Here is a 128,471-nt window from a genome sequence, read left to right on the forward strand (position 1 = left end):
CTTCCATGCCTCCTGCAGCATATCATGCCCAGGCTTCCCTGAGCCCCCTGTGCAGGGGATGCTGGGGATGGAGGGGACAGAGAGGACACCCTGCTGACCTGTGCCCAGCCCTGAAGTGTTCTTCCCACTGCAGGCACCCAAAGGTGGGAGGTCAGAGCTCTCCAGTTCCCAAAGCCCCAGGCCTTCAACACACTAGGGCTTCCAGGAGGCCAGAACAGGGAGGCCATTCCTGTTGCAATCTTGAATCCTGCCCCTGAACTGAGAGGCTGCACACATGCCATGTAAAATGCCTGCCATTCCAAGGGAAAGGGCATTTTTCTTCAGAGCAGAACTTGTCCCATTTGCCCTAGTCCTGACTCTAACCAAAGTACAGTGGGGCAAACACCAAACCCCTGGAGAAGAGTAGTCAGCACAAAGATGCAATTTTCTCTTGTGCTTTGCCAGAGATTTCCACAGTGTAAATATGAATTATTTCTAAATGCTTTGCACTACACATCTATGCTGCGTCCAGCACTGCCCTGGGCTTTTGCACTGGCTTCTGCTTGCCCTCTCTCTGTCTCCCCTGCCTTGCCCACCTGCAGGACAGATGAGGGTCAGGCTGCAAATATCTTCTGGGTACTGAGCAGCATAGACACCAGCAACATTTCCCCCCATGGAAGTGCCAACCAGATGAAAGGGCTTTCTGTTCAGCTTGATACACTCCACGAACTGGCAGGGAGCAGAAGGAGCGTTGTTAGGAGAGAGGAAACAACAGCATGGGGTCAGGTCATTTCATTAGAGAAATTCAACTCAAAAGCTTGAGGCTGGTGGCTCTGGCTGCCTGGGAAGGGACCCACAGGGCTTAGCATCCCTCACATCCTCACATCCCTCTGCAGAAGCGATGTGATGCTGGAGCTTTACCTGGTGTATTCTCTTAGCTTGCCCACTGATGGAGTAATCATCCAAGTCCGAGCGGGTCGTGCCCTCGTGCCCAGGCATGTCCACACATACCAAGTGCAGGTTCTTTGGCAGGAACTGAAGAAACAAACCAGGGGTGGTTACAGTGCAAGGAAACTGCTGCAAAGCCCAGGGATGGCAAGTGGGGAGCCCGGGTGGGAGCAGGGGCAGGGGGTGTCACTCTCCTCCTGGCAGCCCTGGTTGCTCGTGTACCAGAATAAGTCAGCTTGTGTACCAAGGATGACATGATGAGAAAACACGGCCAAGACTTGCTTCCCGTGGAGGCAGCAGGTGTGTACTGCTCTTCCCCTGCAGCTCTGCACCTTATAGGGTGAAGGGATGCAGCAAGCAATGGGCATGGAGCTAAGCAGCGTGTTCCTAGCATGGTACAGCAGCCATCCCATCCCATGCATGCAATCACTGGGCCCCCCACACTGCCCCCAAGCCCAGGACCATCAATTCTCAGTAAGGAGCAACATGGTAGAAACGGAATCCCACCTTGACTATGGACAGCCACATGTCTTTGTGGGCTGAGAACCCATGTAACATCAGGATGGACGGTCGGTACCCAGGTCTGCCTCTATAGGAATAGCAAAACTGATAATCGTCGTAGTTTGCATATCTAACCTGCATGCCCAAGGCTCGGCGCCAGTACCTGGAAACAAGGAGAAAACACCAGTGAGAAAGACAAGACCAGGGCCCAGCCACAATAGAAGGCAGGTGACAAGTCTGAAAGCAGCCACAGATTTTTTTGGCTTATTAAGGCCAGTTAGGTTGGGCTCTCACTGGTGCCATAATGGGACTACTGGGATTAACCCTGTGCACCTGGTCCCTGGACAAGTGTAGTACTGGCTGCTGGCTGCACTGCAGATGGTTTGTGGAGACACTCTGTCTGTTAAGAATTTTTAAAAATACTCTAAATAACTCATTTAGCAATGGAAATGGGCCAAAACAACAATGGTGAAAGAGAAAATGCCCAAAGGCTGGTATGAGAACAGAGACCCAAGGGAGGGGGGACAGCACACGTGGCAAGGCAGTGTAGAGGATGGGCAGGCCAAGGGAGACAGTTCTCCCAGGTGGATAAGGTGGATCTGTCACAGGGTTGTTTGGATACAGTCCTGCATCAATGGGAGTACATCACCCCACAGACAAGCACATCAGTTCCCAGCCAAAACAACCATGTCACTCTGGAGTACCACAGAAACCCAATTCTCATGGACCAGCTAGACAGCCTTTGAAAATGTATCTACACACACACTAAGGACTGGAGTGGACCATCCTTACACTAGGTTTAGCACCTCAGAAGATAGCAAGCTAACCCTAAGGCTGTTCCTCTAAAAGCAGAGGCAGACAGTCCTGCCAGCATATGCTTGCAGCCTGCTCAGAGGACGCAGCAAAACTGCTGGCCAGGAGGACCTAGACAGAGATTATCGGTGACACTTGGGACACATGATGTGTACGTGCAGCCCAAGGCAGAGAACGGGGCCCCTTTGTCTGCTCTTCCCCCGTGCTCAGATACGACCCTTGTCAGGACAACTGCTGGGCTACTCCTGCTGGCCAAGACACTGGCAAGTACTTTTATGTGCCGTATCAGAGTTTATTTAAGACACAAGAACAAGGTCACCAACACTTCTGGACTGTCCCACCTCTCTGCCCACTCAAAGTTTATGCACAGTGAAATCCTCTTTTAGCGTAATCCCTTTTTCAAGGGAGTTAGTGGGGCTTAAGTAGCATCTCAGCTCTGTGCTGGTCCTACAAGGAGAGGTGAATTTCTCCCTAATAAGTGTCTTAAGAGTCCTTGCCTCAAAGGCACTGGTGTAAACTACCGATGGGCAAGATGATAACATTTTTAGCAACTGATCCTAATGGATCAATTCAGTAGAAGGCAAAATAATCTGTGCAAAGCTGAACTGATCCCCCACAAGGTGTTAACTCACTTAGTGGCAGCAGCTAAACTGATTAACCCCTGTGGTAGCAGAGGCAGAGCAGTGGCAGGGCTGGGGTCAGCGGGGCAGACTTGGATATCCTGCCAGGCAGGAAGGCGCATTAGCAGCAGGGAAAGCAGTGAGGCCCTGGGTGAGGGGGCCCAGCGTGACCCTTGACTGCACCAGCTGAGGACACAGACTGGCAGTGAGGAGAAGGAGCGGGCAGGGAATTATGGAAGAAGGGAGAAGCTTCCCTTGGGACCTCCGAGGAACGGTGCTGCAAAGCTGGAGCTGCATGGGGCTGAAAGAGGAGGGCAGCACGGCATGCTTCCTGCACCTCTCCTGCCTCTGCTGATGGGGAAACACAGTAATTTCACCCTTCAAAAAACTCCAACTTGGAAAGAAGCCAAAAGAAAAGAAAGAGTAAGGGCAAACCCACACTTCACGTCCACTGTCCCTAACAAAAGCGGTGCCCATGACACACAGTGCACTGCAATTACTCCTGCAAGAAGCCCATACTGCCAGAAATGCTGGACGAGAGAGATGGGGGGACCACACCCTTCAAAAGAAGACAGTCCTTCTGACCCCTGCTCACATGCTCCCTCCCTCACCCAAACACAGACCAACCTGCCCACAGTGCATTTTCACTCAGCTCCTTATCTGCAACCCCAAAAGAACAAAGGCAGCAGGGCATTCTCTACCTTCCACTCAGCCTGGCTCCTCCAAGCTCCTGGCATAGACCCTGCACCTCCTTTGCCCTGTCCTGCCACCCCTGCCTGTGGCTGCTGAAGGCTTCACCCTGCAGTGCTTTCCAGAGATCCTCCTCAGTACCTCAGTCCATCAGGGTCCTCCCTGGCTTTCACCAGCTGCTCACATATCCAAAGAAATAAACCACTTTGACTGCCAAACCCAGTACCATCAGACACCCATGGGGCAGCCAAAGGCTGTGGCACTGCCTGCTCTCCTTTGCAGAGTGGTGATCCCATCACTGGGGCTTTCATCCCTTGCTTCCTCCTCTTTATTAAGAGGATTCATTTATGCTGTGAATAAATGGCTTCTAATTAAAGTGCCTTTAGAAAGCCTTTAGCTTCATCCCATTGCTTCATCCCTGAGTGCTGTGATGGACAAACACCTTCCTGTCACAGGAAGTCACTTGGATTTGGAAACACCCCTAAGCTGAACTGTAGAAGCCACCATCTGCCAGCAGCACCTGAGGGCAGCCTGACACGCTGCCTGCTCTGCCTGTGCTGTCTGTCTGCTGCTGCCTGCTCCACGCTGGGGATGAGACTCTGCCCTGACTTCTGAAGAGAGTAACTCCAGCTTTTCCTTGCCACAAACCCAGAGAGGAAAGCTGCCAGTGGGCTTATCACTGATATCCAGGGACAAAGGAGGACTGAAGGATTTAGTGCTTGCCTCCTAGCATCAGAAAGGACAATATTAAAGGGAATAAGGAAAAGCGTCCCTCCATCTTCTCTGATGCTCCATTCCAGAAGAGAAAAAGAGGATGAGAAAAGCCTCATCCGTAACTACTAATGAGGGAAAAGTCCCTGGCTGCTGAGCAGGCTGTCAGCTGGGATGGAGCATGTGAGCCCAGGGACACCCACACCACAGCTGCACTGATGAGCTGGGAGGCCACTAGACTGCCACAGCTGCCAGGCTGGTGGAGCTGCTGCAACAGCAGTGCTTTTCCCAGTCTCAGCCCTGTCTTTGGGAAAAGCAATCCAAAGAGGCTTACAGAGATCTTGCAAGCTGGCACTGCAGTGGCAGCCTGGCCAGCTGTCCCTTGGCACAGTCAAACCCCTGGGACAGAAGAGGCTTGACAGACATAGGCCTCCACAGCAAAAATGCAATTGGAAAATACCATTTTGTTCTCCCAGATGTGTTTAAAGCTGTGCACAGCTGGCACGGCCCTGGAGGACCTCAGGTCACTGCTGCTGTTGCTGTCAGGGGCAGGAACACCCAGCTCTGTCCACAGCCCTGGGACCCGTGTGTGGGGGCCCTGCTGGGTGCAGGTTCCACCCCTGCCACACGAGAGGAGCCAGGAGCAGGGCTCACACACTCACCAGTAGTAGATGCGGATGAGCGCCGAGGGCCAGAGGAGGAATGAGGCCACGAAGGCCAGGATGGGGATAGCCAGGGTGCCACCAGCGATGACAAACATGTTCAGCATATCCAGGTCCATGCTGCTCTTCACTACTCAGCCTCACCTGCCTGCATTTAGGGAAAGTTCTGAGGTTAACCACCAGAAATTATGACAAATCATTGCTAAATGAGAACTCTGCTGCAGAAGAAGAGGAAAGCAGCTCTGCACGAGGCAGATATCCTTCAGGAGCACAGCAAAGTCTCCTTCAGTTTTAAAACCCACCTATTTCTTCTGGCTCCTTAATGGATTTAATCACTGCAATGTTATCCTCTCAGGAGAGCACATCTCAAATGGACAATGAGCCCCATAACAGGCACGGAACATGTCCATGAAAATAACAGGGCACAAATGGCCCTTGGGACACTTTGCAGACACAGCAAGCACAGCCCCCCGAGGGGTGCAGGCAGCCTTTCCCCCACCATGAGGGCAGGCAGCCTTTCCCCCCATGGCTGCAGGCAAGGCCAGCTTCAGGCAGGCTCCACGCTTCTTTTTGGAGGCAGGCATCCAGCTCTGTCTCCCTTCTCTCCCCCTGCCTGATCCCAAATCCCCAGCACACAACCACTGACCTAGAACTGATGGGTTGCGCCCAGCTCTCATTACTGCTCTGCACAGGCACCAACCAATCAAGGAAGCAGAGCCTATTAATGGACTTGGGAACAGAAGGAAACAACTTGGCAGGGCACTCTTTAGTGTCCAGCCCTTATCAGAAACAAATTTATCCCCATCCCCACACCCTCACTTCTGCCCCACATTTTGCACTTCCTGTAGATAGCATGTTCCCATCCCTGCTCCCCAGCATCCTTCAGAAAGGCTCAGGGACAGCAGGTGGAGGACACACGGAGCAAGGGCAAGCTCTTGCACAATGTCATGTTTGTCCCTGAACTCTCCCTACCACAGGCAGCTGGGATATATTTTTCTCATTAAGAGATTAAATGCTGCCACACACACATCTCCTCTAATTCCCCCTGCTAACCAACTCATGGCTCCCCCTTTCCTTAGCAATACACTTTTGTCCCACATTTGTAAAACGAAATATCCTCAATGCCTGCTCTCCCACCAGCCGCTCACCCCCCATCACCACCTCCACATTTCTCCGCGTCAGGACAGTCAGATTTTTTCCAGCTTCCTGCAAGACTCCCGGTGGTGTGTGTGTGGTACGCGATGCCATGAAACAGAAACACAGTCGCCACAGTCACAGCGTCCCGCCCCCGGACACCGTCACAGGATCACGCTGGACCCCACGGTACCCAGCCCGGAGAAACGGTGTGCAGAGCCTCCGAAGCACCAGAAACGGTGTGCAGAGCCTCCGAAGCACCAGCCAGATTTGCCCTCTTCCCCCATGGAAAATAGGAATAACTGAAATTCGAGGAATACTGTAAATATTTCCACCAGGCACCTCCTTAACAAAGCTAAACCTCATTTCCGTCTTCAAGCCGCAACAACACGTCGTTATTCATTTAATTAACACTTTGTAGAAAGATCCTTGATCTCAGCATGGCTAGTTCGTAGATAAACATTTTATGCAACCGATAAACCTCATCCACGCGAGGAGGGCTGCGAGGGAGCCCACCCCAGAGCACTCGCTGCCTCTGGCTGTGTCACTAAAGCAGGGCAGAAATTAAGCACGGGGAATCGCCGTTGTTCCCGTGGGTGACCCGTAACGAGAGAAGGCCGCAGGAAGCAGAAAGCGCGGGATGGTGGAAGCCCCTGTGACACGGGATCACCGCCTCCTTCTCCACACCACTTTTAGGAAGCTAAACGAGGAGAAAGCCTTTACAAAGCCCGGCTTACCTTGCAGAGATCCCCTCCTCCTCTCGGCACACGTCCTGCTCGCTGTGGGCAGCGGCAGTGTCTGAGAACACTGTCAGAAGAAGGGGTAAAAGAGCAAGGTCAAAATCGCAGCTCTGCTTTCACTCCTCCCTTCAGGCTCGCGGCCCGGTGAGTTTGGGGTATTTAAACCACCAGCTTCCCTTCAAGACGTCTCATATTCACCTTCTGACCAACCTCTCCCCTGTTTATGTAAATATGGTCTTTTGTACAATAAAGCCCGCTGAGTGCACTTGTTCCAAGCAGGAGCAAAGTGCAAGCTGCCATCGGGGAGGGAGCGAGAGCCGCGGCGGGGAGAGCCGAGCGGCAGCCGGGCAGGGCCGCGCGGTCCAGCGCCGCGGGCTCATGCTCGCCCTTCAGGTGATTACTGCTATTAGAACAAAGCCAGCTAAGCTGCTTCTCAGCCCCTTCCTCTTTCTCTTAAAGGTGCTTTTCCAAGCACCGCGCCCCTCCCCTCCCCCCGAGCCTGCCCTGTGCGAGGCAGGCTGGAGCGGGGCGCAGCCGCAGGAAACCGCCGGGGAGGCGGCGGAGCGCTGGCCTGAACTCGCTGGCAGGTTTTGGCTGTGAAATTCACGGGGGGCGATCAACAGGTGTGCCGGAGCCACGCGGCATGAGTCCTGGGGGCTGCTTCAAGCCACAGAATCCCTGAGAGGTCCCCTTGACACGGCCGCAGGGGCAGGGCCGGCCGGGGCTGCTGTCCCCATCAGGCCCGAGCATTTCGGCAGGGCCGTGGCAGCCAGCGCTCCCCCCGTGAGCCCAGTGCCGGCCCGGCACGCCCGGCAGGCCCGCTCAGGGCCCCGCTGGCCACGGGTGCCTGGGGGAACAGGGTGTGCGGACAGCCCCATGGTGCTTCCCAGCCTCCTTCTGCATGGTCAGAGCATCGTCTCTGATTTCCATGGCTAACTCCGTTGGAGGAGAATGTCAGCAGGCTCAGCTATGCAGTCAGGGGCAGCCACCATTACCACAGTCCCCAGCACTCCTGCTCCATAAAGCCACCCCTGCTCCCATCAGCGCTGCAGGGACACTGGCTCACCGGCTTGTGGGAGCACCCACAGTGACAATGCCCTGGTGCTCTGCCCATCCAGGAATGATAATCCTCCTTGCTGCACTGAGACCAGGCACCATCACCCCAGGCCCAGCACAGTCCTTTGCTACCAGCTAGAGAGTAGCTTTTTAAGCTGTTCAAAAATAAAACAAGCCCTCTGGTAACAGGCCTAAGTCTTCATACCACAGCTCATCCATCATTGTGAGGTGCCCTGTGACCAAGAGTCACAGCAAGTGGCCCCAAGTGGTGCTACTGCTTAGAAGGAATCTCCACGCACTTCATGAATTAACTTGGAAACATCAATTAGACAGCTCTGATAAATGATGTGTGATCATGGCGGTGATAACGCCGAGCACACTGAACACATGGCAGGGCATGGAATGCCAAACCAGGAGCACTGGTTCCCATGCTGGCAACAAGCACTAACCACCACAGCCTGCATCCCACCTGGGAGGAGCCCCAAAACAAGGCACCCCAGGTAATGGGATGTCCCAGGACAGATGCTAAGGGGAGGCTCCACTTCTCCATTTGTTTGCTGCTTCCTCCCCTGTGTCAGATTCAAGCAGGGATCTCAACACCTGCAAAGAGAGGGGCCAACAGGTGGAAGGGGTCTGTAGGTGACTACAGAGGACAGCATGTTGGGGACATTCCCAAGGTCATGAGACAAAGGTATTTTTCTTCTTTCAAACTCAGTGTGTCACTCCAGGGGGTCTGGGGAAGACCCAAGAATGCTGCTCACGTGTACCTTTAATTTTTTTTCCCAGCCCCACAAGAGAGGCAGCAGCAGCACAAAACCCACCCCAAGGCAGAAGGCCCTTGGGTTGGAAGAGGAAACTGGCAGCTGACGCACCAGGGAGCCCTGAGAAAGGCCAGGCAGGGATTTCACAAACAGGAATCACATGTATGCCATCACTGCCAACATTCAGGCACAAAGGCTGTCTTGGCCTGTGCTCATCAGGACTGGGCTGCACAGCTGCTGTTGCACCCAGGGTTTTGCTCAGCCGACCTGTACCCAGTGCAGTCCATGCCTCACTGATCACTGAATCACTGAAAGCTAAGCAGCACAAAAACATATGGTTTTTGGGTTTTTTTTGTAAGATCTGAAAAGGAAAATGCATCAACCAATTTTAAGATTCCACTGCAGAAATAGGGTGCTTTGAGGAACCTTGATGACTGAGGTGGGCCCCCCAGAAGTCCTGACTCACACCACTAACCATGCAAAAAGAAAAACCCAAAACATGCAAGTGAACCCTTTCCCTTGGAAACTCCCTCACCCTTGCATCATCTACAGCCACAAAAATAATATTGACTATAAACGATGACATAACAACTGGTTATGATTCCCCAGTGGTGTAGTTTGCTATGGGATCCTTTAGGTGCTAATCACAGTGAAGTTATAATTTAATATCTATTAATATTTGAAAGATCTCTGTCTGTCAATCAGCCAGCTCTCAATCTTAATCCAGCCTCCAATTAGCTGAGAGTGGGAAATGTGCCCTTTCACCTTCATTTATTTATAGATGGCAGCAATGCAATCGTTATTTCTGCATCAGTGTTTGACAAAATGTACATCTCTGAGCCATTTGTATCTGTGCAACACGGCTCCAACACGAGCCAGAGAGTCTGTGCTGGTCCCTGACCTGCTGCTGTACCCCAGGCTGGGAATATGCAGGGACAAGCTATCAGCATCACTGCTAGCCAGCCTGGGCACAAGGTGGATGGAAAGCATGAGCCAAGCGAGCTGTGCTGCCAGTCAGCTGCTGCTTTAGCGATTCACAGCGCGCCCATCCTCCTTCCGGACCCCGGCGCCATCCTCATCCTGCCGCACACGCACGCAGCAGAGCATGCACGGCGCATCTGATGTCACGAGTGCACTCGGACTCAGCCGTCTCCTGGGGAGGGGGTAGGAAAGAGTTGGGCAAGGATGAGGTACCCAGGTACCCAGGGGCCACATCCTGGCCCCTTTCCTCAGCACACAGCCCCCGGGGGGAATTAAAGGCAAATTAAATAAATCTTTGAATATATATTTTAATGTTTTTCTTGGATTTCGTCTTTGCTCGCGATCTTCTGCCCACCCCCAGCGATACCACAGTTGGGACTGGGGAGACCCGGACGCCGGAACGGCTCCCCCTCCGCTCACTTCCCCCCCGGTCCTGTCACTGCCACCGTCAGCCCCGCATCCCGCCCCCCCGCCTCTCACCGTGCCGATCCGAGCCGTGCCTGGCCGTAATGGCAGCGCCGGGCGGCGGAACGCGGCGGCTCCGCTGGCCCTGCCCCGCGCCGGTGCGGCTCCGCGGGGCGCAGCGAGAGGCGGGGATGCGGCTCCGCGGGGCGGGATGCCGCGGGGGATAGGCGGGACACCGTGGGGCGAAAGGGGGCTGAGACAGGGGAGAAAGCGGGGCTTACAGCGCGGTGAAACGGGGGATGTGGTAGGGCTGCTTTGCCGATGACAAAGGAGACAAGGACTGCAAGATGGCTTCAGTGGGGGATGTAGAGGGACGTGGATGTGCAAGGGGGGATGCAGTGAAGCTGCAAAAGGAATGCAGAGGAGAAGTAATGGGGCTTCCATGGGGATTGCAACAGGGGTGGAAAGGGGGATGCAGTGGAGCTGTGATGGGAATTCAGTGGGGCTACAGCAGGGGATGCAGCTGGGCTGTAGCAGGAGTGTGAGCGGTGTATACGGTGTAACACGGGTGCTAGGGGGCAATGTGGCGGTACAAGAGGGGACACAGAGTGGCAACAGAGGGATGTGATGTGACTTTAGTGGGGGTGTAAGGGAGGGGTGCAGGTGGGCTGCAGTTACACCAGGGTTAGGGTTAGGGTTAGGTTTACCCTAACCCCGGGGAGATGATTCACCCCGCCGAGGATTGCAAACAGCCTCAGCACGTGAGGTGTAAAAGGGGGTATTGCAAGGGACACACAGCAGGGAGCCAAGAAGGATGCAATGAGGCTACAGAGCTCTTACAATGGGGTTGCCATGGGGATGCAACTGGGATAAAAAAGGGAATGTGATACGGCAGCAACAGGGTGACAACAAGGAGACACAAGGGTGGATACAACAGGGGTTACCACAGAAAAACCTCACAGCCTCCTTGCATGAGGCCTGGGAGTAAGCTTGGGGTGGGAGACAGCTGTTCCCAGGTATGGGGGAGGGCTGTGGTCAGGGATGTTCCCATGGGAAGGACACAAAGGTTGAAATCAGAGCATCCCACTTATAAAAATCCTATTTCAGGTGTTAAAGTAAGTCTGTCAGGTTAGAAATTTTTTACCTTCCCAACAGATGACACTGCTATCAGGACCTGCATTTCAACTTGCATTTTAAAATCTGCTCTGATTTTTCCTAAACCTGCCAATTGAATCCTTTTGCTATAAGCAAATTTACTTTCATTCCCCCTGGGTCACATATCAGGCTGGTGTGTACCTTTAAATTATGCCAAAAAATTATGAGAAAACTTAATTAAATTGGAAATGAGATCAGCTCCTGAGTAAATGCAAACTGGGTCAGATCCTCACCCCACCTGTGCTCTGATAAAGCATGTCCCTTTGGTCAGGCAGGCTGGGGAAGGTGAGATAATTGGTGTAAAGGCCTTTCCAGGTCAGAGTTCACTACAATAACCATAGGATTTTGATAACATGAACTGTCAGAAGAGATTGATAACCAAAAATCAGGGGGTTTAGGTGGCCTGGTGAAGTTGAGGCTCAGCCTTTTTTGGGTTTTCTTTCTCAGTCAAGCTGGGCTAAACAAAACTGAGTTTCCGCTATGGTGACCGAGGTGGACAGGAGAGGTATTTCACAAGCCTTCAAACACTGTCTGCAGTCAGAGTTGTTTGTTCAGCTTTCTCATGCACGGCCCCAGGCTCCCGCGGGACAGCTGCAGGGCAGCGCTGACTCAGAAGGGATGGATTGCCCACCCGATGGTTATTCCAGGCCACCTGGTGGGAATGCCCCTGGACACAGTCATGGCAAATGATGGTGCTTAAAACAGAGAAGCTGAAGCAGAGACCTGTGGTGGTTTTGTGTCGAAACATGGCACGAGCTAAGCAGGGAACCCAGTCCTGCAAGCTCAGTGTGCAGCCACAGGAAAGAGCCATTGAGAGTCTCCTTTGGTGGTGATGGGCTCCTCTGATCCAGCCACTGCCAGGGCAAGGCCACAGCTTCAGCAGGTCACAGCCCTGCTGGGGGAGGCAGTTTGCAGTGCCCTGATCACTTTACAGGCAGGGGCTGAGGCTGCCCCTCTGTCCCAGCACAGCAGAGCAGATCTTGGGTACTTGAGATGGCACAGGGGGAGCAACGGGGAGAGTGCAGGGCACGGCTGGGCTCCTTGTGCCCACAGAGAGCAGATGAGCCTCAGGCTTCAGAGGAAACCTCGGCAGTTCTGTGGGCACCTCCTTATGACCCTACAAGGCCATGTTTGGGATGGCTGCAATGTGGCAAGCCCCAGTTAAAAGCCAGTGCCTGCACTGACCTGCCCCATGAGTTTTGTTTCTTTTCTCAGCCCACAGACGACTCATCACACAGCTGTGGCAGCTGGCGAGGGCTGAGTCACCCCTTGGTCACCCTCTGAGGCTGCTGGCATTTTGGAGCCCAGCACCAGCTATGCTGGCCCTTAGCTGGGAATCACTCATTCCTAATGCCAGTGTCAGCAGCTGGGCTTCCCACCAGCACAGGAGCACAGCTTTGATCCTGTGAGCAGGACAGACAATGACCACAACGATGACTTATGATCCATTGCTGACTTATGAGAAACAAAATGTATCTAAAACAGAGCAACCACACAATAAAAACCATTAAAAATAATCGGAAATAGCTGTTGCATGGCCCCAGAAACCAGGACATGAAACTTTTATGTAAACAGTTTTGTTTTCCATAGGAAGGTGGAAGCTGTGGCTGGATTCAGTCCAGGGTGACTGTGGAGAACTCAGAGTTCTCCCTCACCAAGCTGAGAAGCAGCATTGCTCCACTAGGTGAAAGGTTTCCATGTTATTTTCCACTGCTGGGTGAGGAATCCCCAGGGCACGTGGTGAAGCTGTTTGCAATCATAACAAGTGGCTGCACGCTGCCTTGTGGGCTGAATCACCTTCCCAGGGTGACTTGTCCCCATCTATTTCCGCTGGCACAGTGGTGGCCCTGTGGCACGATCCACGAGCAGTGCCCGGGGGACGGTGGGCATGGGGCAGTGCCAGGCAGGTGGGTGCCCCAGAGCCCACCATGGGAGCTGCTGTTGAGGAAGGCCTTGCCATGCCCTGAGCAGTGCCACTTTAATGACACAGAGCTGCAGAAAGTCGTCCCCCAGGACAGGGATAAGATCTCAGCTCACCTTGGTTGCAAACAGCAGCTCTGGGTGAGCACAGGGTAAATAACTCTGTGCACATCTTGAGCAGCCACCCTGTCACTCTTCAGGGGCTTCATTGCACAACCTGGGACAAACACAGCAACAACGCTCCTGCTGTTTAAAACATTATAAAGCAAGACCTGCTTGCCTAATAACAGCTTTAAAAATGCTTTATTAACTCTACTCAAAGTTAATGCATGCATTATATGCATTTTAATTACATCTTTAACTGCTAACAATATGGGTGTACTTATTGACACAAAAGCTTATTTGGTGGCTGCAATATCTTTATAGAGGATTAACTTCAAAGCCTCATCTTGTCGTCATGCACGAAAGCCTGTATTTCAGATTACCTCCTGCTCTCCTACAGCTCAGCTAAGCAGTCTCCTTCAAGAAACTGGAAACATCATGAGACATTTTTCCTTGGACTGCCTTGTAGTGGGCAGGCTATCATGCTTCAAACCACTAACTGAACAATACTGACATATTAAGTTGAAAAATAAAATCCTATCAGAGTCCTGGACCAGCAAAGGAATTGTGCCTTGACAGTAATTAATTAAGTAGAACACTTACCCTCCAGAATTATAAATAAAAATTGAGTATCAAAGATTTGATTCAAAACATTCTGTGTATCTTGCACACCAGATACTTTTACCCTGCATTGCACTGAAATCTGAGGGTCACAGCGGGACAATATTGCCATTGTATTGGCGCTGAATCCACTTCCCAAATGACCATATATGGCCTGCAGCACAGCTATGAACTTCAGCAATCCAAAATGGCTCAAGTGCTTTGCTACTTATTAACTTGAAAGTCCAGGAGACTGTGATAAAATACTCTGCCTGATGGTTGTGATGAGGTCACTAAGAGCCCAAAGGTTCCTTTGCCCAAAGGAACCCACTTTTATGGTGATGGCATCTTCAGGGTTGGCCCTTTCTGGACCTCCCCCTGTCATAGCAGATGTTGTCAGAGCAGCAATTTGTGTAAAAATGTTAAAAATTAAGAAACATGCAACACTTTAAAGCCTGCTGTGTGTAAGGGGAAGCCTCTTATCCAGAAAACAGAGCTGTGGTGGCTCCTGGGGAGCACCAGCCTGGGTGTGTTGGTCCCCACACTGCCCCTCACACCCAACATCACCTCTGCCCATGCTGGCCCTGGTTCCTGGAGCCAATCTCCTCTTTGGGGGAACAGAAAAATGGGGATACCAGATAGGGCAGCAGGGACACCCCGACAGACTGGAGCTCAGGCACCAGGCCAGTCTTGCACCTTTGGTTGAAAGGGCACAGCAGCACGGGTGTCCCCAGCAGTGCCAAACCCCTGAGCAGCACACAGACACCACGTCTTTCCTACAGAGGAGAAATGAAGCTTCAGCCAAGCCCCAAGCACCCCATGGGTGCTTCCCCTCATGGAGCATCCCGTGATGCCCTTGAAGCCCAGAACAGGCTTCCTCTGCCAGAGCAGAAGGGGATGTGGGCTGACCCCGCAGTGTCTCCCTCCAGCCCTCCCAGGGAGGCACAGGAAACCTCAGAGATCCTCTCAGTCCATCTCTGCCAACAAAAACAATTCTGTATGTACCCTACAGGCAGCCGGGGCTGCAGCCAAGAGGAAGCAGCTGTGCCTGAAGGGAGAGGAGAACCTCCCACATGGCTGCAGGACCCTCACACCCCGCAGTGCCATGGGGACCCTAAGCAAGCATGTGACACAGGGACACACCTCACCCCTTCCATCCCACAGCACCTTCTGGGCAGTGGGAAGAAGATAGAGGCTGAGCTGCTGCTCCAGGTGTAGTGACACACCAGCCACAGCCCCCAGGACAGGCTTCACCAGAGGGCCTGGGCAGCACCTACTCACTGCTCAGAGCTCTTGCCCAAATGGGCTTCTGCCTCACCCTCAGCCTCCTGAGCTGCTGGGAGCTCCTGGGATCAGGGAGAGCTGAGGAGGGGCTTTATTGATGAATGTTCCACAGGTGCTGCTCGGCTGGAGAGGGTGTCCCTCACCTGCCATCGTTCCAAGTGGGGACAAGACCCTCAGACTGTGTTGGTTTCACCAGCAGCTCCTTTTGCAAGAGCAGGGCAGCCCTGAACTGTCAGTGTTCATGCACCCACATCAAGCATGTTTTATGATCTGATAAGGAGCAAAGAGGATATGCACAGAAAGTGCAGTAAACAGGGAGTAAAGTGCTGCAGAAAGGAGCATGAGCTCCCTGTGTCACCCCCACAGGTCGACTGGCTGCTGTTTGTCCCCCTGATAATGCCTGGGGTGGAGGAGAAAGGGGTAACTGATATGCCAGGAGCCCTGAAGATAAAAACAGGACTGACAGCCATGGTTCAGGGTCAAAGCCTTCATGGCACCACAAAAAACACTTGCTCTTTGATGCCAGGGTAGCCAAAACAAGTGTGATTTTGGGGAGAGGTCTGGGTTTTGATGACTCTGACCCTGAAGCTGCAGCTGCTGTCGCAAGCGCTTGGCTCAGGCTGAGCTTGTAGCAAGGTTAAGCTGGAGATTTACACCCCTCCAAGGCTGTCACTTTCCCTCCCCTCTCTCTTTATTAGTTTCTTCCAGAGCCTGTCCTGACTGGGGACACCTCACTGGAGACCCAGAGTAGAGGAAGCACCACCTAATCCCTGTTATTTTGGAGGATGGCCTGCCCACTTCCCAGGTAGCTCTGTTGGTTGGCAAACACTGGAGTAACGTGGTGGTGACATGTCCCTTGCTGGCAGCCAGTGCTCCAGATTCCAGTAATGCCAAAAGGGATTTGTGGTGCCTATTCCAACACCTGCAGCACATTCCCTGGAGAACTTGCCTCCCCAGCAAGCCTAGATCCCACTGCTTTCAGCTGTGCCATGTCTTTGGGAGCCCTTCCACGTGCTGTGCTTTGTGCTGTCTCCACCTGAGCCTGTTCAGTTGGTTCGGTGCTGGCAGCCATGTCCTGCTGCCTCTGGGTCTAGACCTGCTTGGGCAGCAGGGTGCAGGCAGGCCGGGTGTTCCTAGAGAAAGGAAGGAGGATATGAAAGCACCCTGTAAGCACAGCGAGAAAAATTCAAGACACTTAAAGATGTCATTTAGCTTGAGCTCTTGTTACACCTCCTGCCTTTATAACTTGATTGAGGGCCGACAAATGTGCCTCTGACTGAGGGCTGGCACGTGGTGGAGGATTAAGAGGGTAGGGGGGTGATTTTCCTGCAAAAGCCTCAGGGGACCAAGTCATCCCCCCTGCAGCATCCTCACTCAGGTGTTGTTTTAGCCAAACTCCTGTGTCCCCTTCCACCACACAGCACATGCACAAACCAAGACTCCTGTGCCAGGGACACTTGGCCAGGAGTTTGTGGGGCAGTGCTGGGGCATCATGTATCTTACCATGGCTGCCTGGCAGTCCCTTCCAATGTGCTTCTGGTGCCCTCCAGAAATTCCAGTCTTCTCCCATGCTGCTTCCCAGAGCCTCTCACCATCCACCCCACCCATCTCCTGGCCTGGAATGGCCCAGGGAGCCTGGTCCTGGTCCAGTCCAGAGTGGTCCCAGCCATGGCAAGCATCCCACAGCTGGTGTCTCCCCATGGGGAGGGATAGTGGGTTCTGCTGGAGCTGCTGCTCTGCCAGGATTCAGAGGTTGGCTCAGAAAAGCCTTTTTTCCCCTCGGGCAGAAGTTCAAAGTCTCCATGCTGCTTTGTGGTGGGAGATGGAAGTGAGGGCAAGGAGGAAATGGTGATTCCTGTTCATGACTGACACAGCTGACTGCTGGGTTTGACCTCCCAACCAGCCATAGAGGGACGGATGCACAAACACACACACATTTATAGGCACGCTCGCAGCAACTCATTTTGCCCAGATCCATGAAGATGCTGCTCTTCTTCTTACTTTCACTCTTCTACTTCAACCCATCTCTGAGCCTAAAAATCTGCTCCTTCAATGTGAGGTCTTTTGGAGAAACTAAAATAGCCAGACCTGAAGTCATCGATGCCGTGGTAAAGGTACGTTTGTTTGCCTGGATGAGACAGACACTGAGCTTTCTAGGGTTTCTTATATGTACAGTCTTGCACTTTGTTTGTCTTTCACAGTTAAATATCAAGCAAAAAAAAAAAAAAAAAGAGCTAATTATTTTAAAAATATCATACTCTGAAAGTAAAAATCAGCCTGTGGTTGAACAGAATGTATGTTGTTATTTTAGCCTTCATGGGAATACAACAGAAAAAATATTTGCTGTTTCCTTTGGAAATTGAGTTACAAAAGGAGGAAAACCTCAATGCACAGTAAAAATAATTTTCACTTTAAATCCACAAAGGTTTGTTTTGTTATACATTATTTACCTTCTTTATGTGCTAATTAGTCTCAAATATTCTTGTTTAATTAAACCTATTCTCAGAACAGCAAATAGTATCTGTCAAATTAGAGTCTGGTAGAAATTTGAAAAACCAATTTCTGTAAGCAAACCCTCACCATCAGGCTGCCTCCACAAAAGCTGAAGATAACCCTGGTTTTAAAAAGAACCACCTTTTAGACTTGTAGCTTTGCCCTCCAAAATGCCACAGTGAGGGAGGACAAGGGGCTTGGCATTAGTGAGGGGCCGTGTGTGCAGAATGGCACCAGTGAGGAATGGCACCATGTTGCTGGGTTGTATTCCTTTTATTGCAAACGGGCAGAGAAGAGTGGTTTGCTTGGCTTTGCTTTCCCAGACCGTTCTTCCTGTGCTGTCATCACTCTGGGCAATATATACTAAATATATGTTCATATATAAATATATATACTAAATTTTGGGGTCACTTAGATAACTGTGGGTAAGTTTCAGGGGGCAAAGAGGGGCTTTTTTTCCTGACAAAAATCACCCACAAGGTTTAAAGGACAATGAAACCCGGGGCAGAGGGAAGCCCCTGAGAATGCTGGGCTTTGGGTGAGCTGGACTTTCCCACGGGGAATCCCAACAGTAGCTGTGGGAGCTGCGCCTTCAGTGCCTCGGAGGTGTTGGGACCCCCTTTTCAGACAGGGTGTTTCTTTGGGCTGCAGGGGCTGTTTCAGAGGAATGCATCAGCCTGAGGCAGGTGAGCGCTTACCGTGGGGAAGGAGTGGGGCGGGGCAGAGGCAGCAGCCCAGCGCTGGTGGTGATGCTGCAGTCAGGCTCACGGGAGTGGCTTTTGCTGCCCCTTCCCCTCCACACTTCCTCTTCAGGGTCAGGTGCCGAAGTTTTTCACTAAATCTGAAACTCATCTGCTCCCGGGTTCCCTCTCCCAGTTCCTGCTGGGGTGTGCAGCAGCTCTGAGAGCAGAAAAGCTGCGTTCCAGCCCCTGCTCCCCTCCCACGATCCCAGGCTGCATGGCACTTCTTTCTCAAAGGACTTCCCCCACGCCTGTAACCACTTCTTCTAACCCTTCCAATCCTCTAAAACCAGGCGTGTGCCAACTTCCTCCTACTCCTTCCCCTGGCAGATCGTTTCCCGCTGTGACATCATGTTGCTGATGGAAATAAAGGACAGCAAGAACCGTGTTTGTCCCCTCCTGGTGGAGAAGCTCACCAGGTAGGGTGGCCGTGGGCAAATGGACAAATATTGGGAAAGCTGCTTGGCAAGAGCCTGTGCTCTGCTCGGTGCCACTTTGCTGGGGCGAAATCCAAGGATGTGGGCTCTGTCCCAGTGTCAAGGAAGGACCAGACTCTGGCAGTCTCGCTGAGGGACAGGAGCAAAGGCAGTTCCAGACCACTGTAAAACACATTTTAAAATCAGTATAACCAAGTTAAATTCAATTTGCTACAGAGAAGTTCCCAAAGGAGAAAAAAAATAAGGGGAAATGTCCTCACCGGGCTGGCATCAGGCTGCAGCAGGACAGCCACCTTCCTGCAGGACTCGGAACTGCTTTAGATTAGGAACTGCTTGCCTGGACAATCCAGACATCCAGAGGAAATAGCAGTGTTCAGCTGGCTGGACATGATAGCCAGCTGAAGGAGAGACAGAGGCTGCAATGAGCAGGGAGAGGGTGCAGTGAAGAGCAAATGACAGAGCAGGGGTCCAGCTCCTGAGAAGGGTTTAGTGTCTATACCCACCTGCCTCTGAGGTCAAGCAGGCAATGCCCAAACCCCTGGGCACAGGCAAAACTATCTCACTCTCAGCCCCCTGTGAGTGCAGAAATAAACTCAGGAACATCCCCTTCCTTCCAGTCAGGTGAAGGGGCCAAAGGAGGAGTACAGGTGCATGGCCAGCGAGAGGCTGGGAAGGAACAGCTACAAGGAGCAGTATGCCTTCATCTACAGGTGGGTGAGAACCCTTTGCCAAGAAGCCAGGCCCTCCCCTGCCCTCTGGGGCACAGCCCCTGGAGATGGGCTGGACATGGTGGTGCTTTGCTGTGAGGGAGCCAGAGAGGTGCAGGCTGTGCAGGTGGGCTGGGCTGTGCCTGGATGTGGGGATCATCCCAGCACAGACACTTGTGTGTCTGTATCCACCCCAGACTATGGCCTGGAGTCCAGGTCAGAGCACAGAGTCAGTGTGACACATCTCAGTGAGCCACGGGTGTGACATCCCCTATCCCGTTCATTCTGCTGCAGGCAAGACCAGGTATCAGTGAAACAAACCTACCAGTACCCTGACACCCAGCCTGGGGATGAGGATGTCTTCTCCAGGGAGCCCTTTGTCATCTGGTGGCAGTCTCCCAAAACTGGTGAGGTGTTTTAGAAAGAAGTCACTGTTCCACTGTGAGGGCAGGCTCCAGAGGCTGCATCCACACCCCACTCTGCTTTTCCAAAAGCAGCATTTTCCCTTCAGGGCCGCTGCCTCTGGGAAATCCCACAGCCCTGCACATATCCTGCTGGGAAAGCCTCTTCTGCTGCCATGGGTGGTGGGTTGGTGGGTGCATTCCATGCTGCTGGCATGGCCTGGGAGCAGTTCCTGTGTGCATGCTGGGTCAGGATTTGCCTGCACTGGCAGAGCTCCTCAGGCCCAGCTGAGTGCCTGGAGGGTGTCACTGTGCAACCACAGACATCACCCTGGCCTACAGTCAGAGCAGAAGCTGCTTCTGCCTCAGAAAAATCCCCTTGCTTACAAGTCAGTCTCTGTTTCTTTGTGACTCATTCTCTGTTTAACCATTACAATTTTCTTGTTCCTCTGCCTTGTTTTGAAGCTGTCAGTGAGTTTGCAGTTATCCCTCTGCACACCACACCAGACACAGCAGTGCGGGAGATTGATGAGCTCTATGACGTGTATTTAGATGTCAAACAGCGCTGGAAAACTGAGGTTGGTTGCCACATCTGTGTCACTAACTGGGCTTTGGTGCTGAGTCACTGGCCACGTTATTCGCTATTCAGAGCTGAAAACCTTAAACCCATTGTCAATATGCCCCAGGTTTTGAGTATCTCTGGTGTATTTTCACTTAGTTCTGCACATTTTATACAGTAAATTTGATCACCTACTAAAACTATTATCAGATGTCCTGATGTGCCCAGCAGAAAGGAGAAACCCCACTGCATCCATGGACCATAAAATCCTCATTGGTCTTCTTTTGAAAAGCTGTCCTCATGATTACATTTGGAAACCCTCCTGCCTTCCAGAACTTTGTCTTCATGGGGGACTTCAATGCTGGGTGCAGCTATGTTCCCCAAAAGCAGTGGAAGAACATCCGCCTGAGGACTTACTCCGAATTCCTCTGGCTAATTGGTGACAAAAATGACACAACTGTGAAGAACAGCACCAGATGCTCGTATGACAGGTAAAGGGCTCACTGCCAAACCACCCACTGGTTATGAGTCTCTGAGAGAAAAATTGCACCAAGAGGTGTCAGTGACCAACAGAGGAAACAAATGCTCATGAAGCTATCAAAGATAAAACAGTGTCCAGGGGAAATGTGATCCAAATGCTTCTAGTCAGGAGCACAAAGCCCTGTGCAGACCAGGCTGGCAGGATTTACACAGAACCAGCCATTGCTGTGGCTCAGGGGGGACAGATGACAGGACAGCCAGCAGCACTTCTCATCTGCAGGGAGCCCTGCAGACACCTGGCAGGAGGTGCTGCTGCCTTCTCCATGCCAGCTTGGCTCCTATGTTTGTAATTTGGATTGATAAACGCACAGCGAGGTTCTGCTTGGAGAGGGGACCCCTCACCTTGCCCTGGGCATGTGGCAATCCTGCTGCCACTGCAGTTTCCTCTGCAGGGACAAGAATACCTCTGCTACTAGAGCCCAGAGTCCACTTGAAGGATGAGTTTCTGGGTCTGAGCAGGCCTTCACTGATCCCTCAGTTGTTGTCCTGTGATTTTTGTATCCAAAGCAGGGCTTTGAAATTTGCAGCATTGTTGGGTTGGGTTGGTTTAGACAGAAGTCATTTAATGGTGCCTTCCAAGGCCAGTGCACACCAAGATATTCATGTGCCTTGCTGCCAAGGAGGCACCTAAAGGAGCTGACATCTCTGGGTGGGCAGTCCATGGGTAAGGACAAACCACACATAGCTGTGACTTCATCAGAGCCACCTCTCTGGCCACCAGCTCAGTGCAGTGTGGCTGCCACGGGTCAGGCACCCCATCACAGCACCCCATTTCCCTGTCCCTTGCAGGATTGTGGTCAGTGGACAGAAGCTCATCCAGGCTGTGGTGCCACACTCTGCCAACATCTTTGATTTCCAGGAGGAATTTCAGATGACTGAGGAGCAGGTAGGCACAGCCCAGCCTCTGCAGCAGCAGGGAAGGGCTGACACGGGAGCACAGAGCCAGCAGTGTCCAGGCAGTGCTGAACACAGAGCTGGCTGTACAACCAGCTCACTGTGACCATCACTCCCAAACTGATGCAATGCTCACGTGCCACCTCCCCACGCCAAGCACTGCACATCCAGGCAGGGCTTGCACAGGGAGTGGGTGGCTCCCAACCCTCTGCGCTGTTGTCTTGCAGGCACTGGGAGTGAGCGACCATTTCCCAGTAGAATTTGAGTTAAAAGCAAAAGGTGGCTTTTTCAACTGGCTGAGATCAAAGTTTTCAAGGAAGAGGAGACCAAAGAAGAGCCGGTCCTTGAGATCATGAGCATGCTGAGTCCTCCTACCTGGCATAGAGGTACACAGATGCCAACAGGTCTTGTAGAAGTCTGGTATAGAAATGCTCACAGCAAGTGCAATATTTAGCCCAAATATTTTGTTAAACTTCAAATATTTTGAATGAGAAGGCAAATTAAGTCTTCACACTGTTTTTTCTTCATTGTATACAGAAATAAATCAGCTAGAAGCAGCACATTGTACTTACTGTACTGGTCACAGATGTAAGGAGCTACTGCAGGGCTAAAATATTTCTGTGTGCTTTACCTGCCACACCTGAAGGGCAGGGAGCTCCACATCTTCTCATGGGCCCTGGAGCTCTGCCATTCCTCTGCAGGGGCAGAAGGATTAAAGGATTTTTGCATCACGTGTGTGTGTCTCTGTGTGTGTTTATGCTTCAGAGCTGCAACCAGTGGACATGAGGTTGTACCTGCTGGTTTGCAATGTAGAATATTGCTGAATTTAGAGTATTTCTCAGTGCGAGGTTTAAAGCACAGCATCCAGGGTATGGGAAAGACAGAAGAGACAGAGGGACAGGCAGTGAGAGCCTGTTTTCTGCACTGCCCCAAGCTCAGGGCAGCAGGAAGCTGATGGTTCTCACCCCTGCCCACCTGCAGACCTCGGGTGAGATGCCCTAGGGATCCCAGGTGACACTGCTGCCAACAGAGTGTCATAAAATTCACATCAAAATCTGATTTCAGCATCCTGACATGGAAGTGAACTGCATCCCCCCTGAAAAAAAACCAAAATCTCCATGGCAGCCCAAAGTCCACTGATGAACCAGACTTTAATGATGATTATTTAATGTAGTGGTGCAGCAATCTGTTTTCCTAGCTCAGCCCACAGGCAGTATTTAGTGCAAACCAAACCCTCTCACACAGATGGCATCTGGGGAGTGGGAATAATCCAACTGTTAGTAGAGACAAATATTCATCTCCCTTCATCAATGCACCCCAGGTTGCCTGCTGAAGGGGCAGGGAGGGCAGGTGAATGAGAGAGGCTTTGTGGGGAGGAAAACAGTTTGGTCTTTGTGAAATCCACTGTTCAGGGAGAAGAATTTGAGGAAAGAAACTAAATTAAGAGAAAATTATCCCAGGAGGTTGTGTGCAAGGCAGACAACAAATCCTCCAACTTTTAGTGGCAATTAGACTTGAAATGATACAGCATTTCATAGGCTCCCTCACTTACACTGCAGTCAACACAAAGGTAAAAGCCTGATTTAGAACAAATATTTACACTGGGATTTTTATAGAGATGCCACTGTCTGGTTGATGTCAGTAATGGTTCATATGAAGGCTGAAATCAGTCTGAGTCTCTGGCCTCACATCTTGCTTCTGTGTAAGCACTTTCTGTCTCCTGGCTTTCAGAAAGGAGTAGTGCACAGAGAAAGAAATCACCCTCCAGAAAAACAATAATGGACACATTCAGTCATGAAAAATACATAATTAGAACTAAGTTTTACTGGAAATATTTGTCCTTACTTGCAATATTTGTTATAGCCCTTTATCCAGCACTTGAGAATAAGAGATGTGTCCAGAGAGCAGCCTGGGGAGTGATGGCAGTGCCTGTCAGTCCAGAGCAGTGGGCTGGGTTTGGCTGGGATAGAGTGAATTTTCTTCACTGTAGTTACATGAAGCTGTGTCTTGGATTTGTGCTGAAAACTGTGTTGATAACACAAGGATGTTTTTGTTGCCGCTGTGCAGCACTTACACAGAGTGAAGGCATTTTCTGTCTCACCCCACCAGCGAGTTGGCTGGGGATGCACAAGAAATCAGGAGGAGATGCAGCCACAGCAGCACTGTGGCTGCCCCACACCAAATGGAGTCCTGCTCAGCACTCAGACCTTGGGGGAGAAGAAAGGTTCATCTTGCAGAGAAGCTGAGCTTCTGACCAACACAGAGACATCTTAATGCAAAATGATGCTCCTCCATGGAGAGCTGGGACACAGTTTTGTGGGATTCACAGCAGAGAGCATCTGCACTCACACTGTACATTTGATAGAGGCTGGGAGGTGTCCCAAACTCCTACTGTCAGCACAGTCTGTCTCTCTAGATATTCATTAAACAATATTATAATTACATCCTAAAATATTTAACAGCTCATGTCATCTCTAGATTTTCCCTCCTGGAGATCATTACCCAGCTGTCCCAACTGCAAGGGGTTTTAAGTTGCTCCAGCCTGCAGGAGCCTCAACATATTCTGCAGCCAGAACAAAGTTTCTCTTTTTGATGAATAAGGCTTCTTGAGCTTTATTTATGATCAAACTGAAGTTTTTCACTGGGAATCCAAAATTCCTGGAGAGACTTTGTCTCATGCAAGCCAGATCTCAGATCATGGCTGGGAGAGAAACAAAGAGGCTCTTCAGAAGTGGAAAACTGTTTCCTCCCCAGCAGTCCTGTTCACAGACAACACAGAGCAGAGGGGGTTCAGCTGAACAAAAAGTGCTAAGACCCCCAGTCCCTCAGGCTGGGGTCCTTGGGAAGCCCTTCTCCAATGCATGGCACTGGAGGCATCCTCACTTCCCGCAGACCCAAGGTCCCCACTGCCCCACAGAGAGACCCCTCCCCAGCCTACAGAAGGTCTCTCTGCTCCTCACCCCACAGAAACCCACACGAGGAAGGGAATGTCGTCTCTGTTGTGTTGCACTAAATAGTTTATTTAGTTGTTGTTTTGCACTGGGTGATTAGGGCTTTGCACTGAGCAGTCTTTATATTGCACTGAATAGTTGATGTTATATCACGTGGTCTTTCCCTCACGCACCTCAGTACCCCCGGTGGTCTCTTCCTGGGTTACCCCTCTCCTCACCACTCCTCACTGCTATCCCACTGGCTCAACAGCAGCTCAAAGCAGGACTGCCTCTTCTCTACAGCCTCAATCATCTCTGCTGGACAGGTTTGTCCTTCACCTGAATAGGGCTCATGTCCTCTTCCTGCCTTGGCACTGCTCCCCATTAACCCACAGCCCTGACACCTCTCTGCCTGCCCTCAGGGTGAGAGACCCTTTGGCCCAGAGCCAGGCTCTGCCTACCTCCTTCTGCCTCTTCTGAGCTACTGGCAGCAATGAGGACACAGGAGAGCTGGTACAGAGCCCCACAGAGACACACCTGGCCTCTTCTTTCAGGGTCTGTACCTAATATCCAATTTAGACCTCCCCTGGTGCATCTTGAGGCTGTTTCCTCATCCACCCCCCAGCTGGCTACACTCTCCTGTCAGGTGTTCTAGAGTGGTAAGGTCCCTCCTGACCCTCCTTGTCTCTAGGCTAAACAACGCCCACCTGCCCCAGCTACTCCCCATAAAATTGTGTCCCAGAGCAGATGTACACACGTACAGATGTTTGGCCACATACAGATGTGCAGGAAACAGCTGCAGCTCCCACAAGGGCTGTGCTGTGCTGTCACACAGCAGGGCTGGTGGCACCGACAGCAAAATCAAAGGCAGAAAAATCAAAGAGCCTACCAGTGTGACAGCAGCAGCTGGTCCCAGCTCGGCTGTTCCATGGCTCCCTCAGCCTCGGGAGGGATTGTGAGGAGCACTTGTGGCCCAGGCTGGAGCTGGCCACTCAAGCATTTGCCACGGAACAGGAGCACGAGTGGAGCAGGGGCTTGCGGGGGCAGGAGTGCTCATGAGGCACTCCAGGGGAGCTTCTCTCAGCGCCCCTGTAGCCCAGAGCTCCGTGGTCCTGCGGCGCTTTCCTCTGCCAAGCAAGCCTGGGAGCTGGGGAGGAGGTGAGGGCAGCACTCACCTTTCTCCTGCCTCTAGTCAAAAGAAAAACAGTTTTAAAAACCACCTTCCCCCCCTCCATCTGTGGACGGTTAAAAGCCCCAGCGGGCTGCCCTCAGCTCCTTGCCCGCGGTACGAACGCGGTTTCGCTGCCGCCGGGCCTGCCGGGAGCACACGGCCATTACCGGCCCTCTGGCGGCGGCGCTGCACGGCCCGGCATGCCCGGGAACTCACACCCACACCCTCAGCAAACTCAGCCGCGGCAAGGAAAGGGAATTACACCCCCTCATGGATCTGCATCACCCCGTGTTCTGCACACAGATGTCTCCATTCACTGCGGACAGCGCATGGCTGACCCCAAGGAGTCCCCGGGCCCACCGTGTTTCTACATGAAAGGGGGCACTTTGTTGGCTTGAGGTCTGGTTATTCACTGCCCACAGTTATTTAACTGGGAAACATGCTGTGATGAGCCTCACGAGGTGGCAGCAGCTCCCAGGACCAGGTGCTGGCAGGGTACAGGGCACAGCCAGCCCTGGGAGCCCTTGGTGTCCCTGCCATAGCTGCACCAGGCAGCTGGCTTGGGCCGGCAGTGACCGCAGCCCTGCCTCCTGTCCAACCCCTGGGATGGCTCTAGTGACTCTGCTGCTGCTCTTTGGTGCTTTGTACCTGGTTTTGGGAAAGATGTGGCTGTTCTGGCACCAGTGCCACTGACCCCTTTTCCAGTGCCAGGGGAAACTGCAATCAGTTTGGATCAGAGGCTCTTTCTGCAACTACAGAATCACAGAATACCTGAGTTGAAAGAGACCCACAAACATCACTGAATCCGGCTCCTGACCCTGCACACAACAACCCCAAAATTCACATCATGTGCCTGAGAACACTGTCCAAAGGTTTGTGAACTCTGACAGGCTTGGGGCCATGACCATGTGCCTAGGGAGTCTTTTCCTGTGCTCATCCACGCTCTGCATGAAAAAACTTTTCCTAATATCCAACCTTGACCTCCCTGAGCTGGGTTTAGCTCACATTCCTCTCCATCATCCTGACAGTTCAGGGACACAACCTCTGCACTCTCACCTGGTATAAAACCACAAATGCCCTTTAACTACAGGCTGGTTTTCCAGCCAGTGTGAAAAACAAGGTTAAATACTTTGTGTGTAATTTTAAATATAGAGTCTCAGCTGTCACAGTTTGCAGGGGCAATTTTCTGGTAGAGAGAAGACAGATTTATAAGAATTAATTTCCATTTTGGCAAAGTAACAAAAAGCCTTCCCTGAAAAGCTCTGCAAATGCTGGCATTGAGATATGAAGGCTTTCTGTGCCTCTCTGTTGGGAGGAGAGGAGAACCTGACCCCAGCCCAACCTTCCCCCATTTTTGGGGAAGCCAGATACAAAATCCCAGCCCCCAAACAAAACACCCTAGCTGGACATCACTGTCAGAAGGAAATATCCACCCTGGCAAGGCAAGCTCCTCCGTGGGGCCCAAAGGACTCAGCCTTCCAACTCAGCAGGGATGTAAATATTTGCAGTACCAAGGTCTTGCAGAAAGGGAGCTCAGCACAGGAAAGAGCTGTCAAACATACCTCTAGGTCCTGCTAGATCATATTTTCCTATTAATTTTTTTTAAAAATCATATATACTAGCCTTTCATTCATGTCATTTAAAAAATGTGCTTTAAATCTCAGTCAAATTAACAGCGACAGGAGCTATAAATCCAACCTGATTTAGTGACAATATTTCTTCTAAGCCTGCAATATAAATTCGCAACTATGAAAATTAACTCTGAAAGTCTGAGAAATTCTGAAAAGCCATTTAAAAGCCTTTTCTCAGGAGGCCCTGGGGAAACAGCCCCACACAAGAGAGGGGGCCTGGCAGCAGGGCTGTTTTGATAACCTTCAGTGAAAGGGACCTGAGAATATTAACCATTACTGAAGGCTGTAGAGGAAGAAAAATGCTGTAGCTCTCCCTGCCACTTTTCCAGCTCAAATAGAGCTGTGAAGATACGGCACCTGGGATGGGAATATCTCTCAGTTACTGTAACACAAGGAAAAAATACTTTTAAAATAAACATTTGTTTAGAGGAGTTTGGGAGTTTGATGCGGAAATGTTCAGGCACCCAGTGGGTTTAGTCCCAGCAAGGCTGGGTGCTCCAGTGCATGTTCTGCACCGCTGCTTTCGGCAGCAAAATTCCGAATGCTCCTTTCTGCTGCTCTGGATGTAGACAGGAGATGCAATAAATAAGAAAAAAAAAGTCAGAAAAAGAAGATCCTCCAAGCCAGCTGGCACAAAGCACAGATAAACACCTCGGGATGCTGCCAGCAACTTTGCAAGGCCCATTCCTTGTGTGCCTGAGCTGTCCCTGACCTAGCAGAGGACAACTGGGCAGCCAGTTTCATTTGGCTCGTGGGAGAGCATGGCACAGCCAGCTAGCATAATAGCACATGGTTTGGAAAGTCTTTCCTCGAACAAATAAAAAACACTGTGTAAAAAAGCATTGTGCCATTCCCTGAATTAAGTTTCATGCAACTCCTTGCCAGTTTCTGTCAAGCAATGCCTGTAACCACTTTCGGTAGGCTTTTCCATGTGATTTATACATAGCTTGTTCCCCTTTTTTTCAGGTGAAAAAAGTGCATTGTCTGCACTGCAAGTACATTTCAATGTGGAGTAAAAATTAGTTAGAAAAAAAAAATAAATTTAAAACAAATAAATGCAGAAGCTAAAAGTGAATAGAGAAAAAAACCCCAGTTTCTGTATTAGAAATGTCACAATCTCACTTTCAGCAGACAATTAGAAGGAAAAGTAATTACAGGGTTTGCATAATCTTACCAAACCCAGAGCCCTGCTAAGCAACAGCCCTAGCACCCACATTGTAAATGTGCCTGGCTGACATCAGAGCAGGTCAGGGCTTTTGAGAGGTGAAGGGAGATCCAGCTTGGACACACAAAGTGCTCTGTACAGGCCCAGGCCTGGAAACTGACCACTGCAGATACACAAAAAAAAAAAATTAAGTATACTGGAACACCTTTACACACACATATCTATATATACACACATATATATAATGATTCAAGGATTAATTATATAAAGATTTAAAGATTAATTATGTAAAGATTAAATAATTTGAACTATTAAATAAATATTTAAATAATTTAAATAATATCAAACATTTAAAAGTGAAAGCTATTAAAATAATTTAAATGCATATATTTATTAGAGATACAGCTGCACAAGGCAAAATGCAATTATCAGTTTTGCATGCAACATCCCAGTATATGAGGTATTGCCATGCTGGCTGCAGAGATGGCCATCAGAAACACAGAGCCAAGGCCATGGACAGTCAGATGGGTCTGAAGAGGGAGTCTGAAGTGCATCTTGTACCATTGCAAGTCTGCCCAGCAGGAGGCACTGGGACACCAGTAACATGTACACAACACCCCAGCTTGCTAAGGGTAGCCACTGCACTTAGAAACCTTGGTCAAGGTGCCAAAAGCAGAGCAGAATGTTCCCCAAAGCACGGATCCGTGCCCAACACAGTCAGTCCTCAGCTGGCAGAGCTGCTGGAGGTAGCTGAATGTTGTTGTCCAAAATCAACCCTGCCAAGAAGCTCTTCTCATCATCACCACTGCATGCTTGCTGTCCTTAGCAAGGTCATTTTTGTGGCCACTCCACAGCTGTCAGTGCCCAGGCCAGGCAGAGTTGGTCACTTGAAGCAGAGCTCAGCTTTTACCGGAGGTAACCCCAGCCACAGTAGCAACCAGGGTCCCTCAACTTCACAGACAATTCCTCCTAATTTCAGCCAGTGTCATTAAACCAAGACAAAGGACAACAGGCAAGAGAAGGCCAGACAAGCACAGGCTGGACTGGACATAGGAGTTATGCAGGTGAGATGCTCTCAAGGTTTACTCACACCAACAGCTGTATCCAGGCTTGTTTTGTTTAAAACACTGAATAGGAGGCTCACGATGACATATCTACCACGAGGCTAATGAGTTAACTATAAAGAGGAAATAATCTGATAAGCCTGGGGCAGGAAAGTCCTTGGCAGCCACTGCATCTCAGGTTTCATGGGGGCTTTCAGCAGGAGAGTGTTTGGGAAAACATCTGCTGGTTTCCATGGCTGTGCCTGGAGGTGCTGGCCCCAGGTGCAGGGAGACACCTTCTGCAAACAACCCCCGGGATCCCGGGGAGCAGCGGCTGCGGGAGCGCCCTGGGATCACAGCCCAGGTGGCAGCTCCAGGGACACAGCCCTGCCCCGTGCCTGGGGTCTGCACAGGGGCAAACCAGCACAGCTGTGCAGTGCTCCATCACACTGTGCCCACTGCACCCTGCACATTTATGTATGGCTTAAACTTCTGCCATTTTGTTTTAAGGGAAAAAAAAAAAAAAAAAAAAGGTTTCAGGGGAAAAAAAATCAATGGTGTTGAGGTTCTGCCCAAATTTTCATGGCTACCTGCACAGCCCATATGGTATTTGGTCTGCCTGAAGCTGCTGTGTGGTGTAGTGTCAGTTTCAGTCTGAACTTTACTGACTACATATGAAAAGAATCAGATGTTATTTTTAACATGCACATTTTAATGAAGCAAACATTTCTATTTAATAAGTTATAAGATACAATTTTACAATCCTGCATTTTATTCCAGTTTATTTTGTTTTTACTTTCTAGTTTACAATGTAGTGAGCATTTCACATTAAGGCACTAAAAAAGCACAGTAAAAAAAACCCCCAACCTTCCTTTTTTTGCCAGTAACTGTGCTGGAGAGCAGTACATCCACACGTAATTACAGAACCATAAGCATGAACTTCTCCCAAGGGACAGTGACATGTCAACAGGTTTTCAACAAATCCTACCTTCTCCAAACTGCAGAGTTTGAGCTCATCAGGAGAGTTTACTAAAGCCCCAGCAGCTGGCAGCAATTCAGATATGCACCTGGGAAGTAGTATGGAGTAATCCGGGACAAACAGACAAGTTACAAGGAAGTTTCCACTCCCTAACCCTCAGCAGCAATGCCTGTTGCAGCACAAAGGAGTTTTCAGGAGAGCTGAGTTTGCTTCAGGCATGTCCTTGGACTGAGATACAATAAAACACCTTGCACCAAAGAGGGGTTTGTTCATTGATATTGCTATTACTGGTATTGCTATTACTGGTAACTTCACAGACCCACCCTGTGTCCCACTGCAGATGTGGGTCCCATTCCCAGGATGGCTTCTTTGCCTCATCTCAGACACTGGCCTGGCCTGCAGCCTCCAGGGAAACCAATGGTCATCTCCTCAACACACCCTGGTGCTCTGGACTGCAGTGACTCTGGGTCACACAGGTGACAGCCATGCCTGGCTTGGCAAGTTCAGGGGCTTTACTTATCCCAGCCAACCCAGGGCTTGTTCTTAAAAACAGTGGGAGAGGGTTACCTGTAAAGTTGAAGAAACATCACCAGCATCCCAAGCTCATAAAAAACCGCATTACTAGCATTATGGCCAAAAAGCTATCTGTCTCTAGAGTTACAAAGCGTTAACATAGAGAGGCTGAACGCTTACACGAAGTAATTTTCAATTTGCTTTTGGTTTGCTATAAAAGATAAACTTTTCCTAAATGTAAACCATTGGCAAAGCATTTTCAGAAACATTTTAAATTTGAGTGGTAAAGCTACTTTTAATAGCTTTTTATAATGTTAAGCATTAAAGTTGATCAAGTATACAAAGGCACCTACTATAGTACCAGTTTTACCTCATTTCTTTACAGAAAAGAATTTGAACTGGGGACAGCCCAAGTCATATTCCATAACTAAAACGTAAGGTCTCCAGTCAAATAAAATCAGTAGTTAAGATACCCAATTACAAAGACAAATTCCAGTTTTCAATTAACATCTAAAGTCTTTAACATCCGCAAGGGAAATTAGTGTCTACTCATCCACGTGATTCTCCAAACATTAAGAGTGACCCGGACTGTACTACAAAGGTACAATTTGAGGAGATATTAAATAAATTGACATTAGGTTGGTAAGTAGGATAGAAGTGAAATGCTTGTAAAAACAGTTAGAATTTATGTCTGACTATTGAAATGTGAGCCGTGTGTATCTAGAAACTGCATTTTGCACCACGGCTGCACCCAGTACAACTCTACACGAACTGCGAACGCAGGGATCGCCCGACAGCGCGCCTATGGAACGGTGACATGGAAGGGACTCCCAGGAATGTGCTCGTCACCCCACTTCACTGCCAGCACATAGTCCCCCCTTTCCTTGACAACATAAGTGACGTTGTACTGATGGCTGCCCAAATGCTTGATGGACACCTCTTCGCATGGTATTGTAGGTCCGTGGACGCCAACTAACAGCATGTTGGAACCTATAGCAAAAGACACAACTGTTAATATCCCTGAGCTTAAACAAGGCAGAGTGGTTGTATCATAATATATTGGCTCTGTAACACATGGATTTTGTTATTTTAATTCACAGAGTGGTAGCTGAACCATACCTAAGATTAATTTGGTGTAAGAAGGAATTTTATATTGAAAAAGCTTTCAGCCTCATAGAGGTGAAAGTTTATCTGTGCTATTTGCCAGACCTGACAGGTTACCACTAAGTAGAGCACAGGAGACATCAATGCTGCTTGTGAAAACAAGCTGGTATTGCTTTACAAGTACTTCATCAGAAGTTAATAGCAGGGCCCAGCGGACACAGCTGGCCTGTAATCCACCCACCACAGAGCTCCCAGACAGTGATGACGATGAGCATCGAAAGGTAACAGGAACACTGTGCATTACATGCTACAATGCACCACAAGGGCTGCTTAAGTTCAGCAACCTGTTTGTTCTCATGCCATAATCCTGTGGTTCTTTCAGGTGCACCTGGCTCAGACTAACCCATTTGGAGAGGAATTTACAGCCTCTGTATTAGGACTGACGTGGTGAGCACAGTATAGTATTTAGCACTTTTCCTTAGTACCAGATCATAACCCCAAGCTCTGAATTTTAACCCTGCAAGTTGGTTTATGGAAAAAAAGATGCTCAGATAAACCACCAATCCTGAACACCCATCTGGTTCCTGTATCCATACCTGCTTTGCTGCAGTCCACAGAGAAGGAGCTTTTCTGACCCACAAAAGCCTTTGAGAGTCCTGCTCCCCGGGAAACCACTTTGCTGGCATCCGAGGTGGATTTGGGAATGGCGCTATAGCAAGTTTCAGTTGATGACCTTGTCACTGACTCTACCAGGATGGAAGAGGTTTCGTTGGCACTGCCTGGACTAACCAGTCGCTGCCCTGGAAACAGAAAAGTTTTCTAACATTCAGATTTGCCCCATCTGAAAGGCATTCAGAAGGAGGTTTCAAAACCCTCCTAATGACTAGCATGCATTCTGCATCCAAAATGCATTTTTGCAGAGGAGCAATTTCCTACTTGGGTTTTTAAGCTGACATCTTCCAGCACCACTGGCAACAATCCCATCCCAGAGCCCTCAAGTGGCTAAAGGACCACAGGAACTTCAGGATTCATTAAGCAAAGCAGATTGCTTAAGAAGAGTTAATTGTGCTCCAATCACCAAATGCCAAAAATGACTTGAGTTGGCAGAAAAGCAGGTGCAATTTTGCAATAACCCATTTTGAAAGCAGAGCATGTCCCAGCCTGGGGGAGCGCAGTCCTTGCCACCCTCTCCCGAAAACATCACCACGCTATGGGCACCACAAGAGGGTTTCACAAGCTCAGGGGGAGGAGTAGAGATGAGCTTCAGCCTGTGCTCAAACACAGTGCTGGAGAGAGAACAAGCTTCCTAAACCAGCCTTCCTGACTCCACCTAGGAGCCTCCCAGGCATTACTGACCTTTGGCTAGGTGATACCTGCACCAAAATGAGACCAAGAGAGGCAACACATGCTACAGGTGAGCAGGTTTCAGGCTTTGAGGGTGGGGGGAAATGGGTAAATAAGTCATATTTCCCTGTGACCCACGCAAGACCCTAGCACTAGATCAGGACTTAATATTACCCCATAAAACTGTTTTATGACCCATCACTGAGTCAAGCTGCCAAGCTCTGCGACTGCGGCTTTTGTAGCTGCTCCTGAGACCCCTCATCTAGGCTTTGGAGGTGATGGGGAGAAATGTTTTTCTTCTCATGGTTTTGGGCATCTAGACCAGAATACCACATTGTCTCGGGAGGATTTTTTTGCTGAATGACACGACCTACTTCAGGCACAGAGTAAATACTAGTTAGCTTTTTACCTGTAACCTTTGCCTTGAAAGGGCTGCCCACTATGTGGTTAGGTCCACCATATTTAACTCCAATTAAATAGTTTCCTGGAGCCATGGGTGTGTACATGACTTTGTAACCTTCTGGAGTTTCCTGGCAGTCCATTTTCACCTTTGATGGCCCTTCAATTGTAACAGAGAGGGTACCTGGACCAGCCTTGGTCGTGTTAATGAAAAACTCCGACTGCAGTCCTAGAAAGACGTAGCACAGTGAGACACACTCTTCCTCATACCCGATGTTACACACGCAGCCTCAGGCATTAAATACGGGGTCATTCGGCACAAGATCAGTCTCCCAGGGCTTCAGGCAGGGAGGGACACCACATCCACCCCAGCAGCCTCACTCAGGCCAGCCCCAAATGGAGCTCTGCACCCCTGGCAGCCTCCCCAGCTTCGTCCTGCTCCCTCCTCCAATTAGGTTATGTGACTGTGTGGGAAAAGGGGTCATGACAGCCATTCAGGACTCAAATAGAAGTAATTTGGTATCAAAAAACTGGCTTAGAGAGAAAACAAGAGCTTTTCTGCTGGGCATCAGAGTCCACACCCACATAGCTCCAGCATGGCTAAGTTTGAGTGAGTTCAGAGATGTCTTGCTGCCTGGACTGCAAATCAGCAGTGAAGAGCCCACAAGAAAGCAGGAAGGACAAGGGGCAGGAGATGGCCTGGAGGAGATGTGTGTTTGAACTGCTCGGCAACAGCACTCCCAGCAGTTTGTGGAAACAAAAGCTTGTTTAATTACAGCATCTGGTTAACACAGCTGAATTATTGCTGCTAATACTAAGCCAATGACACAATGCCAGCAACACAAGAAAAAATTAAGTAAGGCTTTCAGCCCCCAAATAATTTACTGTCAGACTCTGGCCTCAAATATTTATGATCTTTGGGCTGTTGCATGAGACACTGTTGAGGAGGAATAAAGTGCTCAGGCACACTCAAAACCAGGATGGCCATGGGAAAGTTTACTGCTGCTGCGATGGAAGCAAGAAAATGTGGGAATAAACTCAGAAGTTTCTAGCCTCCCCACAAAAGAGGTTGCTGTGTCGCAACGCTGGAAGAGCCCAGCTCCCACAGAGGATTATGCCATTTTCCAGTGCTCCAGCAGCCCATCCCCCTGGCACCACCAGCCCGGGAGGCCAGGCATCAGCCTGCAATGCCCTGTTCAACTGGAGAGAAGTTAATTCTCAAAGCCAGCAAGCCTCACAGCTTCTCAGTGAGAGCTCTTGCTCCAGAGGCGCTGCTCTCTGCTGTGCCCCAGATGAAGGCTCGCATTGTTGGAGGCTGCAGACGCTCAGCCCTCCCAGGGGCACGGCTCAGGTGCTCAGCCACAAACCCCTACACTGGGTCATTGTTCTGAAATGCTGCTCAGCAGCTCCCAGGGCACTGTGCTTTTGGCAGTGGCCAGGATTCAACAACGGGGCACAGAGCAGCTTTGCTGAAATTAAACAGTCTATTTAGATTAAAAACAACCCCAAGCACCTTTATAGATGAAGAAATATTCCCCTGTCCCTGATGCATCACCGGCTGGTATTAATGAGTGCTTTTGTTTCCACCTATTAAAGGAGCTCAAGCTACATCTTTATTTTATAGAGTGTATATGCATGTTTCCAAAACCAACTGCTTAGTTCTTCCAGAACAGCAGAAGCTTTGACTGAATAACTGCAGTATTTTTTTTTCACAGGGAGAAAAAAGGTATGAGATGGAATCCACAGCAGACAGCAGTGGATAGGACAAAATGAACTAGCTATTCCCTTACACTACAAAAGGAGAGAAAAATAATCATTTTACTCTATTTACCTGTGTGTGTGGCCTGAGCAAGAACACAAATAAATCAAAGTGCATATCCTGGAATGTTTTCGTACTTACAAAGGCCACAAATCATAGAAATGAAAAAACAAACCCTAAACCCTACATTCTTGAGCTGAGAACTATCAGATGAGGCAGCCACAGCAGACAACAAGGTGCCAGATTTCCAAGAGACTGTTCAAGCTGCATCTGGAGCACGAATAGCACACTACCAACAGAACAACCCACCTTCTCCCTAGGGTTTACATATCCTACTGCATTTCACTTGAGATTTCTTAGAGGTGCAAGCACCAAAGGGAAGCTAGCATGGAAGGTAACACCCTCATACCCATTTAATTAACACAAGTTAAACAAGATTCCTTCATCTCTAGACAGCCAACTCAGACATCATGTTCATGTGTGGAAGGGAGCCAGAGCATCTCTGGAGCTCGAGGGACCACCGACGTGGAGCTCAGCTAACCAGCAGAGCTGTAGCCCAGCTGCTAACCAGCAGTTCAGTGAATGCGTGTTGCAGTTGCTGATTTACTAAGTTTTAAGTTTGTTAAGGCTCAGTATAGCTGCAGGCTTGTGAGTGATGGTTATAAGACATGAGGAGCATGCTAGAAAGCAAAATTAGCCTGCACTCAGGTCAGCAGAGAATGTGGGTTAGTTCAGCTGCCTTAGCAGGTGAAGTCATGTAAAAGTATGCCTAGAAACAGGTCTGTACGTCTCAAAGCCCCAGTGCAAGCAGGTCTGCAGAGAAGGGTTACCCGTGGTGCCGCCCTCCAGGCCGGATCCGTAGGCTGTGACAAGGGCAGGGTTTCCCGCCTGGCCGGGCTCGCCCACGCGCACTTTGAAAGGGCTGCCCACCACGTGGCTCCCGTTGAACTTCACATCGATGGAGTGGACGCCGTTCTCGTGGGGGATGAACCGAACAGCGTATTTATCTGCAACAGAGAAGGGGCTCTTCTGACCAACCAGAGGCAACAATCCAACCAGAAACCACCAATTAGACCCAACGTAGGGCTGATCAGCAATCCGAGCTTCTGGAAGACTTTGACATATTTTGGTCCCAGTTTAAGTGAACTCAGCTACATGAGCTGCTAAACTTGTAATTAAGCAGGAAAATGCTGTATTTCTCACAGAAGGTTTTACAGCTTGTGTTTTCACCTTATTCACTAGGACCTGATCTCAACTGTCATCTAGTCTGAGGATTATTTGCCTCACTCATGCACTCAACATGAAAACTGAATCACAGCCCATTCTGCTGGCAGCTGAGGGAGCCGTGTGTAGAAGAAAAGCAGCTGGTCAGAGCAAGCCAAATCTTACCAGCAAGCTGAGTGTGCTGCTCTGACACCACACCTTTATCCAATGAAGTAATTTAGTAATTTGCTGATATTTCACATTTTTGATTGTGTGTTAACTCAGAGGCGGGACTGATCTCCCCCAGCTGGACAGCTGCTGTTTGTTCAGAGTACAGACCATAACTCATACAGACTTCAAGTGAAAAAGAAAAGCTCATTGCTGAAACAGGTGTTGAGCTTTCTGTAGTGTTTGCTTATAGACAGCCTCCTTGACATTTCATGTGAAGGAGTGAGTGTGAGTTAAACATAAACTATTAGTCAAAGATCGAAGCATGACTTTGAGAAATAAACTTCTTCCCTAGTTAAATTCAACAACCACATAATATTTAATTTATTACTAATGTCACTGTACCTTCACTGGCAAGCCAAGACTTAAATACCTCTATCTTACACAAGCTGGGGCTCAGTCAGTTCATGGAAAAACACGGACATAACCCTGACTGAACAGCTCTTGACACCAAAAAGTCATTTTCCAAGCAACATGCTCATCCTTGGGACACACTATTCATAAGCCAAAGGAACTGAATTCCCGATGTGGCAGCAAGTGTGCTTTGGAGGTCATGCAATTGTTCTGATCATCATCAAGCTGTGCTCACCTGGCTCCAGCTCAGACACATGGCACTCTTCGACAGCTCCGGAGGGGCTGTGGACTTTAGCATCGATCTTGCCCTTTGCCCCGTTCAGCCTTATAGCAAAGGATGCTGGCTGATTAACTTTTAATCCAGACTCCTGAGAATGCAACAGTCAGATTATCAAATTCAAACTTTGATTTCAGACAGCATAAGATTTGTGGCAGGGAAATAACCACTTCAGCATTAGGGTTTTTTGATTTTAATAAAAGGCAAAAAGTTGTGACTTGAATTAACTCTCAAATCAGATGCTCTCTCCCTCTTAGGGAGTGGCTGATTCAGGAGTCACCCACGTTGGCTAGGCTGACTTTTCCCATGGTAACAGACTGTTTTTGGAAGCCAGACAATTGTACCACATCAAAGAGAGGCAGGTTTACAATACTAGTCATCCATTGTCACCGAGGTCAGTCCTTGGTACCCAGGTGCTTGATTTAAAGGATGTTTAAGCTATAGCTCCATTTTCAGCCCATTCATTCATTCCAGATTCATTCAGGGAAAAGCCTCTGATAATCCAAAAGTCTGAAAGAGTAATATGCATGTTTATATTTGCCACAAGAGGCTGCATTTAGAACGCCACCACAAGATGTCTCAAACATAAGAAAGTAATTTAAAACATGAAACCAGATGTTGTGGTGCTGTCAGGCCATTGGTGGAAGGCAAGACAGCTCCACAGCTCCACATCTGAGCCACAGTGGTCCTCAACCAGCACAGCCCATGCAGCTATGCAGCAGTAATATCTCACACTTAACATACTTTACCTCATTTTGTTTTCAACTAAATCCTGAAGAGGGAAATAAATGCAACTGAGTAGAACTGAGGTACAATGTATAAACAAGTCTCTGATGTGGGTTTAGTGGAGGCTGATGCTGCACAATGGACTCAGTTACAGAATACTCAGCTTTATCCACCTCTCCAGGACTTAACTGAAGTCAGTATTCCTGTCAAAGAGTCTTTAAATGAAACACAAGGCAAACATCAATACCACAGTGACTAATTAACGCCCTTGTAACTCCTAGTTAGAAAAGATACTACCGGATCAGGCTGTCATGGCTCATTTACACAGCCGAGGTGGAGAATTCCTGCAGCCCAGGCAAACTCCTGGGGATCACAGCTGGGACACGACCCAAAAAAGCCTTAACTGAAGTACTAATCACCACTCAAGGAGGACTGAGGTACAGTATATTTAGACACAGATTCTCAGTCTCACATCCAAGCTTCTGGCTTTGGATATTTCAGTCAGGTCTTTAATGTTACTTGTCTTTTAATGCCTGTAACCACACACATATACAAATTACATGGTTAGGTTACCAGATGAACCCAGACCAGCTACAAAGCTGTGATTCACTCTGAGATTCACTACCTTTCATGAATCATCTCAGCTGTGACTCTGTGGTTTTGTAGCATCAGCCAGAGCAAATCCTGTACCCTGACCTGATGGTGGGGCCACCTCTGTCTGCCTGGCCAGGCCACAGTGATGTCCCAGCTATGCAGCCCTGTGCTACCATGGAAATGCAGCTCTTCATGCACGTGCCAAATGAGGAACCTGGTACCAGCATGATCACTAGTGGTTCACCTTTAAATTTCAGTTCTCCTTGTCCTTCCCCTAGCTAATGGCATGGGAAACATGTCTTAGCTCCTCCAATGCTATTTCTGGAGCTTCTTATTCCTAATTCCCAAGTGTTATCACTTGTAACACACTCAATTGAGCCTTCTGCCTTCAAACTCTGGCTAGCCAGAGTTACCCAGGGGCCAGCTGCCAAAAATCTCTCTGGCTACAAGCACCAAGACAAGGCTATTACTCAGAAAAAAGGACAACCATTTTGGTTTTGGAGAACAAGGACGAAATCAGTCTCTGTGGTAAGTTGTAGAGATGTTTCCTTATGTCTCACCTGAAGACTAGTGACAGTGAGCCTGCGAGCATCATCGGAGGGGGCGATGACAGGAACCAGGTAGGGGCTTTCAGGAATGTGCTCATCATTGAATTTTATGGACACCTCATAGTTGCCTGCAGAGAGAAGAGAAGCAGTGAGTGTTCTTAGTTTCTTTGAAAGTCACAATCAGTGTTGTTTCCATGTGATTTGGTCTCAGTACATACCTGGCTCTTGAACTATATATGATGCACCACAAGATCCATCTTTATGGTCATCAAAGGTGATTTCTGCTTTACTTGGGCCTTCTACAGCAATAGACAGCCCTCCTGCTCCAGCTTCCCGTGTCCATATGCTGAACTCAGCTGTTGAAGCACACGAGAGCACACACAACGGTAAGTTTGCTGCTGCTGCTGGGTTGCAGCTTCCTCCTAACAGACTGTAAAGTTCCCCATTTGAGCATATTTGAAAAATGGCAGCTCATCCCTCCATCCTAGGAAATACTGCTTAGCAGTTTCAGAGGCTCCTGTTAGCCAAAATGCTGCACTGCTGACCTGCACACAGCAGATTCTGGAGCCCAGTGGGAGCAGAGGACTCACCTGGAACACCTGTCTCTCCACGCTCCAGCCCTGGGCCTCCAGCTCTCACTTTATGGGCTCCTCCCTCGCCCAGCGGCCCCACGGTGAACTGGAAGGGGCTGCCTGGCACCGGCTGCCCTTTGTATTTGACATCCACAGTGTGGACCCCCATTTCTTGTGGCACAAAGCGGACACAGTAGGTGTTTTTGTCACACTCTACAATTTCAGCATCAAAGTTTCTACCAGAGGGACTGGTTACCTGAGCCGTCATATCAGCACAATCAATTTCTAGCAAGAGAATAAAAAATGCAGATTAGAAAGTGACAAAGGGTTTTGGAAGCAGGACCTGAGCTCAAGTGATTACCCAGTACAAATAACAGAAGCTATCTGTGTGCTTCTGAGCAGAAAACCTGGCCAGCTGCAGCTTCCCAGGTGCTACAGAGGCAGATGAAGTGGCTGGATAAGTGCAGCCAGCTAAGCTTGGCCTACATGATTCTATGTTTCCAGATAGCAGTACAAACATTTAACAGCCAACATGATCTCAAAACCCTGGAGCTAAAGTGAGATGTACAGCCCATTCTCCAGCCCACTGTACACAGAATAAATTAAATTAAGGCCTCACCAGTATTTATTTTTTCATGTGTTGATCATGGTTATGCTTACTTTTAACTGCTTGAAAAGACACATTACCAGCGTTTCTTCCCTAAGATATGTTACTATGAGGATGTCCTTACAAATCTGAAGTCTGTTTTTTCCCCTTTCTCATGTACCCCATGCTATACAAGTGCAAGTTGTGGTTTTGGGGATAAGGATATTGCTGCTTACCTGGGATTTTTAGGTTCAGATCACATATGCTTCCCACTGTTGCAACAGAAGGAGCCCGTCTTGTTCGTGTGATGCTCTCCTTAACTCTCCCTTCACCACTGATCTTCACGCTGAATGGGCTGCCTGTAAGTATCACAGCAAGTCATTTCTCCTCTGCTCATTACACACACCATTGAGGGCAGAAACGAAAGCTTCCTCTGACTTGAAGGGAATCATAGGGGAACTTTTATACCCAATTAACAGTCAGGCCCAAGTCAAACACATGCACGTAACCAGAACAGTTTTGGATGCTTGCTGCCTGGGGAGAACCTCCTCGAATCTTTGGGACTTACGGTCCAAGCCAAGTCACACAGCCCACCCACAGCTCCAGAGCCCTGGTCAGCCAGGTAAGACTTCTGTTGTACTATTTAAAAATTTGCCCAACACTTCTGCTTACCTGGAATATGTTCATCTGCAAATTTAGTGGACACAATGTACACACCAGGTACAGTTGGAAAATAGGACACTTTGCAAGTTCCATCTTCTAGATCTTCAGTTTGGATCTCTACCTTGCTGGGTCCTTCAACTGCCAGTGAGATCCCACCATAACCTACAATATAAATAAGTTAGCTTCAGATTTCCAAAGTTCTAGTCTAAATCTGACACAAAATAGTCCAAAGCCATAGCAGGTGCTAGTTGGTAGGTTTGTATCACAATGTGCACATGGAAGTTGCACAGTGCCTTAATGGCATTTCTGTACTCCTAATCAGTCAGAGGCACAGCATGCATTCAGCTCCTAAAATTCTCTGACTATATCCCTTTTTCTTTCAATAATGTTGAAAAGTTATCTACCAAGCCATAAAGTTCCAAGGCTCCACATTAAACTGACAGGGAAATAACTATCTTCCTCATTTCCTTCTTGCAATATCAAATGATACTAGAGCCAACACCACCTCAGTGACAGTCCCTCTTGGCTGTAACAAAGACGTGCCAGGACCTTACAAAGCATATTCTGAAATAGCACTGTCTGTGGTTACTAACTGACAGCAATGACTGTGCTTAATGGCAGCTGCTGCTTTGCAGCTCGTGACCTGGTGGGTGCATGCTGAGGGAGGCAGTGCTCTTGTGTACAGTCAATATATACATCTCACAGCAAGGGTCCTTCATGGACCCTTTCTGAGGGAACTAACCAGCATCTCTTGTGTCTACAATGAAGTCACACATTTCAAAGGTTCGTCCTTCTACCAAGCCACGTCCAAAAACTCTTGCCCGTCTGGCATCCCCGATCTCAGACTGGACCACCATGATTGTCACAGGGCTATTTGGTACATGGCTCCCATTTTTCTTGATGCTAACCAGATGTTCTCCTACTTCCCGTGGAATGAATGAGATGCCTACAAAGCAGAGAAATGTGAGAAATTAATTCAGTTTTTATTTGTGTTATACTTGATTTAAATGCCTTAATCACACCAAGAAATGAAATACTGGAAGAGCAGTCTCTTTACTGATGTTGCTCTCAAGTGGACCACAAGACCATTCATATATGCTGACAAAACCCACTTCAATTGCAACCTGGCACGTCACATGCAAGCTAAGACAAGAGGCCACTCTTCATACTTTTCTGTCTTTGGACAACTGTAGCAAATACTATCAACCACTTGATTCAACAACACTCTTCTGGGAAGGAGCACAGAAGTCAGTCATTTTACAAAGCAAAGCAAACTGGAGTAAAGACTATCACAGTAATCTGTCAGATCTTACCAATGTGGTTATTGGGCAGCCTCTTCAGAAGACAAGGCTCATCACGACCAGACGGGGCTTTAATGCTGGCTGTCAGGAGACTGAGATCAGTCTCATTGATATCCAACATGAAGTCAGCAGCAGAACCAAGCTTAACCTGAGACCGTCTTCTGTTATCATCTGAATACATAAAGAGAAATGAGTCACAAAACATTACAAGGTTAAGTGCAGAACAAGTCAGAGGACTTTAAATTCCTGCCACAAACCAGGTTCCCCATGGTATCAGAGGTTAATGTTTAATATGAAGTGCTTCCAGAAGTTTAAACTTCATACCTGTGATCTTGGCTGTGAATGGACTGCCTGGAATGTGTTTGTCATTGTATTTTACCAGGATGCTGTAGTTCCCAGGTAGAGTAGGCAGGTACGTGACTGTGCATGTCCCATCTTTGTTATCAATGCAACTGATCTCTGCTTTTGAAGGTCCTTCAATAGCCAAGTCCAGCCCACCTAGGAAAAAAGCAGAGTGGCACTTCTGTAAATCTTTGTGAACACCAGGTCCAAAGAGAAATATCCAGTACCTGGTACTGAAAATGGAACTTAAATGTGTGTTTTCAAAGGACAGCAGCAAAACCAGCTCAGACAAACCCACTAAGGCCACAGCTCTGTTCAGTCTTTAGATTTACTGAACAGTGATTCCACACCCAGACATCATCCCCTAGATTTAAGCTGCTACATCATGCCCCTAGATTTAAGCCGCTTTCAGTTTATTTTTAATTGAACAAATTATTTGCACCCAGTACCACAGGGTACATCTACTGCTCTCAGGAAGGAGTAATAAACCAGTTTTCACTGATATTGCGTAAGTCGTTTGTGTCACATCACACAGATTTATAGATGGACAGATGACTGTAAATCAAAGCCAAAGTGCATTACACTACCAAGAAGTTCCTTGTTTAGGGTAGGATGGGTTTAAAGGACTGACTTACCCTCTCCTGCATCTTCTGTGACAATGGTGAAAGTTGCTGGTTTATTTGCAATCCCATAAATGAGGCCAGGCCCATAAGCAGACACACTGCCACTGTTGGGGTAATTGACATAGAACTGCAGAGGGCTCTCTAAAGGGGAAACCCAAAAAGAAGCACTTGTAAGGACGAGTGGTCTGGACTACAAGAACTGATATCCATGTTCCTGAATGCCCTTCTTATTACGTGGTATCTGAAAAACCTTACTGTGACTGTAACGCACTTAAAAACCAAATAAGCCTCTGTTTCCATCCTCAAAAGACACTCTTCCACAATTTGTGCTACATTCAGTCATGGAAGAGTAAGTGTTACTCTAGTTACCAGAGATAAGCTTAAATGACGTTGTAAAGCATTTTGTTCACTGCAAGTTTATTTTTAGCACATTAAATCAGAACATGACTCAGAAGCAGGCTTTCAGTTCAGGCACTGATTCTGAATTTTGGTAGCCCAGAATTAGGAACTAGCACAGCACATTGTCTGACTCAATGAACCCGAACTAGCAAATTTGAAGGGCATCCAAAAATGTATTTGCCAGCCTCAGATTAGCTAAGCTGGTGCACAAGAACAAAAAGTACAGTCAGTAACAACCAATAGTGGATTCAAAAAAAGGCACAGATAGCTCCTCAGTCCAAAGATAGATTTTGCAGTTGAGACAGTAAAAGGTTTGATTCCTGACAACCTTTCAGAAAGAAACATTGTGGCACATCATCTTTCTATCCCAGCACAGCGTAATGGTCTTAGAGAGACAGGTCAGCACCTATGGCGGCGCTATATCCATAAAGTGCTGAAGAGACTGAAGCAGCACCACACATCACATCACTGAGCTCCCCACTTCAGCCTAAGTTATGCTGTGCTTCTGTACAAACAGAACCAGCAATCCCTCTCAGGCAGTGCTGAAGGTATTTTGTCTCATATCTACACATCCCTCTACAGGTCTGCCCCTTTCTGCCCACTCCCCCAAAGCCAGCATGGCTGGAGAACCACAGGGCAGCCAGGCGAGGCAGTGCTTCCACTGGGGAGCTGGTGAAGCAAGGACAAGAGAGAAATGGAATGAAATGCAGTGGTTTCTGTTTGTTAAGAAGCAGCCCGGAAGAAAGAAAGGTTACAGCATAATATGCATGTGTGTTTTATTTTACTGCAATCAGATGGAAAGAGTAACTATAGTATTTCAACCAATCAGTTCTCCCAACAGTTTTGAGATTTTTTGCCAACACAGTTTTTAAGGATAAACACACACTGTAACCAGTAGTTTTGTTGAGCACCATGGCAGTAAATTTCAACCTGAAAAACTAGTAGTTAGAAAATTGTATGTTTCTTCTTCATAACAAAATGCCACAAAAGCTAGTTTCCCCAAAACCAAAATCCATTTTAAGCCTGGCTGGTACTATTAAACCACAATGGAAGCTCATATGTACTGGCGCTTACTCCTTTGCTTTAGTTCTCTCTGGACTGTTTGCAGAGAAAGAGCTGCTGAATGGTAAAATATCCTGGGCAGATCTTTCCACAGCATGTATGACTTAGCTAAAGAATCTCACCAGGGAGCAGATGCATCAACAGGACTCCGCACCCAGATTTGCGTTGCCTGCTTTGTCAGACTTACCTGGGATGTGATTTCCCATGTATTTTATGTGCATTTCATGCAGCCCAACCTCAGTAGGAGCATATTTCACTGTTACTGTGCCATCTTTATTATCCACGATATCTGGTGTATCCATCTTTCCAGAGGGCATGTGTACTTCACCTACAAAAGGCCACCATGGGAGTTACAGAAGGAGAAGCTGCCTGCTTCCCCTCTCCCACCCACAGAGAATTGTTGAGCCATTTTAAACAAGCATTTTAAATTGTTAAATTCCTTACCCACAGGCACAAATAGGAGACTAATGGGAACACTAACCAGACATGTTTTCTACTTAAGCTACATGAATACAAGGCAGTGGTAGACATCTGGCAAACAGTCCTGTGACCTTACAAACTCTACAGGCAGGGCTGTTTGCTGCAGCCACAGAGCTTTTCACAGCAAACTGCATAAAAAGCACTGATCTACCTTGTAGCAAGGTGCTCCCTCTTCTGCTGCACTTTTGAAAAGCTAAGTTTGACTGTTCCTTCAAGCTGGGACAGGCCAGGGCTTGGGTTGGGATTGCTGAGCTAGAGGGCAGAGGGGACACAGGCCTTGTGTGTAGGAGCTTAGTGCAACCAGGGTGCTACTGGAGCAATGCTCTCAGCTGCCAGACCTGTAGAAGAGGGATCACCTGCTTTGGAGAAGGTATGTGTAACAGGAATGCAGAATTAACTGCTTTATAGCATCTGCAGAAAAGAAATAATAGAGCTTACCAGGGATGCATGTAGCTGCTCCAGAAGGGAAAAAGCATCAATAGGCCCTATAGCTCACAGCCTAGCACTAAGGCCACAGCAACACACCAAGAATCCCCTCACTTAACTCAAACCATTGAAGGGGCATGTCCTACTCATCCTCAGCGGGTGCCACTCAATGTGAAATTAAACAGCTATATTGCTGGCAGGATACAAACCTCCCACACACACTGTGGTCTAGACCACCCAGTCTGTTACTGCAAATGGATAAACACACTAACAAAAAGCATGAATCTCCCTGAGGGGCACTCCAGGTACCTGTTATTTCTCCTTTCCTTACAGCAAATGGGATAACCATATCAAAGGGCCTGAATCCCATGCCGTTCATGTCTCCAACAGGGACGTAAGCTTCTTCTGTAACCTAAAGCAAGCAAAAAGACGTGTCACTTCAAAAGGGCTAGTAGAGCCAAAGAGCACTGAGCAACTCCACTGCAAGCACAAGCAGAAGAGAGTGTGCAGTGATTATTGCAGCCAGCCAAGGACTGGGCTCCACCAGAGCAGTGTCCGGCCAAGCTCTCCTTTACAACACCACACCGCAGAGCAGAGCAAATCAAACACGGCGCGATGGAAGACATGCTGGAAAAAAGGAAGAGATAAAAATGGAACACAAAGGGATGGAAGACAATGTAGTGCACACAAGACCCAAAGTGGCTCCATCTGAAAGGATTTAGTTGCTTAAGGCCTGGAAGAGAAAGTGATTTTTAAACGGGGCAGAATGATTGCAACACAACATGGACAAAAGAAACAAGTTTCACAATGCGACTCTGAACTCAAGACACTGTGATTTTACTGGGAAAACAAAGCAGTGCACTCAGGGTGCTTTTGCCAACAGCAGACATTTCAGAAGTGGAAGCTGTGGGTGCAATGATCCTCTTCATGTTTACATGAGTTTATTTGGAGACTCCCTTCAAGCAGCAAAGAAAAAACAAGGTCTGGATCCCAAGAACAATTGATGAAACAGAAAGAATGAACACAATGACCAGAGCGATCAAGCAATCCCAAGAAGCAGGCTGTCATCTGAAATGGAACACAGATGGGGAGCTGAAAAATGTAAAAATTGTACCCAAGGGTGGAATCCGGGGGAAGAAGCGCCCACTGGCTCCTGTGACTGTGCGGCGACATCATCTGCATCTACAGCCTAGGCAGGGGTAGAGGCAGGTTAGTTGTTATTAGATGTTATTCTGGCATGAAGGCATTCCTACCTTCCATAGCTCAGAACACTGCTCCTTCCAGTTCAACACCTTCCTCCCACCACTGTGTAGCCCTCCCAGTCCTCTTGCCATAGCAAAGACCCGGATCCAGTCAGGGAATGCGGGAAACTGCCCTTATCCACAGGCACTGGAGGAAGTACCAGTGGCACAGCAAAGGGACAAAGCCAGTACATGCCATTGTTGCATGCTTCGGAGGGAAGTGGAAAGCTGTGCCTGAACACTGCTGGAATTAAATACCAGAGTTGCTTTCTTATGGGACTGATGCAGTGAAGGAAGGGAAAGGTTTAAACCTAAGATGAGAGTCCCTGAGTGCTGTGCAGCACGACATGCCAGCTGGGAGGCAGGGGAGCTGGCTGCTGTGGGAAGGCTGCTCCAGTTCTTGCACTTGGGTGAATGACCCAGCCCACGTCCAGCCACAGCAGCAAAGCCTTTCTTCTGATTCACAGCTGGGACTGTGTCGTCAAGACACCAAATGTGTTTTCCTGTGGAGCAGCTGCTCTTCTCACCAGGTGTGCCAAGAGCATGACTTGCAAATTCCCATCTCCCCCATCAACTCCACACAAGTGGCTGGCACTGACACCCACGCAGGCAGCTCCCCCTGACTCAGCCATCTCAGCCCCTCCTGCCCATTTACACCACTGCAAACCACCCTAATGAAATAACCCACTGGAAACTTCTGCATGGATGGACTCCACTGAGAAAACGAACGCAAAACAGAAATGCTGCTGTTTGAGTGTTCTCTGTCCCCAGCTGAGACACCCAAGTCAAACACATAATGTATCAGTCAGCAAGGAAGTGGGAATTTTGGCTGGCCAGGATTGGGCTCCCTGACCTCAAGAGGCATTTCCTGTGGTGAACCTTGAGCAGTGACCAAGGGAGTAATTTCTCTCAAGGAAATCCTCAGACACCCGTAGCAATCTGCCAGGATGACAGGTAGGAAGAGCCAGAGTTGTGCACCCCAGGGACTTGCCCGCAAGCTCCATCTGGACTCAGTGCAAGTACAGTCCTTGATTTCAGGGACAGAGATGCACCAGAGGCTGCTTGGGCTGAGATTACAAGACTGAGAACTGTTTTGCCAACACAGAGAGATGTTCTTCACAAGAAGGGCTTTTGTGAGCCATGAGAGGCACCTAGTCTGCTTCTCAGGGGACTGGGGTCTTGTTTGCTAAATGTGGAATACTGCACATAGGAAGGAAGATAATTAGAAGGAGGGAAAATTTGGCTATAGCAGTTTAACTAGCACTTACAAATAATTTTTAAGTGTGAGCTAACAGTCTGCTTTCCCTGGGATCTGTCAGCAGACCATTCCTTATTTTGGGATCATCTTAATAAAAAGTGAGAGACAGAGGACGCAGAGCACTGTATCTGACAATGGCCAACATAATTAGCTCTAGAACCTGACTACAACCACCCTTACATCATTTAGGAAAAGAACTACACGGCCAGGAAATGAAAAATAAATTTCTTCGAAAAACCAAGTCTTCATCCTCTGATGGTTTCTATCCCACTTCACTTAAGCATATTGCCTGCTCAAAATAAGCTCTGCAAGGAACAAGGATTCATTAGCTCCTGCTAGCCTAATAAATATCTGAACATTTACACACAGAGTTAACCTATTGCTAAATAAAAGACAGCAGCAGGGATCTGAGTGGGAGGTACTTCTGGAGTGGAACTGGCTTACCATGACAGTGAAAGGACTGTTGGGAATGTCCACCCCACCAAAGCGGACATAAATCACATAGGTTCCTGGTTTGGCAGCGGTGTAGAAGATATCATAAGTCCCATCCTCATTTTCAACAACATCTGCTTCAGCTTCTGTCCCATCTGGCGTGAGGACGGTACACGTCACTTTTCCCTTCCCTGCTGATTTGGCGTCCACCACAAAACCAACCTCCTCACCAGTCTTCACAGTGGGTGCAATTCCAGGACCTACAAGGCAATTTTAGTTACAGGAAGCATTCACAGGACAGTTTTCCCAGGCAGACTGCCTGTGAGGTGCCTGGGGAGCATGGCACCAAGACACTGGTCCCTGGGAGCCACAAATGTGGTTTTGGGAGCAGATGTACAACAAGAGACATTTGTAAAACTGGTCAGCACAGTCGTATGCTAGAGCTGGCTACCAGCTCTCTTCCTCCTCTGCAATCAGAGAGGCTGGATAGGAAAAGAAGAAAAAAGCTAAGTTTGAAGAAAGCAATGCCTTAACCCATACTCTTGTCATCCTACTTCTTTATGCAGAGCCAAAGGCACTTTCTTCTGCCAGCAACTGGGCTGCACTGCTTTAACATAAACCTCCCTGTGTAAGCAGCTATAAAAGGACACACTTTCTCCACCATTACCCACATACAATTTTCCACTGTTCTGCCACACATCCCAAAAAAAGAACATCATGCAACAATGCCAAAATTGTAGCAATCAGATCTAGCTTGAAGAACACTGTGTTTAAATGAGAACTATTATGTCTTATTTGCAGTAGTACCTATTGAATACTCCTGCTTCTGACCCTCACTTGTTACCAGTTAAGTGGCTCATTTTCAACTGGCAGAGAACCTGCTGGTTTAATACATTGGCAATATTCCAGCACTTACTCCTACGGTGATTGCATTTCAGCTTTACAGCACTGAATCAGAAGCACTTCTTGGAAATGGGAAATTTTAGCTGGCATCTGGCAGTAATCTCCATCTCAGTTACTTTCAATAGTTAGTGACTTGAGTTACTTCAAAGAGTATCAGATTTACCCATTAAGGCATCTTTTAAAGAAATTTTGATGATATCTCTTCTTTTTTTGATGATATCTCTTTTTTTCTTCCATTGTGTCAGGAATGTATTTCTGTTTAAAACAACTTGATAGCAGCCAGCTCATGGACAGGCATCAGCTGCACTCTAACTGCACAATGCCCAGGTCCAGCACAATGCCCACACACTCTCCCAGGTCTACAACACCAGATCAAGTTACCCTGTTCAATTTGGCCTTGCCTACTTTATTTATTTATTCTACAATCAAGGGACTTAATGTTCAGTGGTATTCTTGTAACTAGCTCCTGTCACTTCTGCTCCCAGCCACAGCCTCCTGGGAGGTGGGAGCATGCCACAGTGACCAGCCCAAAGCCACGTGATGAACACCTGTCCTTAAAACCTGTGTGCTCCTACAGCAAAAAATCTGGAGAGCCCTACGCCAAGGCAACAATTTTTTGAGTCATAGTAATATCTTATCTTTAGGCTCTCTCCTTCCCAAAATCCTATTCAGATCCAGGCCAATCTTGACCACACAGAAAAGCAGCAGAAACCTCCATTAACACCTAGCCTGAATAAGCTTTGCACATGACCAGCTATTTACATCCTCAGAATCAATTCTGTTGTAGCTTGCAATGAAAAGCTTCTTGGAATGCTCACTGTGCAAGGAACAAGATGCAGCAGATACACACACATTATTATTTTTAAATCAACCTCACTTAAGTTCTCAGCTAGATTTGTTGATGCCAAAATAAGCATCAAACAGTTGCATCTGGCTTTTTATAACAGCCCAGGCAGTCTGACAGATTTTGCTAGAGGCTGCAGGAGATCCCTGCTCACCCACAGGGTGGACACTTCCTTATCTTTAGGAACACCCCTTCTGTAAGAGCAGCCAGACTACACAAGTCTCAAGCATGTCTTCTACACCCATCACATCTACTTCCCATGCACAGAAGGCAGCTTTACACCCAGAACAAGCAACAGCAAAGGGAGGAGTTGAACACTCACCTGTGGCCAAACACTTGCTGGCATCCCCAGCTGGAGATGCCCGGATCCTGTAGGGAGAGGCCGGGATATCATCTCCACCATACTTAACGCCAATCGTATAGCGGCCTGTTTTGTCAGGGACATAGGTGACTGTGTAAGTGCCATCCTTGTTGTCATGAATGTCCACTCTCTTGGGTTTGCCCTCTTGATCCTGAGGAATGCAAACCAGAAGATTTAAGCACTATGAAGGTTTTGAATTTCCTTAGGTGGGCATCAAATCTGTTTACAACCACACTTAGGTGGTCTCAAACAGATACAGAACTGCAGCTTTTTGAAGTTTAAAGATATTTTGCTCAATGGCTTCGTAACAAAACCAGAGTATTAGGAGCAGAAAGACATCAGCCCACTATAAAACAATGAGTACTATTATAAACTACTCTTTGGTTGATATGAGAATGTTCATAAGACCAGCAAGCCATTTTAATTAACTTTATATTAATTGTAAGAAGTTCAGGCTTCACTGTCTTCACAGACTTCACTGCTGTTGGAAATGAAGAACACTTCCCAGAGGCACAAATGGGCAGTCACAATGTGCAGCTCTGTCCTGAGTAAGGACTGGGTAGCTTTGGGAAGCTGCTCCCTGAAAGGTCTGAGGGTAGGGGGAAGCATTACTGGAGTCTGCTGTCAGCCCTCCTTCATGAGGCATCCAGCTGCTGGCACACTGCGAAGTCTACAGTTAAAAGCAGGTCTATGCAGCCCCTTCAACTACCATTTCTCATCAGCTGCAAAGCACAAAGCATTTTAGAAAGTCTTCCAAGCCTTCTTATAGGGAATCACATGTTGACTCAATTTTGTATTTTGACTTAATGCTACCTGGGGTACAGTATAAGCTACAAAGGACTTGAGATTTTAGGTACAGCACGAGATTACTTCTTTCAGGAAGGCTTGTGAAACATCTGACATTCAACAGCTCAGAATAAGAAGCAAACAAATGCCTGTCAGAAGGATCACCTAATGCACTTCTACCAGAGAGGTCTTGTGGAACATGATCTTCAAAGCCCCAGCCAGGCTAGGAGACCTGATAAGCATTTTGGAACCTTTTAAGAGCACACTTGCACACCAGAATTAATGGTAACTACTTTGGTGCACCTGAGCAGGCATTGAGACAGGACAAGAGCAAGAATGCAGAAGGGCAAGTACAACCAGGCATACCATGACCTAGGCATGCCAGAGCTCAGCTATGTGCTTTACAGTCCACTAATCAGACACCTTTTTGCTGAGGCCACAGAGTCCATGCACCAGAAACTTCTGAAAGAGTAGTAACAAAGATAAATCAAAACATTCCTGCAGTATCTCCTTAAGCAGCTTATGACTTCTGGCAACCTTGAGGGAGATGTGTGTGGTAATTTATCATAACATGATGCTCAGAGTGGTTATCTCATGGCCTTGCTGAACACTGCTGGAAGACTGCTTCCATTTCAAGTGTCAGTATTTTCATAATCTTAGGAAAAATTACTTATCTCATTTTGGGCATTTGCAGAGTGCAAGGTTAGGCAAGACCCAAACAGATCACATCTGATGACTTTAAGACAGAAGTTTCACAAAAGCACTGTCAAGAGCTTCACAAATGCCAAGTGCAAGACTTTCCTGTACCAGACCTCAGTGTCCAGTCAGCAGCCCAGTCTCCAGGACACTGGGTATATTAGGATAAAGCTGTGGACATTTCTGAAAGGAGAGACTCATGCACACCTAGAAAACATGTTTCTTGTCCTGCTTGCTTTTGTTTACTTACCGTGATCTGTACAGCCAGAAGTCCCTGCCCAGCATCCTTAGCATCCACAGCGAACTCCACAGGCAGGCTGGCTAGAATGCCATAGGAACTGAGCCCTGGACCACTCGCTGTCACTTTACTGGCATCGTACGTAGGAAGCACCTTCACCTTGAAGGGACTTAAAGAGCAACCCATTATTTTCCCTCCTCCCAAGTCAGTGGCTGATAGTTGCTGCAGTACACGCTATACAGCCCTCTTACACTGCCTGCTGCAGGTGCAGTGGGCTCAAAACACCAATGAACCCCAAATGCAAGGAGCTGCACTGGTTAAATAAAAAGGACCAGTCCATAAATGGTGCTTATGTGCTGGGAGAACACCATTAGATTGTTACATCTTCAGTTCTCCGAAGTTTCTCTTATCACCTTACCTTCGAGGAATCTCTTCATCAGCATATTTGACAGTGATCATGTAGGGTCCCTCCTGCATAGGGGTGTACACCACCGTGTGGGTGCCATCTCCATTGTCTACCACATTAACAGGTCCCACAACTCCTAAAAAAGCAATACATTTTTTTCTCATTTATGCTATTAAAACACAGTCATTTTCTGCACAAAGCTGCAAGATGGACTGCTCATAACAAATTTCAATTTTTTTTTTTAATGAAAGCAACAGGCATGGATCAATAACCAGCTTCCCTTATTTTATATTCAAAGCCATTGACTTGAGATAGATTTTTTTTTATCCACTGCTCTCTGGGCTCCCATCTTCTTGCTGTAAACAAAAGCTAGCATGAAAATACTGGAGAAAGATCTGCCTTTTGGTACAGTCTAGGTCAAGAGCAATTGCTAAAGGTGTATTGAAGATCTTTCAAGACAGAAAAAGAGTAATGCTTATAACTGTCTGAACTGTCATTTGCAAGATTATTTCGTATTACTAGGATTCACTGCACAGAATTGAGCTCTAAAGCCAGTTGGTGTATAGCATTCACCAGCTGAGTCTTTCACAATCAGGTGTTTAGAAAGGCAGGCTTGCTGCCTAGGCAAGAACACCCTGCAAGCTGCCAAAGACCTAAGAAAGCAGGATCAATTATTTCAATTTGCATTAAGCTAAATCTACAACAGATTATGTGACATATCAGTTCAGATCAACACACAAAGCAGTCTACAATTACCAGTTGGCTTTAAAACACAGAAAGGATTAGTAGTAAAGCAAGCACAAAAGAAATGTATATAGCTGCCATGCACAGCCTAAAAGCAACACCGTTGGTTCCCACTCCCTCCTGCAGATGATTCTTGCTGCTGCCAACCGGATTTCCAAGAACCAAAACTGCCAGTAGTTAGTGAGAGTTCAAACCTGTCTCAGTGTCACCCTTTGGAGCACCTTTAAAGAAATCCGAAATTGCTTTCAATGGGGAGCGCCATCCCTGGGAATCCGTCTCATCCGCTAGAATTAAAGAAGTGTTACCTGCAGGGCACCTGCACAGCAAGACTGACTCTCCAGTGGGGGGGGCAGCTCTCACCTCCCAGCAAGGTGAGACTTGCAGCCAAAAGCTGCTCTCTGGCAAGATTCTGTGTCACTGAGACACAGCTTTCTAGGTTAATGCAAACACCATTAATGCTAACACTCGAAGGGCCTTGCTGTTCTCTGGGGACCAACTACCTAGGACACAGCTCTCTGTCACAGCATGACTGGGTCAGCTGCCAAGGGGCACACGACAGATGAACAGGAGCAGAGGGAAATGCTCATTCAAGTGGCACTGCCACCTTTGCAAGCAGGGCCAGGACCATGTTACCTGCGCAAACACAGATATGGCCACAGCCAGATGAAATACTTTGGTTCTTACCTCTGGGTCCTGTCACCACCACTTCAAGAGGTGCTATTCCTGCCTTGCTGGTGTCTACAGTGAAGGACTGGGGGATTTTGGCTCGAACAGCTGTACCCAGACCTGGTCCTGCTATCTTCACCTTGCTGGGATCCACAACATCCTTCACAGGAACCTTGAAAGGACTGCCTGGAAGTTGACATTGTAAGTGTTAAACACCACAAGGTTAACAGTTACAGAGAACAAAAGATTTTTTTCTCTGCCTTTCCTTAGGCTTTTTTATTACTAGCCCTCTGTTGCAGGCAGGAATTACAGCCCCACAGCCTCCACACTATCCCTCTGCTTCTGCAAAAGCCAGAAGTGTAATGATGGTGCTTCCACAGTTTCACAGAATTGGTGTCAACCATCTGTGACCTATCTACTTCTCACACCTCAGGAAAAGAAACAAACATGAAAGAAGTCAGAAGTGCAAATGAAGCATCACGGAGGCAATACATTTCCTTATATCTTACTGTGTTCAGTATGTCAGCAAAGAGAATGGGAACAACAGGAAACATCCCCTCTTACTGCAGAACAGGATCTTTAATGCATCCACAGACCAAAGGGCTATTTTCATAACCTAAAGTATTACACACCACTTGTATATAATACCAGTTATTTGTCAAGGGTTAGTGTCCCTTTTCCTGTTCCACTCATTTGTACCCATTTGAGCAAATGTCACTGCCTTTTCTGCCTGAATTCTGAGGAAAAGCAGAAAGCCAAAATCACATCAACATCCCACAGCACAAGAGAGATGCAGCCAAATGAGAACTCTGAGTCCATAGTTGGACTTCATCCCCTTCTGAAAGCAACCAAGCAAGAGCTCTTACCAGGAATATGCTCTCCCCCATACGTGATGTTAACATCGTAATCTCCTGGAACATAAGGAATATACTCGGCACTGCAGCTCCCATCTTTGTTATCTTTACAGCTAATTTTAGATTCTGAAGGTCCTTCAACAGTTATTCCAAGGCCACCAATTCCTGCCCCTCTGCAAGACAAACATACATTGTTAGAATCCCCTGCTTCTAAAGCAGCTTTGTAGCCTTCACATGCTCTGGCTGCATTTTCATCCTTTTTGGAAATGTGGTATCCTGGCTTCCAATGTTCAGCCTTCAGCATGTGCTGCCATGCAAAGCTTTTCAGTAGTGCCTCACTCAAATTTTCCTAGAATTTTCTCCTCAGTAACTATCAATCCCTCATGTTGAATGTTGGCAGAGCACAGTAGATGATGAGGTAGCACACAGTCATCAGCTGGACATGGCTTGGCCTTTTTATAAATATTTGTACTGAGTTTAGCATCCTGCATTGCACACACCACTATGCTCCTCCCTCCCTCAGATATTCCTTCAAGATCGAAGAGGCCCCATCACCTGGTGACAACTGAAAAGGCATTGGGCTGATTTGTGAAAGCTTCTGTAAGTCCAGGTCCTTGTGCCTTCACACGTGATGGATGGCAGCCCTCTGTGACATTCACTCTGAAGGGACTATTTGGCACAGGCACACCATCATATGTCACGCTCACTGTGTGTGGACCTGTTAAAAAGAGCCAAACATCTCCTGAATTCCCTAGAAGTGCTCATGACTTAACATAACTCAAGATGCTACAGACTTCAATGTCAGTATATGGATAAGAGTTTCTTCTTGTATTTCACAAGACTTCACTAGTATCGTGTAACTGAGATTCCATCTACAAACTGTTCTTCTAAAGACAAGTTACCATAAAAGCCAGTTCTTAAAGTTAAAAAACAGCTACTTCCTGCAGAATTAGCTCCTCTGCTGGCAGACCTCTTGCAAAGATGCCAACAAGTTACTGGCAGACCTCAGGGGTTTGCCAAATGAAAGTGGCAGAAGAGCTGCTTGCTCTTGGTTTTCCCCTTTCAAGTGAAAGAAAACAAGCCCCGAGGTTACCCTTTTCAAATGGCGTGTACTCCACTGAATATGTTCCATCCGCGTTGTCTTGGATGAGACAGTCTGTGGGGGAGCCAGATGGGCTCGTGATCTGTGTCCTGATGTGGTCACCACCAGCCTTCGTTAGAGGTCGAGCATCCACAGTGAACTCAGTTGTAGCTTCTCGGAAGACATCTACAGGAAATGTTTTGAAGAGTCACTTCAAGAAGTGCAATATATTCCAACAACAAAACATTTAGTGAAACAGCATGATAAACAGCTTGTTTGGGAACATGAGACTCTTGTCTGCCCAAGGATCACCATGGAAACATTTTACAACTTTCAACACTCAGAATTCACAGAAAGGACAGCAAGTCCTACAAATTCTGATAACAACAGTTAGTCTCACCTTTTCCTTCGACTCCTGGCCCAAACACTTTAACTCTGCTTGTGTCCACAGCTGGCTCCACTTTGACCCGAGCTGGGAACTTAGGCACTTGCTCTCCTCCATATCTCATCTTGATTGTGTACATGCCAGCTGAGAGGGGCACGTAGGTAATGACATAGGTCCCGTCTTTGTTATCATCGATCCGGACCTCAGCTTTGGAACCAGTATCTGACACCATGTCCACCCGCAGGTCCCCGGGACCCGCTTCCGTGCAGTCGACATTCAGCAGCCCTGCCTCGCCTACTTTACCACGCTCCAGACCTGGGCCTGTGGCAATGACTTTAGAGACATCAAATGGCATTTCTATATCTGCCTTAAAGGGCGAACCAGGAATGTGAACTTCTTCAAAGAGGATGTTTACAAAATACTCTCCAGGCTTTGTAGGCAGGTAGGAGACAGAGCAGGTTCCATCGCCATTGTCCGAACATTCAATTTTAGCTTCACACGGGCCTTCCACTGTCAAACCCAAACCTCCAGTTCCTGCTCCTTTGGTATCTATTGTAAATTGGGCTGGTTTTCCAACAAGGCCCCCTCGAAGACCTGGACCATGAGCTTTTACCTAAAAGAGAATAAGAAGTTGAGCTACATGGCCTTTTCCATGTTTTTGCCAGAAGACTTCCTACTTAGATTTGCTTGTATGTGGGACTTGATTAACAGGCTCTTAAAAATACACAGAAGGCACCGTCTCCTTTGCCACTCAGCCCTACATTTTTACTGTAAAGCTGGTACTTCTCAAAAGAGGTTTCTAGGCAAGGATATTTATAATCTCACCATAGCTGTTTTTATACAGCCATGGGAAATAAAAGGTGGAAATGTTAAAATATTTGATGGCTGTACACATGTTTTTCTTGAAATACATCTCCTTAGAAAAATAGCATCTTAATACAGAGATGCTTATCAGACTTCTATTAAATTAGGAGAGACACCTAAATTTGCTACATTATGCAGGATATTTGCCATCTTTTTTATTAATTCAACATTTTTTTCAAATACAGTGTTACAGGAATGAATTCTACAAGCCATAGAGGCTGCAGAAAGAATCACTGAGTACTCTGAGTAAGGATGTTACTGGGTATGTTTTGGCCAAGACCAAGCCAAGTCTCATGCAATAGCCCACAATTCAGTTTTCAGGTACCAGTTGCTGTTACAGCCCTATACTGTTCACTTACCTTGGAAGGGTCTGGAGGTAATGTGGCCTCCACAGTGTAGGGGCTCCCTGGGATTGGGTTGCCATCATAACTCACATCCACCACATAAAGTCCTTCTTCCCGTGGGATGTATTTTGCAGTGCTGCACTCCTTACCCAGAACTGGTTCCACCAGACATGGCACAGCTTTCCTCATAGGACTAGAAATATTAACCTCCAGTTTACCTTGCCCACCAGCTCCTTTGGTATCAATTACAAATTCCTGATCCTTCCCTACTTCCACTCCTGAAAAAGACAAAACCCATATTACATTACTTAACATCAGACAATGGTCCAAGGAATCTCCCATGCACATATCACTGAGGGAGCAGGTACTGGCAGAGCCCTACCCAGTCTGCATTCCTCTGCAGGCAAAAAACCCTCCCAAGCCAAACAACAAAAAAAAAAAAACCCAACAAAACCAAATGCTTTGGTTAATTGACATTACAAAGCTAGAGGGGAAAACAAGCCTGTAAGGTGTGGTCTGACAGTATCAGAGGCTCATTTCAGCAAAGCAACAATATTTCACAGGCTTAAGTTCTTCCACTTTAGCAAAACAAAAAGACTGTATGAATGACACTGTGCATTGTAGGAGTTTGATACATTTGAACAGCCATCTAGCCCTCAGGGAAACAGATTTCATCACTGAGTGCTCAGTCTGGTGAAGCATCCAGCTCTGTTCACCACAAACTACCAAACCCCAAACACATATTTTCTCCACATTACTATGTAATCTTAGCAAAAAAGAAAAAAAAATCTAAATTGAAATTCAGCCTTCAGGAGGACCACCTAAATAAGTGTAGTCAAGTTATAAAGTTGATCCCCAGCTGCAGCAAATTAAAAAGGAGATTGTTTTGCCTGCTCCTGTTCCAGCAGGACATGTTGGCTATTACCCAAACTCCAGAGACCCTTCAGAGGCTTCCAGCCCACAGGTACTTACTGTTTTCGAGTCCATTGACTATAACTTTGCTTAGGTCTAGAGGAGCAGCAACGCCCACTGTGAAAGGGCTTTTAGGGATAGGATCACCGCCGTAAGTTACCAAAACCTTCATTGGACCCTAGTTGGAGAATTTACATGTTAGCTCAGTTCCTCACTTCACACAGACACACCAACACCCAAGCAGAACATAACCACATCAACTAATCTATTTTATCTGGCCATAGCCAAACTTACTGGTTTATGGACACTAAAGCTCACACCACTGCAGACCTTCAAAGTACTAAATAGATTTTATTGAACACAGGAAGAGCAAAAAAGACAGTTGTTTCCAACATTTAACTGGACTATTTTCAAGCTGCCTGGCAAAGCCTCCAGCTCAGGCTGGCTCCACCCCCACTGGTGCTCAGACCTGACAGCTGAATGAATGTCCCACCACTCCAGACCAGGTATCCCTTTCCACCACATCGGGAGGCCAAAGCTAAGACTGCAAAGAGGCCATATTATTATAGCATCTGAAATACCAGGGGTTTAAGCTCTACAAGTCAGAAAGATTAATGCTCTTGTGTATTTTGGCTGGAATGCTGCACAGCCACAGCAAGCTCCAGCCCATGATGTGTGTTCCTTTTATTCTCTCCTACCGCAGTCCATATTTTAGCTATATTCGCTGTTTGCTTACTTTTCACTCTTGGCCGGTCCTGCTCCCAAGTGAAATAATCATGGATGTTTCATGCAAGCTAGTGAATAGCTTCCATGATTATTTTTGGTTGTTTTTAGAAAACACTTACACGGGTAGCTGTAGCAACACCACGAGATAGATAAGACCAAATAAACAACATTAAACCAAGGCTGCTCTGCAACTGACGCTGCCCCTCAGGAATTTAACTACCTACTCCATCCTCCCTCTGCTCTGAGGAGTCCACAGCCTCATTCATAAGCTACTGCTTAGGAATCTGAGGAGGACAGGGTCCAGGAAAGACCTATGTGCTTACAGCATGGAGGGACAACAAGGCTACTCTAATAACTGAGCAGTCTATTTTCATCTCTTAACCACTGCTCTCCTGCCACTGCTATTTGCAAGCATCTCCTGTAAGCCCTTCCATAGTGCTTCCATGACCCATGGTACTTCTCCAGATGGAAGACCCAAGTGGAAAATCTGGTTTGGGCATCCTGGCTTGTTTCACCAGTGATTTTCAGGTGAAGCACAGAAATCTGGTACTGCTCAAGAATGCATGAAGTACAGAGGAATCCTCCCTTCTGCATACCAGCCCTGACTAAACAAGCCAAAGCCTCTCCAAACAGGCACGCCAGCCACATCCTGAGATCATGCAACTGCTTTGTCAAAAAACAAACACTAGCTCTACAGTGCTTCCAAGAACTCTGAACCAGCATTATCAGTTAAATAGTACTGCAGTTTTCCTTATCAGTTCACTTTTACATAGCTCCATTCAAGGAAGGCAGATGACCTAGTAGTACATTTGGTTGTTCAGGAGAAGAAGAGTATCAAAGCACTTTCATCTCAGCACCAGAGCACCTACATCCTCAGAAATACGAGACTGGTGCATTCTGGTGTTTAGTGGCCTTTTACAAACATACAAGTACAGTGTAAGGAAAAATACTTCTAGCTATTAGGATCTCACACTTTCAGCTCTTTAATGGTGTTGCTAGAAGGGCACCAACTTCACCACTTGCCCACTGGGAACTAGTGCAGCGTCACCCAAACTCTTTTTGTCCCTGCTCTGGTTTGCACTCCAGCTCCTTTGACACCAGCAGCCTGCTGACAACCTCAGCTCTGCAGGACTGCGGCAGCTGGGACAGCAGTCAGCTCCATGGAGCTGGAGTCTGGGAAGGTTTGCCACCTTTCTTCTTCAACTGATAAGGTATGGAATGATGATATGAGCTGTGTGCTTCTGTGTCAGTATCTCTCCTTGCCATAGAAAAGCAAACAGTGGCAAGCTATCAATAACTACACCAGAAAAACTGCATTAGTGCTTTCCAACTCCCACTGTACTGCAGGCATGAGAGATCCTGGGGAACACGATACCCTGGTAAGTTTTTTTGGCTTTTTCCTCTGTGCACAGGTACTAGGGAGGAAGGTCACTGCACTACAGCAACAGGAGCTGCTCACTCCTGTACCGCTAAGGAGTCAGACATACCTGCTGTATGGGCGTGTACCTAATAGTGTGGGAATAGTCATAGTTGTCAATGATATCCAGATCCATCACTGCCTCTCCTGGCACTGAGCTGCTGAACTGCACATCCAGTGGTGCTTTTCCAGCTCCCTTGGTGAACACTGTGAAGTGTGTTGGTTTGCCATTTTCCACACCTGAAGAAAAACGTTAATTCTAATTTACACACAGCTGACACAGAGAAACTCTCCTCAAGAAGGATTCAGTACCAATAAAGCCCAGCCCAGCCAAGCAAAATATCAAGGGAAAGGCATTGTTTGCAACTGCCTGACACCCCACCCTGCTGCTGCATCCCAGCAATGCCCAGCCAGGCTGTGACCATCCTGCAACAGCTCTTCATGATCCAGTACTGGTCACACTACATGAACCCAGCTCTCACCAGTTTTGTTCAGCCCAGGTCCTTCAGCTTTCACTTTGCTGGCATCATGTGAGGGGTCCACCTTAACTCTGAATGGGCTGGCAGGAATTTCCTGCAAAAGAAACACAACTCCAAAAATAACCAGGTCACTCTTCCCTAGCCAAAATTAAACAGGTCATAGTTTTAAGGTAATTCTGTTATAATTCCAGCATCTTGAACAAAATTTCACCTCACTTAAATATTGCCTTATTGGGTAGTATAACTCAAAATACAGGGCAAAGTTAACAGCTGAAAGTTTGTCTCTCTCTGCTCTTTAAGACATTTTCCCCATATCTTCCTTGAAAAGCCACTTGGGTTTTTTACCTTTAGAAGGCAACCTTGCCCCACCATGGAGACCACATTCACTATGCCAGTCCAACACATTACACAAACTTCAGTGTCCCCAACCAGCTCCCCTCACTTACATACATGCAAGTATTATGAAAGAAGTTTCCATTTTTTACATTGCTATAGAAACAGTGACCAAACCAAGTGCATGTGAGCTGATGTGGAAAGAGCCAACTGTGAACTGGCACATGCATGGTGATCAAAGAGCAGATAAACAGATTCTCGAAACATCAGGCTGCAAAATGGAGATTACAAACCTCTCCTGCAAAAAGCACTTTAATAGTGTAGCGCCCGGCAGCAGGTGGTGAGTATTTCACTGTGAATGTATCATTAGCATTGTGGATGATGTCGAAATCTATGTCCTCTTCCTCACTGCTGACCACACGAGCATCACACTTAATTCCAACACTGACATCACCTAGGAAAAGCAAGTGGAGGTTTTGCTACTGGACAGCACAGACACTGCCAGCCAAACAGCCAGACCATTCCTACTTCTAGATGAGTCACCATGTTAACTAATTAACAGATCAGATCACAATTCACTGCAATGTTCTGCTTCCCAAGGTTTTTCCACTAAATAAGGAAAACCAGCATGGAACAGTACACTAACCCCTCCTTGCATGACCTGTGAATCTGATACCACAAAATAACCCAGCCTGCTTTTACCTTCTCCTGCATCTGTGCAGTCCACAGTGAAGTGGGTCGGCTCACTTGCCTTCAGGCCAGTTCTCTCCACGCCAGGTCCAAACACTTTGACTTTCTGAGGGTGACTCCCTTGACCTATAAGGACCTACACAAATTCACAAGGGTCAGAATCACACATCTCTGTCGCACTTGAGATCACAGCCAAGTCAGAACATTGCTTGGAGAGGAGCTATAGGATAACAGATGCAAATGAATGGCCCCAAATCGCCCAGGCTGCAGCTGGGCTGATAGGATACCACCACGTGAGCTTGGGAAAACAAAGATTTATACAAGTGGATAGGTTTCTAAAAAAATAAAGCAGAAGGGTACACGTCCTTGAAGTTTACAGAAGGGTTCTACCATCTAGTTGTACTAACAAGTAGTTGTGAGCACCAATGTCCTATTTGGCTAGAACTATTATCTCTGTACTTACCCTAAATGGGCTATTGGGCACATTGGCTCCTCCCCAGACAACAGAAATTGTATGTTTGATTGGTTTAACTGGCACATAGGAGCAGGCAAACACACCATCAGGCTTGCTCTTTATCTGGATATCAATAGGGTTTCCTTCTCCATCCTAAAAAGCAGTAATACAAGCAGAAGGTTCAGGCACTTCAAAAATGTTTGCATAGTTTAAACTGCCCAAGACTGCTCCAAAATGTGTCAGGTTGTTTTTTTTTTTTCCCAGAACTGCAGTTCAGAAATACTGAAGAACCGTGCAATTTACACTCCTGCAAGTCTTCTTCATCTAACACTTGCTCATTCATACACCATCCTACAACACACAAAATTCACAGGCTCAGAGACACTTCAGTGCTTCCAAATGACAACTCAAGGAAATTACACCTTGCTTTGCTTCCAAGTAAGGAAGCAAAGCCATGTACTTCGTATACTTCAGAGCAGTCACTTTGTCTTCAGCTGTTGCCTGACTACATTACACAGATCAAAGCACAGAGCTTTGACTGAATTACAAATGCCCAGAATTAAGGGGTAAGTGAGTAGGAATACTTAAGGCATTTTTCTAAACAATATTAAAGTTCTTGTGCTGCAGTTTCACACAGCTGCCTTTGGGTTTTTACCTGTGCATACATCTTCAGAGGTGCTTTCCCAGCATCCTTGGTTTCAACTGTGAACTCAGCAGGATTGTTCACTATACAGCCAGTCCTCTCCAAGCCCGGGCCATAAGCCTTCACCTAAAAGAGCACCTCAAGAATATTAGTTTGCAATTCAGAAAGAGAAACAAAACAAAGTGATTTATGTATGAAGACCTGCCCCCTCCACAAACCCCATGAAGCATGTGATACTACTTCAGCAAGTTTTCATTACATTAAATCAAAACCACAACAGTGTTATTCGAAAAAGCTGGGGAATATCTGGCTGGATAATATCTTGGCAAATTCAGAGCTTTAAGCAGAGGCAGCTTAAGAGTCTGCTACCAGAATCCTTTAGAAACATCCCTACTGTAGTTACATCCAAGACATGCTGTGCCATGGGTGAACTCCTGTGCCTCACCTTATCCGCGTTGAAGTCTCCTGAAGCTGGTCGAATGAAGGCCATGTAAGGGCTGTCTTTTATGTCCTCATCATCACACATGATGTGCACAGCATATTCACCAGGCTCTTTGGGCCAATACTTCACATCACATGAGCCATCGTTCTTGTCATCACACTCAATTTTAGCCTGAGAAGGGCCTTCTATTGCAAAGCCTGAAAAAGGAACAAGTTAGGTTTGGTGGCGGCCACTAATTTAACACCACTTCCACAAATAGCTTTTTGTTAGCCTTAAACATGCCTGATCTCTCAGTTACCCCTCTTCAGCAATACAGGAGATAATACATCCATCATTCCCTTTTCGATCTCATCCCACAAAACCCCAGATTAACACTCTCCATCATACACACTCCTGTCTCTAGGACATGCCTTTGATACTCTGATAGATGTTAGTGTTTAGACCACAACGTGTTACAGACACGGTTTTTTACTGTTGGGAAACCTGTTGTTTCTCATGAGTTCACTGCTAGCCTTGCAAGATACAAATATTTCAGGGAAACTAAGTCAAGTAACATACCAAGAGAGCCAACTTCTGTACCAATGGACTCAACCACAAAGTCAGCCGACTTGCCCACAACTCCTTCGTGCAGTCCAGGCCCCCAGGCTCGCACTTTCTGAGGACCTGCTTCATGACCCACCTGAACTTCAAAGGGGCTACCAGAGAAAAACAAAGCATGGTATTAGAAACGGGGACACACACAGCATCTATGTTTTTCCCCAGGCATTTTAATGAGGCTCTACATTAAATTTTCCAAATTAATAGATGGTATCATGTGGTGGCAGAATGCTCATCAGTGTCTTTCTAGCAGAGATGTCACCCAACCCATCACCATCTTCCACCACAAATCCTGAGTGCCAAATACTTGCTCTGCTTGCTATAGCTGTGGACACTGAAATAATAGAGCCCTTCAAAATCTTACAGCAAAGTTCAAGCTGCATGATCCACCATGTTTTATTAGGTTTTTTATTCATGATTTTGTGTTAGAAAGACTGATACAAATCACCCTTCAGAGCTTTGTCAAGCTGCTGCAGCCCAAAACCAGGCTGTTAAAAATAAAAAGTTACAACAACAATTTGCCACTAACTTCTCCCCAGTGCTTCTTCAAAGGTCAGTGTTGCTTTAAAAGCCCACCAACTACACAACCCACTGAAGGACATAAAAATGCCCAAAAGGCTACTTTTGACTCACCTTTTTGGGATGTTTTGCCCACCCCATGTAATTGTGACAACGTACTTCCCTGGTGTGGCTGGATAATATTCAAATGTATATATACCATCCATAAAGCCTTTTTGTTTCACCAGCTCCTCCAAGCCCTCTGTTGAAAGATCAATTCAGCATTGAACTTAACAATTTCCATCCTGCTTTCAATTACTCAGACAAGTTCATGTTTTCTAGTATTTATTTTAGCTTGCAAGAATAAATTTCTTCCACCAGAAAAAAAAAAAGGTCAGGTTATAAGGGAAGTTAGTTCTAGCTGCCCTCTAGGACAAAGACAGCAAACACTTCCAGAAGAAATACAGCAGAAAGTATTTTAAGTTACCAGACTTAATAAGTTCCCTTGTGTTTTATTTTCTTAGTCTGCAGTATGATGCATGTCATATGTTAAAACAAAAAAGCTTAACATTTGTCAGACTTTGTAACCACAAGTATGCAGGGAATGCCTACTTTTCATTTTCTTCAAGATGAAGAATTTAGGAAGAAAAGCTTAATACGCTAAAATTTACATTGATATGTCTGTTGCTTTTTTTCCCCCCAGCCTCAAGAAGCCACACAGTCAGAGCTCTGTGTGTGTGGAGGAGGTGAAGGCAATACAATGCACCTTTGAATGCCTCCAGAGGTGGGGGGAGGTGGCGGGCTCAGAGTACCACACAGGGACTGCTGCTGGCGGCCGCATGAGCCAGCGGCCCCTGTGCTCCCATCCTCCCAGGCACGGGGCCACATCCAGGGCTCAGGACCAAGGGACCTGGGGATGGATCCTCATAGATGGTCTCTGTTAGCCTATGGGCTCCTTTCCTCCTCTGTTTGTGTGCCCAATCTGCTAGTGGCACCAGGAATACTGCTCTGAGCAATTCCCAGCTTTATGAGAGCAGGATTTCCATCATGCCAGAGACCATGGCGTGTGACTTGCTTCCACAGATTGGAATGAAGATGCAATGTGTACCCATGAAGCTTGGAGGCCACAGCAGGCACACGCATGGATTTTCTCAGTTTTGCTAACTGATGCATTAAAATGGAAAGACCTAAAACCAGATTTAATCTTACCCAGCCCTGCAGATCAAAACTTCCCCAATAGACACAAAGTACTCATAAACCATTCTGAAATCTGGCTTTTTATACAGATCCCATCAGTTCCATCAGGACACCATCTCCTTCCTGCTCTTCCTTTTCCCAGGCTCTGCTCCTCCCCCTTCTCCAAAAGACATGCACGGCACAGATTCACCCCAGCACTCACTTGGTCCCTTTATAGTCACTCCAAGATCTCCGCTCCCTGCTGCTCTCGTATCAACCTTGAAGTCGGCCGTCTCCCTGATACGGACGCCTTTGGGCTGCAGACCTCGACCAGTGGCACGACATGCGTTGGGGTTGCAGGCTGCAAAGGAACTTCAGGCATTACTACTGTCTCTGATCTCAACATACAGGTAGCCTAGCCAGCCTGGGACAGCCTTCAGTTTAACGGTGACTCAGGGCAACCACAGCTTAGCTTTCAGCAGAAGCTTATAGCACTAAGGCAGACAGACATGAGTCTGCCCGGCTGCTGTCTATGCCCCCTGGCTTTTAGGCAGTAGCAGTCAGTGCTGTCAGGCAACACTGACCCTGTCCAAGACCATTTTTTAGAATGATTGCGAACACTGAAGCCCTTCTGCTTTCCAATTCAGTGCCACTTATCAATACAAGACTTTTACACAGCTATCACATAGAGATATTTGCCACAGACACGACCTTTCCGACGCCTTTCGCATTGAGGCCCACTGCAGTGTAGGGTGAAGGGTCCCTCTTGCAGATAAGCCCCAGTGAACAGTATTATTCTGCTGGTCTTTCAGAAGCACATGACTGGGATAACTGCTATTAGCAAAGCTGAGTTTTGCCTGTGCTTCATTAAAAGATGTCGCGTCAAACCCCCCCGTTTGTCACAGTTCACACTTTCACAGAAGCAAAGTCACCAAGCCCTCTGCAGACTGAAGCAGGGGGGGGCAGGAGGGTTACACATGGCTTAGGCTTATCTTGACCTCTTTACTCCGAGCACTTCTCTGGGCCTGCAGAGTGGCTACAGAAATTTTGCGCACTTAGGAATAGTTTTCATTACACAATCCCAGCTGTCATGAGGTTTTCAACGCCAAAGACCTGAGAGGTTTGAAGAGACTTACAAACAACCACAGCTTCCCAGCACTGTAAACCAAACAGGCATTTTCCTCAAGCATGCCGTGCTTACAGCAGGAGCACAAGTCTGCCAAGCAGCTTGTTAGGTTTTCACTCATTATACAACAGCTTACAGGTTTTCCCCTCACCCCTGCAGCAGCCAACATCGCCCCTTGTCCTACACCGGACGGTGTGAGTGGGGATTGGGTGCCATCTGCCAGCTCTGAAAGCTCAGTGGGAACACGTGGCTGATGTGGAGTGGGAACAGCTTGCAGGGCACTTACACAGCTGCGTCAGGCAGCCTGTGGTTAAGCCAGTTTCACTGACTGGGTCACACAAAGCTTCAGTTCGTTTGCAACTTTCCTCCCCAACCCCAACAAAACCAAAAATCCTTTGGCTGGGACAAGCTGCAGGCTAGAAGCTTACAAAGAGCAAACATGACGGAGCATCCTGCACACCTCTTACCAACTATGAAGCCATTAGCAGTGAAGTCCAAAATTCCACAAATGGAGGGTAGCTCAGGAGAGATGAGCAGAGATCTAAAAGCATAGGAGCACGTAAGGATGGAACAGAAAGCAAATTAGGTGTCCATTAAGGAGGAAAACAGTAAATATAGTCATTTGAGGAACAAGGGTGGAAAACAGCAAGACACTGCACAGCTGGATAAATTACTCAAAAAAATTCAAAGGGCAGCTTAACATTTGTAAGTCTAGGCAGAAAGGAAACTAGCAACAAAAGCCATATTACTGTTAGAGAGCACTGGTTTACCCTGAGAGTACTCAGGTGACCCACTGAAACAGGACCAAGATGCTGAAAGGTACAGAGAATATAAAAGGCATGATCCAAGCATATTCTGTGATCACATCCAAGGAGAAAAGTGTCCATCTACATTTATATGCATTTTTAAAAAACATACCCTCTCCAACGAGAACAGTGCAAGGAGTTTTGGGAATTGCCTCCCCAGCAAAAGTCACTTTGACAATGTGAGGACCAGCTTGAACAGGTTTGTAGGTGCAACGGTAGACCTGGTTGCCTTTGTCTTCCACTACAACTTCAGCAAGGCTCCTTCCCTGAGGATCCTCCACTTCCACAATCACATCACCCACACCAGCACCTGCAAATGAAACAAGCCCAGCTGAGCCTTGGCTTCCCCACCAGCAACAGGCCCCCTGTTTCAGACTACCACCAGCTGTCTGGGCTCAGCCAGCCATCCTCTGCTGCCAATTCTAGGCACAACCTCTGCCTTCAGCTTTTGCTGACAGCAATCAAACATTTGAGCAGGGAGTGGGAAAGACAGCACGGTGGCATTCCAGGAAGTCAAACTGACAGGGGCTCTGCTGCTCCAGCCACAGGGTTTCACAACATAGTACTGAATATACATACATCCTGGTTACCCTACGAACACCACCCTGTAGCACCTCTATCGCAGATCAGCCCACAGCTTTACCAGTCAGTTCAATCTCTCAAGCTTTGAAGTGGTTTAGATTAAGAGATTGGACAAATGAATGCTGGTCTAACAAGGATCCTCTCTGATGGACTATATATATTCACTTTTGTTCAGACACCTGCTCCTCTCACATCTTATTCAACTCATCATCCAACAAAAACAGTTTTCTATACACTTTCAGAGGCCAGACATGTCTTTACATGATTCAGACCACTCCCTCTCCCAATTAGAGGCTGAACATAATACTTGCCTTACTATAACCATATTTAATTTTATTCCTAAGCTCCCTCAGGCAGAATTTCAAATATGCTACGCAGCATATTTTGGTGTTTAAACGCTACAAGTAACTGCCCTAAGTAGTTTCACATTGTTCTAAATGAATTAACATTTGTAGCATCTTATTGACTCATTCCTCTAGGCTACAGCATTGGTCTAATAGCAGGTAACAAATAATGTGATGGAGATGCCCTAATGAAGATAGTAACCCTCTAATAATTACAATAGAGGTTGAAACCAGTTCATCATTGAAGTATGAACTCAAAGTAGCACTGCAGCAGGTTCTTTCTGTAGAGCTAAATATAGAACACACTACACGTTTACAGTTGGTTCACAGTTTATCCTTCACATTTATGTTCAACGTGTCACATTCCTGTTTAAAATGAGCTGGGGAAAGAAACCAGCCAGGAACTTGACTGCCGCCATCCAGCAAATTCATGGCAAATTTCTGGGTCAGGCTTAGCACCCTCTTGTCCCAGCTCAGCTCTGCACTTCAAGTATTTCATATGCAGCTGAAGCCTTCTGAGCAGCCCAGCTGTTATTTCACCAATGAGTTTGATGGGGCTACAAATCCTCATCCATCGTACAGGTTTTTTTATTTTTCCAAGGCCTTAGGTTCTCACATTTGAGAACACTGCAGGATTTCCATCATCACTCATCCTGCTTACCTGCTGTGTAGAGGTCAAAGTAGGTAGATTTATTGGCAATGTTCCCTGCTGCCTCCAGTCCTGGTCCCTTTGCTGTCACTTTGCTTGCATCTCCCTGGGCTTTGTCAACATTCACTTCAAATGGGCTCTTCGAGATGTGCTGCCCAGCAAACAGGACTGAAACCTAGGGACAGACAGCATCAGCTTGGACCTATCAGGTAGAGGCAGAGCTCAGATCACCACCATAAAGCCAAGCACAGGGTCAAGCACCTGCACTCCTAACACAAAGACTCTTTTCCTCAGAGGTGAGGGACCATCCATCCCACAACCCTCATCACATCCATGCTAACTGCTGGCCACCTTCTTAAAGTTCTGTTGATTACAGAGTCAGGCACACCAGCATGGAAGCTTGAATCAGGATGTGCCAATGTAAGGTGGATCTCCATCCAGCAATAAGGTGGCAGCAGAACTTGCATTTTATCTTTTCAGGCTGGCTGTGGGGACCAGTCACCCTAGGAAGTGTCAAAGCAACAGGATCACCTATCATAAACCTGCAACTACGGGCATCCAAGGACAAAGGGAGGGAATCCTTCTCTGCAAAATCCTTACAGTGTACAGTACCATCAGCATACCTCACAGAAACAACCTGCTGTTTTCTTCTGCATCTCTTGTGACAACCCATAAAACTGGCTTTGTGAGTTGCACAAAGTGGTCCAGCTATAGCACTTGATACCCAAACACAAATGCAGTTTTTCCCAACACACACTTCTTTCCCCCTTGCAAAGGGAGCAGCCCAAAAGCCAGATGGAAAACTAAGACCACATCAATTTAACTTTTCTTCAGGATTCCTGAGGTGGCTCTTACCCATCAGTGAACAGGGAGCCCTCAGGGGCTCATGTTAACAACCAGCAGAGCAGTGTGTCTAGCAAGAGAATACTGGTTATTGACACAAAACCCACCTTGTGAGGTCCAGTAACCCTTGGAACATACTGTACTGAGTAGGTCTTGTTTTTGTCACTGGACGGCGTTATCTTCGCCTAGGAGAGAAAACACATCCATCATCAAGCTGTGCCTATGCACGCCAGCTGAACTCTTTACTGATACTGCAATCTGTTTCCAGAGTCAGCACTGTTAGACACTTGTTGCTGTGAGAGCAGGGATCCTTGCTATCCCCTCTTCTCACACAGAAAAAATCCCATTGGTTTTGTCTTCGCAAGAGAGGAAGCAAGCTACCTTCTCCCCAACCCAGCCCTTTCCTTTGCTGTTAATTGCTCTATTGAGGCAGGCCAAAAATGAGAAGACAGTAAGTCCGATGTACAGCTGTATTTTTCTGGAATGCTGTAACATGATCAAGTGGAACACTTGGATGAGAAGTTTCTATAAACATTAAAACCAGCATTTTAACTCAAAATGATTGATGGCATCTAAATAGTTGCTTTAGCCATTCTTGCAGAATGAGTAAATGCAGACAGTGATTTACTGATGTATGTTATCTAAAAGCAGGTCAGAGTGTACTTGGCCAGTCAAGCTAAAGCTCTGCAACTACTGGACACTGGAGCTGTGTTGCTTAGTTGCAGGTAGTGACTGTTTTTCAAGGCAATTATGAAGAAAAGCTTGAGGCTTCTTGCACTTTAGATAAACGGTATTTTGCAATTTCTTTTTAGATTACTTATTTGTTAAGAACTCACTTGTGAAAGATGAAGGTTACCGCAAAAACTACAGCGTTCAGACCAATTTGACTTTTCCATACAAGACATTCAACGTACATACCTCCTCTCTGTTTCCTTCTGGATCTTCTATGAAGACCATCAGGTCACCCTGCCCAGCACTGATGGTGTCCACTGTGAAGATGGCAGGCTGCTTCACCATGTTCCCATGAGGCTCAATCCCTGTGAGACAGATACAGAACAGCACATTAGCTGTTGTCACAAAACCTGGAAGACAGTTTGGAGGCGACCCAAAGGCTGTCCAACCCATTCTCCCTTGCAAGCCATCAGAATCAGTTTCCCCAGACTTCTGCACATCATGTCTTTACCCGCTGCCCACAGCATGATGCTCACAACAAGGCCTCCTCTTACAATACAAGTATTTTTAAAAATTGGTTGAATCATCAGCACTCAACTCATCTTAAAATCTCTGACCAAGTCAGGAACCCAGCTGCTATCTGGATTCAGGTGAAAACCAGTTACCCTGACAGGTACTGAGGGTCACCCTGCTGGTAAGTGCAGGGCTGATGCTGACAGCAAGTGGGAAATGTGCATTAGCTGCTCTTTAGGAGCTGCTCTCGTCACACAGCTGTTGCACCACAGGATGGGTGACTAGAGAAGCAGGAGAGAAATTCTGGGAAGCCTTTAGGTGAAGGCATTATTCTAGAGCCAAGAGTAAAAGACTTACTTTAAGCAAGACAATTTTTACCTGTACTGCCCCATCTCACTCCATTTTCAAAATCCAGCAGTGCAGGTACTGCTCAGATTTACTATCCTCTGAAATCTGCTCAGACTACCTGGCCAGAGTGTCCACTGTACAAATGGCATGAAGGAACCTCTTAAAACAGTAAAAATCCTGCTACTCGGTGTGGTTTCCACTTAACTTTTAATCAGTTTCCTTATTCCCCAGCATAGGGCCTGCTACAGCATGCATTTACCAGCAGGGTTTCATCATCTCCCTGTACACAGTCCCAGGTCATGACATCTGTCATGGTGGTGTCAGACTGAGTGGGTGGAAGAACTTCCCAAAGTTGCTGATTCCAGACTAGCCCAAACACATCCATACCCTTCTGTCCAAGGCTGATTCATAGAACCGTGGGCACTACAGCTCCATAGCACAATTAGTGGAAAGTGCAACGTCTGATAGATTATAAAGGAAGTGGTTGTGAACAACAGAATTCCTGAACTTGTTTATCTTCAGAAAACAGTAACTTGAGAGTAATGCAAGGAAGACCATGTTTTTGCTAGGAAATCTGAGCATTCTGATAAGGTGTTAACAATTGACATATTCATTCTTTTAAACTAAGCCCTAGATTATCATCTAGCTGAAACTGCTGTGTATTTGCTCTGTGTCTCTCCAGTCCATCCCACAAGCATTTAGGATATGGCCTTCAAGTTAAGTATCACACCTTCTGCAAGCATAAGGATTGATTACCCTCCTCTGAAGACAATTTCAGCCAGAACACCATTAGCTACAGCACTTTCTTAGCCTAGACTTCATCTTCTAGATTTTACTATCTTATCAGTGGCCTGCTTTGGATGGTTAAACGAAAATGCCTAGTCCACCACTGATGACCTACACAACTCTGTACATCCCCTCTGCAGGCTCATTTCACACCAGCTCTACACATGGCTATCCTTGGCACAAACCCCCACAGTGCTACAGCCAGGACTCTTGTTGGGAGGTTATGAATAGCTTACATGAAAAAGGATAATAAAAAGACCAAAGATTGACCCACTTTGCACTGGACAGTCGTCTTCTTCTGGAAGCATAAAACCTGTTTCTCACCTGTCCAAAAGACCCTGCTCAGTCAAGGACTGAGCTCCTTGCTGCCAGAGTCACCTTCCAGTTCTAACGTATCTTTGCAGTCAGAATTACCAATTAGTATATTTAGTGACTCTGTTTTGGCAATTAACTTAATGAAAATATCAATCTTTCAAGAAGAGCCAATCACTCTAAAGTAATTTTCATTACAAAGGCTCCAGAGACACATGAAAGCAGACAAAGTAATTCCAGTTTTTGAATGAATAAAAACATGACTAAGACAGACTGAGGCAGGCTGATCAATCGTTTACACATTTGGGCCCTGAAAAATGTGTCTGTGTATTGTGGTTTGCCGTGGAAGGCACCAACAAAGGACATAAACCCCAAGTTGCACAGGTGCTAAACCCACTCTGACTGTACCAACTGCTCTTAGGTGCATAAATGAAGTCCATGTCCCTTCATTCCACTAGTTATGTTTCAACGGAAAATCAAGTTTAAAAAACCCAGGTAAATAAGAAAACCAGAAAAAAACTAAGGAAAGTTTTGTTTCTTTCAATTTCACTCTTGTACACCCAATTCTGAAACACACTCATCCTAAAAATCTTGAAGGACCAACAGCAGGCCCAGAGATGTGGGAAAAAAAAAAAACTGGTGTAATGGAGGGCCAAGTGTAATGCTGAAGAGATGTCTTCCAACATGCCAACCATATTAAAGGTAAAAATCTGTTACTTATTCAGTTGTGACTGTGCACCAATCTAAAATAGAACCTCATCAATAGTTATATGAAATTATCAATTTAAAAGGTCAGTTAAAAATAAGAATGCCTACATAGATCTACAGTTGCATAAGCATCTATGGACAATCAGCAAATTCAGCCTTCAGTCCTTCCAATGAGTAAACACAGCCTTTCTAACTAAGGCTCAGCACTATTTAATGTCTCAAGGGCTACCAACCCATATTTGTACATGTGCAAAGTATTAACACTCTCAATCAATTCAAGTAAGTAATTTAGAATTACCCCACTCTAACACGCATCAAGCCTGGAAAATGGAAAACTGTCTCTACAGAGAGCCTGCCAGAGAGACAGTGAGGTGATGAGGTTTTAAGGAGTGCTTTATCACAAGAAGCATTCAGTGCTAGATCATCATCCATCAGCAGCAATACTGCTGGCCTAAATTCCACGCCAAGGCTGTTTTAGCTCCATATCATGCTACTTCTTCCAGCTGTGGATGGGAGGCTAGCAGCTTGCAGAACAGGTTTAGACTGGGAAATTTACATGTTAGAACTAGGAGTGCCTTCTGGACTATATCCATGTATTTCTGAAACCAGGCACCACACCAAGAGTATACAAGTGAAACTTTGAAGTCAGTTAGTTACAGTAGGTCTGAAGTTCAACATAAGCAGAAAACCCCACCCAGCTTTCTGAAGAGTTACTGCTCTGTGCAGCTTCAGCTCACCAAGCCCTTACCTCTGCCATAAGCCCTCGCTTTCTTTGGATTCAGTTTGGGTTTCAAAGGAGCTCCTGGTTTCAGCTTGGCTTTGGGGAACTGGGACAGGTAAGTCATCACAGAGTGCTCATCCACATCAGGGTGGATAATTTCTTCAGGGGTAATAACCTGAAAGACAGAGCAATTAAGCACATTGTACCAGTGCCTGGTTACCGCAGGTCAACACAGAAACAGAACTATGACACAGACTTAAGATTTCAAAACTCCCACATGCTAATGGGATTTCTTTCACTTATTTTCCCTTTGATACACACAACATCATTTATTAGGCAAGAAAATCAAGAAGCTCATTATTGTCCCAGTATGGTTTGGGGGCTTTTTGTGCCTTGATTACTAGGGGTTCTCAGGAGACTCCAACTAGCTTAATGGTACCAACGCAAGACAACAGCAGTTATGTTCCCCTTGAAAAGTGACATGGGGATAATTGACACTGAAAAAGTTAGTAATTCATAATCCTGTATACAACAGCTCTGAACTGCAAGGCTTGCAAAGTAAAACTTGTGACTCCTGCTTCCACAATACAAGCTGCTTCAGAGACTTCTGGAATTCCGTCCAACTTTATCAGCATGAAAATAATCCAGTTTGTAAATACATTGCTCTCTGTTTGACCATTATCATCACAGGTGATTTCCTAAGCCAGTAAGTTTTTCTTCTGTGGAATTCAGTGCAGGAAAAAAAAAAATCACTCCATGGACTAACATGTCAGGCACCACCATACAGGCCCTTTCCTCCTACCTTACATGCTGCAATAGCAGCTGTCTTCAGCAGAGACACCTACACAAATACAGCCAGAGCTCTGAAACATAAGCGTGTTTCATTACAGTGCACCCTTTCTCAGGCAACTCTACATGAGTTAAGAGTAACTTTTCAAAGCATCCAAGCAGCTTCACCTGCTTTCCTCAATTTAAACTCCAGCTAGTCACAAGACCAAAGCTGGCCACTGTGCTCCCCAGGGCAGCCCAAGGTTGATGGCCTTACCTGCGGCACACCCAGCCAGTCATCCGCCTGCTGCATGGCTTCCCGAGCGTTGTCCACGGGCTTCTTTGGGTCCCAGGTCTCCCAGTCAGGGCACAAACCTGCAAGTACATTTCAATTGTTGTGCATTATCTGCCAAGGTGCTTCCCTAGCTGAAGAAACCAAGTATAAACTCCTTACACTGCTCTGCAGAAAGGCATTCAGAGCTTTGCAGAAGTAGCCAAAACAAGACAAGCACATCTGCTTACTGAAACAACTCTAAGGCAACAATCAGTGTAGAGTCATAGAATGGTTTAGGCTGGAAGGAATCTTTAAAAGTCATCTAGACTGACTCCCTGTGCAATAAGCAGTGACATCTTCAACAGAGCTCTGTGCAACCTGACCTTGAATGTTTCCCAGGATGGGACATCTACCATCTCTCTGGGTAACTTGTGCAAGATACCACTCTAAATTTAGCACAAATACATCTACCATCCTTCGTGTTTCACTGGTTCTCTTGCAGCATATTTGGTAAAGAAAATTTCAACCGCTTGCCACAGAAGATTGCATTAGATGAGCACCTATAATCCCACTAGCAAGGCTGTTTTATAAAAAAGTAAGGAAAATTTGCCTTTTTCACACTACATCAAATTATTTGCCTTAAGCAGCTCAGTCTCAGCTTGCTAAACACTGAAGTTTCAGTTAGTGTGCAGCTTCTGGCTGCTTGGTGCTCCCTCTGCAAACCTACTTCAGGAGAACACATGAAGTCTCCCACTGCACCCTGAAGCTGAAAGGTTGTTGGCACTTGCCGTGGGAACAATCCTTTCTTCCATTTAGGAGCCAGCATTTGTGCCTTTGTCCCTTGCAACCAATACAAAGCTTAGAGGTGGCGCCTCCCATAATGCAATCACACATTCTGCTACAGGCCAGAATTTCTCTTGGCCAAGAAGTTTACAACTTGCTGCTTCCTGCACCTGGTCTCTTTGGACTCTTTTGGTTTTCTTGAAAGCTTCATTCCAGTCTCAAGCTCAGCAGTGAAAATCTCCTCCCATAGGAAGAGCAGCCACAAGGATAACAAGCAAGGAAAACACTGGCTATCAGCATATCCACAAGGATAACAAGCAAGGAAAACACTGGCTATCAGAACAGAGGACTTACCTGGAGCACAGCTGTCAACAAGAGCACCCAGTGCTTTGCCATCCTGCCAGTTCTGATTGAAGTTTGTGATTGGCAAGTAAGGAATTTTGTTCTGGATCCAGCCCAGCAGCCTCTGCTTAGGGGTCTGCTTCTTTGCATCATCATCGCCTTCATCCTCCCACACTGGCATAGAAATGGAGTAGTGAAGGATAAGGGTCCATATCAGGCCAAGGATCAGCTTCAGGTTTCCATCAACTATGGCTTTACTATCTGGAAGACAAAATGCATACAACGGATTACCTGCCATTCTAAAGAAAAGAGGTGTGTTTTTAGAACAGTGTGCCTGCACTCATGCAGGTAATCAAGGACAAGAAAACTGACCCAGGTCACTTGCAGGCATTTGCTCAGGTAGAGACACCACTCCTCACAGGATGCATTAGACAGGACAAAAATAGAGGAGTCAAAGAACTCAGCACTCTCCAGCTGTCACTTGCCCTCCACCTTTATGATCTTAGCTTAGGAGAAGTGGCAGTTTAAGATCTCTAGTATTTTGATTTGGATAAGTACCATCTCATATGTTGTAATGGCATTTGTATCTTATGAAAAAGGCCAAACAGCATGTGATGGAGGTCATAAACCCAGCATCCCAATAGGCATGATACACTCCAGGGCATAGATAAAAGCATCATTTAGGAAACAGCATTTACATACAGAAACATATCTCACACACACATCAATAATTTGCCTTAAAAATGGTAGGGAATAAAATCAAGTGCTGCTATGTAGTGAAGACAAGCAAATACAGAGTTTGGAATTGGTCTGTACTGGATATAACAAGACCTGTGTATGATCAGCAAAGTGGGCAGTGGAAGTCCCTGGACAATCCTTTGCACCATCACACAAGACATCATCCCTTCACTCTACAAATTCAGAGCTACAGAAAAGAAGAGCCAGCTTTGGCTTTTCCATATCATGCTTCGGCTTAAGAAAAATTTATCACCAGAGTGGCTATGCTGCTGTTCTGCTTTAAGACACACTATGGAGCTAAGTTTAAGGCTGCTGGGTATCGAGATCAGATTTCATAAGCAAAGTCTGCAGGGGCAGGATGCCTTTCTGCATCAGTCTGGCTTTGTGAAGTGACTACAGTTCTGCGAATTCACGTGCAAGTTACTTCAGCTTCATTGAGTGACAGACTGGATGCCCTGTTACAATCAGCACTGTTACTTTTGCTTTATTGATTTTTCCCTTATTAAACTCTTGAGATTTTGAGGCGTGGGCTTAGTTTCTCACACCTCCCTCCTTCTGAGCTTGTAGTTGTTACTCAGACTGTATTACACTGCTAAGAGCTCCAGTTTTTTCAAGCTCACACAAATCAGAGCTCTTCTGCAATGTTTCAGGATGCTCTCAGCCTGACAATTCCTCTAATTCCCAGCAGAATGTTACAGCACAGCATTTTTTGGTTCTTTCCTCCATTTCCAGTGCAAACTGTTACTGAAATCCTTTTTCAGTCAACAGAAGTTACAAGTGACCTGGAAACTTCTATTCTCCAGCTCCTGCAGCATATGCTGGAGTAAAGAAAATTACAGCTGTGTAAACTCCCTTTCATGCCACCAGAATTATTGTACAGAAATCTTATAGAGTCCTAGCTAACAAAGTAAAAGTGTTCTGTAACTGGATTGCATTCTCCAGTTCACATCCACAGTGTGTGTGCCCAACACCCACTGGACATGCCTTACCTGCTCCTCTTCAGCTGTAGAGACCACAGCAGCAATCCAGCACCATCTTATCAATCTATCAAGATCTACTAACTTTCAAAACAAGTGTTTATACAGACTAGTGACCAAGAATAGTAATCACCCTTTAACCCAATGCTCAGGCAAAGCAGTTAATATTTACATGGTTTCACAATAGAGCAGCATGTCCTAAACAGATAATGGTGTAACTTAAGACCTTGAAAGGCATTTGGACTTTCTCGCTAGTTAGTGTCTGGTTTCTACTCAGATTTATTTGTATGGGATTTTTTAACATCATTTTCAACTAATCTTACAGGATTACGATATGCATCTGCCACTTGACTGCTCACTGCTGATTACACATCCAGTCCAAGATACACAATAGATAGCTATGGGGTGATTAAGCCCTACTGGGTTTTAATTACAGGTTCCAAGGTAAAAGTCTACATCACATAAACAGTGGGTCTCCTAGCAACAACTAAACAGGCCCTACTGTTACCCGTTTCTGTCCTCTTTCCAGCTGAGCTACAAACAGGTCAGAGCCTTCCCTCCCCCTGCACCAGCAGCTCCTTCATCCCGCTCCATGGCACAACTACCAGGTCACACTGTGGTGCTGGAGCACACCAATGGCCAGCCCATCTCTGCTGCAGAAATGCCTCCAAGCTTCAGTTTCAGATTTATATTGACATTGGCATTTTTACTAGAGGGACATAGCAATGATTTAGTATGCTACAAGCAAGCTCATTTCAGAAAACTATCCAGCATTTCCAGGGAGGAATGCCAGCAGGACAGAACCACCTTGAGTACAATGCTATACACAAATTACTTGAGATAAAGAACAGCTCATTTTATATTTATAGCACATAAATAATGTCTGTATGTGGTTGCACTGTGGTTACTGCAGCACCCAGCTGCATCTTCAGAGCTTCCCCCAGCACCCCACTGCCCTCTCCAAAGGCACAGCTGGGCTGTGGTTCTTGACCTGGGGAAAAACAGCCCGTACAGGCTTCACAGCAAGAGCAAGAATATCCCATCTCGCCAGCCTCAGAAAGGCTGGGCACAGGGCTGCTGCTCTGATGACAGGAAAAGATCATCACAGGAACAGGACAGCTCTTCCTCTCTGGGGTTGGTGCCATTGCCACGACTGCACTTTGTTAGCAAGTTAGCAAGCCCTCACAGCCTCCCAGCTTCCTGACAGGCATAGGGATCTCATGATGTAATTTTTTCCAAGCTAAGAAGGAGGACTTGTCTGCTTTCATTTGGGGTGGGAAGTAGGCAGGGAGAAGAACTCCTGGGCAGGACAGGAGACCTTATCAGCACCCAGTAGAGCTGCCCGTGTGCCCTTCTCACAGGCACCCCACTCCCAGCACTGGCTCACAATCTATCACTATATAATAGAACCCTCCACATTCAAGACTAAAGTCCAGCTCATAACAGGCTTAGCTTCCATGCACTGCTGTAAAGCTCAGCTCCACCTGAGCACTCAGCCTCACCAGAAGAGCCTCTGCTTTAGTGCTGCCTTTCTCATTAATCGATTAAAGACATCCAGTGCATCTTGGGCTTTAAGATCAAAGTGGCAACCAGGAAGATATGCATCCATTCAGGTCCTGTACAGGGAGCACAGAGCTGGCCCTGTGAACACTTAGTACAACCAAATTTACAAGCATCCCCCACCAGCTCTGAGTGCACACTGTTAAGTGTAATACTGCCAAGGTGTAGGGATAGTGGAAAAAAGAATATATTCCAATGACACTTAAGCACCAACAATCATTACTGCAGGCCCTGCTTGTACCCCAGCTCAGCTGGCTTGCCACTGAATTCCCTCTGTTCCCTAGTCTGCTTCAAGACACTTTCTGGCCATCTCAGGCTGGAAAACAGATTACATAAACAGCAGACTTCCACCACTGCTTTCCTATAACAAAAATTACTTTTAGGCATACTTATTACTCACACAGTCAGTGCTTTACAGAACCTTTAAAGTCATGTTTCTCAATTGCTCCACTGAAGCTCATAGTAAATTCACAATATAGAGATGCACACTTGTGTCAGTGCTTCTGAACCAAAAAGCCCGGCCCCTTGACAATTCATCTCCACCAGCCCCAGCTGCATTTGGCTTTCAGCTTCAATGAGTTAGGTGGACAGAAACAAATTGCCTGCCTTCAGCTGTGAGAGCATGTTTACTCCATAACACCAGCCATGTTTCCGCAGATTAAAGGAGCCCTCTCCATGCAGGAGACAGCCACTGGTCCCTGCCTTCCTGTGGCTTGGAGGAAGCGAGCTGCTGGATCTCATCTGCCAAGATCATTTAGCAGGGCTGAACCAACTCTATACAGCATCATTGCAGACAGCTTTAATGTAACCTTTCTTGGAGAAAGCAGTCATCTGCATAACTTGCTTTGTTCATGTCACAGTGCTTATGTTAACATCTGCAAGATGCCCTTACAGGTGTGTCAGAGAGCAATGTTCCCTGGTTTCCAGTAGAAGATGTGTGCTTGGGAGATCAAAGTTCCTGCACAGCTGACTCATACTTGCTGACAGTCACTGGACTTCTACTTTCAAAGGGCACATTTTTATGGGAAGCCCAGGCATGCAGCAGGAATCCATGCCATAGGCCCTCCCTCTTGCTTCAACACTAGTATTTGGGAGGACTTTAGCTCAACTGGAAACAGGCAACTTTAGAGATGCCACCTAGAAGAGCCAATGGATGAAGGGTTTGGAAGGAGGGTTTTAGTGGGTCTGGGATTTTTTTATTATTATTACAACTAAGAATTTGTGGGTGTGATATGCAAGTTCTCCTGCCACTCTTGCTGTGGACTCCAAAATTCTGAATGCTGTAATGTGACCACTTTCAGACAGTCTGCAAGTTCTTATGGCTAGACATGCTGTCCTAAAACAGCAAGAAGCAAAAACCACAAAAACGTTTAAGTTCAGATTTAACACAAACCTTCCTTCTCATCTACACTGTTCAACATGCATTTTAGCTTCAACTCTCCATCTCCAACTTGCTTTCCTCATCTAGAAGTACCCGATGACAATCCAATATCAACAAAATAGCAGCAGCCATCAGCAAGATGCAGCCCCCACTCAGCTGCAGGCAGGCAGGAGCTGTCTGCAGGGAGGGGCTGCTGTCAGCCCACTGCTGTCAGGGTGCATCTCAACATGACATACATGCTGACTGCTGGAGAAAACCAGCCAGCCAGACTTAAGCTCTTCTGCAGAATCAACAACAGTATTGAATAAGCAAGCACACTCTTTCTTAAAAAAAAAAAAAAAAAAAAAAAAAGGCACCTATATATAGCCTACAACATTAAGTTTTATGTAGAAGTATCCAGCTTCCTAGTCAGCTATTAAGTGGCTGCCTAGTAGGGTGAACAGGAAAACAGGCTGAACCAGAGCTCATTTGCTTCCATCACACCTCTGAGTCCAGATTGTAATTCTTCCACTTTTATTATCCTATTAACTAAGTGGCAACCAGCCCAAAAAATGGATTATGGCAATTCCATAGGCCAGCAGTACATACCACCAGTCTCAGTCTTGAAAAGGAACCAATTTTCAACTGCTGAAACTGATTTATAACTGTTGCTCTATACTAAAATACTAATACGATATGTTACACTTGGACTGCTAAAATCACACTCCTCAAAGCAAAAGGAAAGAAATCCAAGTGCCAGGGCTTCAGCTAGCGGTGTGCCTAGTCTGAGTCGGCAATGTGACCATTTTGAGACAGATGTGTGTCATTTTTATGGCTTGGGCCACAAAAAGCTTCCCAACTCAACCTACCAAGTAGAAAACTGCAAATGCTTGGTCCTCTGCATTTCTGCTTATAGCTGCCCCAGGAGCCAGTGCCAGAACTGAAACCTGGCACTGGGTGGAAGCCTGTGCATTTATCTACTCCAAAAGAATTCCCTAAATTCTACTTGGAACACACGGCTTGAACAATATGACCTTTATTAGGTCTATAATTCTATAATTTAGGGGGGAAAAAAAAAACCAACAAAAAAGCATTATAAACAAGTTTGTGACTAGTATCTTCTGCTCATGCGCAAGTCTGCTCTGCATTCAGATTAAGCATAAGTACTACCTAAACTGTGGCAATGTTCCTTGAACTCTGCCCTACAGCAGAGCTGCAAGTCATTCTCTGCTGGACAATTAGTGGAAACAAGCTACCAAAGCAGACAGCTTCCTTACTAAATCAAGCTAGTCATACAGACTGTGGAAGTATTGCAAAACAAATTAAGGGCTGAAAAAGCAGCTTTTGAGTAGTGCTTTTTTTTTTTTTTAGTAGTTTCATGGCTGAGGCTGCAGTCAACACAGCTTGTTTACTATCTCATAGAGCCATCTCAGAAGCCTTGCTGTTGATTTTCACACGGAGAAGTTAAACCACAACCAGCATTTATCTTTGCATTCACCTTCTCTAAAAGGTGGTCTTCCTCTTCATTTTTTATGTCTTCCATATTTAAACTTTTGTTCTATGCATTATATGTAGGGAGAAGTCAAATACATGGTTCTCAATATAAAACAAAGGAGAAGTCTCAGCAACAGACCTTACTCTTTATTTTCAGGCATGGAAGGAGTTTTGTATAGCACACTAAAAGTTCATATCAATTATGGATCAGTAATGAAGAGACTGTAGGAATTTTAGATCTTAGTGTCTTTAAGTGTCTGAGCATTTCCCCATCTCCAGTTAGTCTCACCTATTGTTAAATAGCTATAGCAGCTCTGGGACAGAAAAATTAAGCAATGATTAGGGCTTAATCTTCTGGAACAAAGAAAACACCACACTGAGCAGAGCCACATGCCAAACAGAAGTATGCAGATGAGATGGAGCTGAGCAAGCTGCCCAAGGAAATTCTTTGCTGAAGCATACAGTATGTGTTCACAGGCTTACTGTGTCTGCTAAAGACATTAGCGACATCCTCTGTAGGGATAATATGTCTTTAAATCAATTACAGGGGTTCCTCTGTGCTTTGAGAACATACTGCAACCATTTCCTCCAGTGTCCCTTAAGCCCAGGTCCACATCCCAGCTCCTCATGGCCAGCACATGGCTTGTGCCCTGCCGCGTGCAGCCACTCACCCCACGGAGGCACAGGCTGTGCCTGCTGCACAGAGCGGCTGAACTCGGGCGGTTCTGTGGATACCCAGCTGTGACCTGCCAGCCTCCTACTGCCACGTGCTCCAGTCCCACTGCATCTCTGCTTCTCAGCAGCATTTGCAGGCGGTGCTGTGACCCCCAGGACAGCAGATCCTTAGCAACCAGCTTACCTGAGTCTCCCTGGGCTTTCAGCTCACTAGCTCTCAGCTGAGCATCCAGACCCTGCCAAGGCACAGCCACTCCTCAGCTTCACTAATGAGCCTCAGGGATTTCACCACCTGAGGAAGTGTATTTTCAGGAAGTCTAAGTGATATGCCATGTACACTCAGAGATCCACTAAGCTTTTTACAAGGTAGGTTTCCCAGAGGAGGAATGACTTTTCACTGAAGGGTTGTAAGAACAGTAACTGAGTGGTGATCTAGACATGAGCAGGAGGATGGAAAAGAAGGTAGGGTTTTATTTTTTTGCAAGGGGCAGAAACCATTTTCTTCTAGGATTACCAGGGTGACTGGTTATTAAAAAAAAAAGTAGTAAGATTCCTTTGTGAGACAAATCTTTGACATATTAAACATTACACTTCAGAGATTCTTAAACTATTAAAATAGTATTTACTTCAACTGGATTTGAAACCAATTACGTCAGAACTTCAGGTCACTGTTGCATACATCATCCTGTAATGCCTATTGGTGCATGTTGGGCCTCTAGAAAGGCTCTCATGAGGTGGAGCTGGCAACCGAAAAAATAAGTTCAAATCCAGTCCTTTTAGTGCAAGTTTGGCAAAAAAAAAATCACACAGACTTGTAATACAGTAAAGAATAAAAATAATCAAACCAATGGAGCTCTCAGGAGCAAAGTACAGATTAAAATAGCTCTGCCCAACTTCTTAATAGGTATCCAGAGACCACTCATGTCTCACATCCAGAAGAGAAAGGCATAACACAAAGCAAGTTTAAGCCAGCAGTATAACAGCAACAGAAACCAACCCAGCTTCTCCAAGAGAAACTGAAATCACCCAAGGGGGCTTGAAGAAGAAGTCAAGAATTTCAAAATTAGGAATTTTTAAGGTGGCTGGGGAAAATAGTCAAACTGTGGGTGGCTTATGATCAAATTCCTTAATACTTTCAGTCTGAACACACCTAGGTTTCTGATGCCTTAAGTGCCATATCCCAAGTTAGGATATGAGAAGGTAAACACATTACTCTTACATCCAGGAAGAGCTGCAGACAGGTGTTAGTGCACATCCAACCCTTGCTGGCATGCTGCTGGGACGGGATTAGCAGTGAGCAAGGATGCAATACAGAACAATAAGAGCTGCCATTCACAGTGGCTATTTCAGACCAGGTTGCTCCAGGCCAAGCAGGTCCCCACTCACAGCTGCAGGACTGCAGCACAGATACGGAGCTGAACAGGAATGCTGTGCTCATTATCTGAGATCCTTTTGGTGCGGGGGAAAGAAAGGAAGGCATCTGAATGTTCTGCCTTTATGGAGCAGCATGGCACTTTATATAGTGCCATGAGTGCTGCTTTGTCCGCAGCCAGCAAGCCCCTCGCCAGGCTGGCGGGGGCAGAGTGCCAGCGCCACACTAACCCCAAAACCCCGGCTCACCTCGAGAACTGGCACAGCCGAGCACCAGCGGCCGGGGCACAGGAGGCATCACAAGGGGGTTTTCCCAATCCTGGAACCCCCGTGCCCCACCTGCAGCTCCTGCCCCATACATGGGCAGCGGCACAGCGGGCTCTGGGCCTGCCACAGCACGACACCGCCCACGGCACCACTGCCAAAACCACCCCACAATGGGCCCTGTGAGCACGGCCCCTGCACCAGCAAAGCACATTCCCCGCTGCTGAGCTCATCCCAACGCCCCTCCGGTGCTGCTACCGGCCCCAGGAGTGGCCGGGACACCGCGGCTCCCACACGCCTGTGCTGGGGACAGACAGCACAGGCATCCTGCACCGAACGGGCAGGTGACATTCAACCCCTTCGACGGCAAAGATCCACGTTTCCAGGGAGGAATGAGTGGAAGCCGGGTGGCAGAGCAGCCAGCCTTCATGCTTCACTACGCAAAGGGAGCCCAAGCCTGCATGGGACAATTCTGCTCCCCATGGGCTCGAGTCAGCAGTACCCCATCGTCCGTACAGGACAGCGCAGCCAGCAGCATGCCAAGACTGACTGCATCAACCTCACAGACAGCAGGTGGATTGGGAAAGCCCCTGGACAGCACCTGGCAGCACGGGATGGGGCTGTAGAGAAGGGCTTCAGGATAGCACCCACATGGACACTCAGCCCCAAGTTCAGAGGTGGGTGGAGGGAAGCTCCAGGAAGCCATGGGAACAGCACAACACAAGGCGTCCAAGTGCTAATTAATCATCCTGGAATAACTCGAGAAGGAAAGTCCCTGCAGTGGGGGGTGAACATGCCAGAATTGGATTTCTGCTAAATGATGGAGGGAGGGGGAAGAAGGCATCCTCCTGCCTTCATCACACTCTGCTGAGAAACACTTGGCTGAGGCTGAGAAACTTAGGAAACCAAGTGACACGACACAAACTACACCTCTCTCCTCCAGTCATGAGACAGGAGAGAAAAGGGAATGATCCTACACCCAGTCTATGCTCCCCAGGAGTCAATACATTTACTGCCAGGGCACAGGAAGGCTTCACCTTCCCATCAGAGCAGACAGCCACACCTGAGTCAGCAACACCGCTAGCCAATTCACAGGAAAGGAGTTTCAGTTTAAGCAGGACATTAAAATTTTAGTCAAGTGTATAATTGTCTACACCTCACAAGAAACACTTCTCTAGGAGTCTGATCAACTCAAGGTTGTTTCATTCACATGTGCAAACAAAAAAAGCAGGTCCTCACAACACAATTTGTGCATACACAACTAGAAAGCCAAGCCTCAACCAGAAAGGCTGAACTGAAAAAAAACAACTGTAATGCCAGAATAGTACAAGTGACACAACAAAGCTACAAACTGTCTCTGAAGCCTAAGAGTGCTGTAACCATCTCTGTAGGATTAAGGTAATCCTAAATCTCACAGGTTACTTCAGGTCTCATCAAGGTCAAAAACCTGTCTAACTCTTGCAGAGACCTCCCTCCCAGGGGCTGGCAGAGGCATTAGGTGACAAGGTGTTAGTGCTGTCCTGTATCTCACGTTACTAAATGAATGCTACCAATCTTCAGTGCAGGGGACAACAGGAAGGTCTAACCTCAGGCACCCGAGACGAAAGAACTGGAAGACAGGGCTACAAAAAGGTGAACATGCCAGAATTGGATTTCTGCTAAATGATGGAGGGAGGGGGAAGAAGGCATCCTCCTGCCTTCATCACACTCTGCTGAGAAACACTTGGCTGAGGCTGAGAAACTTAGGAAACCAAGTGACACGACACAAACTACACCTCCCTCCTCCAGTCATGAGACAGGAGAGAAAAGGGAATGATCCTACACCCAGTCTATGCTCCCCAGGAGTCAATACATTTACTGCCATGGCACAGGAAGGCTTCACCTTCCCATCAGAGCAGACAGCCACACCTGAGTCAGCAACACTGCTAGCCAATTCACAGGAAAGGAGTTTCAGTTTAAGCAGGACATTAAAATTTTAGTCAAGTGTATAATTGTCTACACCTCACAAGAAACACTTCTCTAGGAGTCTGATCAACTCAAGGTTGTTTCATTCACATGTGCAAACAAAAAAAGCAGGTCCTCACAACACAATTTGTGCATACACAACTAGAAAGCCAAGCCTCAACCAGAAAGGCTGAACTGAAAAAAAACAACTGTAATGCCAGAATAGTACAAGTGACACAACAAAGCTACAAACTGTCTCTGAAGCCTAAGAGTGCTGAAACCATCTCTGTAGGATTAAGGTAATCCTAAATCTCACAGGTCTCATGAAGGTCAAAAACCTGTCTAACTCTTGCAGAGACCTCCCTCCCAGGGGCTGGCAGAGGCATTAGGTGACAAGGTGTTAGTGCTGTCCTGTATCTCACGTTACTAAATGAATGCTACCAATCTTCAGTGCAGGGGACAACAGGAAGGTCTAACCTCAGGCACCCCAGGCACCGGAGACGAAAGAACTGGAAGACAGGGCTACAAAAAAAAAAAAAAGCAAGACCAAAGAAGCAATATAATAATGCAGAGATTTCCAGGCACCAAAGTGACCTCTGTGCTACTAACAATGTGTTTATTCACACTGGGGGTAGGTCAAGATAGTTATATGAAACAGCATGTAAAATCTTGCCCAGATAAATGAGCCTATTCAGATAGGGCTGTCTAACATCTCCTGTGTAACAGACGCCAGGCACAAAAGCTGCAAGGAATGGACTTTGTGAAGCCAAAACCAACACATTTGAAATTATCAGAACTGATTACTGTTTGGGGAAATCCTTGGCCACAACATACACCAAGATTCAATTTTTCCATCTGAAACCAGAATTGCTACACTGACTGTGATTCACTGTGCACAGGGCTGTTCAAAGGAAATCCCCATTCATGCAGCCCTGCACAGCTCAACCCATCTCCACTTTGCACTGCAACACCAAAGTACTGAGGATTGGAGCACATTTTGTGGTTTGGGGTAAGTAACACATCAGAAAGTAACCTACCAGTTACTTTAGCTTTACAAAAGATTTGTGGTTTTTCTCAGTTTTGATCATCTCTGATTCTGAGCATCTAACAGCACTGCTCCTATGCAGGCTTGTTTTGAAGCATATAAGCCCAGGTAGCATCCTGCAGATGTTCTGCAGCCCTCTACAGCTTAATGACAGTTATTCCAGCTACCACTGTCCAGCCATTTCCTGGAGAAGCAACAGGCAAGGTAATTAATTTTAACATGCTCTACTCAGTTTGGCTGGGATAGAGTGAATTTTCTTCACTGTAGCAGGAATGGGGCTGGGTTTTGGATTTGTGCTGAAAACCATGCTGATAACACAAGGATGTTTTTGTTACTGCTGAGCAGTGCTTACATAGAATCAAGGCATTTTCTGTCTCTCACCCCACCAGTGAGTTGGCTGAGGATGCACAAGAAATTGGGAGGGGACAGCAGATCCCCAGTGACTCAAAGGATACCCCCTACTATATTCCTACTATATGGTGTCATGCTCAACACAAAACCAGAAGAAGGAAGGTGGAGGGGGTGACATTTGGAGTGATGTCACCTGTCTTCCCCAGTAACCATTCTAGGTGACGGATGGCTGAACACCCTCCTGCCCTTAGGAAGCAGTGAATAAATGCCTTGTTTTGCTCTGCTTATTAAACTGTCTTCATCTCAACACATGATTTTTCCCACTTTTACTCTTCTAATTCTCTGCCCCATCCCACAGCAGGGAAGTGAGCGAGCAGCTGTGTGGGGCTGAGTTGCTGGCTGGGCTGAAACTATGACATGTGCAATTGTACCTTCAGTGCAGATTAGAACAGACACTTTGGGATTACCCCCCAAATCTGAATTTCATCAGTTCATTTTGACATTCAGACATAGTACTCACTCAACACAAACACACAGCACCAGAAGTTGCCCAACACCCACATGCCCCAAGACCAGAACTGTCTCACCAGGCCACTGCCCTTCAGCACTGCTGTGATGATGTGAAACACCTAAAATGAGCCCTTATCCTGTCTTCAAGCTCCAGCCATCACCACAGCATTGGCATGTGAGTGTTGAGCAGGAGGGGGTGACACACAGCCAGGCTGCTTTCTGCAGCTGCCTGAGCAGAAAGGATGTGCAGGACACAGTCACTACAAACACACGCATGGCCTGGAAAGCACTGCTGCTCTTCCGTGACCATTATGAAGGTGTCTTCAAGCTTCTGTGCGTAAACCAGCTAGATTTAATTCCCCATGAGCTTTCACATACAGACACCTACCCTCCACCTCCACTGGAAACCATGACTAGTCCACCTCAAGAAGGAATGGGAGTGCTTTCTTCCTGAAATTCCAATTCTTAAGTAAACAATATTGTGTACTTGTATCTTGAAGGAAAAATGCTCTTCCCTCTTTCTGGGGAAACAATGAAGCTCGAACACATTTCTGTATGCTTGTGCAACACAGCCATAAACACACTTGCATTTGCACATCACACAAGGCTCTCCCCTGCACCGTGTGGATTTGAGCCCTGTGTGTTTAACACCCTACACACGACAGCGCTGTGTTTATACAGTTTCAGCTACAAGCCGCTAACATAAGGAATAGACGCTTGGCTTGAGGCCCAGATAATTCATCCAACTGTGGCAGCCACTATCAGACAGACCTCTTTTGAGAGGAGCTTTCATGACTGGGATCACGGTGCTGAATCTGCAGAGGCACAGTGTGCATGGGTGGTCTCCAAGCACCTTAAAGAGGACCATCTGGGACTAATGGCACAGCTTGAGCACACATTAGCCCCAGCTGTGCGGCACCCGCTCATGCAAACCATATACCCACACCTCCCACTCAAACTCACTCCCTGCACAGCAAAGCTTTGCTTCAAATGTGTGGGTTTGCGTGGCCCCGAACAGTCCAAGTCCCCATCTCACCCCAGCTGCCATGGGCTCGCCAGCCCCAGGCCCCAGAACTACCCTCCTGTGCCATGGTCCTGTGCCATGCCAGGGTTCTGCTCAGGGGCCATTCTGTCACTCTCCTAGCCAAACACAGAGACAGGTCTGCTCATCAGACACCACCAGCCTAATCCAACTTGGTCAGGAGCTGCTCAACCATAACAGGCTCTGGCTGCTAACAGAGCTTCCAAACTAGCCAGTGCTCAGACAGATATTACCTTTCCTCTCCAGAGGCTGGTCTTCAAATCCTCCAACTAAAGGCTTCACACAAGTCTTTCCAAACTTCACAAGCTTGCAGATCTCTCCCTAGTCATTAGGGACAGCACTCCATCACACACATGCTGACCAAGAAGGGTGCAGGCAATTATCCAAATCCTCACCAGCTGCATAATCCCATTTTTAATCTGCAGTCTCACATTCTTCACATTTTCAAGCCTATTGTATTTCACATTTTTAACACAACGCTAAAAATGTAGAGCACTGGCTCTAGAGGCAATTTTTCTAGAGCTGGAAGGAATAGTTGCAGTAACTTCACAAGCTACATTGCTCTGTCTTATCTCCCACACCTCTTCCAGGTACCTACCAGGTTTGATGGAGGGTTAGACAACAATGTTTTTTAGTAATTTCTCCATTTCACCGTGAAAAATGTTTACTGGCATACATTACATACCATCCAGCCACAACAAGAGCCCCACAGGTGTTTGTCTTAGTCCCAGAGGAAGTCTGGGCTGCTTCTTTCAGCTTCTACATTTGAGCTTAAATACTGCTGCTAACCAGGTACTGCTTCAGAAGTCTGAGTTACTTTTCTTACAGGTAGAATAAGGAATATTCTGCAGCTTGTTAAAGCCTACGTTTAAGCAATAAAGCTGGTTAATTTAAATATTTGCACTTCCTCTGCCTTAGGCAATGCTTTCAACCAATAGTTGCAGCACTATGTGTGAAGCAGCTCATTTTTTTCTCTTTGCAATTAAAACCTTTCAGAGGGACATAGTTTTATTCACATTTATCTATATCAGAAGAAATATTTCTTCACCCACACACCGAACTCAGAGCTAGGCTACAAAACCACAGCAAAATTTGAAGTGTTGAAGTAGGGCTTTATGCCACTAACTTCAGAGGGCTTCCCTTGAAGTTTGAGTCAAGAGTCAGTCAGCAGAGCTTTCCACCCAGGAAATCCCAGATATCTCCACTGTTTACAGGACCTGAACTAGCAGCTCCTCACTCAAGTCTGCTGCTAATAGTACTTTCACAGCAAAGCAAACCTTCTCCATGACACAACCCTCGCAGAGCAGCTCCAAACTGCCTCTTTCAAGAAAGCAGTAGATTGGGACATACTCCAGTGAGAATCCCAACAGCAGTGCAGTTAATTCTATGGGACAAGGTCTTTGTAATACCCTTGTCCAGGAGTAGCACATGCTTCTATCCCTATAGCTGCAGATGTCTGCAAGTCATTAGCATGCTCAGCAATGCTCACTGAGCAGCCACAGATCATCCAGTGTGACAGCACCAAGGGAAGTGCTGATCCACCCTGCTGTACAGTGGCTGTGAGCTGAATGCAATCAGTTTCTTCACTCATGTATTCGGAGAGAACCTGGACCATTAGAAGACTATCTCAGACCCTTCTATGTTTTTTGGACACAAAAAACACAACTGGCCACCTGGGAACTGCAGGCACACTGCAGCTTGGGGATCTGCAGGCACTCCTGGGTTACCTGACTTTGTGGCCTCCCACCAAGTAGACAATTCACTTGTCACTGGCACCTTGATTGATCTGGCAATCCCTGCTCCTGCTCAGCATTCAGGTTAGGCCAGAGAAGTGCTACTAGTACAGGAGCTGGTTTATCAACATGCAGCAACCTCTGCAAGCTGGGGTCTTCTCCAAAGCAGCTATATTGGGCTGTGGCAAGTTACCTTCCCCGCTTTGGCCACCCAGGTTCAATGCCACTGTTCAGTTGTCCAGCACATATGCTGCATCCTCTGTTAAGAGCATCAAACTTACATAAGTCAGCACTAAATAGCACAGAAACACATGATCACAAAGTACTGAGAGTGGCACCACTATAGAGGGTCCTCCAGTCCTGGTTTAAAAGCCTCCATGTCTTAGTCCTGACTACTGACAGTAGCAGTGTCCAGCACTGGTGAGCTCCAGCTGTGGCACCAGAAGTCACTGCCCTTTTAAGCATCACCACAAATTTTCCTGGCAGTCACCAGCCTAGATTTTCTGCTTCTTCATGGCTGCATTTTTACTACACGCCTAAAGGAGTTACTAAAAGAAATAATCCCCAGAGACAACTAAAGCTGTTTCTATTTGACTTTTAATTAGATCATTGATCTTGTTCTAGCGGTTACATGAGCTATAGGATATTTGCATGCAACCACACTGGTAATCAACAGCCGGAACAAAACTGAAACAACACGACTAACATCCCAAGTCTTCCCACAGATGGTATTTTAAGTCTGCTCAGACATCAGCTTGTCCCCCACAAGGGAATTTGATAACAAACCATGTCTGAGGAAGTGACAACTGCTCAGAGAGCCACTGCAACTGGAGTGATATCAGCAAACAGCAGCCCTTCAGGAACATCCAGGTGCTCAGGGAGGCTCAAAGATGCCTGGACTTCAGATTATTTGGGATACCAACAAGCAGAATTACTTCTAGTTTTGCAGAGAAACCCTACAGAAATTCACTGTCTAGCTGTGATGGTGAGGCAACATATGATGCCTTGCACCATCAAGACGACAGTTAGACACCAATTTTGTTTAGCAAGCCAGCATTTCCTGTTCTGTAGCAAGAATCAAAAGCAGAGAGATTAATCCAAGATTTGTGTCTCACACCATGACAGATACAAGGTGTATTAATTACACTGTCTGTTCCCAGTGTGGAAGATGCATCAAAGACAAATGCAGGACCCTGCACATATACCCCAGCTCAGGTTCTTTGCTCCTGTAGTCTGAGACTAGAGAAACCTGCTCCTATCACTCACCTTATAGCAAAGGGAGGATCTGTGCAAAGCTAAAGCTCACCTCCAAGATGTACCAATCAGTGTTTTAGCACTGAGACTTAAACTAGTTTCAAGACCTGGCTTGCCAGTATTTGCCTATGGAAAGTCCACTAAAACTGCTGCACCTACTACTGCAAGGTTGTTGTGAGAAAAGGGAATGCAAAACAGTTAATTACACCAATTAAAGGAAACACAGATAGAGCAAGTTAGTATCTCGCCGAGGGGAACAGTATTTCCTCTTCTGTGTTTGAATAACCTTCAAATGCACATATCATGGGTGTTTGCTCAGCACAGCTCTGTACGCCGTGCCTTCTGCTGCAGGGCCCCAGAGCAGACACAACATAGTGTACATAACATAGCTCACCACTTGCACATTTTGGGCCCACCAACTACGACAGTGCATTTTATATAGGCTCAGAAATATAGAATACATTGTCTCCTTACAATAGAAGCCACAGACTGATCAAAACCAGTAGGCAGCCACAAGCACACAGGGTAGCCCAAAATTGCCATGGGCTCTGAGATGCAGAGGAGAGCAGCCACCAGCTTCCTACTCCCAGGTCAGGCTGGGGCAGCCCCCAGGGCCAGACATGCTCATAGCACCAATGCAAAAGATAGGAGTTGGCATTTCAGAGCAGCATTTAATAGCTCAGCCCAGAGCTCATCACACCAGTTTCAGCAGAAAAAGTGGGTGGAAGCACATCAGCCGTGGACTAGCAGTTGCCTCCAGTGCTTTCAGCTGCTGCTCTGCAGCAGAGCAGCCATGCAGAGGGCTGTGGCCAGTTTTGCAAATGCCTGCACCCTACCCTGGCAAGCAGGATGCAGCAAGAGCCACCCCAGCAGCACAGGGAGAGCAGAGGGCAGCTGACAGGCTCTGCTCAGCACAGCACCCACACCATGCCAGAACCAACCGCAGCAATGTGGCAGTGGGATGTGCTGCAACAGCCATTGCCCAATTTGCCCCTCTCAGCAGGCAGGCTGAGTGTCTGCATGGCAGTCGGCGCCCACCTCACCCTCAGAGGAGCCATCATTTGGGAACGTTGCTGCCACGCAGCCTGGCCAGCTCATGCCAGAGTAATTCAATGCTCTGACAAATAAATGCGTCATGATTTACAGCATGGCCTGAAGCAAGGGAGAAGGAGCCACAGCCCATGATGTCATTGCACCCACAGTCGTTTTTGTGCTGTTACTGGGTAACGCTGGCAGGAGAGCTCATGCAACCTGCTGCTGCTGTTAGATGAAAACAGTTTGTCCCTTTGCAATAAAGGCCACAACCTGGATGGTCAAAGCTCTGCCACTACGAACTCACCAGCCTGATCAGTAAAACTTGCTATATTTCAGTGACCCAGACAAATTAACTCTGAAGTATCTGCTGAATTTATGCTTTAACGTAAGAGACTGTCTTCTGTATTTACTGGTTCCTTCCCATTAGTTTAGTTGTTCTACTTCTTTAGGTTGTAAGGAACAGCAAAGGGCCATCACCTGACTCAGAGGAAGCACCCCACTAGTAACCAGACAGTGCAGCTGCTTGTGTGGCCATTCTTCTCAGACACTTGAGAGACATGGCTGTTTTCTTTCAAGAGCAATATCAGCAGGAGGTTCAAAGAACTTCAACCCATCACACCAGGGGAGACAGGATTCAGCTACTCCACCCTCTGCCCACTCCCAGGCAGCCCAGGGCAGTGTCTGCTGCTGCCTTACTCACCACAAGGAAGGATGTGCCAGGCAACTCTTGCTTCCCCAGGAACTTGGACAAAGCTTCACTTGGCTGCTGTTTGAAGTGGCCTAGCTTGTATTCACTGACACAAAAAATCCAGTTTATTTTTGCAGTGGTTGTATCCCAGTTGCCATGTAACAAGCACAGAAGGAACTAGACATAGCATACATCTCACTGTGGATGTTAGACTTCAACTGCTTACAGCAGAATAGTGCTTACACAAGGATTTGCAATCCATGAGGTGAACTCAAAGCCCACCACAGCATCCAATCCTCACTGTGATGTACCAGATATTATGTAGGCATCTTCAAAATTCAAGGTTAGCTGCAGGAGGGACAGAGAGCCAAGGGAGGCTGACAGACGGGTTAGAGACCACATCAGAGTCCAAAGAACTATCTGGTTAAGATACAGCATACACTTATTGCAAGGCTTTTGAGTACAGAACTGGAATTTATCTCCTAATGATGACCTAGAAGAAAGTCCTCCCCTAATAGATTACAGAGCACGAGTTCTTCCTTAGGAGGAACACAAACAAGCAGGAGTGCAACTACACAAACTTTTGCCTTGTGGGGAAAGAAAATCTGCACCAAGTCCCCAGAAGCAGAACCTAGGGGGAAAAACTCACTAGAGTTTCATTGCACAAATCCAAATGAACAGGCAGAGCTTGCTTAGCCCATTGCACAAAACCTCAGATCTCAGTTGACTCAACTCTGAACCTGAGGTCAAGTTCCCAGGAGGAGCAAGGGTAGCTCTACTCACCCCACCCAGTGGGGGATTGCAAGAGGGTCAGGTGAGTATCCACTTTTACCACGCACACAGACAGACAAGTACAGCAATCGAGAAAAGATACAGAAGCAGCTAGCACAAGTTTCACAGACACAATCTTCATGAAACTGCTACTCTTATAATCCTCCAAACGCCACCTAAACACACTGCTCCCCCACCACTTTTGACCATTAGCAGGAATTCAGTCTGCAGCAAGCTAAGCAGTGCCATACAGTGAAAGCTGTACCACACTGCTCAGATCTCCTAACAAGGGTAGGTGGTGACTTCCCCTAGCCTTTTCTACATGTATTTTGGTTTTGAGTCTTCCCACAGCAGTTAACACTCAGCCACACAGCATTTCCTTCCTCCAGCAGGGACACATTTGGTATATCCAATTCCGTTTTTCTTGCCACATCCAAGTTGATTGCAGCTACCCACCCCATCTGCTTCCACCCACCATCACTACCATGGTGCACTCCTCCCCATGCATGGGTACTCTAGAACAGGACCCACAGTACTGTCAGAGGATACACAAAAAGCAAGAAAACCCCACAGGCACCTACAGTTTGTCTACAGAAAGCTGGCTACATCACCAACAGCCAGACACGCTCAATGCTTCGTAAGCAAGAGCCACTGTGACAGGCTCTTCAGGCACACTGGTACCACACCAGACAGAGCCAAACACCAGTTCACTGAGCTCTGTGTCTTTTTTACTGTAATGACTTATGACTCAGGTGACATATTCATGAGCTCACTATCGTGCCAGGCAATCAAGGAAGACGGAGCCACTTGATGCTGGTGGCAGGGACCTGGTAAGCACCACAGTACAGCAGAGGTTTGTTTAATCCAGAATAACACTTTCACTCTGGTGTGCTTGATAAACATGGATCAGTGGTCTAAACTTAGCAGACCCTTGTTCAGGACCAAACTAGCTGCTCATCAAAGTCTTTTTCTGAGCAGCAGAGAGAAAACAGAATTCTTCTGCAGCCTGGGGGATTCAGAGACCATTGTTTTACTTCCCATTGCTTGGAGCAGACACAGAACAATGCTGGCAACATTGCAGCATGACCACACACAAGGCTAACCACATTCTTAAGTTACAGTTGTAGGCTAGAAAAGAGTTATCCTAACCCATTTAGATTTAAACATCCCCATGTAAGTCAATACAGGACGTGGCATTAGAATATGGAACAGTTTAGAGTTCAGTCCATCTTGAATAGCTGGCATAGCCTTCAGTGCCTTAAATGAAAAAGCTGTTTAGCACATTAGTCTATCTGGCCCCAAGTAATTTTACTGAAGTTTGATCACTTTACAAGTTTCCGCTCATATGTAAAAGAATGCAAGAACAGTCTGTGTAAGCTACCTTAAAGTCTCCTGTAACTTGGAACTCATAGTTCAGGCAAAGGCACTGTTAGAGCAGCAGTCCAACTACTGAAACAGAAGGTCCTGAGGAGACCAAGTACCTTCCAAAGCTGAAGTCACCTCCAGCAAAGAGGTCCACTGAGCATCTATCAAAAATTATTTTCAAGGGGAAGGAGTGTCATATTTCCAAGAAGCAGAAATCTGTTTCCAAGACACACTGGATATTTTCCAGAAAGCAGCATCCAGGGAAGTCACAGATAAATGGCAGACAAAATGCAAGTGTGTTTTGACTACCTCTTTATGATCTGTTAATAGAACACTGAGTGAGACAAAAGAACCCTTAAATGTACACAGGCTGAAAATACATTTTCTTTTTTCAGTTTTCAAGGACATAGCTCTAAGCCTTACAGCACAACACATTTACTGTTTTACAAGAGACTAGTTTTCCCTCGAGAAATGTATGGTTTGTTTTGTCACTCTTTAATCTATCAGCAGCATAGGGAAGTCGGTTTTCAACTATTTTCCAAAAATGAAATTTCTATAAGGTCCTCAGACTCACAGGTCATGATACTTTCACCTCAAGCACACTATAGACCACAGTGTGTGCATCAAGTACTTGATCATTAACCAAAACCTCACCCAATGCACATGTTAGGTTTGGTCAGTACTCCTGCAGCTGGGATATGCCATCACCAAACTCACCATGAGGCAAGTGCCAACAGACCATGATTATAACCCCATCCTCTCCTCACCCATCTCCTTCCTGGCATAGCTGAACTCCCTGCAAGCACTGCAGCAGGACACAGGATCACCACAGAGACAAATCTGTAAACAAATCACACAACAGTAGCCATGGCCAGCAGTGGATCCTACTGCCATGGCACAGACATGCCACTGCCCATCCATTGACTTTCATTGCCACTTCACATCCTGCCGTTGCGAGGCAAGCCAGGTCAGCTCACTTACCTGGTGAAAGTGCAACCTGGCAGAGAAACCACATTTGTCAGTTTACTCAATCTCACTGTAGCAGCCCAAGAGAGCAGTTTTACTCAACAAGGCAGCTTGGCACCCATCCTCCCTCTACCAGTGACACAAGGCTGCTGGATGAGCAGTGGCCATGAGAACACTGCCAACAGCTACTGAGCAGCAGAGTTTGCACCTAGGATGTGCCAGCTGCAAGCCTGGGTGCAACTTGGCAGGTCTCACCCCAAAACCATTTGCCAGGCTTCAGCCACCCAACTCTTCTGTTTCTAAGCTACATGAGTTGACTCCTATTACCAGTTACCAGGGTTTCTAGGGACAAGCTCAATGCCAAATTAGCTTTAACTCCCCTTCCTTCTCTGCTAAGCAATCTGCGGAGTCTGTGATCAGCCACTTCAACCAAGAGAAAGCCCTTGTGCTCTACATTCCTGGCATCCTACTCCCAATGCCTGTCATGCAGCATGCCACTCAGCACCCAGGAATTTGCAATTATCTCAGTCTAGCAGACAGAGAAAAAGGCTAGACTTAACACTTGTTAACACTTGAGCAGCACAGCAGCCACCTCACTTTGAGCAGAAGGCTATGTGAAGTCACCTGCTCCCACAGCAGCTTTTGCAGAGCATTCACTCCCATCTTCGCTGGATGGCACAAAGCACCTATGTGCTTCATGGTCTTTTTTACAGTAGATCATACATGCAGTCAATTTTGCATTGAAGTGAAGACACTTCATGCCTGGAAGAAAAGCTTCCTGAAACTAGCAAAAGACTTTGAGCAGAGACTAAACAAGGGGTAACAGCAGCAGGAGGGGTTGGGCTTCTAATGTGCATCCAGAAAGGGTTGTGGTCAAACACTGTGCATAGGCAGACTTATTTTAAATAAACATTGAATGCCAAAACCTTGCTACTGAAAAGGTTTTAAAATGTGGTTGTAGTACAGCAGCGGTAGCTGAGCCATAACACATGGCTTCCAAAATGTTCCTGGAAGTTAAATAATAACTGGAACAGGCACTGCATCCACTTAGCAGAGGTCTGATGGCATTATTAATGCCAGAAATCCAGCAGGCGCAGCTGTCAAGTTTCCCCAGCTGATTTGGCTCAGAGTTGGCCCTAAATACCCCAGGCCCTAAAGACCAACCTGGTCATAAAAGTTCTCCACCTAGAATCTTTACTAGTTTGGGGGTTTTTTTACTTCACCTCCAGGGTCTGCAATGACCATGGTTTTGTTCAACAACACAAAAGAGACTAAACAGTAGAAACAAAAAGAAAGCCTCAAGTTCTTCAGAACCCACAGGGAAAAACACACCAGGGGCAGGTAGTGATCCCAGAGGACGCTGCATCTGCAGGACAGGTGCTGAGGGCTTCGGCTCTTCAACCCAGCAGAGCACTGCAAGGCTCACTCAGAATGTCTTTTTTGGAAAGGACATTCAGAATGTTTTTTCAGGACAGGCTCAGTTTATCCAGGACTGTACAGTAGGGCTCCTGTGCTACTCCTTGGCTCCAGCTCAGGTGGCAGAGTACTGATGGAGCTGTACACTCCTTCATGCAGAGGCTGGGACATGGCAAAAGCATTAGTAGTCATAGTCATTCCATTCTCTCAAAGCTTCAAGTTTTCTCAGGGTTTGGTTTTTTAAAATTTTATTTGGTTTTTTAATAACCAACACAAAGAAAGTAAGCTGTAAAACAAATAGACATGTCTTAAATGATTACAGATACCATGCAGCTCAGCCTAACAGTGTAAAGATGTGCTGCTGCAGCAGGATTTCTAGAAGGGAAGTCACTGAAAGCCAGACCTGACTGGAGTAGCCTTGATCTCCCAAACCCGTCACCCTCGGGAAGTTCCACAGACAAAGAGGAAGACAGTTGGAGCAACATTTTTCTAGGGAAAACAATACAATAGGAGGGGAGTGCTGGCCTGGTGTTGGAGCTAGTCCAGCACCTGCCACAGAAAGGTGAGCTCTGATGTTAGGAAAAGCTCAGCCCAGGAATCAGCAGCTGCAATTCGAACCCCACTGAGTGCAAAGGGAATCCATCTCTAAGTAAATAATTAGCACCAGCTTCATTCCCAGCTGCAAGTTAGCTGTTCTGCCCAGGGAGGACAATCAGCCACTCGGGACCAACAGTCCTCACTTTTTGTCCAAAGCTGCTTTTACACAATAGCAGAGGGGAAGAAGAGGGTACCCAGCTACAGGTTTCCAGAGCGGGCCAGGTCTCCCCCAAACTGAAGAAGTTTATATTTTCTTGCTATTGTAGTTAAAGCCTTTGAAGAGAAACAGCTTTTATCTTGGCCAAGCATTTTAAACAACTGAGAGCTACACTCTACAAATTCAGCTGTGCAATTCATCGAGGCCAGAATCATCAGGAAGCAGCAGTTATAGTTATCTGGCAAAGAGCAAGAAAATGCATTCACATTCCTTCCCAGAGATCTCTCAGGCATTCAAATTACTGCTTTACAGACTATGTTGCGGCCACACCTGAGCTATTCCCCAAACGGTCACCGAATGCATTCCTGAGGGATCATCCGCAATCCGACGTGCATGCCAGCAGCCTTCGTCTCCAAACTACCAGCTATCAACCAACTGCACGTTCCAATATGGCACGGGCAGGCAAATCTCATGCCAGCCTGGGTGGCAGTAGCTCAAAGCACCCATTGCCTGGGTTTAGCAGCGTTCCTTGAACACTTCCTGCCGTAACTTATCACAGCAGAAAGACTGGGGAGAAAGTACAATCCTGCTCAAAAGCTGCAACTGTGCTTAGGCATCAGTGCTAATCTGAACATTGGCATCATCTACTGGGCTGTGGTGAGCAAAGTCTCCCCACACTCCTATACTACCTACGGCTGCAGCTATTTCTGCACAGCCGTGAGAGTCTGGCTCCAGCACCGTGCCGGAGCCCAGGTACGCCCAGCTAGAGCAGCATCGTCCTGCCGCATACTCCTGCCGGGCTGCTGGAGGGGTCAGTGCCCAGAGGAACTGGCTGCACAGGGAGAGAATACACCCCGGCACTAGTTTCCTGGTTTCTTCAGGAAAGACCTGAAAGCAAAGTTTCACCTATGAAGTAGTGATAATGAGGGACGCTGAGGAGGACACTGCCAGCCCCGACAGCCGGGCTGTGGGGCAGCCCCACGGCACACACAACTCTTTAAAAACAGAAGCAGCAAAAGCCCCCCATCAGCTTCTGAGCCCCCACTGCCCTGAGCCCCGTCATAGCTAAGCCAGGCAAAGGTCCAGCGCAGGAAAACACACAATTAAACGAGAAAACAACAAAACGGCCCGCCGGAGACGCACTCACCGATGGAAACCAGCTTGATGCTCTCCCGCTCCAGGAACTCCAGGGCCACCGAGACGTTCTCCAGCTGCATCTGGCGGAAGGTGGGCCGCTGGTGGTACTTGCGGTACATGCGCTTCTGGCTGAGCACCTCCAGCAGCGCGATCAGCCGCAGCCCGTCGCTCAGGTCATGCTGCAGGTTGCCGATGCGTTTGTTGACGCAGCGCAGGTGCTCGTTACACCAGCGGGTGAAGGTGTTCTGCTGGATCCGCTTCCAAGGGGCGTCCTCCGCCAGGTCCTTCTCGGTGGCGGGCATCTCGCCGTCGGGATCCGCCGCTCTCCGCGCGCCTTGACCCCGCGCCTGCGTGCTCATGGCTAGCCCCGCTCCGCCTCCTCGATCCGCTGTGCTCCGCCCGTGCCCCGCCCGACCGCCTGCGGGGAGGGAGGGAGAGAGAGAGAGTGAAGAGCGCCGCGCTCAGCGGAGGCCTCTCTCCTTTTCCTGCTGTCGCTGCTACCGCTGCCGCCTCCTCCGCTACTCAACCCACTCGCTCTGCTCGGCCCCGTGCCGCCGCCCGGCCTTTATCCACGGGGAGCGGCACGCCCTCCGCCCCATCAACCCCGCGCCCCGCCGCACCGGCCCGCAAGGGCCGGCCTGGGATGGGATGGGCGCGGCTCGGCTCGGCCTGGCCTGGCCTGGCAGAGCCCTTGATGGACCGGGGACCACCCTGGGCCGACACTCACCTGGCCGAGGTGCCGGGCGGGCTGGGGCGCGGCCCCCAGGCACGGGCAGGAGCGCAGCTGGCCTGGCGCTAGTGCCCGGCCTGGGTGCAGCCCCCTGGCTCTACAGACAAATTAAACCCGCAGCAGGAACAGGAGCGAAGCCCCCCACCCACCCGCACACCCCCACCACAGCGGTACTCAGGCGGCACAGGTCAGGCCGCCAGCCGTGTGACGGCCGTGGGTAGATGCAGCAACGGGTGGTGACCTCTCGCCGGGCCTGCAGAGCTGTGCAGGGTGGCCGGCAGAGCCGGGGCTCCGCGCTCGGGGGATTCGGTTCTGCACAGCCCGCGCCGGGAGAGGCTGAGGGTGCTCCCACGGGGTGCGATGTGGCTACGGGACGGCAACCTCTGTGCCAATACATGATTTTATCGGCCATTTGAAAATAATAGAAACCTCTAAAAGTAATCAATTAGGGTTCGAATTCTTGGGGGGGTTCTTTGCTTTTCCCCCCACTTTTGTGACTGATTTCCTGGCGTGCCACTCCCTGCTGACATACAAGACTGTGACTTGCCGCTGACTCATTTGATGACAACAGAGTCAATAGAACGACTCCAGCTGCCTTGCTGCATACTGAATTTTTGCAGGTCGCTGAGGCATCTCACGACACTTACAGGGTCTCTGAAAGCTGCAGTGAAGTGTCCCTGCATGTCCCTATCCCGAGGGAAGCCTGTGCCCACCCACTCACCCAGCACGCACTTACAGTCTTGGCTTTGCTACCAGGAGCTGCTCCACTGATTCAAGCGAAGTGTGTGCCTGTTTACCTATTTACATCAAGGCTGCCACTCTGAAAGGTGCAGGTGTCTGTCAGAGAAAACAAATCCATTAAAATACAGTCAATAAAGTCTTATTTAATTAAATTACTATGGTCATTCTCAGCTAGAAAATTAGAATACAGATGTCCAATTACTTTCTTTCAAGGGTGTTATTCTAATGCCTCCACTAAACCATCACACCATGTTTCTCTCCAGTGACCTAATAGATCCTTCCCCCAGAATAATTTATATTACATGCATTTGTTGACAATAAATTAAGAAAGACGAAAATATGAAGGTGAGGTAATGTGGGAGTTATGTCTAAACTTCCATTGTTCCCTAATCAGCATTGCCTCCTGTTTTAAAACTATCAAAGAAATCAGAGATCAGATTTGGTATACTGAAATGTTGAAGTGTATCTCATGGCACAGCAACCACTGCCCTTTCCTCAAATTACTGAGCCAAGCAGCAGGAAGCTGCTTTTATTATTCAAATAAAAACTGACATTAAGTGAGAGCTTTTATTTACAGACCAAAACCACCGACAGTGCATAGAGATGCTGCAGCCAGGGTAGGTTGTGCCTCTGCGAGCAGCTCTCTGCTGTCAGCGCAGGCTTGTCCAGCCCAGGGGAGAGCAGCCTGGAAACATGGAGCTGAGCCTTTTCTCAAGGACTTTTCTCCCATCATCCTGTACTTCATGTTTTAATAGATACTAATTGCTTATTGACTTTGGCCTGGGCTGGGACTCCTTAGCAACCATTCCACATCCGGATTAGCTGATTGCTTATAATATTTTAATTTCCATTCCTTTTCACTGCCACACCTAGTAATGCACACTCTTCAATATAATTTTGTGCCTGTGCCATGCTGCAAGTTGAAGCTTCAGCCATTGTTTTTTCTGTAGCAAAGGTAGTGAATAGGAATTACGGAGGAAAAAGACAGAATTAGTACTAGGACCTCTATTTTTAACTTACGCATTTTGCTAAAATTTTCAATAAAGGTAATTTTTTCCATAGACCCAGCAAACAAAATTTTCATCCCAGTGATATACTGTGCAATGACATGCTCTGCAAACATAAGGACAGTGGTTTCTTTGAGTGGTTTTCCACCGCTCCATCCATCCATCCATCCATCCATCCATCCATCCATCCATCCATCCCACCAGAAGCACTGAGGCACAAAACCAGATGTGAAGTGCTCAGCAAAGCTCTGGCACAGACATGCAAGCCCAGCTCACCCTGTCAGACTCAGGACAAGGGCAGTGGCACTGTTGAGGCTGTTGCTGTTGGGACCATGCAGGGTTGGTGGGGTGCTAGTGGTCTGATTGCAGCAGCATCCCAGCTGCCCTTCCCTGCACATCACAGGCCTTTTGATCCGAATTCAGTCTTTTGCATCCTGGCTGCTTTCATGATTATTGGGAAACAAAGACTGCTTTATGGGAAGAGAATGAAAAAAGCAAAATAATTTCTGCTCTGAGGAACAGATCTTGTTTCATTCCTTTCTTCCCAGTCACAGATGACCCTCACAGCTACAGTCTGATCAAGATTTCTGCTTGATAGGAAGTGAAAAGGAGCAGCCCCTTCCTGCATGGCACCCCATTGACTGCACAGGTGACTGAGATCAGGAGAGGTGCCCTGTCTGGGACCTGCCTGGCCACAAATGTGATATCCAGCTGTGGCAGCAACTGCAGGGCTGGGCATCAATGCTTGGTCTCATCTACCGATGAGAGAGTCCCTCTGTACTGCTCTGTCATCAGATTCTTCTTGGGGTCATATTTGACATGAAAAACTGTATTTATTTCCTTTGAAATGAAGTTGGAAGACAGTTTAACACAAGTGAACCCGTGTTTCAAGTTTCATCAGGAGACAGAGAAGTAAAAATAAGCTAACCCATGAATCTGTACTTGCTGGAATACCATCTTGGTACTGTATATTATTACAAATTAACTTATGTATGCCTTGCAGAAATACCTTATCTGCATATTTATATGGGTAGATATTTGTGTTGATGTATGTATTTAGGCAGAAAGAGAAGGAGATTTCAATACGATGCTCTGGGGTAGATACCTTTTTCTTTTGATTTATCCTGTATGACAAGGATCTTTCCATTCCATTTTGCCTTTACTTGCTAGATGCAGATACAAGGAAGGAACACTGTCATTGCTTTCTTGGTTCTCTTTAAGCAGTTGTACACAGCAATGATTTTTTTTACTGTTTTAAAAATACTCTTCCTCTATGGTAATTCACTGCAAAGCTGAATTTAAAAAGACCCTGTTTCATTCAGTAGCAGAGGGCTTCCTCTGCCACATACACACTGATTTATCATGAAACTGCTCAGAATATTTTGTATTTGAAAATACAGCCCTGACAAATGGAATAAACTGTAATGGCAATTCATTATAGCATGCTCTATTTTTAGCAAGAAGTCACTGCAGAATGTCTTTCAAACCAGAATATAGCATTAAGCTCTCTGAATTCACAGGGAGTTGCTTTTCTGGCAGGATTAAAAAAAAAATTAAGAGCACAGTTTAAACTGTAAAGGTAAATAAAGGTTGGCTGGCCTTTGCAGGTCTGTTGCTGCTCTTTTTGGGATCATTAACAATCCTTAATGGAAATTTAATCTCATTTATCATATCCTCAGGGGCCATGGAATGGTACCATGATGGACACTTGCCATTAGTTTTTTTGAGCATACTAACAGCAGAGGGAAATGGCAGTTCTAACAGTGGCTGTTTCATTGAGGAGAAGTCTGTTGAAGCCTGGTTTTGCAAAAGCAGAAGGGTGTGGGGTGTGGCAGCATGGGCCTTCGCTGACATCAGTGAACAGCACATGATGGGGTGACTACAGAAGTCAGGTCTGTTTCAGGGTAATCAACTTATGACAGTCTCATGTGATGGTATGTTCTTGGAATCCTCCAAGTCATGGGCCCTACATGAGAGATCCCAGCCATTTGGGACACTGTACATGCTCTCTGCTTGACACATTGTTCAGCAACAGATTGCTTTGATTGTAAGAGGACAAGAATCGGAATTAATCTCAACTGTTAATCCAACATCTGCACACTTTGCTTAGAGCAGGAATCAGCCATGGCTGAGCATTGAAGATGAGTCTTTGCAGGTAAAAGGACTTGTCTCTGCCCTGGCAGGTCGTGCTTTAGTTATCACCTCTCTGAGGATCTCTGCAACAGAAATGTCACCTTTTAAAGACTTCAATGGTGCTGCTAATACACGAGGAGCAATGACATTTTTTTTCCCACACTACAACTAACCCCACACAAGTGACTTTGAAGATGCATCAGAAATGTGTGATGAAAAGCCAGCAGGATGCCTCCATCTTTTCCAAAGGTTTCTGTCAAAGCAGCAGCACACTGGAGGTTTGTACCCTGGGGCTGTCAAACTTGTGAGTTGTCAGGGCAAAGGCTTGGAAAAAGAATAACTGGGCTATAGCACCCGGGTAGCTTTAGAAATTTATCAGGAGATTTTAAATATTTATAATTTTTTTGGCACATAATAGCCTTATCCAAACACAGGACAGCATTGTGCATTAAAACAAAAGCCATGCATAACAAATGCCGTAAAATAAATTGTAGCACATTCAAACCAGTGTGCAGATGCTAATCCTCACATCCCCACAGGGCAGCTCATCCGCTAACCCAGCAGCCAGCCAGTAACGCTAAAGATCCAGCAGCTGCGGCTCACAGTAGTTAAAGGTTTGCCTTTTCTGAAGCCACAGGCGCTGTAACTCAAAGGGATTTCATGACTAAGTGACCATAAATGGCATTGCTGAGCAGTTGGCAGCACCGAGCTCGGCATCACAGCCGGGTCCTCCCAGCCTCCCATGTCAAAGGTTGCCAAACACACTGCACATTTCCTTCACCCGTTACCTATTTACTGGGTTCTGAAAGACAAGAGAAGTGTTTCTTCTCAATTGATGAAGTAGACATTAAACCTCTCCTTTTGTTACCATGATCCCTACGAAGTGAAGCCAAACCAAGCCGTTCAAGTCAAAGCATGAATCAAATGGATTGCATCATATGGATTGCATTTTCCTTATTCAGCAGCTCTATGGAAGGCAAAGAAGCTCTTCATTATACAGATATTGGCTAGGACCTTTGACACAACTTGTTCTGAGTTTTTCCATCTTCTGTTTCCTCCTCTGTTATCCAAGGAAGACAGCAATATGAGAGGCTGCAGCAGCAGTTCAGTCCAAATCAGACAGAGGGATGTCTTTAGGCAGAGAAATCTCTAGAAATATGCTGAAAAATATAACTTGTTCTAGAAATTGCATTGAAATTTATATTTGGAAAGTCTATTCAGGCAACAGTTGCTTCTAGTAGCAGTTGTGTCTGGGGCAATTTTCATCTCTCTGTGTCTAGAAGAACATGGTTTTACTTCTGCACAGAGTTCTTGCTGCATTATATATGTGTATATATATGTCTTGCTGCATTATGTATGTATCCAGAAGCTGAAACTGGTGCCAAAAGCAGCATCCATCTGACAAACACAGTGTTTTGCCAGAACTTGTAGTGCTGCCTTTGCCTTGAGTCCCAGGGAGACCCACAGCTGGAATTTAAAGGTCTGTTTTTGACACAGGTTGTAAACAGCCCAAAAGTAAGGCTGCTTGTGCTTTTGGCTATCTTGAAATCAGAGGAGAAAACTAAACTGAAATCCATCTAGCACATACTGAAAGAGCAAGGACAGGGCATTCCCTGGGAGTGTCCCATGCAGGAATTCACCTAATTTATTTGTCCAAAATACCCTTGCTGCTTGTTCCCATGGAAATGTTATGAAGTTCATCTATCTCTTTTTCTTGGTTCATCTATTTTTCTGACTGATAAACTGCTGCAGGGTGTTTAATTTTACTTCTGTTTTGTGAAGCTGATTTTAAATGAAAAAACACATACTCACAGCCATGTATAAGCATCTCTCTTTGCAAAATCCAGACAAAGTTGTGTTGGTACCTGAGGACAATGCCTGGCAGTGCAACTGTCCCTACGGCAGTGCCTGCTCTCAGCCAGAACCCCTCACCCCGCCCCCAGCACCAGGAATGCGGCAATGGTTGCACTGTGGGTGTCCCTGTGAAACATAGCTTACCCAAATAAATGTGACTTGACATATCAAACATGAAGTTGAAAAATAATTTGAAATAGCAGCTCATTTTTAAAATAACTCAGGATCTGATTTCATGACCTGGGAAGTCAGATCCTATACAAACCCACACAATGCTCCAGTGTGCAGCTAATCAGGGCTTCCTGCCCCTAGCAGATACTGCAGGCACGGGCCTCATTAGACATTTTCTCTGCTTACTTCCAACCTTACTGCTTGTGTTTGCACTCTGGGTAACCAGAGTTCTCTTCCTAAGATGATACACCCGTTTTTCTCAGCGTTTGAATTTCTGTGCTTTTACTCTGTGAGCTGGAGTTTGCAGGAGTGACAGTGTAAAGTTGGAATTAAGCATCTCACATCTGCCAGAGCTCATGGACTGCACAGAATTCCAAGTGTTTCCCAGTTACTTTTCAGGAGCTGTTGTAACCTGAGATACAGATGAATAGTTTTGTTTGACTTCAGAGGAGTAGCCAAGCTCCTCCTAGGCACAGCTGGATGTAGCATAGGAAGGAACGCTTTCCAGGGGAACAGTGTATATTTTTTAAACAAACCAAAACTCTTCTGTGTGACATAAACAAAATTGTTGACCTATGTCCAGCCAAAGGGGGAGTTTGTTTGGCTCTCCTGGCACGCACCCCAGGATGCAGCAGTGGGGTGAGAATGCCAGTGCAGAGTGAGTGAAAACACAAAATCCCAGCTATTTCAGAGGAAAGGCATGACACTGTGGTGCTCACTTCTACCGACCCCACTAGAGTGTTCTCATGATGGCGAATAACCAACCCCAAAAGCACTTTTAAGTGGATTTGCTTTCTGCAAAAGGCTGAAGTCATGCTCCTTTCTCCTTTTTAAACATTCTCACAAAAATATTCCCAGACAGAAGTCTTGCGTAAAAGAAGCTTTAAGTCTACTGACTCATTTGAAAGCTGCTTTATTAGCCCCTACATGGGCTGATAAGCCTTGCCTGGTGCATAAGGACACAAGGGCTGTACATTGTTCTGCTGCTCAGCTCATGCAGTACTGGCAGCCTGGGCTTGATCCAGCCAAGCAATTAGAGAATTTAACTTCCTCCATAAATACTTGTACGTGTGAGGCCATGTGTTTGGGGGCATTCCTCCACTTGAAAGGAATCTAAGGTTTTAAACATGTTGCAGAACCAGAAGGAATGGCAGAGTACTCTGAGGACAGCATCACATTGATTTGGGTGAGAATTAGGAATAATAAAAAGCAGAAGAAAAGCACTTGGACCTGGCCAGCACTCACCAGCCTCAAGCCACCCTTCCCCCTGCATAGCTGTTAGTCAGTTCTGCTGTTAGTGAGTATATTGCAGCATAACAATGTCCTGCAGCTGAGCTCTGCCCAGCAACACCCTGGAAGAGGAAAGGCGGGTGTGTGGGGGTTCAAGAAGCACCAGCAGGGAGAAAAAGGCAGGGTGTTGCCGCTGTCCTGGAACAAATGGAAGACACCACCCCAGGGTGGGCAGGAGGAAGGTGATGGTTTGGAAAACCCTGAGCTGTGTGTACCCTGCATGAACTACGGGGCTGGGTGTCTGAGGACAACTCAGCAAGGGTTTGTCCAAAAAACTGGAGTTCTCAGATGGGACAAAATGGGCAGGAAGAAAGCTGAATAGATCACCCACCACAAGGCACAGTCAATGCCTTACCCATTCCTAGGATCTTCCCTGGCTGTTTACTTACCCTAAAAATGTGAGATTCCCCTGGGGGGATCCTCACTCCGCTCTAGCTCAACCTTTGGCTTAGAGGGCAAAACCTGCAATTCCCAGCTTCCTGCTTTTCTCAAAATGATGATTCCTGGATTTTGTGAAGCAGGCCAAAAATCATCAGCTCAAAAAAAGAAGAAGAAGAAAAAAAAAAGGACTAAAAGCTATACTAATGAGAGACGGTGGCATTAGAAAGGTGTTACTGGTGGAGCTAGCTGGGCAGCTGGCACCTCTTGCTCCTTGTGTGCCTGGTAGTCCTGAAATGAGAGATAATATTGAGAATGAGCCTAGTCACAAGCTATCTAATTGAAAAGGATCAAAAAGTAAAAATAGACCCTTTCAATCAAGGAACTGTGTATTTCAAAGGGCAATTCAGCCACTGCAGCAGCTGGTGCTGCACTTCACATCAGCCATCTGGTGTGGTACTCCAAGCAAGGAACTTTGTGTTTGTAAGTATTGTCACTTCTCTACCAGCTAAAACACCAACCGAGAGCCTGGTATGACACAGAAGGGGAAAACCAGAGCTCTGGCTAGCCCAGTTCTACTAATCAGAATGAGCAAGAGTCAAATGTAAAAGAGGAACAGTGCTAGGGCATTGTTTGAGAACCCTTTTTGAGGGTGGTCACTGTCTTAGTTCCAGCTGCCTCATTGCTGCAATAGTGGTTGTAGAGAAGGGGGGGGAGGGAAGAACGATAGAGCAGCCCCAGGTAAGTAGCTTTATCTTTACAGCCCTGGTGATAACATGGTTTGCAGCAGGATGGGGGTGATCTGATCCAGCTGGGGCCAGTTGTGCTATGTGGAAGCCCCACAGGGGCGTGGCAGCGAGGATGTCACCAGGCTGCAGGAGCTCTGCAAAGCTCTGGGTTATCACCACTGCCCTCTCAGAGGCACTGGATGTTTGCACAGGCACAGCATGGTGGCCGCCCAGGTGCCTCTGGGGGCCCTTATTTGCTTTTGGCTTCTCTGAGGCTCAAGCCTGGGGAGGGAGACAGCAGCAGCTCCTTTAGGGACCAGAAACAGCCCCCAGATTGCAAGATGCACCAGAAGGGCCAGGTGCACCCACAAGAAGTCTCCTTTTCCTGTTCTCTGCACAGCCATTGTCTTCTGGATATACGTTCTCTTTGTTGAACTTTGTATGTACAACTCTTCCTCTTTCTGCACAGACTTTAGTTCCTTTGGCACAGCCATGGCTGGCTGGCAAGCAGCTTGTATGACTGTGTCCTAAAGCATGGGGCTGAGCAGAGCACATGCCAGCACACCCGTGTTATCTCTGTCTCTCTGGGAGCAGTAGGTGAGAAGACTCCACAGTGGAAGACTTCAGTCCTGTGGGAAAAACACCAATCTGGCTGTTAACACACTGGTGCTGCTGGTGCTCAGCTGGCACAGGTACTGTGACACAGCCACTGTGACACAGCCACAGCCCAGAGCCTGGGAGCTCCATACAGGCGGATGAGCCATTCCCTGTTCTGTGACAGGCTGGCTTGGCCCCACAGAAGCCTTCCTCCTGCTCCTTCGCCAGCCTTGGCAGCAGTGTGCTGAGTTTTCCGCGGTTCTCACAGCAACTGCAAATTTTCCTTTTGCAAAGCAGAAATCCTCTCCCAGGTTCCTTGACAGCAGCAAAGTTCCAGTAGGGAGGTGGCAGGGGTTGATGAAGGAATTGCAAACCGGTCAAGTACAACTGGAGAACGGCTTGGTTGTCTGAGGGGGACAAGACCGGTTTCCCTTCCCGGCAGATCCAGCCGCTCTGAGAGCTCCTAGGAGCACGGATGAAGTGGGCAGGGGGTGCCTAAGAGCCCAGCTCTGCTCCATGCCCGCGGCCCCGGGCTCACGGCTCCCTGCCCCCTCAGGGCGAGCCGCCCCCACACAGCCCTTGGCACTGCTGCCCCCTGCCGGCCCACGGAGCCCCGCCTGGCCCGGCCCGGCCCTCACGGCGGCCCCGCCGCTCCCGGCGCCGGACAAGCCCCAGCAAAACGCCTTATTGGTTTCATTTGATAGAACTCCCTGCTAAAAAACCCCGCAGCGGTGAAATCATAGAGCCATAGAATCGCTTAGGCTGGAAAATCCCTCTAAGATCACCAATTCCAACCATTAACTCAGCACTGCCGAGCTGCCACTAACTCATGTCCCTCAGTGCCACAGCTACATGGCTTTTAAACACCTCCGGGGATGGTGATTCCACCGCTGGCCTAGGCAGCCCATTCTGGTGCTTGGCAGTGCTTTTAGTGAAGAAACTTTCCCTAATATCCAATCTAAACCTACCCAGGTGCAACTTGGGGCGGCTTCCTTTTGTCCTGTCACTTGTTCCACCTGGGAGAAGAGACTGACCCCACCTGGCTACAATCTCCTTTCAGGTGCTGTACATCCATGAGGTTCCCCGAGTCTCCTTTTCTCCCCGCTGAACACCCCCAGCTAGTCCCACGGGGACTTGTGCTCCAGCCCCTTCCCCAGCTCCCTTGCCCTTCTCTGGACACACTCCAGCACCCCAATGTCTTTGTGCAGGGAGGGGCCCAAAACTGAACCCAGGATCTGAGCTGTGGCCTCAACAGTGCCCAGTACAGGGGGACAATCCCTGCCCTGGTCCTGCTGGCCACACTATTGCTGACACAGCCAGGATGCCACTGGCCTTCTTGGCCACCTGGACACACCTGGGCTCATGTTCAGCTGCTGTCAACCAACATCCCCAGATCCTTTTCCAATGGGCAGCTTTCCAGCCACTCTGCCCCAAAATCACACAAAGCCTGTGCAGCCGATGGGTTCATTTGCACTCCCCAGGCCTTGAGAACCACAGTGATGGGGTGGGAGCAGGGAAGGGGCTGTGCTGCCCCTGCTGCGGCCTGGGAGTATCTTCTCATGCCGCAGGAATGTGATTATGTCATGGCGAGTCCCCCACACGCCCCGCTGCTGCCTCCCAGCCCGCTGCCGGCTGACAGCTCTGGGAAGCATCGTTACTGCTGAAATGGAGGCATAAATTTCTGCTGGCAAGGCTCCTGGCTGTAAAAACTTGTAAGCCGTAACAACCTCTCACTGCGACAAAGTTACTCCGACATTTCCCATGGTCCTGGTCCCATCCCTCCAAGCTGGGGGCAGGAAGAGGGGGAAAAGGTTTTAAAAACTTTTCATTTTCCTTATGTAGTTGAGCGTTACCGGGGGCGATATTTCTGCCTGTGCATGAATTCTTCCTGCTGAACTCATGGGGCATGACGCACCCACAGGAGGGGAGAGCATGCCCAAGACAAGAGCGGCTGAAGTACACTCCTGCTGAGCTACTCTTTCTGAGGATTTGTAGTTCTTTTTCCAGCCGAGGAGTTTTATTATAAGAGAAAGAACATGAGATTTTTATGAGTGATTTTACAAATTAGTTTCTCAAATTGTTTGCAGCAGCACAAGAAATGTTGCAGTCATTAAAGTTCATAGAAAGTATCAAATGCTCCATCACCGCAAAGCTCTTCCTTGTGCAACAGAAACAAAGCAAAGTCGCCCCTGGCATGTTTAGACCTCTGACTCAGAAATGCTGCTCATCACCTCTCCACCATAGTGTACAGCAACTCATCCTGCCCTTGTGCACATTGCTAGAATGAGCACAGAGCTGAACCAGCACAAACCCAGCTACAAACATGATTTTAAAAACAAACAACTAATTATTTCCATTCACCTCATTTAATTTGGGCTCATGCAGAAATGGTGTTCATCCAATAGTCCAAAATATGTCACGTATTAGGAGCTAAAGAGTCCAACCCAATGAATGAGTCATCACCCAGTGGATGAAATCCCATATCTTCATGGCTGCTCATAAATAAGACAAGCTCAACTTTATAGTAAATCATAAGTAAACAATGAACTATATGAAAATCAGACTCAGCTGTGTTATAACTGCATGGGCACAGTGCCCACACAGAAATGAAAAGCGAATGTGATACCATCATTGTTTGGCTTTGGAGACTGTATTTGGGACTGAGACTCTGAAGAGGGGTTTTGATGCGTGTAGCAGGGCAGTTGGACATCCAGGCCTTTGAGGCCACTGCAGATGCCTGTTTGCAATAAATAACACATTATCCTGGCATTAGCACTTCTGAACCTCAGATTCCAGTGGGCAGATTTTCTTAAGTTATTGTCTGGTATCTTCTCGCAACAGCCCAAAATCTCCGGGCAGCGCTCTCATGTTCTTGCAGCCTGCTCCTTCTTCAGTGCTCTCTCCTAGAGGGAAATGAAGAGCAGCAAAAAGCTGTTCCTTCACCCTGAGATGAGGATCGGTACGTCCTGTGCATCCCTCATAACCATATCCTGAGTGCAGGGCTGGATTCACAGAGCTGGCTGGAGTTTTTGATTTAATAACTATTTGAACCAGTGTTGTGAGAGAAGGCAGGAAACAGCAGAAAGTATTGATCAACCTCTATCTTGTTATAAAATTAAGAGCATATAAAAGACAGTATTGAAATAACTGGAAGCCTGACCACACTGCAGATAGCCCAGCAGAAGGGCCAGGCAAGAGGAGGTATGTTGACAGCATTGAGAAAGACTCTGGCACATGGTCATGAAGGGATCCTTCTGCAGCAGGAGCAGCTGAAGCCACCTCCAAGTCTGAGCTCCATTTTGACCCCAGGGCCCTGGCCACAAGCAGCTCGTGGGGCTGCAGCCAGTTTTGCAGGAGCATTTACTCAAATAAAAAATATCTTTCTGCTCCTGAGAAAGAGAAGTGTTTTGCTGTCTTGTCAAAGACTCTGGGAAATGTCTTATAATTTCCTATTTGTATTCAGGTTAATGGTGCCAGTGGGATACAAAGAAGATCACAGGAAGCAAATCCTTGAATTTCAGTGAAATTCATGATGTAATTGAATGAGCTAGAGGGTAGACAAGGTTGACAATCTCAAAGGATATTCTTTTTTCATTATACTGACACTGTGCAGGTAATCATTAATTGGCAGAGCTGCTATTGCCTGAAGAAAGTGCTCCAGGGATAGGTGCCTGACAGAGGAGCCAGCTTTGAAGTCTTCCAGGTTTGCATGGGCTTTCTGGTACACTCTGAAGTGGAGATGTCCTGCTGCTCCCTCACTGTAGCCTTCTCCTCTCAAACACAGTAGAGCAGCTCAGGCTGCCTTTCAGAGAGCAGCGAGGCCAAGACAGTAGCTGTCTGGCTATAGGAAGGGAAGAGACCAAAGCAGCTTTTCCATGAGAGAGCAAAGCTCCAGCCTCTGCCAAAGTACACAAGGACACAGACCGCCTTGTGGCTGTCCCTGCAGAACAGGGGCAGGGGCAGATGAGGATATCCGTTCTACAGTGATGTGTCCAGACATGGGGGAGGGCTTCGAGATGTGTCACAAGAATTAAAACCCAAAAGAGGCCCAAGCCTGGCCACAGGCACTTGGTCCATCCCAAGGGATGCAGGGTCTCATGCGGGGGAATGGAGCCTGGCTCCCTTCCTCCTTCCTGCCCCGACATGACTGCATTTCTCTAAAAGGCTGAGAACAGTTGTGCCCTCTCAAGATTCCATAGATGATTTACAAGTCCTCTCATGAGACCTGCAAAGAGCTCCTCTGGCTCCCTGCCTTCCTGATGGTCCTTGACCCAAGTGGCTCTGGCAGTCAGAGCAGGCTGGCCAGTACCACAGCCTCAGCTCAGGCTTTTCCCAAAAAGGATGCTCTGACTGGGGAACCTGTTTCATTTTCTCAACCCTTGGTACAGTTGTAACAGGCCAAAGCACGGATAATATCCAGCCAGAGATGTGACTGTACAAGCCCACATCACTACTTCCTGTTAAGCAGAGATTCTCTGTATATATTCTCTTTTTAACATTGGAAAATTATTGTACTTTAATAAAGTTCTGTAAATGGATGAATAATTTCCACAAGGAAAGAATGTTAAACTTGCATTGGCACAACGTTACTTCTAATCAAGTGATCTTCATAATTCTCCAGAACAAGCAAAACTTCATATTTTCCATACGTAACCATCTTTGTCACCCAAAGAACTTTGTATTCAATAAAAATACCAGCTTTCATTAAAGAAAAAAACCCTTTTGGTGTGCAGTTTTTCTGGCATTGCACATCTCTGGTTCACTCACTCAACATGTTTAGAATTAAATCACAAAACCTTAACTCACCCTCTAATGATCTGTTTGTTTCCAGATTCATATTCCCACAATATGTTTGCTGACAGCAGTTGGGCTCTTTGACAAAAGTCAAGAAATTTTTCCCAACAATGTATATTTGCTTGGTTCTGGTGAATTACAGGGGAAGGGTGCAGGCTGTACAAGCTGTCACCAGTAACGTGACTGTAAGACCAAGTGTAATTTATTTAGTACAAACTAAATGTTTATAGTAAGTATTCTTTGTTCCGAACATTATCACTTCAACATTGAGCTTTTTATGAAGAGAGTTGTGAGAAAGGTTGAGCCCTGTTTTGAAAGGATTTTTAAATTTAGCATCACTATGACTTGGAGCCAAAACCCTGATGCATACAGTTCTCAGGAGAATGATGGCAAAAATCTGCTTCCCTTGGTTTCAGGCGCTTCTAAACTGTTCTTTTTGACTTTGTAGTATGTGTTAGAACTGAATAAGAGCAAACCAATTCTTGAAAGGATATGTTGTTTCAAAATAAATCCAAAATCTTACACTCCAAATAATGTTCAATGTGGTACTTCGATATAATTGCTCCTTATCCCTTTCTCCCACCCTTAAAATAATCCCTTCAAATTCATATTGATTTCACAAAGCACTTTGACCTCAACAGAAACAAAACAGACTGGGATGAAATCTGGTCCTACCAGTATTCTTCAGCCTTTCTCCCTTGCCCACTGATGGATGGGGTCTGGAAGGTGTCCCCACCTTGGTGTCCACATACAGCTGCATTTCAAGCAACAGTGGCAAGCAGCCCTTTAATAAACCAGTGGCACCAGTTTATTAAACTGGTGATAAAGCTAAACTAAGTCTGTGATACCTGGAGAGCCCAGCATATTGTGTCTTTAAAAAGTCAAATGCAAGTTACTCTGTTAGAGCAGTATTGGACTTTGTCAGCAGCATGAATAATCTCACTCCATATAAACACATTTGAAAACTGCATCCAGTATGATATTTGCCATTCAGAAAAGACAAGAAGAAGAAGAAGAAGAAGAAGAGCAGCAAGGAGGATGATGTCTAAGGCACAGGAAACCCACCTTTTAATGAAGGGCTTCGGGATCCTGATCTGCTGCTGAGAAGGACAAAGCCAGATGTGGTTGTGAGCTGCAGCACCTGCATGGAGAGAAAAATGTCAGAGGCGAGGGATTTCCACTTCCCAGGGGAAAAGTGACTCATGGCAGAAAGCTACAGCTAAGCAGCCATACACTAGGGAAATATATGCTCAAACAGGAGTAATTTTACCTTGTGAACAGCTAACTGTACCCTTAATTATCTCTTACAGTAGATCGTCCACCTCTCATATGGAAGGAACAATCAATGTCAGATTTTTCTCTAAAACACATGTAATTTAAATAGGAACAGTTGAAGGCAGTTATCCCACCTCATATACTGTGTACTTCATCCTAGTCCCTGTTTTCTTGGGAGCAATTCATCCTATGAACAATGATGCCAAGCTTTACTCCTAGAAAGCATTAACATCTTATTATTACTTCCATTTTTACAGCAACTAGAATTATCCTTGTTTGCTCATTGAAAAACATTTTAGACACAACAAATACAATACTTCTGCGTTTATCTGAAGAAAGGAAATCCTTTCTGCAGACTCCCCTTTGGTCCCTGCTGAGCTGCCAACTCCAAAGCCTGCAGAATGCCCAGCAGCATGCAAGGGTGTTTCTGTGGGGTGTGAACTCTCCTACAGATAACAACTTTATGGCACAGGCATTGTTCTTTACCAGTGCCCTGTTTTCACAGGTATTTAATGAATAAGCTTTCAACTGCAAAAACACAGGCTGGGATCAAGAAGGCAAATGACCTTTGTGCTTGTGATTGTATGTTCAAGCAGTTACGCTTATTTTCCTCATTAACATATAGGAATTCCTTTTATGTTAACGCACTTTATTTAATTCTAACAGGCTTTTTGTTGTATTTAAAAAATCTAAAGGGAAACAGAAAAAAAGTCCCATTGTTCTCCCACATGTTTGTTTTCACTACAACTACTAAGAGGAAAAGCCCTTTACAAAAACAGGATACAGCAGACTTCTCTACGCTGTGCACCCCCCACCACACACTCAAACACTCTGGGCATGACTGCAGTGGTAATCGAGAGTGCACAGAAAGTCGTCAGTGATTGAAAAACATCAATGGGAGTTTTATTATCCACTTGAATGAGAGTAGTATCAAGTCGTTGCTGAATAAACCTCACCAGCCTGGGCAGGTTCTGCTCCCCTCAGAAAAATTACCACCTGTCTTAGGACATTTTTTCTGTGACATTAATTATAGATAGAGGGGCAGACTCCACCATTGTGGAAAGGCGTTAAGTCAATGACAAAAGCCATAGCATACAGCATCACTTCCCAGCAGTCCTAAGAGACAAATCACCAGGGAGCCATGTCACCTACATCAGGTACTGCCTGGCCCCAAGAGATGCTCCAGATCCCCCATGGATTTTACTGAGCAGCCACAGGCTGTCTCTGGGGTGCCCTCTGGAGTGGGGCTCCCCACTGCATTTCTACTAATGACTTTTTAGAGCTCCTTTCTTCATGTATCCCACGGCTTCCTTTCCCCTCTCTTCGATCATTGCTTCCCCTGATGAATTTTTGTCCAGTCAGCAGAGGGGTTCCTGGCTGTGCCAGCAGCCCTCAGGAAAGGCCAGAGCTGAGGCAGGGGAACTTGTAAGCTGCACTCACTGCAAAGCACATTCCTGTGGGTTGATGTTAAGAAGATAATAAAAATTGCTGTTTTCTTTCTCTCCACACGTTAGCATTTGGAAGAGTTCATGCTTCCAAAGAATAACACTGACTGGTTCTCTGTGATACAGAAGAATAAATCAAATGCAATTACCAGGAGACCTGCATTTCTGTAATCAAGAGCATCATCTCTGGCCAGAAGGTACCTTGGGGGAATCAAGTTCTAGCGACTGGGAGGCCAGTAAAGAGCAATGTGGGCTTTTCTGACTAAAATGTGGTGATTGCACTTCCATTCGCCTGGGCAGAAACTACCACTGAGCAGCCTGGCAACTTCCTTCAAACACCATCCCAAGAGCATTTCAGTTAAAAAAAAAAGTCTCAAATTTTAGGGAAATATGTCTTCTGATTTCTTTCTAAGGAAAAACATAAAATACCATAAGGGTTGAGGATATTCTTGCAGTGAAGAGAACAGAATACTGCTGTGGTTTTAGTTTTACAGGATTGTGGTTCTTCTTGTTTTTCTTTTAACTATGTTAAGTAAGCCTTGTTTCTTCACCAGAAACTATCATGACTTGGTTTAGCCATGCTTTCTGAACAAGATAATTCTGTCATGTAAAATTATTACATTACAATGTAAATTATATGAGAAATGTTTATGCAAATCCTTAGGTAAAACAATACCACTTTATTGCTGCAAAATAAACTTTCAGATTACTGACACTTTGTCTTTGAAGAGAGTCTGCCATGGCTCAATAAACTGAAGAGCCAGGGAGACAGCACAACAGGCTATGCCTGATACTGCTTAGAATCAGACCTTTCAGTAAAAGGGGGGAAAACCCCAATTTCCATTTATATAAAAATCTTTCATTGTTTAGAAATTGTAAACTGACTGGCTGCTTTTTGCATTTTTTGGTAAATCTCTGACCATCATCAGAGGACAGGATTAAATAATGCAGCTATCATTCCTTCCTCATCAGAGAGAAATAAACCCTCAGTGTCCTCCCTTGCTGCATGCAAGGAGTTCAACTACAAAACTCTGTTTTCCCAAGATCTCGGTATCTGCTGACTGGGTGTCCCAAAAGGCAAGAAATCACAATTCCGCAGGCAGCATCGGGACAAGCTCACTTTGAACAACTCTTTATCTGAAAGCAGAACAGGGACACCTATCCGTGCACTCCCTCCATCCCACGGACCTCCCTCCCTGCCATCGCCCTCCGGCCCCAGCCCCGGGTCCCGCCGGAGCCGGGGGCAGGTCCCGCACGGTGCTCGGGGGCAGATCCCGCACGGTGCCCGGGGCAGGTCCCGCACGGTGCCCGGCCACGCCGCCCCTCTCACCTACCGTCCGCTGCCGCCCGCCGTCCCACCGCGCCGATGGATGGATGGATGGAACTGCCGGGCTTGGCTGGGAGCTGCTGCTGTCCCAGCAGCGGGAGGTCACCAGGCTGCTAGTCTGATCTTCAGTTCGCTTTCCATCTGAAAAGTTTAACTCCTTCACGCCCTAAAAGGCACAATATCAGCAAATACTGCAGCGCTGTGCTCATCCCTTGCCAGGGACTCTGGGCACGCCCTTGTTTCAAGCTGCTGAAAACAAGGACATGCACCTGAGAAAAATCAGGATATGGGGGGTTGGCATGAGCAGTTTTGCCCTCAGACTTGGGATGAGTGTGATGCCAAGAAGTCCTCAAAGAGATATTTCTCACAACAACATATGCTCCTAAGCCCTGTACTGAAGTCTTGTGTATTCCCACACATTCCTGTGGCTGCCAAATCCCTTCCGGGGGGGGGGACCCCAGGGGCTTATACTTTGGAAGGGAAGGGGAAAACCTTTCACAGCACTTTTTTCCTTGTCTCACCAAACCCCTGGGAAATTGAAGGGGGTGGAAATTGCTTCTGGCAGAGGAGATACCCAGATCTGAAAGAGCACACTGAGAAGGGGCCCCAGAAAATCCCAGCCCCATTCCTGCTGCCAGGAAACCCCAGCCAGCCTTAGCCTGGCCATGCCCATGCCTGGGCACCCACATTCCTCCTTGCTTTGATCAGAGAGGGGTTCCTGGTGGTGGGGTTTTGTGGTCCAGCTCAAGATGCCTGTGCAAGAGCATGGGTAAGAAGTTGTCTCTGCTTTGCCCTTGGACTCCACTGAATTTGCAGCTCTCTGCACACCAGCCCTAGGCTCTGCATGTGGTACTACCAAAATGTATAGGACAGAGTAGTGGCAGCCATCAGGAATTCCAGCTGCTGCTTTTTCCAGCAAGATGTTTAGAATGGTTACATGATGATGTCAACCCTGACCTCCATGTTCCTCTTGCCCTCCTCTGCTGTGTGACTGTTGAGCAATGGAAAAATGGAAACACTTTCTGGGTTTAAAGGCACTGAGCCCCGTCCCCAGTTCCTGGCTGTGGGGTCACTCTCACGCTCAGCCACCACACTATTCCTATGCAGCCTGTTCAGGTCTGGCAGATGGGAAATTGTAGACTCCTGCCCCTCCAAGAAACGAAGCTAAATCTGGCCCCGTGCAAGGCTTCTTCAAGCACCACTTGCTAGGCATAAAATCATGGCTCAGTACAGTGTGCTGCTACACGCAGGCTGCCCTCTTGCCCAGCTGTGGTGGAAGGCACAAGAAAGGGACAGGTGTGAACCTACCATGCTTCTCCAAAGGAGGATGTGCCAGGGCAGGCTGCAGGATGTCACAGGGAAGGCCACACATGGCAGGGACAGGAGCATTTCATGGGGCCAGCAGGAAGGCAGCAGCTCCAAGCTGTGTTGGTGGTTTTATACCCAGGGTGTTGCAATGCCCTCTGGGCACAGTGCTCCCTGGCCCAGGTGCACTGGCACTCACTGTGCTGAGCCCAGCTGCTCCCCAAGCCTGCTCAGCCTCTGTGTCCTTTCTGGTGCACCAGCCCATGCATCCAGAGGAACCCATATGGGTTCTCTTTACTGGCGACAAAGTGCTCACAGCAAACAACCAACACACGGCTCCTGTAACCCGTGGCTCTGATGCCAGCATGTCCCACCTGGCACCCTGTGGCTGAGCTTCACTTGTCAGCTGCCCAGGCACAGGCTTTGCTGAGACCCTTAAGTCAATCCAATGCATTTTAGCCCAATATAAATAACATGATCCTCAGCCAGTCCCTCCAGAGGGGGTGCACCTGGCAGAATCTCTTCCTGTCCCAAAGGTGATTCCCAAAGGACTACCAGTGCATACTACAGCCAGACCCCTTCAGCTCCCAGGCACTGTGAGTTATGCAAAAGGTGACTTTTGTCCACAATAATAGGAGCCTGAGTGAGGGAGAGGTAGGGGAGAGGTGCCCTCTTGCCTTTTTTCTGCAGACCAGAAGGCTGTGACTGCAGTGACATGGGGAATCTCTGAGGCTGCACCACTGATGGGGCATGAGATGGCGGCTGACACATAATCTCCATGCAGACACCCTTATCAAGGGGCTGCAGCAGCTTTTCATTCAACCCTGAGATCAGCAAAAAACCAACATTCAAGATCATTTTCCAAACCTTTCTCTGGAGGGGGGACAGCTTTGGCGCTTTTGATTTCAGGTACGAAAAATGTAATTATGGATAATGATGCCTCTTGCTGTAACCCAGACAAAAAACCTTTCTGTATTTCATGGCTGGTCCCTGTGCCCTAAAGTAAAATAGGGTTTCTGCTTTCATTACAAAACATATTTGTATTTCAACCTGTAAGGCCTTTTCATCTGGGAGCTGTCTAGTGGCGAGCAGTCTCTCCTGCATCTGGTGTTACTTAGCCAGTAATTTTTCTTCTGTGTTGCCTGGGGGCCAAAAGTACTCCCCAAAAGGCAAAACATGGGTTAAAATTGTTTAGAGAACAAAATTCTGTTAGGACGTTTTATTGGAGTCCAGGGAAATTACTTCTAAAATACATACACATAATATTAGCAGCAATAATAGAGTTTTTAAAAGTTCACTGTAAAAGTAATGTTTCAGATAGGAGCCAGCATTTCAAACCCATCTGTATGGAGATGACATCAGACACACTGCTTATGTTTCCACTTTCGGTGGTGTGAAACAAAATATGTTGCTATATGTACTTACCTTTAGCGGGTGTTTGCTCAACTTGGACAGTTTGGTTGGGTAACTGCTTGAACTCAGAAAGCTTCACTTTCACAGAAAGCAAAAACTGGGCTTTTTTCTTTTACAGGCTTCTCAGCTTGTATCAAAACCACCCTCTTAATCCTCATTGGGTTCTGCCACTATGACACTTAAATCCACGATTCTATTTAAATTATGATAAGGTGACAAATTAATCTAGGACATGGTAAATGCAAGACCTGTCACAGCAGACATCTCACAGTTTTACACTGCAGATGTTTAGGCTCACCTGGTTGACATCAACCTTCCATCTTCCCTGACAGTTCAGTGAGGGGTGGCAGTGCCAGGGTGGGCACTGTGGAGCTGTGCTGGTGACCCTGCCCTGCCCCTGGGGCAAGGCAGCTTCAGCACTCCAGCCACAGCCTGGCTGAAAATAGAGAGGGTGGCTTATTCCACGTGCGTCCCTTGTGAGCAGGAGCCAGGTATCATTTCTCACTGATCAGGAGCCCAGTGTGCTGTGGGCACTTGTGGGGACAGCTCAAGGAGGTGCAGTCCCCGCTGCTTTGGATCCTGGGATGCACTGGGTCCCAGCACAATATGCGTTGCTTTGAATGAAGGATATTTGCCACTGATGGCATTTTCTGCTGGGAATGGGAACTTCTGAGCACTGTTCCCAGCTGCAGAAAGATGCCATCACCCACGGTGCAGAGACAGGCAGTGAGGAGGGGATCTGCTGGCATGCACACTCTAAAGCCAGTCTGAGATTTCCACATCATCTTAAAGCAAGGATAAAATATCTAAGTGATAAGAACAGAACAATGAAATCTGAATAAACAGCACTAATGGATGTTTCCTAATTCCTTAAGCTCCCTCCTATGTTTATAAATGAAAGAGAAACATCCAGACATTTCTAGTATGAGATCTCATTTCTTTTTTAATTAGAAATGCCCTTCTCACAGAAATGACCACCTAAAGCAGTCATCTTTTTATTAAAAATACATCTTTTGATTAAAAAAGTACACTGGGATTTCATTGTTATTCCAAGTCCATGCTTTTTTTTTTTTTTTTTTTTTTTTTTTGACATGGGTACAAGCATTTTTCTAAACTTAAAGAAACCCTTCTCAGAGGGGGGTGGAGCTATGAAATATTTTTAAGATGTAGTTTGCTTTGATTTCCAAAGAATTTTATTCCAGTGCTAGAAAGCTGCAGAAAATAATCCCAGGGAGAGGAATAACCAAGAGCCAGGTTATTCCTAAGGCTCCAAGACCCTTTCAAGTTGGTCTGAAAACCTCATTGTTAATCAAAATAATTGCATGAGAACCAATCAGGAAATCCTGAAACATTCAGAATGAAACCTTGTCATTACAAATTCACCATCATGGCTAAAAAACAGATTATCTCTGTCAAAAGCTGTGGGAAAGTTTGCTTTGTAGCAGTAGGGGCAGAAGTAAATATTTGCCCAATCTGTTTTGTTTATCCTAAAAACATATATACATGTACAGAGTTTCAATTAAACACTATTTTCTTTCTCCCCATGTGTACATCATTTGAACTGCCCATGTGAGGAGCTTTTCAAGCATCTCTCCCAGGAGTCAGGGAGATGGCTCCGTGCCAGCGCCTTACTCAGACCATTACGCCATGGCAGGGCAGGTCGGATTGCTTTGAATTTTAAGCCTCACTTCTTTGGTCTCACCTCTGAGTCCATTTAAACATAGCTGGCCCCTTGCTGTAATTTAAAGCAATCTAAAGCAGATGCACAAAGTGCCACTGAAAACACCCACAGACATGTTGGTTTTGCTGGTAAATGCCACAGCTTCCCAAGGCTGGTGATCGCGGGGAGCAGGTGCAGGAGGAGGGGTTCAGGTGTGAGCGGGGTCTGTTTCAGCAACATGCAGATTCCCCAAGTTACTGTATTTAAAACACTTAAGAAATCATATGTTTTCTTGAGGAAGAGTGGTGCTGGAGATGTCTGAGCTGGAAAAGCTTGAGGGGACACCGGGACAGACCAAGAGTTCAAAACAGCTGTTTTACTGCCCTGTGGGCGTCATGAGCCCCTCCTGTACTCACCCCAGAACCCTCCATGCTGACATCGCTTTTGCAGGGACACAGTCAGAGATACAGATGCAAAAGGTCTCCAGTCTGGGCTGTCCTTTGCAACAGCTGTTTGCAAAATTAGTTTCAAAACACTTTGGTTTTGAAAATGAGGTCCACACTTATAAACATGCCATTTAAAAATGCAGTCATAAAAAAAAAGGACAAAGAATTAAAGGAAAAAAATTACAGCCAGTGGTTGAACCCTCTGAATCCTTTTCCCTTTGGAAGAGTGTTCAAACAGGTGAACAGGGAAGAAAAACAAAGGCTGGAGAAAAAACAAATGGTCACCACATTTCAAAACACCTGCTGGAAGTGACTGCAGCAAAAAATCATTCAGAACATTTTGGAAAATAGCTGAATGATGCCCATAATCTACTGCTGCTGCAGAGGGGGCTGGAGACCTCCAGGCACTGCACCCTGGGACCCCACTGGAGCATCCACTGGCATGTTGATCCCACTGGCATCACATGAAAGTGCAACAATCCTCTGTGAGGTATTAAGATAATTTCAAAATCTCTTTTTGCATGAAACAACTCACAGGAAAACAAAAGTATGCCTTATTTTGTCCAGATTTAGTAAGCCTTAGATCTTTATCTTCTCAGGGGATCAGAGTCCTGGTGCTTCTCCCACCCAAGTAATCGGGAATGCTGCCACAGACTCCAGACAGTAACCAGACCTTATCCTACAGGCCTCCCTGTCAAGCTGACACCTCTTCCTTTCCCAGCACCTATGGTAGCAATAGATTTACCAGAGCTGGACAGTCTCCAGGCAGAGCAGTGGGACAGACAGCAGCCTCCTGCGGCTGCACAGGCAGGCGGTGACCATCAGTCACGATGGCTGCAGGGCCCTTCATGCTCAGCCCCCAGACTTGCTGCTAAACAAACCTGTGCCAGGATCCCTGTGGTGGAGGATGAGCTGGAGGGGGCACCTGGATGCCCTCAGCCCCCAGGCCTGAACCTGTGGTTGGGGCTTCTCTTCCCCAGCCATGGGTCAGCAGTGCAGGTGAGAGATGTGTCCTAGGAATGAAAAATCTGGCATTTTGGCCCTGCTCTCCCTCCAGGTCCTTGCAGTGCAGTGAGAGGCTGTCTCACCCCAGAGTGCTGCAGCCAGGACTACACACAAGTTTGCACATGAACATCACCACTTCCACATGAGGAAGACAACTCAAGGTTTGACACAATGCTCTATTTCAGAGCAAGAACTGGTTGCAGTTACAGGCTGGTCCCCTGCATGGCTGGATTTAATTTTCAACCCGTTTCTGTAAGATGTAGCAACAACCTTTGTAACACCATGGAAACAGACACATCCTGTGTGCATCCCCTACCAGGACCATCATTTCTGGTGTCATGAGGTTGTCCTGGCAGGGCCAGGAGCTGGACTCACTGAGTCTCTTCTGAGTTATGATATTCTACAATCCTATGACCAGGAGCACTTCCAGCCACCGACCCTACTGTGCTGCAGCACCTCACTGCCATCACAGGTCACTGCTGGTGACCATCAAGGCCGAATGACAGCTCTGACTGGCTATTTGTGCCTCCACATACACGGACATGGGTCTGCCCCAGGTGAACGGGCAGAGCAGGCACTGCTGCCAACCAGGCAGCCCTCGGGAAAAATGGAGAAACCCAAAGGAAGTCAAGGACACCTTAGGAGAGGAACAGAAAACAATGGGGAGCTATGCTGTGAGGGAAAGAAGCCAAGGAGCGGGATTATAGATGAATAACATGTGCAGTGTAATTAATCTAGATTAGTTTTATTTTATAGCATTAACAGCCCGCAGCAGGCGGTGATCGGGTCCCGCGGGTTCCCAGCCTTCGCAGCGCCGGGCCGATCGCTGCGAGAGCTCCAGGCCGAGCATCAGCGCAGGAAGCGCTGCCGGTGACTCACCGGCTGCATGCTTGCTCGGAGACTAATGAACTAATTCCGGCACTCCGGCCCTATCCACGGCCCCCTTCCATTAATCTTCGGGTTAAAAAGTGCAGCAGTCGCTCAAGAGGGAAATTCCCACAGAGCAGAAGGATTTGTGGCGGGAGCCCCCTGTGCTGACCTCCTTGGCAGCCTCGCAGAGCCCAGAGCCCGACTCCTGCTCCGCGCTCGGGAGCCGCGGGGATTTACGGCTCCTCCGCCGCGCCGGGAGGCTGCAGCGCCTGCCGGGCCGCGGCTCGGGATGCGGCTCGTTCTTCGGGGGCGAAATGCTGAAGCAGGATCTAGTCCTGCTGCCGGGGCAGCTCACAAACACATCTTTGTTCCCGTAAAAGATTCCCCTTGGCATTTTTGGGCAGATTCCAACTTCTGCAATAGCAAGTTGCCCATCTGAAGTGCTTAGAGCCATCCTCACCTCCCTCCCAGCCTCCCCCCACACTCAAAATCTGGAGAGTTGGGGTTTTGCTTTCCCTAGATTACAAATTGCCACATGCTGTCCCATTACCAACAGGCACTACTCCTAAAGGGCCCACGTACCAGTTGTGAGTATTAGAGATTTCCCAGCTTCAAAGAAATGAAGCACAGTTAAAAATTGTTTCTTAAAACTCCTGAGACTGAAGAGCTGCACAATGCCACAAACAGCAGGAGAGCAGGGGATGGCGGAGACAGGCTCTCTGTGAACAGAATTTGATCTGTGCTTGCCTTTTCATCCAGGACAGTCTGTATTTAACATTGTATCATCGGAAAACACCTAAATAATTCCAGGGATGGCAGAGACCTGCAACCACAGACTTGGGGAATGGGACAAACAGTGCAACTGGGGACTGGGGGTCCAGTTACCACACAGCTACTTTACTCCATCCTTTATCTTTATTTTATATTTGTATTTCTTCAATATAATAGAATACAACTTATTTTACATAATGTATACAAACTATATCACAGTGCTTTACAGAGCAAAGCATGAATTACATGGTGAAAACTGGGAAAAAATGATACGGTCCTCTGCCAAGCCCCTTCTTTTCTCCCTGTTCCAGGAGACCTCCCAGGACACCCTAAATCTAGTGGGAATCTCCCACCTGACTAATTCCTGGCCCCAGGGTGAATTTGACTCATCACCACTGTGCTCTCCTCTCTCTGGAGCACTGGCAGGGCTGGTATCCCAAAGAGTTGTCACATTTAACCTCCTTATTCTTATCTTCTTTTTCTCACAAGACAAGCAGCCGCTCTTTCTTTTGAGCAACATAATTACTCTGAAAGTAATTACTGGAAACTGAGGGAAACCCCCCCATCATTCTTTTCTCCCAGGATGAGCTATTTTTCCAGAGCACATGGATGGCCCCAGATAAACCACTGAGTTTGGCAATGCTGTTTGCTGCACTTATGAAAGCAGTACATCCATCACAACTCCACAGTACCAGAGCCAGGGTGGGATGCAGACCTGGCTCCTCCAACAGACTCATTGCAGCTGCTTTATGAATACAGAAAACAAAAAGCACTCACAA

The 128,471-nt window shown here is 47.1% G+C and overlaps 3 protein-coding genes across 9 annotated transcripts in view; 1 reads left to right on the top strand and 2 right to left on the bottom strand.

Moving 5' to 3' along the window:
- The window catches only part of ABHD6 (abhydrolase domain containing 6, acylglycerol lipase), a 14,889-nt gene extending 4,709 nt beyond the window's left edge, over nucleotides 1–10,180 (bottom strand). Inside the window, exons 1-6 of one of the 5 annotated variants that reach the window (XM_041463953.1) lie at nucleotides 10,077–10,180; nucleotides 6,796–6,865; nucleotides 4,925–5,072; nucleotides 1,435–1,591; nucleotides 901–1,014; nucleotides 576–708 (exon numbers count right to left, since the gene is read on the bottom strand). In XM_041463953.1, coding sequence (XP_041319887.1) covers nucleotides 576–708; nucleotides 901–1,014; nucleotides 1,435–1,591; nucleotides 4,925–5,043 — 523 coding nt within the window. In that variant the 5' untranslated portion in view covers nucleotides 5,044–5,072; nucleotides 6,796–6,865; nucleotides 10,077–10,180. Of the gene's footprint in view, nucleotides 1–575; nucleotides 709–900; nucleotides 1,015–1,434; nucleotides 1,592–4,924; nucleotides 5,073–6,085; nucleotides 6,750–6,795; nucleotides 7,824–10,076 lie in introns of those variants that run through there. The other 4 variants (XM_041463960.1, XM_041463977.1, XM_041463946.1 and 1 more) reach the window with 4 other exon arrangements.
- Nucleotides 10,181–16,988: 6,808 nt separating this feature from the next.
- On the top strand, nucleotides 16,989–22,564 carry DNASE1L3 (deoxyribonuclease 1 like 3). The gene is made up of 8 exons (XM_041463593.1): nucleotides 16,989–17,176; nucleotides 18,626–18,714; nucleotides 19,350–19,442; nucleotides 19,734–19,846; nucleotides 20,306–20,418; nucleotides 20,733–20,890; nucleotides 21,729–21,825; nucleotides 22,061–22,564. Exons 1-8 carry the CDS (start codon nucleotides 17,039–17,041, stop codon nucleotides 22,187–22,189), a joined length of 930 nt encoding a protein of 309 aa, XP_041319527.1. The 5' UTR covers nucleotides 16,989–17,038; the 3' UTR covers nucleotides 22,190–22,564.
- Nucleotides 22,565–30,464: 7,900 nt separating this feature from the next.
- On the bottom strand, nucleotides 30,465–120,291 carry FLNB (filamin B). 3 transcript variants are annotated; one of them, XM_041459966.1, is made up of 49 exons: nucleotides 120,230–120,290; nucleotides 117,241–117,316; nucleotides 103,219–103,319; nucleotides 101,763–102,170; nucleotides 77,315–77,563; nucleotides 76,181–76,278; nucleotides 75,163–75,310; nucleotides 71,994–72,112; nucleotides 71,183–71,260; nucleotides 70,245–70,407; nucleotides 68,770–68,967; nucleotides 66,949–67,086; nucleotides 65,685–65,811; nucleotides 65,013–65,149; nucleotides 64,458–64,651; nucleotides 64,025–64,138; nucleotides 63,379–63,522; nucleotides 62,928–63,051; nucleotides 62,519–62,679; nucleotides 61,896–61,986; nucleotides 61,484–61,653; nucleotides 59,331–59,448; nucleotides 58,374–58,636; nucleotides 57,166–57,763; nucleotides 56,778–56,951; nucleotides 56,240–56,402; nucleotides 55,697–55,857; nucleotides 54,849–55,016; nucleotides 53,433–53,556; nucleotides 53,027–53,183; nucleotides 51,256–51,445; nucleotides 49,199–49,446; nucleotides 47,370–47,444; nucleotides 46,565–46,667; nucleotides 45,537–45,677; nucleotides 43,901–44,029; nucleotides 43,248–43,421; nucleotides 42,936–43,094; nucleotides 42,365–42,568; nucleotides 41,632–41,784; nucleotides 41,196–41,318; nucleotides 40,392–40,658; nucleotides 40,020–40,157; nucleotides 39,814–39,929; nucleotides 37,892–38,024; nucleotides 36,702–36,878; nucleotides 34,123–34,341; nucleotides 32,966–33,169; nucleotides 30,465–32,255 (listed from the first exon to the last, which is right to left on the bottom strand). In XM_041459966.1, exons 4-49 carry the CDS (start codon nucleotides 102,109–102,111, stop codon nucleotides 32,068–32,070), a joined length of 7,869 nt encoding a protein of 2,622 aa, XP_041315900.1. In that variant the 5' UTR covers nucleotides 102,112–102,170; nucleotides 103,219–103,319; nucleotides 117,241–117,316; nucleotides 120,230–120,290; the 3' UTR covers nucleotides 30,465–32,067. The 3 variants fall into 3 exon arrangements, with proteins under 3 accessions (XP_041315900.1, XP_041315907.1, XP_041315917.1); XM_041459973.1 differs by lacking the exon at nucleotides 47,370–47,444 and having other exon boundaries at nucleotides 120,230–120,291; XM_041459983.1 differs by lacking the exon at nucleotides 34,123–34,341 and having other exon boundaries at nucleotides 120,230–120,291.
- Between the last annotated feature and the right edge of the window lie 8,180 nt (nucleotides 120,292–128,471).

This window comes from Pyrgilauda ruficollis, unplaced genomic scaffold (genome assembly GCF_017590135.1).
Source record: "Pyrgilauda ruficollis isolate IOZ18807 unplaced genomic scaffold, ASM1759013v1 scaffold10, whole genome shotgun sequence".
NCBI classification, from domain to species: domain Eukaryota; kingdom Metazoa; phylum Chordata; class Aves; order Passeriformes; family Passeridae; genus Pyrgilauda; species Pyrgilauda ruficollis.

Coding starts and splice junctions, on each gene's coding strand:
- DNASE1L3 (XM_041463593.1), top strand. CDS start 17,039: ATGAAGATGCTGCTCTTCTTCTTACTTTCACTCTTCTACTTCAACCCA. Junction 20,419..20,732: donor AACAGCGCTGGAAAACTGAG/GTTGGTTGCCAC, acceptor CCTGCCTTCCAG/AACTTTGTCTTCATGGGGGA. Junction 20,891..21,728: donor ACCAGATGCTCGTATGACAG/GTAAAGGGCTCA, acceptor TGTCCCTTGCAG/GATTGTGGTCAGTGGACAGA.
- FLNB (XM_041459966.1), bottom strand. CDS start 102,111: ATGAGCACGCAGGCGCGGGGTCAAGGCGCGCGGAGAGCGGCGGATCCC. Junction 51,446..53,026: donor TTCTGGCTGTACAGATCACG/GTAAGTAAACAA, acceptor TGCATTCCTCAG/GATCAAGAGGGCAAACCCAA. Junction 40,659..41,195: donor TCTGAACCTAAAAATCCCAG/GTAAGCAGCAAT, acceptor TTCTCTTGCTAG/AAATTGATTGTGCTGATATG.